At 38.5% G+C, this 109,195-nt stretch overlaps 1 protein-coding gene across 1 annotated transcript; it reads left to right on the top strand.

Moving 5' to 3' along the window:
- The first annotated feature begins 290 nt into the window (after window positions 1-290).
- Window positions 291-82,357, top strand: LOC136876088 (carboxylic ester hydrolase). Its single transcript, XM_067149743.2, has 10 exons — window positions 291-541; window positions 18,002-18,145; window positions 23,260-23,419; window positions 28,053-28,238; window positions 44,145-44,332; window positions 58,822-58,999; window positions 66,192-66,370; window positions 71,595-71,745; window positions 80,662-80,794; window positions 82,117-82,357. Exons 1-10 carry the CDS (start codon window positions 335-337, stop codon window positions 82,310-82,312), a joined length of 1,722 nt encoding a protein of 573 aa, XP_067005844.2. The 5' UTR covers window positions 291-334; the 3' UTR covers window positions 82,313-82,357.
- Window positions 82,358-109,195: the final 26,838 nt, after the last annotated feature.

Below are 109,195 nucleotides of genomic sequence, written 5' to 3'. Positions count from 1 at the left end.
TAGGCTAGTATCTAGGAAAGGTCGGGAATTTGCTGCCTTTCAAGGAATTCCTTACGCAGCTCCACCATTGGGCGAGTTACGGTTTAAGGTAAGTGAACATGTATTTTGTAAGTATTATTTCCGAATAGCCCTATCCTGTAGGGCAAGAAAATGTATGTAAAGTGTTGGTAGAGATTCTTGCCTTAACATGGCCTCTCTTTCAAACTGTCCTTGAGTAATTATCGAAATCTTGCTGACCCCAACACGCTACCGCAACCGTAGCGAAGTCTTATTCTCCGTACAGCCTCGCTCCGAGCTGGACTGGTAGCCTCTCTCTCAGAATTCTGTCATCAACATGTGCAATTCGAACTTTGTAGTGTTAGCTCATTTCGTTTGTGTTCTAGCATTAGTACTTGCTGGTGTTGAACATAATTCATTCGAGGTAAACGTTAAGCAAGGGCGACTGAGGGGACATGGGCTAGTATCTAGGAAAGGTCGGGAATTTGCTGCCTTTCAAGGAATTCCTTACGCAGCTCCACCATTGGGCGAGTTACGGTTTAAGGTAAGTGAACATGTATTTTGTAAGTATTATTTCCGAATAGCCCTATCCTGTAGGGCAAGAAAATGTATGTAAAGTGTTGGTAGAGATGCCTTAGCATGTTTTAAAGCCCATTTTTTAAAACGTTCGTATCAAGCTGGTGTTACATTGAAAACCCACAACCTGTTTCCAGTCATTCGACCGGGTCAGGAATGGAATGAATGAAGCCCCCATCTACCGTCCAGTGTTGGATTTTCCTTCGGGCTCAGCGAAGGATCTCACCTCTACTGCCTCAAGGGCATTGTCCTGGAGCGTGAGACTTTGGTTCGGTGGATAAAACAGGGAGGAGGACCAGTACCGCGCCCAGGTTGCCTCACCTGCTATGCTCAACAGGGGCCTTCTGGGGAGGGCGGGATCTGAAGGGATAGACAATAGAGAAGGAAGCGGCCGTGGCCTTAAGTTAGGTACTGTTGGGAGATCAGAAGAATGCACATGCCCGGTGAGGCACGGGACGAAGGGGTTTTCACTAGCAGAGCCAGTGACGCAATGGTTACCATAGCAACTCCGCTACTATCCAGGCGACTTTATATTGTCTTCTACTGGCAGCTCTTCGCTCTTATCAGTTGTAATCCAGCAAACTGCAAAGTGTGAGTCAATGTTTTTGTGTAGCAGATACGAGCAGATAAAAGTCTATCTGTCTGCGCAGAACAGGAAGTTCGTGCTTGCAGGCCACATTCCTCATTCTTGCATTCTTCTCATCTCTACACTATACCATCCTGGAATTTGCTTGGAGGAGAAGTGCGAAACCACGCAAAACCACTTCGAAGATGGCTGAGGTGAGAATCGACCCCCCGCCACACACACACACACACACACACACACACACACACACACACACACACACACACACACACACACACACACAGGCTGAGTGGTCCCCGTTCCAGTCTTCGTACCACTTTTCAAATTTCGTGACAGAGCCGGGAATCAAACTCGGGCCTCCGAGAGTGGAAGCTAATCACAATATAACAGTGTAACTGCGGAAATGTTTAAAAAAATGTCCTTTTATGAAATTTATTTGATAAAAGGTATGAGTATCGTGTTTTATCTTTTGTAATTCTCACACTTCCAAGTGTAATTTGGCAGAGTTGCTCCTTGTAAGGTTAGGAAGAGTAAATATTTTTTTATTCCCACATTTTGTAATAAAGGAATGACATTGGCAGTGGCGTATGCTGGGATGAAGACGTGGGCTACCACTAGACCTTGGTTAGCCGTTTTCGATGGTTGGTTTAGTGAACGTCTAGCCAGTAGCCAACGGAGTAGCCTGCTCTGTTGTCAAGGTGCTTTACAAGCTATTGCCCTGGCCTCTGCTACTGTCAGTACTAAACACTTGATCAGTGGAGATGGTAGCCTAAGGTTTAGCAAATTAACGTCCAGCTTTATGGCTAAATGGATGGAATGTTTGCCTTTGGTCCGATGATCCCGGTTCAATTATCAGATTCAACCCCCTCGTACTTTTAATTGCCCCGGCTTGGGAACTGGGTATTTATGACGTCTTCGCCATTTATTTCATCCTGATTAGGTCATCACCAAACCTATAAAAAAAAAAAGCCACCGACACAGATAAGTCTTATGGCGACGATGGGATATGAAAGGCCTAGGAGTTGGAAGGAAGCGACCGTGGCCTTAATTAAGGTACAGCCCCAGCATTTGCCTGGTATGAAAATGGGAAAACCACGGAAAACCATCTTCTGGCCTGCCGGCAGGGGTATTCGAACCCACTATCTCTCCTATGCAAGCTCACAACCGCGCGCCCCTGACCGCATGGCCAACTCTCCCGGTTAAGTCTTTTCTCATATGAAGACTGGGTTAGGGAATTTTCATTGTGACGGTAGGCCTGCTTGCCTACCATCAGTCACAATCAGGTTGGGGAGTTTTCATTATAATGGCAGACATTCACTCTCCATCTGGCTTTTTACGTCCTCAGAAAGACTGTCTTATAGTGGTTTTTCTAACTGAAATGAACATAGGTCATTACAATGACGTCAGTAGGAATGGCGCGTTTAAAAGCAATGCTTTCATGTGAAATACTCGATCGAATAAGAACCACACATTTTCACACTTTTAACGAACAGTACTTCGCTGCCGATCTAACAGTCCAAAGTTCCAGAGCAGGAATGACCAAGCTGCAGACGGCCGTGATCCGTGAACACTCTTCGTCTTTTTTCGGCGGTGGGGGTTGGGGGTCGAATAGCGGAGAGTCCCAGGGCAAAAACTATGCCCTGTTACTAATCTGTTTCCTAGGAGTACCCGATGAGTCGGAAAATCTCAATTCACTACACTGGCGGCGGGAAAATCTATCTGACTTTGAGATAAATTTTTCCTCCAAGCCAGAGGAGAAACCCCCTTTCACTGCTAATTTGGAATAAAATGAATGTACAATTTAATAAATGTGAAGAGGAAGAAGCTTTCTTTTAAGAAATGGCTCTTTTCAGGGTTGAATTTTGAGTTATTTAGTGAACTGTGGTGCTATAATTTGGAATAGGGTCTAAATATTAATTACCGGTATAGACCAGGTCATACTACTACTACTACTACTACTACTACTACTACTACTACTCATGGGCGCCCATATAACAGTTTTTTTGGGGGGGGGCCTTGACCTGGGGGTATGTATCATTTTTAATATTTAGGAAGATGAATGGCGACTTGATTCCGCGGCAGAATAACACCCACGGTATCCTCTGTCTGTTGGTGGGGGGCGGTACTACCACTTCTACGTAATACCGACTTCTAAATCATTTTTTTGAAAGGAAAACACCTGACTACATCCGAGTTTTTCCTTTCCCTGATAGCTAGGAAGGGGCCGCGGCCCCCCTTGCCCCCGGGCATGGGCGCCCTTGCTACTACTACTAATGAGCCTCTGCCTTAGGCTTAGGTGTGCACACTGCTCATTCAAAACAGCGCCTCAGAGTAGGGATCGAATAGCTGCAATACTATGATGAACCAGTGTGTTACGAACCAGCAGTATCAGAAAATGTATGAACCAGACGAATGGGATGCTAAAGAAGAAAGTTTCCTACTCACCAGCTGTTTCCCGCCAATATTCAGTCAGGCTGTTATACTCGGTACGCATCTATTGGAGTTGAGTTACAGCATGAGACAAAGAAGGAAAGAACATCACAACAAACAATGATCAATATAATGTTATTATTGATCATGTTATGCGCTTTCGATATTGTAGGCCTTCACATTTAGTTTTCTTCCGACTCTGAAATACCACTCTTATCATAGTCGGTACGGTAAAACCGAATAAAATGTATCATCATCATCATCATCATCATCTGTTTACCCTCCAGGTTCGGCTTTTCCCTCGGACTCAGCGAGGGATACCACCTCTGCCGCCTCAAGGGCAGTGTCCTGGAGCTTCAGACTCTTGGTCGGGGATACAACTCTTGTATTATATGTTGGGTATTCAGCCCGAAGGCTGGTTGGATCCTCACCAGGTTCACCATTAGCTGTCCTATGACTTAGGTGTCACTGAAGAGGCATACTAGGGAAATGAGGAGTGAGGTCGTTTCCCGTTGCTTTCCTCACTGCGCCAGAAGTTGCTATTGCATATCAGTCTGCCAAGCCCACTGAAATGCGTGCACCAACCGACCCTATGAGCGATATTTTTACACCATTCATAGCAGGGACTGGCTGCATAAGGAATGGCATTACTAGCGTCACTCATACCTCAGGCACTTTCATATTGTCAAACCCAAGTATAAGACTGAGACAGGTCAATGAAAGTAACAATTTTATTCTAGCCCATACCAGAAGACATAGTGCACTGTAAACACTACATCTTGACAGCAAAGGCCTTACAGCTCTTATCTATAAATAAAATCGTAACTACCATGTGTCTGTACATTGACTATTTTGGCGAAATTTCCGTACAGTTATCCGTTTCAGCATCTGAATGTTTTTTAGCTTTGGTGTCTGTTTGTCTATAACTTGAAAACTACTGGATATATTTCTACCAAGCTTTATATTTGGAATCCACCTGTCCTTGGGTAGGTTTTAGGTCCAATATTGTTTCTAAATCACTGAATTCACTAGGGGTTTATACGAAACCGAAACCGTGATTTTGCACTCCCACAAAATATACACAACCAAACTTAATGGAAATCTACCTGCCTTCATGGAAATCAATTTCTAAACTTTTTTTTCTTCTCTCATATGCATCATTTCGATACGAGGATTAATAAGGGAAATAACATTAACGGACCGTTTTTCGGTAGGTACAAGTTCCACCGGACTAAACTCAAGAGCGGGTGCGTGTAAACCCTACTTTTTATAACTTGAAAACTACCGGAGATATGTCAACCAAACTTCATATTAGCATCCACCTGTCCAAAGGTAGGTTTTGAGGTCCATACCATTTCAAATTCCCGGAATGGACGGGGGGTTTATTGGGAACCGAAATAGTGATTTTACTCTCCCACAATATATACAAGACTAAGCTGACTGGAAATCGACCAACCTTGATGGATATTCACCTCGAAAACGTTTTTCTCATGTGCATTTTTTTTTTTTCGATAGGAGGATTAATAATGGAGATATCATGAACGGTTGGTTTTGCAGGCTATGTACAGCGGACATAGCCCAAAAGGTGTTGTACGTAGAGCAGATTTTTTATATATAAATAAAATCGTAACGACCGTGTGTCTGTACATTGACTATTTTGGCGAAAGTTTCGTACAGTTACCCGTTTCATGTGTAATAACGACCATCTGCATATTTGTTAGCTTTAGTTTCCTGAAAGTTCTCATTTTTAATCCCTCCCTCAAAGCAGGATTGAGGCACAGTCTGCCAGACGAGGTAGAAAATTGAAATTTGGCAAAATTATGTCTTAGCCTGTAATCGACGGAAAGCTTCCAAGATCTTTAAATATTTCATTTTTTACCCCCGAAGAATTTCGGAGTACTGAGGCAATTTTAATGTCCGTGCAGACCTTTGTTTCGAGGTATTTCGCGGCTAAACGGTAAGTCGTTTCACAAAACGAATGGCACAATCTCTGTTTAATTTGGAGTGATCTACAACTTTTTGTCGTATCTCTCTCCCTTATACGTTAGATTTGGCTGTATTTCGGGAGTGTTCGTAAATTTGGTGATTACCGGGCGAGTTGGCCGTGCGGTTAAGGGCGCGCGGCTGTGAATTTACATCCGGGAGATAGTGGGTTCGAATCCCACTGTCGGCAGCCCTGAAGATGGTTTTCTGTGGTTTCCCATTTTCACACCAGGCAAATGTTGGGGCTGTACCTTAATTAAGGCCACTGCCGCTTCCTTCCCAATCCTAAGTCTTTCCTATCCCTTCATTGCCATAAGACCTATTGTGTCGGTGCGACGTAAAGCCTATTGCAAAAAAAAAAAGTTGTTTTTTACACGTATATTTCATTGTTTGACACACTTATAGGAAAGATAAGAGTTACCAAGTTTGGTGCGCACATCGACACAATCGAAGGCCATATGTGGACCAAATTTCATGATTCTAGCTTATACATAACCAAACCAAACCAAACCAAACCAAACCCCATGGCACTACAGCCCTTGAAGGGCCTTGGCCTACCAAGCAACCGCTGCTCAGCCCGAAGGCCTGCAGATTACAAGGTGTCGTGTGGTCAGCACGACGGATCCTCTCGGCCGTTATTCTTGGCTTTCTAGACCGGGGCCGCTATCTCACCGTCAGAGAGCTCCTCAATTCTAATCACGTAGGCTGAGTGGACCAGCACTCAGGTCCAGGTAAAAATCCCTCGTCTGACCGGGAATCGAGCCCGGGGCCTCCGGGTGCAAAATTAATATAAAGTGTTAATAATGTACCCAAATTTCACCCTATTCAAATTTTCGAACTCAATTTAACCCATAAATATGGGAGATACGAGAAGATATTTTAGAATCAAACATGTAGAAGAAAAAAGGGCGCGTCATATGGCGCAAACCGGTTGTTGATATAATGTACCGTTTAGGAGCAGTGAATCTCAAAGTGGAGGTCTGCAATCTTAAACGTGATCATGCTTCTCTGTCATCTATATAAATAAAATCGTAACGACCGTGTGTCTGTACATTGACTAGGTATTTTGGCAAAATTTCCATGCAGTTATCCGTTTCAGGTGTAATAATAATCATTTACATATTCTTTAGCTTTGGTGTCTATTTGTTTGTGTATAACTTGAAAACTACTTCTTCTAAATTTGTTTACCCTCCAGGGTTGGTTTCTCCCTCGGACTCAACGAGGGTTCCCACGTCTATCGCCTTAAGGGCAGTGTTCTGGAGCTTCAGACTATGGGTTGGGGGTACAACTGGGGAGGATGACCAGCGCCTCGCCCAGGTGGCTTCATCTGCTATGCTGAACAGGGGCCTTGGTGGGGGATGGGAAGATTGGAAGGGATAGACTAGGAAGAGGGAAGGAAGCGGCCGTGGCCTTAAGCTAGGTACCATCCCGGCATTTGCCTGAAGGAGAAGTGAGAAACCATGGGAAACCACTTCCAGGTTGGCTGAGGTGGAAATCTAACCCACCTCTACTCTGTTGACCTCCCGAGGCTGAGTGGACCCCAGTCCAGCCCTCCTACCACTTTTCAAATTTTGTGGCGGAGCCGGGAATCGAACCCGGGCCTCCGGGGGTGGCAGCCAATCACACTAACCACTACACCATAGAGGCGGACTATAACTTGAAAACTACTGGATATATTTCCACCAAACTTCATATTTAGATTCTCCCTTTCCTTGGGTAGGTTTTAGGGCCAATATTGTTTCTAAATCCCCGAAATGACTGGGGGGTTTACCCGAAACCGTGATTTTGTACTCCCACAAAATATACACAACCAAACTTAATGGAAATCTACCTGCCTTAATGCAAATCAATTTCTAAACATTTCTTCTCATGTGCATCATTTCGATATGAGGATTAATAAGGCAGATATCATTAACGGACTGTTTTTCGAGACAAGTCCCACCGGACTTTAATCAGGAGCGGGTGCATGTAAAGCGTATTGCTTATAACTTGAAAACTACTGAAGAAATTTCAACCAAACTTTATATTTAGCATGCACCTGTCCAAGGGTAGGTTTTAAGGTCAAAACCATTTCAAATTCCCGAAATGGACTGGGGGTTTATAGGGAACCGAAATGTAATTTTACTCTCCCACAACAGGATACAAGAACAACCTGGCTGGAAATCGACAAAACGTGATGGAAATCCATTTCTAAAACTATTTTTTCTTTCTTATGTGCACTTTTTCGACAGGAGGATTAATAAGGAATATATCATGAACGGTCGATTTTTCAGGCTAAGTCCAGAGGACATAGCTCAAACGGTGTTGAACGTGCAGCAGATTCCTTACCTATCTAATAAATAAAATCGTAACGATCGTGTGTCTGTGCATTGACTATATTGGCAAAATTTTTTCTCATGTGTATCTTTCGATAGGAGGCTTAATAAGGGAGTTATCATGAACTGTCGATTTTACAGGCTAATAAGTCCAGCCCAAAAGGTGTTGTACGTGGAGCATATTCCTTAACTATCTACATAAATAAAATCGTAACGACCGTGTGTCTGTACATTGACTATTTTGGGAAATTTTTTGTACAACTATCTGTTTAAAGGGTAATAATGACCATCTGCATATTTTTTAGCTTTAGTTTCCTGAAAGGCCTAATTTTTACCACCTCCCCCAAAATCAAGATTGTAACACAATCTGCCAGAAAAGCTAGAAAATTGAAATTTGGCAAAATTATGCGTTTTAGCCGGTAACCACGGAAAACTTCCAAGATCTTTAAACTTTTACTTTTTTATCCTTGAAGGATATTTAAATATCAAGGCAGTTCTAATGACGGTACACACCTTTGTTCCGAGGTATTTCGTGGCTAAACGGTAAGTCCTATCACAAAACGGATGGCACAATCTCAGTTCAAATTGGAGTGATCTACAACTTTGGTCCTGTGACTTTTTGTCGTATCTCTATCCCTTATATGTTAGATTTGTCTCTATTACTCTATTTTGCACTTTTTACACACATAATTCATACTTTGAATCACTTATAGGAACGATAGAATCATCAAATTCTAGATGATCATTGCTCCACACAGTAGCCATATATGAGCCAAATGCTATGTTTGTAGCTGTCACATAATTATCCGAAAAGTAATGCACTGTGAGACAATCTTACCCAAATTTCACACTATTCGACATTTCTAACTCAATCTGACCCATGAACAGATGAGATACGAGAAAATATCATACGACCAGCCATTTAGTACAATCTGTTTGTCGATATGACGTACCTTTTAGCAGCAGTTAATCTGTAAATGAAGGTCAGCAATATTTTAAACATGCATGTACTCTACTTTTGTATGTATGTATATATATTGATGTTGATTTGTAGCGATCAAGAAAAGGTGTGTCTGCTAATATAATCAGTTCTCCCCACATTGACTTTGACTGGCAGTAGGCATGGAGTCCTTTTCCATCTCCTGTGTAAGTGGCATTAGTAGGGAGGGCCCACCATTGTAAAGAATAATTCCCTTCTCGATTTCACTTGCAGAAGGCAAGGGAGCATGCAATTTTGTTCAAAACTCCCCTACCTGATTGTGTTTGGCTGTGGGTAAGGGTGCCCGCCATTATGAACAAATGTACCCATCTAAAATGAGACTGGCATTAGGCATAGTGGCCTGCTATTTTAATGGAAACTCACCAGCTCTGTGTGCCTAGCAGTAAGCTGACTGGCATTACGAAAAGGGCCCTGTCATTATAATAAGAACTCCTCAACTATAATCTGTCTGGAAGTATAAAGGGGGCCTGTGATTGTAACAAAAACTTTCCAAATCGATTGTGACCCCACATTAGGCAATGGGGCCTGCCATTGTAATATAAACTTCCCAACTCGATTGTGAATGGCAGTAGGCAAGTGAGCCTGCTGTTATCGTCACAATTCCGTAATTCGCACATTACGTTGGAAACAACGTATGGGGTCCTCCCCATGCTATTTCTCAGAGAACGCTTCGAGACATGCAATTTAAAAAAAGTCTTATTCACTGCATGTATAGTAATTTACTTCGATATCCCCATACAATGTTGAATACCATAGCGAAGCGCGGGTACATTTGCTAGTTTTATATATATATATATATATACAGTATATTTGGGTGTGAGGTATTGTTTTGTGGAGCATGGCATACATTCAAAAACATGTTCCCTACATTTTTTTGAACTGTGTATCTCCATTATTATTGTTACGTGCCAGGCCTGTGGTAGCCCCTTTCGGTACTTCCAGGAAGGGGCTGGTGACTCAGACAACCTGGAATCTCCCAGCCGGCTTGTGGGGTGGGGCCGGCCTTTCCGTGCATTGTTCTCATCGGCCAGTTTACCTGTGAGTTCCTTGGAGATTTAACGGGAATGTTCTGCTTCTAGTGACATCATGAAATTTCTAGATCAAATCACACGAGCTATAAAAAGGGAGGCTAGCCACGAACAGTCAGTCAGTATTGGACTCGGAATCAGTGTTGGACTCCGTGTGTTGGGGTTCAGTGGCTAGGCTGAGGGCGACAAAGTTGTTGGCTGTTGCTAGCGTCCCACCGAGGTCTGAACCAGGAGCTGTTGTTGTGGTGTCGGAGAGACCAGTGAATATGTAACTGGAGGCGACAGAATGGTAGGCTGTACTGTGTGTTCATGTAATTTTGTGGACTGAGATTTGCCGTGAGCCAGCGAGGAAACGTGCTATCGTGAGTGCGAGGATAATTGACCTGTGTTAATATTCGCCGTTGTATCGTCCTACTGTTGAATACTGTTGAGCTGTTTAGTCGTTCCCTGCATGGGACTGCAGAGCCAAACCAGCGAACAGTCATCATGTGTTGTGCAGCCAGTGGCACTGTGTTCAAATCCAGCTGTCTATGCACAGTGGCTATAGGAGGTGACTGGACTTTGGGAAAGTGAAAGTAATGATTAGCGTCCCTGGTAAAGGAACGGGCTGGACACTTGCTGTGCCATAAGGTAGATAGATTTGTAAATAGACTGATTATTAGTGTGGCCATTCATAACTGGTTAGAATTGCTTGCTAGAATTGCTTTATGTGTGTGTGAATTTATTAGGCTGTCCCGAAATAAATTTGAGTAATGAAACAGATGGAGTTTTATTCGTAACATTATAGCTCGCTGCCCGGCTAATAGATAAATAGTTAGCATGCTGGCCTTTGGTCCAAGGGGTCCCAGGTTTGATTCCTGGCTGGGTCGAAGATTTTAATGATCCGAGGGCTCGGTGGCTGGGTGTGTATGTCGTTTTCATTATTAGAATGGTAGAAATTCGGTAACTGCACTACAAGTTATAACTGAACATAATAATGGATTTGAAGTAGTACAAATATTATGTGGAATACCTTGTAGAGGAGAGAAGTATTCACTTCGACAGCCAGGGACCCACTCGCAAGCCCCCAGAGATGCATTTACTTTTACGGATATAACCTAATGTAATTTAGCACTCATCATTCTTCATTGCTGAAACACGGAGTAGCATTTCCATTGGCTGAGACACTATCGTATATGATGTTATTCTCAGTAATGAAGTCAAATACATTTCGTTACCAACCCGCACACAATAAAAACACAACTAACGGTTTTGTCACTAGGCAGACCAATGGCTTTGTCACTAGCTTCACGTCACTGTCCAGCATAGAATACGCTGCTATCACCTATGGAATGCTAGAGGCCTTATGCCCCCAGACCTCCTTTACTTGATCACAGTCCAATGGTTTTGTCACTAACCAGATCTAACCTGTCCAGACCAATGGTTTGGTCACTAGCGGGACCTAACCAAGCCAGACCAATGGCTTTCAAGGTGAAATCTATCCATGTCACCTTTAGCGTGCTGTGTCACCATATTTCAAAAGTATCTGTGTCCTCTCTTTTTGTATCAGTAATCATCCTGCTTTGGGTAATGCCATTGCCTTATAATCCATGTGCACCAGCTGACCCATGTAAACTTCCTGTGGGGATAGCAGTAGAATACACCAACAGTATCCCCTGCCTGATGTAAAAGGCGATTGAAAGAGGGACCAGAGGCTCTGAAGTTCAGAGTGTGGAGTGACGACCACAGTTCTCCTGGCTGAGTCTGGCATTATTTCCACTAGGGCCGGCTCCTCATTTTCAACTTTCATATCTGTCCTCCCTTAATCACTCATGTCCTTTGCAGACCCTGACACATGCGCACACACTCTCTCTCTGTATACATACATATATATATAGATTTATTTATTGAAACGGGTGTGCCCTGTCAGCATTCGCCGTTCATGTATTTCTTGAGGAGAACACACTAACACCCTACTGTGTGGATTTAAAATGAGCGCCGAGTGTGCAGGCATCAAGGGTGACAGCATGCAAGTGATCGCTTGCTGCAGAGTACCAGCCAAGACCAAGTGACGTCACGATCTAATCTTCCATTCAGTTCGATGTCATTATATCACGAACGGAATGTCAGATCGTGATTTGAAGAATGTCACCTTGTAGGCCTGGACAACAAATACCGCTGCCCAAAATTTCATGAAAATCGGCGCAAGGATGGCCGAGTTATAAATTTTTAAAGAAGCTCATATTTCCAGTTTGGCCGTCCGACCTAGAGCAATATAAGGAGGTCACCATACCCGGACTAGACAATGTGTGATTTCGTCGTGTACCAGCCGTCATGCTGTGCGGGCCAGCTGGTGTAGTACAGTCCGTTACTCTGTCTGGCTAAGGACCGATGAGAGAAAATCGCGATACACGTGTCGAACATATTCTCTTCGGACTCTAACTTCGCGTGCAAGCGGAATACTTATTCACTTATAATATCGATCTGTCGAGCTGATTAACATTACTTTTGTCTTGTGAATTTTGTATTGCAGAGACTATACAGTGATCACTAGATATTTTTGAAACTGTGCTTAAAGGACTTAAGGTCGATTCACACATCTCCGGGAAGTGACGGTGCTCTCCGTATCCGTATCTGTCCTTTCCAACATGAATATTGTACATCTGTTCTCACACTTCATTTCCGTGCAGTTCCGTACAGTTATAAGTCGGCAATCAACTGTCAAGTGTTCCGTGATGAGTTTTTTTTTTTTTAGTGATGATGAGCTGTTAATGATAGCTAATCTTGGATGAAGAGGAGAAAGAGAGGAAGAAACAGTGGATTCATCCTATGTGGAAACACAGGTATAAGGAAGGAGAGTTTTCTACTCTATATAAGTGCTTGACGGATGACGAAGTAAAATTTCACGGATACTCTACATTTGCTTTCAATTACTTGAAAAATTAAACAATAATCACTTGAAAAATTAAATAATAATTACTTGAAATATTAAATAAATGAAATTGTTGATTAATTTTTAATACCCCTGACTTTGTAGGTTGAGGGCAGAAAGTGCCTTGCCGTGCCTAAGTCGATGCCTATGTACAGACAGTCTGATTTTCTTTATCTTAAAAGCAAAAATGTTAGTTACCTACCTTCAGCTTCCATTTTCTCGCCAATTTCGTCCCATACACGCTTCTTCAAACCAATATCCATATATTTTGAATCAGCTAAATTATATAGAAAAGAGTGTGCTTTCACTAATTCAATCAGCAGTTCGTCCTTCATTTTGGGAGGTAAAGAACAGTTCAAACGTACACAGATAACCTCAGTACTTGAAGAAAGCAGAGAAGCAGGAAGGCAGGAAGAGAGAAATCATGTCCGTGAAAACAAGAAAATATCGTTGGCGAGCGAATACGTACTGCCGGCACGGATCACGGAGAAGCACTGAAGGTCACGGCGAATAACATCAATGGAAGTGTTGGAACTCATCCCTTCATTTACATGGTGACGAAATTTTATTTTCACGGAGGATGCCGTCACGTCACGGAAAGCACCATCACGTCCCGGAGATGTGTGAATCGACCTTCAGGGCGTAAAGACTGTGCTTTAGTAAAACATTGTTTCCTCTTCAACAGACTGTGTTAAGTTATTTCGTGAAACTGTGCCCTAGTGAAAGTACATTTCTTTTCAAAGGACAGTGTTATTTTTGTCATAAAGGACAGTGCCAACCTTCTTTTCAAAGACTGTATCAATTCACTTCATGGAACTGTGCTAAAATTTTCTTTCATAAGACTGTGCTGACATTTCTTTTCAAAGACTGTGTTGATTCGCTTCGTGAAATATTGTGCCTTTATTTCTTTTCAAGGGACAATGTTAATGCCCCTCGTGAAAGACTCTGTCTACATTTATTGCCGAGAAGTTGTGTTAAGCTATTTGTAAAACTGTGTCTCAGTGGAGAATTTATTTCTGAGAAACTAACTGATTTTTTTGATTAAGACTGTGTCTTGATGGAATTTGGCTTTTTTTCGCGAGACTGCGTGTTAAGAGTCGCAAACTGTCTCTCTACTGTCATCATATAAACTTTAATATATTTTCACATGTGTGTGTGCTAGATCATTGCATTTGCTTCTCCGTACTCATTACAAACAGTATGAAGGACTGTGTCCGTAGGACTCAATTTATTTTTCTTCTTCGCACTGAGATTAAGTGAAGTCGTATACAGTTGAATCTTAGAAATTTCCAGATTACTTTTCGTTGCCTATTACTTCGAGTTCGCCAGTGACTAGTTCATGAACAGTGTTAATTTCTATTATTTTCACAGAACTGTGATTTTGAATCCATTTCTTTTTCCAAAAGTAATGTGCGTCCAACACCATTTACAGTGGAACTTGTTCGGCTAGTAAACAGTGTCTCACCACAACTTGCAGTGCAGTGCAGTAGAGAAGTGTCGTATCAGATTCTGTTGACATTCTGTGCGAACCTCTTACATTTCTCTACTCCCTTCATGGGACTTTAGTGAAATACAAAGTTAATCAACTATTCCACGCCGCACTATCACCAGACGACCGCCCCAGGTTCAAGTCTCCTTCAACATCGAGGGTTGACAATCGCCGTGGGACGACGCCGACGCCGAGGGACGACGCCTTCTCCACATCTTTGAGGACATTCAAACCATTCATCTGTAAAGGTGACATAATTTCTATGTTTTCTTGAATAAACTGCAAGTTCCACTTTAAAAATGAACTCATTGCACTACCCTTCTCTCTTATACTCTCTGAACATGAACCGTACACGCCTTGGTGTTAATCTATGCTCTCCACTAAGCTAAAGTACGGGCGTTCCTGTTTCAATATCTATATACACATATTTATTTATTTATTTATTTATTTATTTATTTATTTATTTATTTATTTATTTATTTATTTATTTATTTATTTATTTATTTATTTATTTATTTATTTATTTATTTATTTATTTATTTATTTATTTATTTATTTATTTATTTATTTATTTATTTATTTATTTATTTATTTATTTATTTATTTATTTATTTATTTATTTATTTATTTATTTATTTATTTATTTATTTATTTATTTATTTATTTATTTATTTATTTATTTATTTATTTATTTATTTATTTATTTATTTATTTATTTATTTATTTATTTATTTATTTATTTATTTATTTATTTATTTATTTATTTATTTATTTATTTATTTATTTATTTATTTATTTATTTATTTATTTATTTATTTATTTATTTATTTATTTATTTATTTATTTATTTATTTATTTATTTATTTATTTATTTATTTATTTATTTATTTATTTATTTATTTATTTATTTATTTATTTATTTATTTATTTATTTATTTATTTATTTATTTATTTATTTATTTATTTATTTATTTATTTATTTATTTATTTATTTATTTATTTATTTATTTATTTATTTATTTATTTATTATTTATTTATTTATTTATTTATTTATTTATTTATTTATTTATTTATTTATTTATTTATTTATTATTTATTTATTTATTTATTTATTTATTTATTTATTTATTTATTTATTTATTTATTTATTTATTTATTTATTTATTTATTTATTTATTATTTATTTATTTATTTATTTATTTATTTATTTATTTATTTATTTATTTATTTATTTATTTATTTATTTATTTATTTATTTATTTATTATTTATTTATTTATTTATTTATTTATTTATTTATTTATTTATTTATTTATTTATTTATTTATTTATTTATTTATTTATTTATTTATTTATTTATTTATTTATTTATTTATTTATTTATTTATTTATTTATTTATTTATTTATTTATTTATTTATTTATTTATTTATTTATTTATTTATTTATTTATTTATTTATTTATTTATTTATTTATTTATTTATTTATTTATTTATTTATTTATTTATTTATTTATTTATTTATTTATTTATTTATTTATTTATTTATTTATTTATTTATTTATTTATTTATTTATTTATTTATTTATTTATTTATTTATTTATTTATTTATTTATTTATTATTTATTTATTTATTTATTTATTTATTTATTTATTTATTTATTTATTTATTTATTATTTATTTATTTATTTATTTATTTATTTATTTATTTATTTATTTATTTATTTATTTATTTATTTATTTATTTATTTATTATTTATTTATTTATTTATTTATTTATTTATTTATTTATTTATTTATTTATTTATTTATTTATTTATTTATTTATTTATTTATTTATTTATTTATTTATTTATTTATTTATTTATTTATTTATTTATTTATTTATTTATTTATTTATTTATTTATTTATTTATTTATTTATTTATTTATTTATTTATTTATTTATTTATTTATTTATTTATTTATTTATTTATTTATTTATTTATTTATTTATTTATTTATTTATTTATTTATTTATTTATTTATTTATTTATTTATTTATTTATTTATTTATTTATTTATTTATTTATTTATTTATTTATTTATTTATTTATTTATTTATTTATTTATTTATTTATTTATTTATTTATTTATTTATTTATTTATTTATTTATTTATTTATTTATTTATTTATTTATTTATTTATTTATTTATTATTTATTTATTTATTTATTTATTTATTTATTTATTTATTTATTTATTTATTTATTTATTTATTTATTTATTTATTTATTTATTTATTTATTTATTTATTTATTTATTTATTTATTTATTTATTTATTTATTTATTTATTTATTTATTTATTTATTTATTTATTTATTTATTTATTTATTTATTTATTTATTTATTTATTTATTTATTTATTTATTTATTTATTTATTTATTAGCTTATTTGAAAAAAGCCAAACTTGCAACAACAACGATGGTATAAAAGCTCATTTTTGGTCATAATATAATTCTCTTAGCAGTTCTCTAAGTTTTTTGCTGATAATGCCAAGTGATTGGTTATTTTTGATTTCCTATCCTTAGAAATATTTTGTAGTTTAATGAAATTTTAAGCTAGCAAGTTTTGTATGTAGTAAGTTGTTAAAATATAACAGACAAAAGAATGTTAATAATGTGGCCAGTTTACTGTTAGTCAGTCATACTTACAACCCCTTCACTCCTTCCTAAAGTTAATTGTTAACTAGTTCTAATCATGTTGTTGTCTGGGTGAAAGATTAGTTGTGCAGAGAACTCCTTCTGGATATCCTTCCCCTTTTATCTCAGAATCCTTTTTGTTTTCTCTGACTGACGTTAAATACATTTTCTTTGTTTTCACAAGAAAAATTCAGGTAATTCTATTTTTTTATAGGATGAACAGTTTGCTGTGGCCAGTATGAGTTAATGTTCATTTTTCTTGTAGAATGATGAATTAAAAAGACTCTTCTAAGCAATTTTTTAGGAATGTGTAATTTTTCTTGCATCATATTTCCAATGGCATTAAAATACAATATTTTGGTATCTTTTAGGGTACAAGTGCATGCATATTTTCAGAGTTGTAGAATCCAAGCCCTTATTATCATCATTATTGATGAAAGTATATTAATTATTCAATATGCCAATGCTTGTGATTGCTATCATAATTTTTCTTTGCAAACTGCAGCATGTGTGTGTAAGAAAGCAGGGAAAGACTTGAACTGGTTCTTGATTTTGGGTGATATTTACTACCAGAGACAGGAACTTACCTTAGCTGGTCTTGCTCTTGGACCTCGATATGAGACTAAAGACATTTTCTTACAACCCCTTCGGAATACAGGGTGGTCTAGGGAGTGGTGATAGGGTTCAGAGATCTGGAAGTCAAGTAGGGATGACATAAAAATGTTAGTGTTGAACTGTAGAAGTACTGTAAAGAAAGGAATAGAATTAATTTTTAAGCTCTTTAATGGGACAGGAAGATAATGCTAGAAATCCTTAAGTTGTATTGAAAAAGTAGTCTCTTACTTAGCGTGGTTAAAATAATCCGTATAGCAGACTGTTACTGAGTGATGCCAGAAACAACATTGTCAGGAAGTCTGCAGGCATCATTAACAACTTATATATTGACATCAACAATTAAAATGACTTATTGGTATTGAAATTCATGAATGCTATTATTTTCAGAGTCCACAACCTCCTCCAAGCTGGAAAGGTGTGAGAGATGCAACCCAAGATTCACCTATGTGTACACAACGGGATGTCTACCTGAGACACGATTATGTGGAAGGTGAAGAAGACTGTTTGTACCTCAATGTCTATACACCACAGGTAATAATGCTCCCTTGTACTATTTCAACTGTTACCGGGCGAGTTGGCCGTGCGCGTAGAGGCGCGCGGCTGTGAGCTTGCATCCGGGAGATAGTAGGTTCGAATCCCACTATCGGCAGCCCTGAAAATGGTTTTCCGTGGTTTCCCATTTTCACACCAGGCAAATGCTGGGGCTGTACCTTAATTAAGGCCACGGCCGCTTCCTTCCAACTCCTAGGCCTTTCCTATCCCATCGTCGCCATAAGACCTTTCTGTGTCGGTGCGATGCAAAGCCCATAGCAAAAAAAAAAAAAAAAAAAAAAAAAATTCAACTGTTTGTGTTTGTATGTTGGAAGTGCATCATCATGATCTCCTGTAGTACACATGTACTGGAACTCTTCCAACATGAGGCATTCGGAATACAGGGTGGTCTAGGGAGTGGTGATAGGGTACAGAGATCTGGAAGTCAAGTAGGGATGACATAAAAATGTTAGTGTTGAACTGTAGAAGTACTGTAAAAAAAAAGGAATAGAATTAAGTAATTTAATATATAGGTACTTACCAGATATTGTAATAGGAGTTGAATCATGGCTGAGAAATGATATAATGGATGCAGAAATTTTCTCACGTAACTGGAGTGTGTATCATAGAAATACAATAGGAATGGTGGGAGGGGGAGTATTCATTCTGGTGAAAGAAGAATTTGTAAGGTATGAAAAAGTTAAAGGTAACAGACATGAAATTCTAGGTGTAAGGCTCATTTCTAAAGATAATAGGCAACTGAATGTCTTTGGAGTGTACAGACTGGGAAGGGGTAGCACTGACACGGATTCAGAATTATTTGATAAGATAATCAGCTATGTGGGAAACGACATGGAAAGGAAACTGATTGTAGTGGGAGATCTCAATTTACCAAATGTCTATTGGAAAGGAAATGCGAACGACAGGAAGCATGACCAACACATGGCAAATAAGCTAATATGGGAAGGACAGCTGATTCAGAAAGTGATGGAACCAACTAGAGGTAAAAATATCCTTGACGTGGTGCTGGTAAAACCAGATGAGCTCTATAGAGAAACTGAAGTAATAGATGGTATTAGTGATCATGAAGCTGTTTTTGTTGTATTTACAAAAAGTGATAGAAAGGAAGGTCTTAAAAGCAGGACTATTAGGCAGTACCATATGGCTGATAAAACAGGCATGAGGCAGTTTTTCAAAAGTAACTATGATGGGTGGAAAATGGTAAACAAAAATGTAAACAGACTCTGGGATGGGTTTAAAGCAATTGTTGAGGAAGGTTTGTACCTTTAAAGGTGGTAAGGAATGGTAAAGACCCACCTTATTATAATATAGAAATGAAGAGTCTAAGAAGGAGGTGCAGATTGGAAAGAAATAGAGTTAGAAATGGCTGTAGAAGTAAGGAGACATTGAAGGAACTTACTAGGAAATTGAATCTAGTGAAGAAGGCAGCTGAGAATAACATGATGGGAAGCATAATTGCCAGTCATACAAATTTTAGTGAAAAATGGAATGGTATTTTTATGTTCTTACAGGCAGAAACAGGTTCCAAGAAGGACATTCCAGAAATCATTAATGAACAAGGGGAGTGTGTGTATGATGAATGATTTCAAAGAAATTGGAAATTTATTGAACATCTCCCTTGGTAAGTTATTCCAATCCCTAACTCCCCTTCCTATAAACAAATATTCGCCCCACTTTGTCCTCTTGAATTCCAACTTTATCTTCATATTGTGATCTTTCCTACTTTTAAAGACACCGCTCAAACTTGTTAGTCTAATGCCATTCCACACCATCTCTCCACTGAGAGCTCAGAACATACCACTTATAAAGATGTTGATTCTCATAGGGAACCTGAAATATTTGTTCCAAATGAGTAAATTTATAATACCTACATAGTTGGTCCGTTATTGTACGTTATAAATTTTCCAGCTAACTCATTTCTGGTTGCCAGCGTTTCGCCCCATTGTGTTAAGTTGGACTCATCAGTTGGTAAATAGCATACCTACCAAGTCGCATGTCTAGTGCATACCATGGAAGCCACTGCGTAGGCTACTTGGAGCCACCAGCAGTGCCAATGCACTATTGAATTGAATTGAATTGAATTGAATTGAATTGAATTTATTGATCATGATTTACATGCCACTGAGACTGAAAAGCCCCTTTATGCAGCGTCTTCTTATAATACAATGCAGATTTATGAAAACAGTAACTACATTTTTATAATATTAAAGTATTAAACTAAACAAGAAACTTAAAAAAAAATGAAAATACAGATACCACATCCAGTAAGGTTAAGACATACATTATATAATAAGTAAGAAAGTAAATCATTAAGCCCTTCTGTTATTCTGGACTACATGGGTTTAACTATGAGAGACTTTGTCCCATTTTCAAAAATTGATGCCTTCCTGGCCATCAGATGATAAAGATGTTGATTCCCACAGGGAACCTGAAATATTTGTTCCAAATATAATACCAATATAGTATTTATAATTTATAATGTGGTAGTTGAAGGTGCTCAAATACGCCAGTCTTGTGTTGGTAGATTTACTCGCACATAAAAGAACACCTGCGGGACTAAATTCCAGCACATCGGTGTCTTCAAAATCCATAAAAATACAGTAGTTACTGGGCCATAAAACAAATAACATTATTAAATCATAATAATAATTATTATTAAATCATAAAGAATATGTTTGGAGGTCTGAAATAGTGAAAAGGAAGGTAAATGGTTTGTAGTTTATTTATTGTTCAAGAGATGGCAGTATATTTTCTTATTTTCTTTCTTTGCGGAAAAGAAGTGCAACATTAAATCTCATGGTTTGGAACTGTTGAAGTCTGACAAAAGAATTATTGAAATTAATCTGCTAACGATGTGTGGGGATTCGGAATAACTTTGTGGATCAGAATTAATTCACTGAACTACAATTGAAGGCCACTGACTTAGAAAAGGAGCAATTCAATATCCCTACACACTGCATAGATATATTCGGCCAAGCAGAGGAGGGGTGGCTGCGGCTCTGCCGTGGGTCTACACCTCTGCATTTGGGAGACGGAGAGGGGCTAGTTCCCCACCGTCGATTGTTCCAAGAATGGCTTTTCATGATTATCTGTTCTCCTGCATTAAGGCGAATGCCGGGGCAGTTCCTAGTGTAGGCCACGGCCGCTAGCTTCCTCCCCTTCTCCAAACATCTCCTTCACCACATCACATCTCCCTGGCCTCAGAGACGGTGTCACAGTCTAGGATGCTTGCCATCCCCTTCAGGGATGGAATGAAAATGTTCTTAGTAGTAGTAGTAGTAGTAGTAGTAGTAGTTATATTCAAAAGAATGTATCATTACTATAAATACACTCACTGGCAAAAGAAGCAGAACACTAAATACTTCAGATAAAATTTAATGTTAGCCCATTTGAATCATGGTAAAAATAAAATATATTGACATTACAATAATATGGCAATATATCATAAGTTAATTAGCCAATTTGAGAAGCTTCAGTGCAATAATTGATAAAGATTGTTGTTTGTGACAATCACAACAGTCCAACAACAGGAATTTGGAAATGTTGAAACCTGGAGCTCTGCACAGTTTCATATGCAGTCCATTTGTACATATGTTTTCGACACATTTCCATTGCCTTAGTAACGTGTATTACCACCTCTAGCCTCAGTTACAGCTGTGATTTGATCAGGCATGCTCAGGATGCAATCTCAAATATTCTCTTGTGGTATGAGCTCCCATTCTGCTTGGAGCACAGCCCGAAGTTGAGTCAGTGTGTCGGGAACGACTCCTAGCATGTCTCCCAAGTATATCCCGGACATGCTCTATCGGGTTTAGGTCGGGACTACGAGCAGGCCACACCATGCTCTCAGTTCCAACTTCATCCAGGTACTCACGTACACAAACAGCAAAGTGTGGGCAAGCATTGTCATGCATCAGGATAAAGTTCTCGCCAGTGACAGGTGCAAAAGGCCATGATCCACTAAAATCTCCTCAATGTATCGGTGGCCTGTCCGACTTCCATTCTCGACAAACACAAGCTCCGTGTGTGCATCAGTGGTAATCTCATCCCAGACCATCACATAGCCTCCATTGAGTGGTTTCCGTGCAGCGAAAGTACAGGTTGAATAACATTCCCTATACCTTCTCCATGTTCTCTCCGTTCTGTCCGGTGCCCTCAGACAGAATCTGGATTCATCTGTGAACAGCACTGAGCTCCACTGCCCCACAGTCCAGTTTTGATGGGCATGGGCGTTGGCGAATTGCATCCGATAGGCGTGATTCTCACGTGTAAGCAAAGTCCTGTGATGGGCCTCTTGGACTTGAAATCTGTTTCATACAACCTCCTTCTTCCTGTCCTTTTGCTGATTTTCATGCCTGTACTTGCTGCAAATGATTTCTGGCCTCCACAGCTGTTGTGTGTCAATCACGAAGAACTTGCATTATGAGAAAGCGATCATTGTGCTCAGTAGAGCTTCTCCTATGACCAGAACTTGGCCTCCTGGCGTAGGTATTGTCCTCTCTTTATCTTTTAACACTTCTGTACACGTTAGAACAAGACGTGCCTGTAATGTCGGCTACGTAGCTAATACTGTGCCCATCCTCCACTAATGCTACGGCCTTTGCTGCATTTTCAGGTGAAAGAGCCATTATGAACTGACTTAGAAGTGAGACTAACTGTTGTAGACAAGCCATAATGTCCAAAAAAATAAGCAGTACAAGATTTCATAGCAATAAACCTTAAGACAGCTGTTTGTGGTTATTCTTGTCAAAAAGGCGAGAAATGGCAGAATTGGTGCTGTGATTATCATGATCAGTTATGTTTATCAATTATTGTGCTGAAACTTCTCAAATGGGCTAGTTAACTTATAATACATTGCCATATTGTTGTAATGCCATAACATTTAATTTATACAAGGTTTCAAATGGACTAAGATGAAATTTTGTCTGAAATACGTAGTGTTCCGCTTTTTTTATTGCTGGTGAATATATGTATTAAAGATGTCAGTTAAAAGAAGCCATATTCATAAAAGAATCCACAGTTCACTTGTTCTCTTTTTTAATGATTTTTAAGTTAGATGTGGCATGTTTTAAATATTCCTTAACAACTTTTAGCTTCCCAATGGCAGTGATAACCCAGAAATTGATGTCATGGTTTGGATCCATGGAGGGGGCTGGATGACTGGAGCAGGAACCAGCAAGTTATATGGACCACAGTTCCTGCTGGACCAAAATATTGTCCTTGTAACATTCAACTATCGTCTTGGACCTTTGGGTAAAGTATATTTTTTTATCCCTTTAACTGACATAGCCATACTTTCATAGGTTATGATCTTCATTTCCATGTTGACGTTTAACTAATAAGATAGCTGCCTCTGTGGATCCGTGGTAGAGTGTTGGCCTCCGAATCCCAAGATAGCGGGTTCAAACCCGGCAGAGGTAGTCGGATTTTTGAAGGGCGGAAAAAAGTCCATTCGACACTCCATGTCGTACGATGTCGGCATGTAAAAGATCTCTGGTGATACATTTGGTATTTACCTGACAAAATTAATTAAATCTCAGCCATAGACGCCCAAGAGAGATCCGGTTTACTCTGTCTGCCATCTAGCGGACCTAGAGTAAAATGGAACGTCGAAATTGACGAGCAGACAGCCAGATGGCGTCAAATCGAAATGTCTGCACATGGTAGCTGAGGCCATACGATTATTATTACTAATAAGATAGAGTTTGAGGGATGTTCCACTATTCAATACATTGTAAAAATATATTAAATTATAAGAAGACCAATTTCGACTCTCTTGGAGTCATCATCAGTTCTTGGTGAAAATCAAATCAAGGGGAATCTGATAACAATCATCGGTATCAGGAGCATTCTGACTTTCTTTAATGTTTTGTAACATTCTAAGTCCACTTATGTATGCCTATAGTAATTCCTTGAGGAATTTTAATCCCATTAAAAAGGTAATAATCACTACCATTAGCCATTTTAAATCCATTTATATTATGGGAATACTTACTACATTCTAATTCCATTTGTTGGTCCATTGATGTTGTGTAAGTTCTTAAAGCATTCTGCTAAACATTATGCTAAGTAAACAAGACATCTTTCATCAGGACTTAAAATCTTCATCATACTCTACCAGATGTCCCCATTTTCTGAGGACGTTAATGAATTTTGCTTATTGCCCTTGGAGGAAATTTGTCCCTGGATTGAATACTTGTCTCCAGAAATTCCTGTATTTTCAGTGTTCCTTAATAGTATGGATTTACATGAACAGTAACATCCTATGACTTTTTAACTCATCATTTTATACAACAGTAATATTTAAGGTTTCCCTTTGGTGAGCTTCTCTGGTTGTGATCTCTCTGGTGTACTCCTCGCACTAATGTGCAATCTGCTGTTCTGGACATAAGTGAATGTCAGTTCTGCAATGTGTAAATTTGGTATAGTTTGCACCAGTTCTCACTGTCTGTAAGCACATGGTACACCGGTATGGTGATGAATGTTGTCAGAGCAGTTTATACCGTTTGCAAATGTCTAAAATATGTAAGTGTTTTGGAAGTGTTTCAATGTGGAAGAAGTTCCCTTTGTCCGTTGAGGTCTTAATGAATCTACTACTGTTTGTTCTTTATGCCAAACAACTTTCATTGTAGGGTATGATGGGAAAACCTCTGTTGGGAGCAGAAGAACATAAAATTGCTTTGAGTCTTAAACGTGGTAACATAAAATAAGCAGAATGAGTATATTCATTCTAAATATGAATGGAACATTGTAACCAAATGGAGAACTGCAGAATACAAAAGCAGTTTATACCTGTATTTAAATCTGTTCCTAGAAAGCTTGAAAAAATCTAGTTTGCTTATCATGCTTACACAAGGTCTTATTCGATAAAGGGATAATGTACTTTATAATAAGGAAAAGAAAATTCAGTGCATTAATTGGTGGTGCAACATTTGTGCACACTTCTGTGTACTAAACTACATGTAGGGTTTATTAGACTGCAAGGAACAAACAATCAATATATGAGGTCATACATAGAAAGCATTCTTTCTGATTATATTTGACACATTTGTAGAATTACTAGCTGATTTAATAGAAGGCAGTTTGGGTTTAGGAGAGGTTATTCCAATAAGGCTCAACTTGTAGGATTTCAACAAGATATAGTGGATATTTTAGATTCAGGAGCCTGGTCTAAAAAGCCAAGAATTACAGCAGAAGGGATTCGTTGTGCTGACCACACGACACGAATTGAGTGGAATTCAGGCCTTCGGGCTGAACAGTGGTCGCTTGATAGACTATGGCCCTTCGGGGCTGTTGCACCATGGGGAAAGGTCAAATGGACTGTTTCACAATTGACCTCTCCAGGCTTTTGATAGGGTAGATCATGGGAGATTACTGATGAAAATGTGGACTACTGGACAAGACAAATTAGTGATTGAATGAGTAGCTAAATTTCTTAAAATGAATTGTTGTGATATTTCTTGTCATGAAATTAATTATGAGTCGGTCCAATATTTATGGCAGTGCTGAATTTTCTATAGTACTTGCAAAGTGTTTGTAATATTGTTGAATTATTTGAGCTTCCTGGGGAGTGTTCGTACAACAGTTCATTATAAATAACAGACTAAAATGTCTTAACCACCTACATATCTATGCTGTCAGAAACTATGATTACATTCAAAGTCACCATCTTACTGAACAGTGGATAAATACAGCTGATGCATATAAAACCATCCAATGTTTAAGGAAACATCTGAGAGGTCAAGAATATGTAAATTAGTGACCTTACCTGCAAAAAGAAAGAGGAGTGGAATTGATCTGCGATGTAACCGCTGCAATTTCTTGGGTGGTAAAAACAGGCCTCTCTTGCTCTAAATGGAGAGACATATTAAATATGACAGCTATGGTTGCACCAGTATGTTCTCATCCTGGGCACTTATCCGGTGCAGACTATTGCAGACACTGTTGTAGCGAGTATAAAACCCTTCTACATATACTGGGTAAGTGTCTGAGAGGAGAGCTTCTGAAAATCTTTGAGCCAAAGACTAGGAGTTTAAAATGAAGTTCACTGCCTAGCAGACAATGCGAGCTATCACCATACTGACATTATTGCAATCAACCAATCACAATCTATGGCGGAAATTATTGATTCAACAGTTTGTTCCGAAGGGTCACCTGTGCAATCAGCTGAGATTGATAGAGAGAAGAGGGGCAGGTATGAGCCAGCCATAGATCTCAGAGAATTAGAGTAGGCAAAGCTTTATCTGACCCTGTAATAATCAAGAGGGGAATTCCTCAAGACAGTATTATTGGACCTTTATATTTTCTATGAGCAAAGAAGTGGAATCAGAGATACAACTTTTTGCAGATGATGTTCTTCTGCATAGAGTAATAAATAAGTTACAAGATTGTAAGCAACAGCAAAATGACCTTGATAATATTGTGAGATGGACAGTAGACAATGGTATGATGATAAACGGGGTTAAAAGTCAGGTTGTGAGTTTCACAAATAGGAAATATCCTCTCAGTTTTAATTAATGCATTGATAGGGTGAAAGTTCCTTATGTTGATTATTGTAAGTACCTATGCATTAATATAAGGAAAGATCTTCATTGGGGTAATCACATAAATAGGATTGTAAATAAAGGGTACAGATCTCTGCACATGGTTGTGAGGGTATTGAGGGGTTGTAGTAAGGCTGTAAAGGAAAGGGCATATACCGTCGCGGGTAAGACCCCAAATAGAGTATGGTTCCAACATATGGGAACCTCACCAGGATTACAGTACTTGATTCAAGAACTGGAAAATATCCAAAGAAAAGCAGCATGATTTGTTCTGGGTGATTTCCAACAAAAGAGTAGTGTTACAAAAATGTTGCAAAGTTTGGGCTGGGAAGACTTGGGAGCAAGGAGACAAGGTATGTTATAATTATGAAACATGTTAGGTTTATGGACCACCCAATCAATAGACATCACTATACAGGTATCAATACGGATCTGTATGATGAAGTTCGTAAATTGTACTAAGTGGTATGTTCTGAGCTGTCAGTGGAGTGGTGGCATGGAATGACATTAGTAGACGAATGAGTTTGAGTGGTGTCCTTAAGTAGGAAAGATCACAATATGAAGATAAAGTTGGAATTCAAGAGGACAATTTGGGGCAAATATTCACTTATAGGAAGGAGAGTTAGGGATTGGAATAACTTACCAATAGTGATGTTCAATAAATTTCTAATTTCTTTGCAATCATTTGAAAAGGCTAGGAAAACAACAGATACGGTAGGAAATCTGCTATCTGAGCAACTGCCCTAAATTCAGATCAGTAGTTACTGATTCTGTGTCATTATGAAATAAAATAATACTTTATGTTTAGGTTCATCCCATGACAAGACCTGCCATAAGGCCGAATACCTGGATGATTATTACATTATATACAACAAAATGTCATGCATTACAGTACTTTTTAGAAGATGATTTTTATAGAAACCTATAAAATGAAGCTGAAAATTAGTTGAGGCCACTCCAGTCATCTTCAATACATTCCGCAATGGAGAACCATGGATTTACCAACAGCCATTTATAAAGATACTACTTGAAAATTTTTAATGGACATTGACAGAATTCTTGGCTTAATTTTTTATAAAGGAATATACATAAGATACCGACATTTGGGAGTTTTCCTTAACCTACACACGGTACATCAAGATAATAGGACGACCTGGTATTCTGGATATGTTTTCCTATGTTTGCTCCTATTTTTCTACAGTATACATGATTTTACAGTCAGGCATACATAATCAAATAAATGCTTGGTCTCTTCTAAAGTTAAATAACTTTATTCTTTAATATTGTAATTTTCTGAGTATACTGTGCTCTCAGTAACTTTCTTGTCTTTGTTCTGTTGACAGGGTTCTTGAGTACAGGAGATGCTGTTTGTCCTGGTAATAATGGACTGAAGGATCAAGTGGCTGCACTTCGCTGGGTTCAGGAGAATATCGCAGTGTTTGGGGGTAACCCTAACAGTGTAACAATATTTGGAGAAAGTGCTGGAGGAGCTAGTGTACACTACCATATGATGTCACCCATGAGTAAAGGTAAGATACCAGATTCCTTCTGAGTGGCTATATGTTGTGATAGTGTCTTAGTATGAAGCTACCCTGTTTTAGTCACAAGCTACTCTGTTTTGGTCAATCGATCAATCACTACTGATCTGCATTTAGGGTAGTCGCCCAGGTGGCAGATTCCCTACCTGTTGTTTTCCTAGCCTTTTCTTGAATGATTTCAAAGAAATTGGAAATTTAATGAACATCTCCCTTGGTAAGTTATTCCAGTCCTTAACTCCTCTTCCTATAAACAAATATTTATCCCAATTTGTCCTCTTGAATTCCAACTTTATCTTCATATTGTGATCTTTCCTACTTTTAAAGATGCTACTCAAACTTATTCTTCTACTAATGTCATTCCATGCGATCTCTCCACTGACAGCTTGGAACATACCACTTACAAGTGGCTATTCTCATTTTGATCCGTATTGAAGATGACCTATATCACAAATATTACAACAATATTTATTAAACCACCTATTCAATACATTCCACTATTTTATGTGGTTAAAATTTTATATAATATTTAAAAGTTTTAAGGTACATATTCCACCCTTTTTTATGGGCATCATCAGCCTAACTCAATCTAAGTTATTGGTTGTGGAACCTATCTAATCTTATAAAATGTAGAATAAAAGTGTTGAACCATGATCTCTTAAAATATTGTACAAAAACATATAAAACAAGGACAATGCGCAGAAAGTTTTGTTAAATATACTGAGAAATGACAGTTTTAAAGACTATAACATGGTCAATCTTGAATGTGTGAGCATCTAAATCCAAAATGGATTTTCTTCTTCTTATACATCACTAGGACTTTGACAGCCTTGAGTGTGAAAGTACATTCTTCTTAGGGTGACATTTGATCCACTCCCATTAACATGAGTTCAAGATAGCAAGACAAATGTCAAATATATTATCTGCGCACCTTTTCTGGATACATTCCCTAGTGCTGAATTGGTCGACCTCGGCAATCTTCGAGATTCGTACTGGCAACCTTTGAAACACAAATTATGAATCGCTTATGCATCGCTGTGCGACATCTGGCGTACACTTCGTGTACTAGTACTGTTGTTATTTACCAGCAAAGCCAAACTATAGAATTCACTTCAGGAATAAGATTCGCATCGAGAAATGTTATATAATGTTATATAAAGTGTGTGTGACACAGTTGTTGGCTTAAGATAACAAAGGTTTAGCAAAATTCATATCGATCGATCATATTATCGATTCAATTCAGATTTCATTACCGTTCAGTTGGCAGTACTACTGGAACCGGAACTGCTCCCTCCTTACTCCTCATAACCGAACACAAAAATATCGATGAAAAGTGTGCAGATAATATTTAAAACTGAAGTATGGCCATATCAAGCGTGTTCAAAAATATATATACGGCTGAGAAATCAGAAAGTCATAGAAAAATGTATGGGACTTCTTGTTGGAGATGTTGTTAAGGATAAAATGTTGAGGTGTCAAAACTAGTTGATGCCACTGCTATGGTATGATGGTAATCAACTGGTTCTAAAAGACGGTCAAGTGGGTGTAATTATCCCTGTTGAATTATTTAATCGAGTAAGTGATTGTATTTTATCTGAAACAAAAATGTTAAGGAGGACTAGTTAGACAGGTGTTGTACCTCAGTTTTCCCATAAGTCAATACACCTAAGGCGGTACTTACTCATACGGAGCATGTTAAGTATGTCAGACTGTTCCAGCAGTGCTAGCTTGACTGACCTTTCTACTTCTAGTGTTATATCGATCTGGCAAAGGCAGTGAAGGACATGGAAGGGGAAAGGAGTGGACGGGTCTTTGCGGACATGTGTTGTTGTTGGAGGGGGGCTTCTGGGAGTAGTATCGGCGGGCCTAGTGTTTGGCAAGGTGGTAGGAGCTTTGGAACAAGAAGTTCTAAAAATCTCCGGAATTTTATTATGTTTCAAATTTACAATACCTAATAACTTGGGAGTTAGTCCATATAAAGGATTTTTTTACCTCAGTGGCATCATTAAGATTGTGATCTTTGTTACAGGCCTGGTCTAAAAAAATGTACAAACTTTCTAGTTCATTCATAAGTTTTCCTTTACCTATACATTTTATAATACATAGTGAGATCCTTCTCAATAGATGTAAACTGGTGTCCCGCTTCTCTCATGTGTGAGCTCATCGCTGAGTACTTGTTATGTTTGAAGGCATTGTAATGTTCCATATATCTCGTATAGAAGCTCCGTTCAGTTTGGCCAACATATGAAATCCACACTGAGTGCAAGTTAGTCTGTAAATACCAGATCCTGAATAATGGCTATTTTTGTAATGACCTTATTACGAATAAAAAATATACTTTGATTTGTATTCACTGTTCTGAAGGCAATATTAATATTATGTTTCTTTAGTGTCTTCGCATTCTGATGGATGGCTGAGTTATTGTAAGTAAACGTGGCGAAACTAGTTTTTTTAGGTTTATCCAGAATGAGATTCATGCACAATTTATATTTCACTTTATTAATTAACCTTTTAATCATTTCAACTTTGAACCCATTAAATTTAGCCAGGTTCCTTATATAGTTTAATTCAATTTTTAAGTTGTGAGGGGAGAGTGGGATTATCAGAGCTCTGTGTATTAAACTATAAAATGATGTCTGTTTATGGGAATTGGGATATAAAGAGGAATTATTTATGGTTATAGGGGATTGTGTGGGTTTCCTAAAGATTTGAAATTAAAAAGTGTAATTAACGCGTGTGATCGTTATATCTAGAAAAATTAAGTAATGTTTAACCTCATCCTCCTTAGTGAACTTAACATTAGGGTCAATTTTATTTAAACTCTCCAGAACTTCGTTGCTATTAGTAACATTTTTGTCAATAACCACGAAAGTATCATCCACAAATCTCAGCTACAAGCATATGTCTTTTATTTGTGCTTTGATTTTTGTATGCTCTATTGAATCCATATAAATATCAGCTAAGATGCCGGATAAAGAGTCACTCATGGCTGAGCCATTTTGCTGGTAAATCTGGCCATTAAAGGAGAAAGAGTTGTTATTTAATACAAAATTCAAGATCTTCATAAATTCATCAATTTCCAGCTTACTCAGGCCACTATGTTTTGAGATATTGTCATTGATGATAGATCCATTTTGGATTTAGATGTTCACACATTCAAGATTGACCATGTTATAGTCTTTAAAACTCTTATTTCTCAGTATACTTAACAAAAAATTCTGTAGATTGTCCTTGTTTAAGATGTTTTTGTACAGTATTTTAAGAGATCATTTATTCAATATTTTTATTCTACATTTTATAAGATTAGATAGGTTCAACAACCATAACTTTAAGATTGAGTTAGGCTGATGATGCCCATAAAAAAGGGTGAAACATGTACCTTAAGACTTTTTAATATTATGTAATATTTTAACCACATAAAATAGTGGAATATATTGAATAGGTGGTTTAATAAATATTCTTGTAATACTTGTGATATACAGTACATACCACTTAGTCGAGCAGCTCGTCTTCTTCCTCCCAAGTCTTCCCATTGCAAAATTTGCAACATTTTTGTAACATTACTCTTTTGTCGGAAATCACCCAGAACACATCGAGCTGCTTTTCTTTGATTTTTTTTCCAGTTCTTGAATCAAGTAATCCTGATTAGGGTCCCATACACTGGAACCATACTCTATTTGGGGTATTACCAGAGACTTGTATGCCCTCTCCTTTACATCCTTACTACAACCCCTAAAATCCCTCATAACCATGTGCAGAGATCTGTAACCTTTACTTACAATCTCATTTATGTGATTACTCCAATGAAAATCTTTCCTTATATAACACCTAGGTACTAGGAATTTTCACCCCATCAATGTAGTAATTAAAACAGAGGACGTTTCCTGCTTGTGGAACTCCCAACCTGACTTTTAAACAGGTTTATCACCATACCATTGCGTGCTGTCCATCTCACAACATTATCGAGGTCATTTTGCAGTTGCTCATAATTTGTAACTTATTTATTACTCTATACAGAGTAACATCATTTGCAATAAGCCTTATCTCTGATTCCACTTCTTTTCTTGTATCATTTATATATATAAGAAAACTTAAAGGTCCAATAATACTGCCTTGGGGAATTCCCCTCTTAATTATTACAGGGTCAGATAAACCTTCATCTACTCTGATTCTCTGAGATCTATTTTCTAGAAATATAGCCACCAATTCAGTCACTCTTTTGTCTAGTCCACTTGCACTCATTTTTGCCAATAGTCTCCCATGATCTACCCTATCAAATGACTTAGACAGGTCAATCACGATACAGTCCATTTGATTTCCTGCATCCAAGATATCTGCTATATCTTGCTGGAATCCTACAAGTTGAGCTTCAGTGGAATAACCTTTCCTAAACCCGAACTGCCTTCTATCAAACCAGTTATTAATTTCACAAATAATCAGAAAGAATGCTTTCCCAAAGTTTACATGGCACACATGTCAAGCTGACTGACCTGTAATTTTCAGCTTTATGTCTATCACCATTTCTTTTGTACACAGGGGCTACTATAGCAGCTCTCCATTCATTTGGTATAGCTCCTTCATGCAAACAATAATCAAATAAGTACTTCAGATATGGTACTATATCCCACCCCATTGTCTTTAATATATCACCAGAAATCTTATCATTTCCAGCCGCTTTTCCTTTTTTTCAACTTTTGTATCTTATTGTAAATGTCATTGTTATCAAGGTAAATTTTAATACTTCTTTAGCATTAGTCACCTCCTCTATCTGGACATTATCCTTGTAACCAACAATCTTTACATACTGCTGACTGAATACTTCTGCCTTTTGAAGATCCTCGCATACACACTCCCCTGTTCATCAATGATTCCTGGAATGTCCTTCTTGGAACCTGTTTCTGCCTTAAAATATGTATACATACACTTCCATTTTTTACTAAAATTTGTATGACTGCCAATTGTGCTTGTCATCATGTTATCCCTAGCTGACTTCTTTGCTAGATTCAATTTCCTTGTAAGTTCCTTCAATTTCTCATTATTTCCACAGCCATTTCTACCTCTATTCTTTTCCTATCTGCACCTCTTTCTTAGTCTCTTTATTTCTCTGCTATAATAAAGTGGTTCCTTGCCACCTTTAAAGGTACAAACCTGTTTTCACATTCCTCAACAATTGCTTTAAACCCATCCCAGAGTCTGTTTACATTTTTATTTATCGTTTTCCACCAATCATAGTTACTTCTTAAAACCTGCCTCATGCCTGCTTTATCAGCCATATGGTACTGCCTAATAGTCCTACTTTTAAGACCTTCCTTTCTATCACATTTATTTTTAACTATGACAAAAACAGCTTCGTGATCACTAATACCATCAATTACTTTGTTTTCTCTATAGAGCTCATCTGGTTTTACCAGCACCACATCCAGTATACTGCATTCTTCTCTCTAGTTAGTTGCATCACTTTCTGTATCAGCTGTCCTTCCTAAATTAGCTTATTTGCCATTTGTTGGTCATGCTTCCTGTTGTTCGCATTACCTTCCCAATTGACATTTGGTAAATTCAGATCTCCCACTATAATTACATTCCTTTCTATGTTGTTTCCCACATAGCCAATTATCTTATCAAATAATTCTGAATCAGCAGATGCAGGATGTTCCAATTCCTTTTGTATCACAATTGAAGAATCTTGGTGTTATCATGGATGAACGCATGACTTGGTCTGCACATGTCTTACATATCTGTCAAGAAGTTTACTCAGCTTTACATTTTTTAATATAAATATAAACATAAGAAATTAATTGAAGCCCTTGTAATGCCACATTTTGACCATTGTGATGTTGTTTTCAATGACGTCAGGCCGCAATTTTCCCTAAGGATACAGCGCGCTCAAAATGCATGTGTGAGATATATATATATATATATATATATATATATATATATATATATATATATATATATGCAATTTAAGAAAATATGACCACGTGTCACCATCTAATTAGTGGTCGCGACTCCATGTTCGTCGTAACCATCATACTTTGTCTCTCCTCCATCGAGTTCTTACTACATCTTCCCCATCTTACCTTTCTTCACGTTTCCATTACTTCTCAAATGTTCATGACAGACATACAAGGGCTCAAACATCCAACCTGCTCATCATCCCTCACCATCGAACTGCCGCATATAACAGCTCATTTTCAGTGTTTGCCGCACGTGAATGGAATCGTTTACCGGACAACGTCAAAGGAATACCAACTACAGTGTCATTTAAGAGAGCGTTAAGAGGTACAACAGGATGCGAGTGACCTGTGAATTTCTGGCCTTTCAGTGATCGTGCTACTACAATATCATTACTAGCTATTATTATTATTATTATTATTATTATTATTATTATTATTATTATTATTATTATTGCTGTTGTATGTATGTCCTACTGTGGTGGAATTTTATTTCAGTTGTATTTTGATTGTGTTTTAATTGTGTCTTCTAGTATTAATTACGGTAGTATTACTTATGACTTTAATGTATACTAAAAGGCAAACTCGTGTCCTCATCCTGAGGTGGTGCAGCTCTTTTCAGGCACACCTCCATTGGAGGTGAGCTGCATGTACCATTTCAACCACATACCAGCCCTCCTGCCATTCTTAAATTTCTGGCAGTACCGGGAATCGAACCCGGGCCCCTGAGGATGGCAGCTAATAACACTAACCGTTACACTATGGAGGCGGACAATGTATACTAATTGGTTTAGTGTAAGAGAAGGCCCAATGGCCTTAACTACACCAATAAAGACATTTATCTATCTATCTATCTATCTATCTATCTATCTATCTATCTATCTATCTATCTATCTATCTATCTACATTTCCCTTTCCTACCTTTTGCCTTCCTCCTACTTCCATACATCTCAGCAACAGTTCCCTGTTCTTCATCTTCCCTCGGTTGTTCTACCTGCAGTGACTCGTACCGATTACTCACAGACATCTGTCCTAAATTCTGATGCTGAATAGAGCCCCTAGCCTGGAATCTCCTTCCCCTTAGAACATTCGACCACCTGTCCTCTACAATTCCCCCTTTCCTTCCCATCCCTCTTTAATACCTATTGTATCCTGTACATTGTTTGAGGGAGGCCTACTTTCCTTCCTGTCTTCTGAGAGAATCCTAATTATCTCTCTCAAACTCTCCAACTCCTCCCTCATACTCCTTAATGCCTGGCCGCACACACAGTTCCTACACTTGCACTCCTTAACCATTCTTTATGGAATAATGAGTGGAAAAGGGAAAATAAATAACTTATTATGAGCAAAAAGATGAAAGGAAGGAATTATTGTCTAGGATAGTACACACAGATCACACGACAATAAGGTAATTTATATAGTACTATACTACAATACTACTTAGTCATAATATATTTTTATCCTGCAACACCCTAACAGGATAAAAACTGCCGTTAATTACTGAATACTGAAAGGAATGGAAGATAGGAAAAACTAGAAAGGTTCCACCTTTTCAATACAAAAATGTTATAGGTTTATTTATAACATGTATTTGCACTTGGGACTAGTTTCGACGCTGTGTTGGCGTCATCATCAGCCAAAAAATGGGAAAATAGGCCAGTGTGTAGGCATTCATATTACACAAGGTGTTACATTAAACAATACAAATCTTGCAAGGAGATAAAAACATGGATGGAGGCCTCCAAACTCGTAGTTGAATCAGAAGTTGCTATCAGCAAAATGCCACATGAACTACAAGACGAACTCAGAATGGATGTAAAAAAACAATTAAACAAAAGTTTTTTCTCAAATAATCGCACTGCGACCCCTATCACCAAAATCAATAAAGATTCCCTTACTGAAAGAAAACAAATTCTCAATCTTAAAAAGAAAGTCAAAGACAACCACCTCATCATTACAAAGGCCGACAAAGGCAATACAACAGTCATTATGGATAAAACAGATTACATTCAAAAAACCAAAACTTTCTTAGATAATGACTCCTTTTCGATAGTTAAGAAGGACCCAACACAATCAATTCAAAGGCAACTGAAACAAATTCTAAAAAGCACATCTTTTCTCCTCACTGAGCAAGAAAAACAAAAGTTAATTACCATGAACCCAGGCCTACCAACAGCTAAAGCACTACCCAAAATCCACAAAACCGGTGTCCCTATTCGACCCATAATAAACTACAGACCAAGCCCCTTATATAAATTATCTCAGTTTATCCAACAGTTTCTTAATAAACATTATAAATTCTCATCAAATAAATCTATCAGGAACACTATAGAATTAGTGAACAAACTAAACAGTTTCAAGCTTCAACCATATCATTCAATGCACTCCTTTGATATAGTCAACATGTATCCCAGTATAAAAACCAACTCATTATTCCCGATCATCGAAAAGAACTTACTTGCCAACAATCAACTAAGTAAACTAGAAGTTCAAGACTTTATGACCATACTAAGATTACTAATTAACAATAACTACTTCACATTCGATAAGATCATTTACAAACAAGATGGTTTGGCTATGGGTTCACCAGCCTCAGGAATTTTAGCAGAGATCTACCTTGACTTCCTAGAGCACACCGCCATCGACAATAACATCAAATTTGCTAATATCCAATTCTGGGCGAGGTACGTAGATGACACATTTATAATCCTAGATGAACGCTCCATAGACGCACCATCCACCCTCAAAAACCTTAATAACATTGATCATGACATTAAATTTACCTTAGAATCAGAGACAAACAACTCCATCAACTTCCTAGACCTAACAATCAATAGGCACCCCTCTTCGTTCACATATAGTATCTATAGAAAGCCCACTCAAACGGCCACTACTATAAGAAATGACTCACTACACCCCCAAACACACAAAGCGGCTACATATAATAGCTTAGTAGACCGAGCATTCAAAATTCCGATGTCAAGAAAAAACTTAAATAAAGAATTGAACACCATCCGCTCTATAGCAAAATTCAATGGATATAATGAATCCTTTATTGAAAGAATAATCAATAAATTCAGACACCGCCCAAAAACCACCCTAATAAAAGACAATACTAGCACTGCCACGTTTTCCACATTTACCTTTAATAAAGAAATTTACAACGTCACTAACGTCCTTAAAAAACACAACGTTAAAATAGCCTTTCGTACTAACAATAGAAGCACAGAGATTCTACACAACTCTTCATCAATAAATAAAAGTAGTCCTTTTTCTAAATCAGGTGTATATAGGTTTTCTTGCCAAGACTGCAAAAGTTCTTACCTAGGGCAAACAGGACGCAGCTTTAAAATCAGATATGCAGAACATGTCAATGCCATAAAACACAACCGTTTTTCCGCGGTCGGCCTACATATAAAAGAATTTAAGCACAACTTTACTGAAATAAATCAAGATCTTGAGGTACTAGATATTCTAAACAAAGGTTCTCTCCTAGACGTCACTGAAAACCTCTATATTCATTTAGACCAATATTTCAATCCCAACCTAAACTTAAATGATATCTCAGAGAAACCAAAGATCCTATTCGACTTTCTCATTGAATTTTTCAAAGACATGAATATCCCGAAAAACAGATCGGTCTTTCAGATTATGCATAATACTTTGTCACGCCACACACTTTCACCACATCACCCTCCATACTTCCCTTCCTTCCACTCCTCCTCCCCTACCACTCCTCCCCTCCCCCCTCCTAATCCCCAACAATGGCCGCTCCCCAGACCTAAACTATACAACACGCTCTGTTTCTTCTTCATCTCGCGACATAGCTTTTCCGCCTCATGTCCCGCAATAAACATCACAGAAACCTGCCCCCCCCCCCCCCCTACACGTAATGCTGCAACAATACACCACAAATACTGGCACAGTCAACCTCCAAACTCTCAAAAACGTATCCCTGAATACCAATTTTATATTCCTGTCGAGCTGAATACCGGACCTGTGAAGATTACAAGATTATTTTGTGCATCTACAGAATGGTTGTTATTGAAGCTATGTAATATAGAGAGAGACTTTCATAGGTGGTTAAATGAAGAAGTTATATCATGTTCAAGATCATCCTTTCACATCTCTACACAGTATTTAAAATACAACTCTTCTCAGAAGAACTCTTAAAGTTTCACCTTACTCTTTCCTGCCTGCTGGCTCTTTAGAAATGTGTGCGCGTGCGTTTTTATATTCAGGTATCATTCAAGGCTAATATTTTCGCACTGCAAGTTGTGTGGTTAAGCTCATTTTTAATATGCATTACGATGCATTTGTTTCTACATTCGGCCCTGTTTTCATCTCCTCGTAAGATGTGTATTGTTTAATGTAACACCTTGTGTAAAAATTGGGTTAAATGAAGGAGTTATATCATGTTCATAATCATGCTTTCACGTCTCTGCACAATATTTAAAATGAAATTTACCGTTGGTCTTTATAGCTATTGTTGAAAGTGAAGGAGAATTTCCTGTTGCATATGTTTATCAGGAACTCAAGGGAGACTTCATTAGCTAGTCGGAACATAGAAAAAATGATGAACTCTTCTCAGAAGAACTCTTAAAGTTTTCACCTTACTTTTTCCTGCCTGCTGGCTCTTCGGAATTGTATGCGCGTGTGTTTTGTATTCAGGAATCATTCAAGACGAATATTTTCACACTACAAGACGTGTGGTTAAGACTATTTTTAATATGTATAACTTTCCCTGTTTTTATCTCCTTGTAAGATGTATATTGTTTAATTTCCTGTTGTGTATGTTTATCAGGAACTCAAACGAGACTTCATTAGTTAGTCGGAACATTGAAAGTATGATGAACTCTTCTCAGAAGAACTCTTAAGGTTTCACCTTACTTTTTCCTGCCTGCTGGCTCTTTAGAAGTGTGTGCGCGTGCGTCTTTTATTCAAGAATCTTTCAAATTCAAATATTTTCGCACTGCAAGTTATGTGTTTAAGCTTATTTTTAATATGTACAACTTTTGCTCTCTCAACGGTGCATGTGTTTCTACATTCGTCCCTGTTTTTATCTCCTCGTGAGATATATTATTTAATGTAACACCTAGTGTAAAAAATGGGTTAAATGAAAGGAGTTACATCACGTTCAAGATCATGCTTTCACGTCTTTGAAAAATGAAATTTACCGTTGGTCTTTATAGCTATTGTTGAGAGTGAAGGAGAATTTCCTGTTGTGTATGTTTATCAGGAACTCAAGGGAGACTTCATTATTTAATCGGAACATAGAAAAATGATGAACTCTTCTCAGAAGATCTCTTAAGGTTTCACTTTACTTTGTCCTGCCTGCTGGCTCTTCAGAAATGTGTGCGCGTGTGTTTTATACTCAGGAATCATTCAAGAAGAATATTTTCGCACTGCAAGATGTGTGGTTAAGGTTATTTTTTAACATGTATAACTTTTGCTTTCTCAACGATTCATTTGTTTCTATATTCATCCATGTTTTTATCTCCTTGCAAGATTTGTATTGTTTAATGTAACACCTTGTGTAATATGAATGCCTACACACTGGCCTATTTTCCCATTTTTTGGCTGATGATGACGCCAACACAGCGTCGAAACTAGTCCCAAGTGCAAATACATGTTATAAATAAACCTATACCATTTTTGTATTGAAAAGGTGGAACCTTTCTAGTTTTTCCTATCTTCCATTCTCAGTTCAATACGGACCAAAAATGAAACTCTTATGTTTAAATACTGAAAGGAATACACAAGAATTACACAATTCTAAACTGCAGTTAAGCCTATCCTAATTGCAACAACAGAATTCTAGTAAGACAGTTTCTACAGATACTTCTACCATACTACACACATATTTTACAAGAGAATAAATACGCTAATTTTTAATATGATACTACAATACACTGCAATAGTTTTAAACTACTGTATGTTCAGATATATTCTAATTACAATATGAAAATTGCAAGTTTGTAATTGACAAGAACTAATTAATATAGATATGGTTTCTCAGAGGGGCAGTTTCACTTTGATTTCTTGACAGATTTTTAAAATTTTAGATCTTCTCTCTTCTCATTTGTTGGAGCACTGACCTTAGGAACTTCATTTCTAGAGCTTGGAGCCTGCTTTTATTTCTTACTGTTTCAAGGATATATGCTGTTATTGTTAAGAAGCAGGCCTGATAAAGTGTTATGGTACAGTATTTTGATTCTTATAGGAATTTGATTGTTAACCGTGGAAATTTTGTAATAAGTTTGCTTTTGAAAATGAATGTAAATCAAGATTTTTAAATGAGAAGAGAGGTCTATGCAGTCTATGGAGGAGAGAATAGGACAAAATACAGGGGGCGAAAGGGAGCCTGTGGTTATCTGTGCACTTGCTTGTAAAAATGAGGGATTTAATGGACTGTGGAGGTTAGAAGTTTCTCACCATTACAATGATCTTATTCTTTGTGTTCCTTTTCCCTGCTTAACATTTCCTACTAAGTTAATATGGGAATATTTCTTTTAGGTGAAAAATATCTGCAACTTCTATATGTGTTTAGATATTTTAAGTTCACCAAAGAATCTGGATGTAGGGCAATCATTTTCAAATGAGACAATTAGCCATTTCACTTTTCCTCTTCTTTTTTTTCTGCCCTACATTTTACTAGATGAATGTAGCCTAAGTAATTTATAAACTTGAAGCTGGTCTGTTCTTATAAATAAATAAATAAATAAATAAATAAATAAATAAATAAATAAATAAATAAATAAATAAATAAATAAAATGAATGAATGAATGAATCAATCAATCAATCAATCAATCAATCAATCAATCAATCAATCAATCAATCAATCAATCAATCAATCAATCAATCAATCAATCAATCAATCAATCAATCCTTTCTTTTGGGACTCTAAACAATCCAAATCCTTATTCTCTGGGCTGGTATGTTAACTTATTCTGCTAAGATGGCTAACGTATGAAAGAAGCACACCAAGCTCCGTAATGTTTAACCCGGGAGAAGTTGCATTAAATTTGCTACGCGAGAAGTCGCATGTGATTGAAAAGACTGCACCTATATTGATCTCATACAACTCCATACACACCTGTTTTTTGTATTCCTTAGTATTGCGTTTTGATAATTGTTGTTTATTGTTTATTTTGCTCTTATTACCAAATAAAATATAAACACAAATACAAACTTATACATCATCTTTCATGTTAATTATTTTGAAAAGTCAGCAATTTACTTAACAATAAATTCAATACATTAACACATGCATCATAAAGATAAAACCCTACTTTTGAAACATATATAAACATTACAGACTGACTATCAAGACATTTAGCAATATCTGCTTTTGGGTGTGAATACCACTGTACATTACATGTTCACTCTCCCACTGCACTCTTTGCAGGATTGCTTCATTTTTTATCATTTGCACTACTGGAGCTTTCCCTGAGTCCAGCACATGAAACACAGGAACAAACAGTGTGCTCTTGGCAGACAAATGTTCTAACTGGGTGCAGGTGTTTGTGTTTTTTTTTTTTTTTTTCTGTTACAGAAAGTGCACCGCCCTGGAACCTAGGGTTTCTGTATCTGAGTATATTCACAACTGGTTATTTCCCAAGGAGTTCCCTGATCCTTACTTGAACATCACGACGAATGCTCCTTATCATCAGGCAGATCTCTAAAAAGTCCCTGCATAGTTCCATGGATACATCTTTCAAGAACTGGTACCTAGCTCCATGTTGCTTTTGAAAATTATGTAGACATTGATGCCTGCAATGTTCAATAGAGTGTAAAATAAAGTGAGACCCCATCGATTGCTCTCTGTTGCAACATTGTACAAGTGTTTCAGTTGATCAACTACATTGACACCCTCTTTGGTTAGGTTGTAGAATGTGAGAGTTTCAGATTTGTGAGCATCACCTGAGTAGGTGTCGATTTTGTCTGTTTCGTGCATGGTGGATAAAAGCAACACATTTTTATTCCTTGTAGGAACATATGACACCAGCACTAAATCATCTTTGAATCCGAATATACTGCTTTTCACAGACTTCCCTTTCACTTCTTCGAAGAACTGAGGAATTTCTGACTTGGTTTTTTTAATTGTCCCCACTAAAGTTAATCTATGGTCCTTCAAGACAGTTTCTGTAAGGGGGACGGAAGTGTACCAATTATCGGTAGTAATATTACGTCCACTGTTTGAAATCAGCATGATCAAATGTTCAACAATATTCTTTGCACTATTGTTCAGTTGTAAAGGTCCGGGATTCTCTTTTAGGTATAGGGATAAAATGTACGTGCATCAAGCCAGACTGAAGATCTTTAATCCATATTTTGCGGGCTTGTTGGGAATAAATTGCCGAAAGGAACATTTACCCCGGCATGCCTCAAGCATCTCATCAATGGTTACACATACTCACTAAGGGAATAATAATTATTTCTGCACCGTATAACAAATTTCTCAAAAATGTCCCTAATAGGTACCATTTTATCAACCGATTTTTTTCATTACAATCATTAATATTATTGAACCTTAAAGCTTGTAATAGAAACTGAAAGCTTCGTATATTCATTGTAATTCTGAAACGCTCAATTCCTGTTCCATCGGTTGACCACATGTCCTTGAGGTTTGTATGAGAACACTTCATTGTTCTAGTCAAGTATAAGAGACCTATCAAAGCTTTTATTTCTGCCAATGTTGCATCACTAGTATCTCACTCCCTTGAATACTTTGCCCTGGTTTTTCTTTTCCAAATATTTAAGTTAACAATTTCCTCCAAGACGCTGTTGGGGAAAAATAGCTCCCAAGATTCCAGTATGGTGGTGGCATGTCGAACTTGGCCTATCGGACCTGGCAGATGCGTTACAATGTTTCTCATTTTAGCCCTTCCTCTACCAGCACTAGGGTTCGGAAAATAATTTCATCTTGTTTCACCATTTCCACCAATGTTCTCGAGTATTGGTTGATCTTGATTGGGGTCTACTTGAGAAACTTCATTTTCAGATTCTGCGGACTCTTCAGAAGCACTATCATGATCACTGATTTCTATATTATCAGTCTTATCATCTTCTTCTTTGGGTAAATCAACATCTTCCTCAAATCCCTCATCATGAAAGAGTTGTCTTCTAACCGAATCCTGTTCAATTTGCAGGCATTCATTCTCCTGTAGCTCTTTTTCAACACTATCCAACAATTTTCTTATGCTATCTTCATCTATTTCTGTCAATAAAACCCGTTGTTTTGGAAGTCACTCACGGTGGAATTAACTGCACTAAACAAATACACGAGAACTCGCAATCCGTCGAAAGCACTGCACCGATGAAATACTGGCTGGTATGACCCGCTAGATGGCACTGTCAGTTATTCACCACCGAGCTCGATAGCTGCAGTCACTTAAGTGCGGCCAGCATCCAGTATTCAGGAGATAGTAGGTTCGAATCCCACTGTCGGCAGCCCTGAAAATGGTTTTCCGTGGTTTCCCATTTTCACACCAGGCAAATGCTGGGGCTGTACCTTAATTAAGGCCATGGCCGCTTCCTTCCCACTCCTAGCCCTTTCCTGTCCCATCGTCGCCATAAGACCTATCTGTGTCGGTGCGACGTAAAGCAACTAGCAAAAAAAAAAAAAGTTATTGTCATCTGTCACCTATATTCCAAGTGATACCAACTTGATACCATCTTTACTATGACTATGGTCTTTTCCCCACCATGCAACTTCTCCCAGGTTAATTGACTGTCTTTGGAGACATACTTCAAATAAGGACGGAATTCCTACGAAATTACCTGTCATTGCTCAGAGTTCTCTCAATTGAGCATGCCAGGGTTTGACTACTATTTTGAACTTAGCAATGTTGTCACATTTCAGCTTTTGGATTGGAATAACAGCCAGTTTAAGAGAAGATATTCTAGAGCGAGTATGTTACTTATCTCTATATTAACTTCTTACAGGTCTATTCCATAAAGCCATCTCCCAGAGTGGTACAGCATTATGTCCATGGGGCAGAGCTGGGTCGACAGTCCACCACGCTCACACATTAGCTAAGGCACTGGGCTGTCCCACTGAAAGTGCTGGTCTCATTGACTGCCTCAGGAAACAGAAAGTAGAAGACATCATAACCCAGGATAAATTGTTCATGGTAAGTAACCTGCTGGTGATTGCCACCACCAACTTAGAAATGTACCACTCCATGGGTAATTGCAGTGAAGGAGGATCTGGCTGGTGCCTCTGAGATACTGATTCATGAAAACGATAAGTACAGAATGTGGGCCACATGGGATAAATGATCTTCCAGAAAGTGTGAGAAGATGACCTGGTGCATTGTAGTCAGCAGAATGAAGAACTGCATTCTCTACCAAGGCGAAATACTGGAAATCCAGAAAGGCTAACAAGTTTTAACTGTGGTCCTTAGAGGCTGAAATGGATGTTAACAAAAAATCATCATCATCATCATCACCACCACCACCACCACCACCACCACCACCACCACCACCACCACCACCACCACCACCATCATCATCATCATCATCATCATCATCATCATCATCATCATCATCATCATCATCAATGTCCCACTCCAGTCGCTGGGATGAGGTTTATAAAGAACTGTAATAGTAATTTTGAGTTCTAGACAAGGGTAGGAGTTGAGTGGTAAATGTTAAGATCCTCCATGGGCCTTCCAAATATAGAACTGTTGGTATTGGGAAAGAAAGTTAATGGTGTATGAGCATTTGACCAGAAAGATGAGGTGAGAAATCTGACTTTTTTGTGAGACCCTATGGTTGCTTTGCATATGCGTAGAGGCATGATTTTCTTGCATTAATTTGTGCACTCTTTCACAAAATGGGACGGCTTGTCTCTTTGTAAAATAGATTCCCAGTCGCTTTAATTTTGCTGAGTTGCTCAGACATTAAAAGGTGCTTTGTAAGTCCAAGTGGGTAGGTTTGAACAAGTCCGGTGGTATTTGAAGGTGCTCAAATATGCCACACTCAGATTTACTTGGCACATAAAAGAACTCTTGTGGGGTTAAATTACCAGCACCTTGGCATCTCCAAGAACTGTAAAAGTAGTTGGTGGGGCATGTAAACAATAACAAATATTATTGTTATTATTGGTCAACTCAGATTTCTAAGCACAATTAAGCAGTAAAATAAGCAAGCAAATTTGCATGAAAAATAAAAGCACCAAAACAAGCAATTACAAATACAAGAAGACGAGCAAGTGGCCATGCTGTTAGGGTCGCGCAGCAGTGAGCTTACATTTGGGAGTCAGTGGGTTCGAATCCCACTGTCAGCAGCCCTCAATATGGTTTACCTTGGTTTCCCATTTTCATACCAGGTAAATGCTCGAGCTCTACCTTAATTAAGGCCATGGCCACTTCCTTCTCACTCCTAGCCCTCTCATATCCCATCAATACCATAAGACCTATCTGTATTGGTATCACATAAAGCAAATTGTAAAAATAAAAATATTTTCCTGATAGAATTCTTACCTTATTGATTGCTGTTACAGTATACAAGGAAGGTCATGCCATTCTGGAATTTTCTTATGTGAAGCTTCAGTGAAGATATTATTTCAGTATTGCATGATGTCATCGTCGTCATTGTCGGCTGCAACTCATATCCAAGTAAACATATTCTTCAGCAGTTTACATTTTCACACTCACAAAGCTTTGTGAATATGTTTCATATGACTCAGCCCAATCTTGACATGAAACATACATCCACACAAATCACATGAAATGGTTGGGGGAGGGCGGAACTGAGCTTGACAGTGTTTCTGTGCTTGTTGTTCATCCTTTTCACGTCACCGTTGTTCCTCTTCAAACATCGAAACTGCTGTGGATACAGTTTGGTGCCAAAGTGTATGATTCTCAGCAAGCACATCCCAGGATTGAGTGTTAATTCCAGATCTTTTCATAGTATGCTTTAGCTGATCCTTGATACACCTCAAAGGGGCTCCATGAGGTCTTGTGCCGGAACAGAGTTCACCATACAGAAGTTGATGAAGAGGTCTGGGTTTACTCATGCGATGGATGTGCCCTACCCATCTGAGATGGTGGCCAATGATGGTATCCTCAATGCTTATAGCATGCACTTTCTCAAGAACTGCAAGGTTGGTGACATGGTCCTCCCATTTGATGTTCAAGATGGATCTAAGTTTTTGCAGATGAAAGCGCACTAGCTTTTTGATATCCTGACAGTAAAGGGTCCACGTTTCACAACCGTAGAGCAGTGTTGATATGATAGCAGCATGCTAAACCATGATCTTAGTATGCATTGCAAGGTCCTTATTCATGAAGACACAATGAGATAAACGTCCAAATGCTGAGTGGACAGCACCAAATCTCCTATCAACATCTGGTGAGCAGTTAGCATTTGTTGAGAGGATACTTCCTAGGTATAAAAACTGGTCAACCTGCTCCAGTGAAGTATCAACAATGGACATATTGAAAGATGGGAGGTTCGATCCAGGTGCGGTCTGTGAGAGTACTTTGGTTGTCTGAACATCAATGGAGAGACCAAAATGATCGCAATCACTCTTGAAACAGCTGACTGACTGTTGCAGCTCCTCAGGTGTGAGAGAGGTGTGGCAGCATCATCTGCATACTGCAATTCCATAACAGAGAAAATCTTTGTAAGCTTTTGGGAGTGAAGCCTGGCCAGATTGAACAGTCCTCCATCGAAGCAATATCTGACCATTACACCTTGGTTAAGGGGCTGCCTGGCCGAGGCGGTAAAGGCGTGCTCAGTTCGCCCAGAAGGACATGGGTTCGAATCCCCGTCAGGAAGTCGTAAGATTTAAGAAACGAGATTTCCACTTCCTGAGGTGCACATGCCCCTGAGGTTCACTCAGCCTACACCAAAAATGAGTACCAGGTTAATTCCTGGGGGCAAAGGCGGCCGGGCATAGAGCTAACCACTCTACCCCATCAAGTGCCGAGGTTACGGATAGTGGAAGCCTTTACCTTCCACCCCTCCAAGGGCCTTCATGGCCTGTACGGATATGACTTTGACTTTTGACACCTTGGTTATCTGTAGATAGTCCATATAGCATGGCAGCTAGGTAAAGAGCAAAGAGTGTTGGAGCAAGCACACATCCTTGTTTCAATATATGAGTGATTGGAAATGGATCAGAGATAATATTCTGATGAACAACTTGTCCAGATGTGTTATCATGAAGAGCCTTGACTAGATCTACAAAATGCTGTGGACAGCTAAAGTGTTTCAGTACTGTCCACATAGCTGGTCTCGGGACTGAGTCGAAAGCCTTTTCCAGATCATAGAACACTAGGTATAAAGGAGTCTGTTGCTCTCTGCATTTTTCCTGGATTTGTCTCTGGATGTTTGAAAACCACACTGTGACTCGGGTAGGATCCTCTTGGAAATAATCTGCAGGCAATTGAGAGCAAAATTCTAGCAAGAATTTTACCTGCTATAGATAGCAATGATATACTGTACCTCAATAGTTGCCACAAACACTACAATCCCCTTTTTTGAAAAAAGTAATGATAGTGGCATTTTTAAGGTCACCAGGTACTTTGCAGGCTTCCCATATTAAGAGGATAAGAGTATGAAGTCTGGTCTTTAGAGCTAGGCCTCCACTTTGAATCAGTTCCAGAGGAATGTTATCTGGGACAGAAGCCCTGCCAGGTTTCAATTTACTGAGAGCAGCATTGAATTCCTTGAATGTTGATGGAAGAGGGATGTAGAGGCACATCATCGAGAAAGCCTTCAGCAGCTTTTAAACTCCAATTGAGAAGAGTGGAGAAATGTTTCCAACGTCCTAGGATTTCTTGACTATCAGTAATAGTGGTAGCAGTATCAGCAGCTGTCAGTGTCCCAGAGGAGGAGCGAGTTGGGCCATATAATTCCTTTATTCCTGCATAGAAGTTACGCAGGTCTCGGGTATTAGACATACTTTGCAGTTTATGAGCTTTCTGCTGCCACCAGTTGTTCTTTAACTCTCTCTTATTTTCCCCTGACATTTACGCTTAAATTTGAGAAAGTGTGCTTTCTTTGCATCTGAAGAGTGATCTTGAAGAAGGGATAGATGGGCTTCTCATTTAGCATTGATGACACAAAAAATCTCTTTGTTGTTGCCATCAAACCAGTCTTGTCTAAATTTTTTCTTAAAACCGATTGTTTTCTCAGCTGAGTCTGTGATTACTTTCCACAATGTTGCCCATTCCTGCTCTACATTCTTTGTTTTGACAGGAGCACTTGCCAGCATGTCAGAGATCATGTTGTGGAAATTCATGGCAGTGGGTCCATCTCGTTTAGATGAATCAAACTTCTGCCTGGACGGGGTTTGAAAATGCCTGGCTGGTTTATGGCGAAGACTGATTCTAAGATGAGAGAATAGCGACTTGTGTTTCTTCTAGCAATCATCAACATTACTAGCTGTCCTGGTGATAAGGACATCCTTCCTATCATATTGTCGAGTGATGATATAATCAAGGTTGTGCCAATGCTTAGAGCAGGGATGGCGCACCTTTTCCTATTAGTGTGCCATTTTAACTCTGGTTTATTATTATCATCTGTTGACTGTGCCACTTGTTGTTTTTTATTTCCATTACAGGATGTCGACAACCTACAACCCCCCCCCACCCCCCACCCTCGAGACTTCCTTTCTAAATTCCCGATTATGTTTCATAATATGTTATTTATTTATTCATTTACTGATCATTCATGTATTTATTTATTATACATATATCTTGTAAATACATTTGATTGCATGTTCCTTGGGGCTGTATCTCAATTATGGCCACAGCAGTTTCCCCACTCCTAAGCCTCTCCTATCCCATCATCGCCACAAGACCTATCTGTGTTGGTGCACTTAAAACAAATTTTAAAACATAATTATTAGATATAAAAATCAAAAGTACTAATATTGCGAATGGACTTCACTTCCTCCATTAGCTTCATTATCTTTCCATGTTGTAGTTTGTACGCTCAACAATTAAACTAACTTCTCCTTCATCACATTTCCATAAGGAAATCTAAAAAAAAAAAAAAAAAAAAACAGCCATCCTTGTTTGTAAGGTCACATTCATGCTTTCATCAAAACATACTGCATACATGTGGGAGTTATCTAAATTAGCTTTCAACTGCTCCAAAACTTCTTTACTATTTTTATTATTCTATCCTTGACAGCAGTTCAGCTAGGTGGCATTCCTTTAATTCTGTTAATTATTAGTTGTTTGTTAGGGAAATTTTCTAATAATTTGTCGAACGTCAATAAGAAACTTTCTTTCAACAACTCACCGTCATAAAACTGTATCCCATGCATGCTGTACTATGCAGTGAGACAGATAGAAACAGGTGATACAAAAGAACTAGTTTGTTTTGTGTAATGTTGGATATTTTGTGAAACAAACTCTCTTCTTTCTTCATTTGAAATGGAACCAACATTTGAATGACCAGTCTGAAAATTGCGCTTTACATTAAATGTGGGGGATACAATTGGTTTCGAACACAGGCAACACATCTTTTTATCAGTCCAAATTCCCTTGGCCAGAGTTCTTGAAAAAATACGGTCACCACCTTTGTCAAGTTTCTGTTCTTTTCGGCACCGAAAACATGTTTGCGATGTCCGTATACAAAACCACCAGAAAACGACACTGTCTCACTTGACTTCCGGATCTATCAGTGTAGCAGTTGCCATATTGCACGTCCGAATGGAACTAGTATTGAGATTTTCGATATTTATTTCTCACACGTGAAACACTATAAGATATGCATTGTCTGTAGTACAAGACGTATATATAAAATATTATGTTCATGTGGCGTGCCACCGGAAAACCTAGTGACACGCGTGACATAGGTTCGCCATCCCTGGCTTAGAGCGAGGGGGCATCCATGTGGTCTTGAAGCGATTAGGTAGGCGAAACTGCGTATTAGTTATGAAAAGTTCATGTTTGGTACATAGACCGAGAAGCAGCAATACATTGGAATTGCAACTACTGAGTACTTGTTTGCCAATTACATTTTCCCAAAGTAGATTATCCTTCCCGACTCTAGCATTGAAGTCAGCTAGTGGGAAGAGCTTATTTTTAGTTGGTACATTGGAGATGGTTGTGGAAAGCAAGTTTTAGAACTGTTTTTTAGCATCTTCATCAGCATCTAATGTTGGAGCATAAGCAGAGATGAGAGTCCTGTAACTATCTCCGGAGAGTGGTAAACGGAGAGTCATAAGTCTTTCACTAACTGCAGTTGGGACAAGTTGGTGATTAGCAACTATATTTGTCTTCACAGCAAATCCAATACCATGAATACTACACTCTCCATCCTCCTTACCCTTCCATCCTGAACTGGATTCAATAACTTCGCCTTCACTGGATAATCTTGTTTCAGTCAAGGCAGCAATATCAATATTCAATCTAGAAAGCTCATGGGCAAAAAGAGCTGTTCTCCTTTCAAGTCTGTTGCTCTCTTTAATGTCAATCAGTGTTCGGACATTCCATGTTGCAAGTGTAAATTGTTTTCCTTGATTGTTTAGACGGCATATTGGGTGACCCACTGGGTGCGGTTCCCCAGCCGGACAAGAGTGTGACTTCCGATGTTCAACCCACCTTTTCTAGGGCCTTCCCCATTTAGGAGTGGGCAGCAGTGATCCTAAATAGGCCTGCCCAAACACAGGTGCAGGACCAAATTCCCAACTAGTCACAATTCTTAGAAAGACGACCATCATACACTTGCTGCCAATGTTCAAGTCCAAACTGAAGGCTTCCAGTTTCACCCGAGAACCTGCCTCCACTGTCCTTATCCCATCTCCGTTGGACTTGAAGTTATATGTGACAGCTGAAGAAAGTGCCACTGGCGTAGATTTGTTTAAGGTGGATCACAGCTTACCAGGATGTAAATAAATAAATGTCGTTTGGCCTCTGGAGAGGCCAGGTGCAGGTCTTTTGATTTGACACCCGTAGGCGCCCTGCGCATTGTGATGAGGATGAAATGATGATGAAGACAGCACATACACCCAGTACCCATGCTAGAGGAATTAACCAATTATGGTTAAAATTCCCAACCCTGCCGGGAATCGAATCCGGGACCCCTGTGACCAAAGGCCAGGACACTAACCATTTAGCCATGGAGCCGGACTACCAGGAAGTGACCAACACGCTATGATTTTGGAATCCTTCACCACAGCATATATGCATGAGACATGAGGTGTCAAACACCGAAACTGCAATGGACTGCTGCCAACTCGTGAAAAACCGAGTGGCGCCTTCATGACGTTTTCTCTTTTGCTTCACTCACTGTACTGAAGCGCATCTTCTCCGCCGAGTAAACCATTGAGTTATGGTGTTTCAGTAGCATTTCCTCTACTGAGGGACCATCGGCCCTCCTAAAGAGCCTCATCTGTCTGAAGCCATTGGCCTCTTTAGATTGTAATTTATCCCCGAGTCCAGGGCTGCCTCTTCCGCCATCTCCACCATACTGAAGTCCAACTTCTCTGCTGCAGATGCCGTTGAGGTCTTCACTTGTAACCCTGACCAGATGTTACACACCGGGTCAGTGTGCTCTGGGTAGGGCTGCATCTGAAGAGGGTCCATACCTGTTATCTGCATGATATCATAGTCACATGTGAAAAGCACTACAGGTATTCTTGAGTGAATTCCAATTCAATATCTGTTTCTTCTCTACAAAGCTTTTTATAAATTTGACACACTGTTTTGTAACAGGAATTTTTCAGTAATATCTTATTGAGCTTGTTGAATGCAATTTTAGCTACAACGTATGGTTCTGGAGACAATGTTGCTGAAATTTCACCTATCAGAGAAAGTGAATGTTCCAATATGAATTATTCTGAACTTCCAACTGTGTTAGAATAGCATGTATTTTGGAAAAATGGTTATGGATATAATGTATCTTTGATGCTGTTTTCAGCAAAACATTCTTGGGCTATGACAATGCTGTCTGCTTTTTCCGCTGTTAAGGAATACAAAAATGTTTTCACTTCAGTGAAATGTTCCATGGAATATCACACAACCTGTAACCATGAACCTCCCCAAGTTAAAACTGGCTGAGGAGGTAAAGACAAATTTGGAAAGAGTTCACAAAATTTTTGCATTCTAATTGGTGCCTTTACAAACATTTTCTTCATGCTGGAGACAAGAAGATCAACATCTTTATGAGCAAGGCACATCAAGTGAACTAATTTAGGGTCAAGAACTTTTATCCAGCTCTTGCTTTAACAATATATGGAACAGCTTCATTGAGAAATAACAATATATTGTCGTACCATACCTCCTTCTGGCCACTAGAATGTTAATGAGTTATTGAAAAGTTTTGCGACAGTGGAATGATTTATTTGGTCATGTGTTTGTATCATCATCATCCTTTAACCATCTACAGTCACTTGAGTGCAGTACAAGAGCACTCGCCATCTTTATCTATCTAAGTACATTTCTTCCTTCTCAACTTGATGCCATTCCCCTCCTCTTTCTTCCAGGTCCTGCTTTACTGATCCACTGTTTCCTTGGTCTGCCTCTAGGTCTTTTGCCTTCCAGTTCCTTTTCTAGCCAATTTCTTGCTGTTCTCATTTGATTCATCCTTTTTACAAGGCCATACCATTTGAGTCTTGATGTTCTTACATTTTCACATAGTGATTGCTTTACTCTTCATTCTATCTTACAGGGACGTTATCAATTCATGAGTCAAATGTTATCCAATTACAACAGTCAAGTTTTAGGGAGGAAGGGGGTCTGAAATTGCTCTTGGTAAACTGTCAGAGTGTAGTGAATAAACAAATAAAATTCAGTACATTGATGGAATCTTATGAGGCTGATGTCGTGATAGGAGTAGAATCAGGGTTGAGAGAAGGGGTGGGTAATAGAGAAGTATTTCCAGAAGGGTATACAGTCTATCGTAGAGACCGAGGAGATAAAAAGGGTGGGGGGGTGTTTATTCTGGTGAAGGAAACTTATTGTTCACATGAATGGTTACCGATGAAAGGGATGAAATATTAGGGATAAAATTAGTTTGTGATAATATGAAGGAGGTGGGAATTATAGGAACATATAGGCCTGGAAGAGAGGAAAGAGACATGGAAATATTTGAGAAAATAATAGATTATACTCATAAAAACAATAATAATGATATGGTAATAATTGGGGGAGATCTAAACTTGCCTGAAGTTGAATGGAATGGAGCTACAAGTGAAGCCCATGAACAGAAACTGGCAAATAAGTTAATTTGGGAGGGAGGATTTACACAAGTAGTACAAGAACCGACTCGTCTCAACAACTTACTAGATGTATTCTTGGTTAAACCATGGGAAATTGTTGATAAAACTGAGGTAATTGAAGGAATAGGTGACCATAAGGCTGTAATAATGGATGTAGGACTTGTACCAAAAATGCTTAATAAGAGGGTCACACAAGACAAGAAATTATACAGAAAAACTAAAGTTGATGAATTTGGGACTTACCTTAAATCACAATTCAGTTGTTGGATAAGTTAAGGGAGTAATGTGGATACACTTTGGGCTAAATTTAAAGGAATCATTTGGGAAGGAGAGAAGAGATTTGTACCTGTTAAGAAGGGTAAAATGACCTCAGACCCTGTTTATTATACAAGGGAAATAAGGAAATTAAAAAGAAAATGTAGAATAGTAAATAGGAAAATCAAAGAGGGTAGGGAGAATAGAGAAACTAGAAAACAGCTAATGAGGGAATTGAACAGAGTGAGAAAGGAAGCAGAAGAGAAATATATGAATGGCATACTTCAAGAGGGAAATGACCACAAAGGGAAATGGAAAAAGATGTATTCATATATTAGGAATCAAAAAGGAAAAGGAATCCAAATTCCTACAATGGTGGGAGAAGGGGGTGAACACTATTCAACAGATACTGAGAAAGCAAATATATTTAGTAGGGAATTCAGAGATTCAGTAGAAGATTGTCAGGAGTTGGAAACAGTAACAGAAGATAGAGAGGGAGAGACACATAGGGAAACAAGAAGCTTCTCATTCACAAATGAAGATATTTTCAGAGAAATCCAACTGCTTCAGCAAGGAAAAGCAGCAGGAAGTGATCAAATTACTGGGGAGGTATTAAAGACAATGGGGTGGTACATAGTGCCTTATTTAAAATTTCTCTTTGACCATATCATAAATAATAGTGTAATACCAAAAGAATGGAAGGAATCTATAATAATACCAATTTATAAAGGAAAGGGTGATAAAAGGAAACCAGAGAACTACAGACCAATCAGCCTGACCAGTATAGTTTGTAAAATACTGGAGAGTTTAATAGCAAAGTACATCAGAGGGATATGTGATGATAAAAATTGGTTCATGAGGAGCCAGTATGTTTAGAAAGAAATTTTCTTGTGAGGCACAACTGGTGGGATTTCAGCAGGACATATCAGATCAGTTAGATTCAGGAGGCCAGTTAGATTGCATAGCCATAGATCTTTCCAAAGCCTTTGATAGAGTGGAACATGGAATATTATTAAAGAAATTGGAGGGAATAGGATTGGACGTAAGGGTTATACGTTGGATAAGAACATTTCTAAATTCAAGGGTTCAGAAAGTCAAAGTAGGAAATAATATATCACAGGAAGAGAAAGTTTGGAAGGGAATTGCACAGGGTAGTATAATCGGTCCATTACTTTCCTTAATATACACAAATGATTTAGGGAACAATATAACATCAAAAATAAGATTGTATGCAGATGATATAATTGTTTATAAGGAAATAAATAACATTGAGGATTGTTCAGAATTACAAAGGGACCTTGAAAGTATCCAACAGTGGGTTGAAGAAAATAATATGAAGATTAATGGAGGCAAATCAACTGTTACAACATTTACAAACAGGAGCTTTAAAACTGAATTTGAATATACTTTGGATGAGGTAGTTATCCCAAAAGATGGCAAGTGCAAATACTTAGGTGTGAGATTTGAAAGTATTTTGCACTGGAAGGGTCATGTTGATGACATTGTTGGGAAAGCATACAGATCATTACATGTCATAATGAGGCTACTTAAAGGATGCAACAAAGAATTAAAAGGAAAAGGTTACTTAAGTATGGTTCGTCCATTATTGGAATACGCAAACAGTGTTTGGGATCCTCACCAAGAATACCTAATAAAAGAAATAGATAGTGTGCAGAGGAAAGCAGCAAGATTTGTAACAGGGGATTTCAGAAGAAACAGTAGTGTATCAGAAATGTTAGAGGAACTTGGGTGGGAAACATTAAGTAAGAGAAGGGAGAAAACTAGACTTATAGGATCATATAGAGCCTATACAGGAGAAGAAGCATGGGGAGAAATCCATGAGAGACTTCAGTTGGAAAATAATTATATTGGCAGAACTGACCACAAGTATAAAATTAGAAGGAATTTTAGCAGAAGCGACTGGGGTAAATTTTCATTCTTTGGGAAGGGCGTGAAGGAGTGGAACAGTTTACCAGGGGTAGTGTTTGATCCTTTTCCAAAATCTGTACAGGTATTCAAGAAGAGAATAAACAGCAACAGGGAAAATAAATGAAATGTTAGAGGGCATTCGACCAGTGCAGGCTATTGTAAACAAAAAATGTGTGTTAAAAAAAAATTTTTTTTCCATCCCCTGGTCTAAGGAGTTTGGACAGCCAAAGTAGGGGACTGCCTGTAGGGGTGAAGTACAGTGGGGACTTCGAGGGTCCTGGGACTGCTATGGTAGCTGTGAAGGCCCTTCAGGAACTCTGAAAAGTGGTGGCAAAAGGGGGCTCTAGTTAAGACGCAGCAGTTCGTTATGCTACTTAGGTTCCAAAATGGGTAAAAAAAAAAAAAAAAAAGTAAATAAATGCAATGTAAATTTTAATCTTATAGCAGTTGCATAGTATTATTTGAAGTAATTCCACATACTGTATACGAATTGACTATGTTTGTAAGTATAGGAGATATTATAAGTAGAAATTTGTAAACAATATAAATTTATTAAGGATGATCTGTTTGTTTAATAGAAAAAAATTGTTAGCATAAATTGTATATTATTGTATTCTTGAAAAAAAAAAATTTCTTCTCTTGTTAATTTAAAATTTAGTGCTTGACAATAATGTATTTTAGTGTACCATTTGCCACTGAGGTAGACAGCTCATTTGCAAATAAAGAGATTTTAATTTGATATTATAGGTTGAACTTACAATAGGTACTAGCTTAACATTACAAGTGATAATAAAGTAAAGTTAAAAACATTGGTAATTACCCAACAACAACAACAGCAACAACTACAACAACATGCGTACAACAAGCAATTCCCTGGAAAGAGAATACCGCAAGAAAAATCTCCTAGTTTCACAATCTAAACCAAGCAGAAAATCACAAATTCAGTGTCCGTAATTTACAACTTTTACTTTTCACTTTACACTAGCACTAATGATCTTAAATGACCTGATACTGGAAGGGAATCTATCAAAGACTGCTGCACGTAATTTATTCCAATTACTTATGGTCCTGTTAATGAAGTAAAACTTGTCCACGTCCGTATGCTGGTTTCTGGCCCTAATTTTATGCTTATGATCATCTCTCGATAAGTATGAGGGAGGTTCCAACCTATTCCTAATACCACTCCAGGCAGCCCTTCCTGTACAGCTCTTATAAAGACCACACAGGTGAGCTCTAGTTCTTCTAGATTCAAGACTTTCCCAATTAATGGTGTCTGTCTGTTAGGTCATCAGCCCAGAGGCTGGTTGGATCCTCAAATAGCACCACTAAAGGTTATGCGGTTATAAGGAAACCGCAAAAACCAATGACAGCACCACAATGAGGCGTACTAGGCAAGATGAGGAGTGAGGTAGTTTGCCATTGCTTTCCTCACTGGGTCAGAAAGTACTATTGCAGCAAGACTGACCCTATGAGCAGCACCTTTCGTAACACTCAGACGCACCAGTCGTGCTCTGCATGTCATTACTCAGCACTACTCATACCCCAGCAGCTTCCATACTGTCACAGCCATGGATGTTGACTGGGACTTCGGTGGAAGCTACACTTTACTCTGGCCTGTGCCAAGAGATGGATGCAAAAGTACTGTATCCATCAAGAAATGACAGCAGGTATTCCTCCTATTCCCGGTTACGAAACGCATCGCTCTTCTTTGAACTTTTTCTAGGGAATTTATTAAACCCACCTTGTACGGATCCCAGCATGCAGATCCGTATTCGAGAATTGGTCTTACCAAGCATAAGCTTTACTTTTGGCACCAGAATTAGCTCTCTTGAGATTCCGCAAAATAAAATGTAACTATCTCCAGGATTTCTTAACTACATTTTCCACTTGGTCTGACCAGTTTAAGTCTTTTCTAATAGTAACACCCAAGTACCTACAACTATCAACTTCAACAACACTTTCTTCTCCAATTTTTTGATCCCTCTTTCCTGTCATTTTCTTTTTATTGAAACACAATTTCTTGCTTTTTCCAGTGTGGATTTTCATTCAATTTTCATGTGCCCATTTTTCAATCGTATCTAAATCCTGCTGAAGCAATAGTTTGTCCTCCTCTGTCTTTATCTCCCGATATATGATGCAACCATTGGCAAAGAGGCCCACTTCTGATTTTATCGAATCAGTCATATCATTCATGAAAAGTATGAAAAGAATTGGCCCAATAACGCTCTCCTGAACCACACCAGACGTAACACTTATTGGAGAAGATAGCGTTTCTCCCACGCGCACCTCTGAGTTCTTCTATTGAGGAGTTCTCGTATCCATTTCACAACTCTGATGTCAATGCCTGTACGTGCTAACTTGTTAAGGAGGATGTCATGTGGCACAAGATTGAATGCCTTAGCAAAATCAATTACTATTGTGTCAGTCCTTGACCCACTGTCGAGCTTATCCGATATATCTTGGCATACGAAACAGAGCTGACTTTTGCAGGAGAAGCCTTCCCTAAAACCATGCTGCCTCTTAAATATCATTCTAGAAGAGTCCCATTTTAACCTCAAATAATCTATTAATTGCTCCATTTGTTTGCATATGATTGACGTCAAACTTACTGGTCTCTGCTTATTTAAGTCGCTCTTGTAGTAGCAGCAGCAGCAGCAGTAGTAGTAGTAGTAGTAGTAGTAGTAGTAGTAGTAGTAGTAGTAGACAGTGTAACATCTCTCAGATGCCTGGACACATCATTGGAAAGGTTGCTCATCTCTGCCACACCATGAACTTATTGAAAACCTGTGTGTTCAGCCAGCTGATCAAAGCAGATCTGGGAATGGCGGACTTCACTGAACTGTGACCGTGGTTGGCAGTTACAGACAGTTAAACATATTACATTTGAGTGCCCTCTTCGAGCTTCCCAGGGCACATTTACAGACCTTCATCTCACATCCAATAAAGCCGTCCAGTGGATTTCCAATTTGGATTTGTAATCAATATTCTGTACTTGTGATCTCTCCATATCTCTCATTTATTATCTATATATTATCATTTGCTAAATAATAAATATTATTCAGTTGTTATTATCTGTTAAAAATTTATATGTGATGATGGTGAAAGTTATTTAATGGGGCCTAACATCTAGGTCATTGGCACTAAATATTTAGGTTTGTGTTTATGTCTCTTAGAACATCTTGTTTCTCCCCTTGCATATAAAGATGTAATTATCATCACTTAATTATGTCATACTTCTGTCCTCTTGTATAGGAATGGGATATAGATCCACATCTTCCATTCCGTCCTGTGATCGAGAAAGCTGTTGGTGAGGGCGAGGAAGCATTCATTGTTGCTGATCCAATAGAGTTCATGATTAATCCGGGAGAGAAGTCCCATATCCCTTGGATGAATGGAATTACTTCAGATGATGGTGCATTGAAAGCAGCTCGTGAGTACTGACCATCCTATTCATAAGATGAGTTTTCTTTAATCATTATATTCCATAGTATGAAAATGAAGACTTTGCAGTCCCCACCGAAAATATTTCTACCAAACTTGTTTACATATTCATGCAACAATGCTGACTGAGAGGTTCTTGTAGATGGCATTCCTTTAATTATCTACAGCACCTGTCATACACCTTACTGAACCAATGTGTGATGCCCCACTAACACAGTGCAGACCTGCAGCTGGGAACTTACATCTAGGAACTTGGAGATTAACTCTCTTGGTGCCAGGCGGTAGTGCGAGCACCCTCCCTTTAAATTGCCAGAGCCGATCTGGTCGGCCTTTAACGATCCAGTCGGAAGTTGCCAGAGCAGATTACATCGGCCGGCTTAAAGTTCTGTGATATACATAATTTTGAGGCAACCTATAGTGACTTGCATACTTTTGTTACAACCTGTACTAAAGGGGCTACACGTTATTGTGTGCCTGGCCTTGCTTTGGCAGTTCTAAGAGGGTGTTATACCTTTCACAAGAGTCGTTTCCTGTGTTTACAAATACCGCTAACCGGTCAGTAAGAGATTGCTCCTTGCAGTGAGTGAATGTGTGACAGGAAAATGACATGTTGTTCACGTGATATTTTTCAGCAGGTATTGATGACAATAAATTAATGCAGTGTTTGGAACAGTGTGAAGTTAACGTGGATAATTTATCGGATTGCGATAGGGAATTTAGTTCAGAGAGTAGCGACGAAATTATACCGGACACGTCCATGGAATCACCGTAGCAAAAGAAGAGACGTTTAATTGTGTCTAACAGCACTAAAGCTACTCTGAATATGGTGGTAGATGTAACTAGTGATAACGAATATGATGATGATGTCTCTGAAGAACATTTCGTGGAAATTTGTCCCAATGAACCCGACAACATTCCTCAACCACCTGTCTCCTTCAAGGAAGTTCTTGAACCTAAACATGCCCTACCGTCTGATTCTCCGCCCATATCATACTTCAATTTACTTTTCACTTACTCTCTGCTAAACCTTATAGTCACATATAGTCCCCTATCATTACCTTAATGCCGGTCTTCGCGGGCCAATATAGTGTGCCTGCCTCTCACCCAGAGGTCATGGGTTTGATTCCCGCCCAGGTCAAGGATTTTCGCCTGGTCCTGAGGGTTGGTTCGAGGTTCACTCAATCTAAGTGACCCTAAGTGATTGCAATTGAGGATGAGGGTGAGAGGGCGACCCCGGTCTGGAAAACCAAGAATAATTACTGAGAGGATTCGTCTCACTGACCATGATTCACCTCGTAAACTGCAGGTACCAAACTGAGCAGCGGTCACTTAGTAGATCAAAGCAAATCAGGGCTTTAGTGCCATACATTTCTTAATTTCACAAATTCTGTTGTATTGTAAAGTTATTTTTCTAATATATACTACAACAGAAAACGAGAAACTATTTTTTCTGAAAACAAAAACTATAATATCAACTACTATTTTTTACTTATTTAATAATTCAGAATTATTTTAATACTGTGTTGTCCGCACGTAGAACATTTGTTGTCAGTATTTGCCAAACATCGATACATACGCGCGAATTTTATCGGTGAGTAAAATTGTCTTGTTTTTACTAGTGACATATGTTTGAATTTTTATTTTTTACATTTTTATTTTTCTCGTTAAAATGAGTTATTCTATAGAATTGTATTTAGAAATACATTATACATAATTACATATATTCTTTTGTATCGTAAATTATTTTTTCAAAGTAGATATTGAGAGAGAAAGTGCGAAAATATTTTTCTCTTCCTAAAAGTAAATGTAAAGACAACTATAAATCAACAATAAAACGTCTTTGACTCTTTATATCACTCCAAACCAGTTTCTTATTCTACGTAGTCGGTATGTAGAAAATTTCATGCCGGTATTTGCTATACACCGGTAGATATACGCGAATTTTAAAATACATATATTTCCACTGAAAACGGCCTGGCACTTTACAGTAGTAGAGTGGAGGTGGAGCTCTGGCCTCTTCCAGCTGATGGGGAGCAGCCGACCAGATCGGCTCTTAGCTCCAAGAGGGTTAATCAAGCATATGGCAGCATACCAGTACCCGATAGGACTGCTTAATCATAGAGGAGGCTTGGTGGACTGTCTCCTAATTTTTGGACCATTTGTACTTTGAAAGAATTGTGGTGGGTTATCAGGGTTCTTAATACTAAAATTTCTACACAGAGAGGCAGTCTGTTTTACTATCCACTAAATTTATTCAACTGCTAATTACAGTTATCTAAAAGTTCACTCGCATATGAGATTTCTGCTCGACACAATTTTTGCTCAAACACACAGCCTTCTGGCACGTCAAACTCCTCCTCTCCAAGTGGCCTCTCCCAGCAGAGTGTAAATCTTAGAATGGTTCACTTAACATCTAACAAGCCACACTGAACTCTGCGTAGCCATCTGACATACTCACTCCTTGCTGAAATGACTTGTCATTCACTCTCAACAGTCTTGTAACTGTATTCATTCACTCGCGACTGACTGTCATTTGCTGGCTCTGTTCTCTACAGGGTTCATACATAATTGCAGAGTTATCTGACATTTTTAGTCATTCAGAATCAACAGCAGTGGAATACTGTACATGACAGACTTTACGTGTCCCCAAAGATTTAAGTCAGGAGAGTGTGGCGGCTAAGCAACTGGTCCACCTCTACCTATCCAGTGCCCAGAATAATATGCATTAAGATGCTGCAGGCAAAAAGACTGAAATGTGTGGGAACACATTATACATGAAGTACAGCTGTCAATGGGATGCTAGTGGTATGTCTTCCAAGTAATCAGGCAACGTAGTATTTTAGAAATCTGTGCAGATCTGTCCAGCAAGCCTGTCCAGCACTCTCGGCCTTCAGTGTCAGAGTATAAACATTAATAGTCATGATTTGGCAAGTTGTATAGATACTGATCCTAGTGTAATAGTCTGGTAGTAAGATGCTTGGAGATACTATTAGCGAGTTGGTTACATGGTTTGGTCACATAGCTGGGAGCTTGCATTTTGGAGATAGGAAACCACAGAAAAATCATTCTCAGAACACCCAAATGTGGGGTTCGAGCCCACACGTCTCCTAAATGCAGAGCTTGGGTCCATAGCTGTAGTGAGATAATATGCACAGCCACTCTGGTAGGTGATAAAAAATCTGATGTATTTAATCCTTATTATGTAGAATTTTTAATGCCTCCTGGTATAAAGTTAAATACAGAATGAGTGCTATGGTTAACAAGCCAAATGACCTAAATGTCTATGATGATGGTTTTGATACTTATGCCAGTATGTACTTCAATGTAATGAGTAACTGTTTTGTAAAATAAAATAAAAAATGTAGGCCTACATGGAGGACAGAAGGGAAATATGAATGAAAGGTCAAATAAGGTTATACACTTGTAACTTGTTAGTGAGCTTTTACATAATGAATGTCTATAACTTCTTATGTTGCTTTATCCTTTGTCACTCTTTGCATTCCTTATAAACAGGTTCTCTTTTCCAAGATCTTAAAAAAATATGTATGCTGTTATCTGCCCAGAGGCTGGCTGGTTCCTCAAAACATATCCGGTATTCGGGAGATAATGGGTTCGAACTCCACTGTCGACAGCCCAAAAGATGGTTTTACTTGGTTTCCCATTTTCACACCACACAAACGCTGGGGCTGTAGCTTAATTAAAGCACGGCAGCTTCCTTCCCTGTCCCATCCTCGTCATAAGACCTATCTGTGTCGGTGGAACGTTAAGCAATGTAAAAATAAAAATCCTCAAAAAGAGGTTAATTCAGTTTTTAATTTGTAAGATATAGAGTGGTGGTGATGATTGTTTTATGAGTAAGTAGAACTGGGCCACCAACCTCTATGAACATTAATCAGAGGGAAAAAAATAAAAGGGGTCCGATACTTTGAAAAATGAAGGTACAGAGTCCACAAAGGGTGTGAAAATGAAAGACTTCCCAAGCCTCACGAACCTACTACAGTCGGTGTCGGAAAAGAACAAGAGTTAACCAAGGAAGGTCAGTTAGCATAGATGAAAGTGAGGAGCTTGGCACAAATAAGTGGAAGCAGTGCCAGGACTCAGCTAAGGATGTTGTGGAGAATTATCTCCTCCTTTTCCTCCTGCCTCAATTTCCTTGCAGATCACATCGATGGTCTGCTCCTCACAAACAATTACCATATCATCAATGGCAGTGAAGTCATTGAAACTACTGATCATGTCCATCCTCCCAGGTTAAGAGCCCCTGAGGCCCCTTTCAGTCATGTCTTACGACAGCAACAAGTCAGCTTGGATGAAAAATTCCCTATCCGAAGAGTACATGGAGGCCCTATATGCCAAAATGGGGAGCCAGAACAGTAAGATTGTGGTGTTTATGGACCACTGTCCTGATCATTCCAAAGAGTGGCCCATAGGAACATTAAGGTAACATTTTTCACTGAATACAACATCTGTACTACAGCCCATGGACCAAGGATTCATTGTATTGAAGTAGAGATATCGAAAATCAGGTATGCGCTTTATGCTACTACTATCAAAGGGTAGAGAAAGGTCCACCTATTCATTACCATTGGATTATATTATATCTTATATTATTGGTACTAGTTTTAACCTTGCTACATTAGGTCATCTTCAGCCATGATCAAATTGGAAATACCTGCATATATATAACCACAAAAAAAAATTACAAATTGGTATGTCTTAAGTAAAGTCTTAATCTAAAACTTGATGAAATGTCGGACTACAAATTTAAAATTGGAAATAAAATAACACATTAAAACAACAGTTTTATTATGTGAACCACAAGTTGCTTCAAGAGAGCTGGCTTCAGTGGTGGTACAAACAGCAGCATTGTTATGGAAGTTGGTGATGAAGAGACAGAAGGCTGGAAAACCATGCAGGAGAGGATGGACATAATCAGTAGTTTCAATGACTTCACTGCCATTGATGATATGGTAATTGTTTGTGGTGAGGAGACCATCAATCTGATCTACAAGGAAATTGAGGCAGGAGGAGAAGGAGGAGATAATTCTCCAAGACCATCTTGTAGTGAGACAAGCATCTACCTTGAACCAATTGGGAGGTTTAGCTTGAGGTTTAAAATCCGCTCAAGAGCATGAAGAAAGGAAAGGCAGTGGGCATAGATGAAAGTGCAGATATGCTGAAAGCAGCAGGAATTCCAGGAATTCCAGGAATCCAATGGCTCTACAGACTGCTCAACAAGATATGGGAGGAAAATACTATTCCTGAGGACTGGAAGATGGGCATCATTGTACCTCTGTTCAAGAAAGGAAGCCGACGAAAATGTACTAATTACCATGGTATCACACTACTGTCTCATGTCCTGAAAATATTGGAAAAAATAATAGAGACCAGAATCAGAGATATTGTTGAACCAATTTTGGAAGAAGAGCAGTATGGTTTCAGACCAGGAAGGTCAACTACAGACCTTATATTTGCAATTAGGATGCTAATGGAAAAATACTGGGAGAAGAACAAGCCTTTATTTCTAGTATTTTTGGACATTGAGAAAGCATACGATAGTGTACCAAGGGAAAGAATTTGGCAATGCATGAAAGAACTTCAAGTGTGAGACAGCCTCATAGACAAAGTGAAAATGTTGTATAGTGGGAACAGAAGCTGTGTTCAAGTAGGATGTGGTTTGTCGGACTGGTTTGAAACAAAGAGAGGAGTGCAGCAGGGCAGCTCATTGTCACCACTTCTATTTATTATTGTAATGGATGTAGTAATGAAATCAATTAAAAGGAAAGAACATGGAGATATCAAAGCCTTCACATTTGCAGATGATGTTGCGATCTGGAGTGACTCAGAAGAGGAATTGGGAGAGAGAATACAAAGCTGGAATGAGGAGTTTAAGAAATATGGTTTAAACATCAGCAAGACCAAGACGGTGGTGATGAAAGTGTATGGGGAAGGAGCAGAACCAATAGTCATGTTAAATGAAGCTCAACTGGACAGCGTGCCAGTTTTCAAATACTTGGGTAGCGTTATATCAAATGACAACCTAGCAAAACATGAGGTGAACAATCGAATCAATAAGGCAACACAATTTTACCACCAGGTAAGACACCTGCTGTGGGATGAGCAAATACCCATGAAAACAAAAATGACATTGTACAAGTCCTATTATACACCAATTCTTACATACAGTCTCGAAACCACAACACTGACCAATAGAGATAATTCCAAACTTCAGGCAGCTGAAATGAAATTCCTATGCACTATGATCCAGAAAACCAGGAAAGACAAGATTAGGAATGAGAAAATTAGAGAAGAAGTAGGAATAGATGATTCTCTCCTCAATAAGATTCAGATATCAAGACTGAAGTGGTTTGGTCACATGAAGAGGATGCCAATAAACAGAACTGCAAGGAAGGAATTTGACAGAAAGGTAGAAGGAAGATGACCTGTGGGAAGGCCACGAAGGAAATGGATAGATTTAGTTAAGAGCGATGTACTGCTGAGAGGTCATGATTGGGACAAGTTGGTGGAGGAAGAATGGTACAAGGACAGGATGAGATGGAGGAGGCTCATATACCACAGCCGGGAAACTGGAGATGGTTTAGGATGATGATGATGATGATGATGATGATGATGATGATGATGATGGAAGGTGTATCAGAACACCTGGAAAGCAATGTGGGAAATAGAGAGATTTATACAGCAAGAATACAGTAAAAACCATAACAATCCACCTTGGACAAGACTGAAAGGGATAGGGAAGGAAGCGTCCATGGCCTTAATTTAGGTATCATCCTGGCATTTGCCTGGAGGAGAAGTGAGAAACCACAGAAATGCACTTTGAGGATGGCTGAGGTGTGAATCAAACCTGTCTCTACTCAGTTGACCTCCTGAGGCTGAGAGGACCCAATTCCAGTCCTCATACCACTTTTCAAATTTTGTGGTAGAGCTGGGAATTGAACCCAGGCCTCCGGAGGTGGCAGTTGAGCATACTAACCACTACACCACAGAGGCGGACTATTATAATTATTATTAGGCCTATATTAACATTGTACTATTCTCACTATTGATACTTAACTGTTACATCATAATTGACAAAACTATGTATTACACTGCAATTTTAATTCTAGTTATTTTGTAAGTGCAATTCATTTATGCTTGTTAACAGGTTATTCTGTTCACAGTTTTCTACAATGACTCATCTTTACTGAAAGATTTTAATGAAGAGTATGATAGAGTGGCTCCTCTGTCACTGTATTGGGGTCTGACGTCGCCAAATGTTCAGGAAGTCAACAGACGCACACGAGAGTTCTACTTTGGAGATCGGCCCATCGATGAGAATGCTGTGAAAGGTGTGGTTGATGTAAGTTATGGGTTTGGCTTCATGTTCTCGTGTTACTGCAGTCTTTTCTGTGAGTTACATTATGTTTGAAATATTGAATACATTCCTGTTTGAATTACAGCAAACTCTTGATTATCTGGGCTAATTACTGGACAAATATGCACAGATAACTGAAACACTGAATAATACGATGTTGTGAATTTTAATGCACAACAAAACTTTTATAATACAGAACATTCAACACTGTTTGAAAATGCAATAATGTCTAACAGTTAACACATTCAATAACCACTTTTATCAATAAAATAGACCAATATAAAAATAATTTATGTCTATTTTTGGTAAAACACTTGAGGTACAAAAAAGTACTATTGTCGTTTGAGGAGAAGTCACGTGGGTGCAGGGTAAGAGGTGCGACAGGTATGCATGGCTGCCATGCATGCATCTATCTCAAGACCTGACAGTTAACGTCTGTTATTCGTCGCCATAAGACCTATCTGTGTCAGTGTGACGTAAAGCCAATAGCAAAAAACAAAAAAAAACATCTGTTCCATCTGCAGTGATTCATTGATTTTTGTGAACTGAGGTGGTGTCATGAAGTTTCCAAGTGAGAGTGCAATTGTGCCTTAGTTACTGTATATTTACTGTACATTCTGCATAACAGAACAGTTTGATAATGAATGTGCATTTCCAAAAGACTGCAGCTGCAATGGCCTTGTTGTTTTCTCTATAAACATCTTGTGATATGCATGGTTGTACAGGAGGGGACAGATAAGTAGGTGACTTGGGTCTTATTCAGCACCGTATTCACACAAGGTGTCTGTGTTTGTTGGAAGGATCCCCCATTTCTTCAAGTTGGTTGTTCATCAAGGGATGCCCACTCTTAAGCGCTTGAGGGACCTCCATATAGCGTAAGGTAGGTCGGCACCAGGAGCAGTTTCTTCCATTGGTGACATGTTTGTGGGCAGTGAGCTCCTCGATCTGTTAAGACACGTTGTCTCCTATGTTCCCTCCAGTGGCAGAGTCCTAGCAAGAAAGTTCTTGCATGATCTGAAGCAAAACCTTGGTAACCATGTAGTGGATGTCAATGGTCAATCTCTCACTTTGTTCTCTCGGCGTCTGCAGTATTGGGCCTCCGGATCTTGGGTGAGCCGGGTACAGTTTCTGCACTGACATTGGTTTTAGGCATCCCGAGATTACTCTTAAAGTATCAACCTGCTTAGCATGTAGTGAAGCATTCTACAGAGGGGATGCATACTCAGTGGCTGATACACACAGCGCAAGTACAGAAGTCCTCAGAATGTGCGGGCTAGGTCCCCAGCTGCTGCTGATCAGCTTCTTAAGTATGCCATTGCGAGCACTGACCTTCTGTTTCGTGTTCAGACATCGCTGCCTGTATGTTAGAGTGCTGTCTAGTGTGACACCTAGATAAAGTGATGTTGGGCAATGTTTCGGTCCTTACGCTCGCCATGCGATGTTCAGCTGTCGCCACGTTTCCTTAAAATAATAACACAATAAACCTTGGATAAACCAGATTATCCACACATGGACAATTGGAAGTTTGCTGTAATAGGAACATGACAATTACAGGCACCTTTTATACTTATTTTTGCAGTTCATCTGATCATCATCATGCATTCCATGTTCTTTATTCTCTCTGGGTAGGGTAGTGCACTGACAACCTCCACTTCACTCTCTCCTTCCACCATTCCTCTTTGAACACTCCATCAACGTTGATTCCTCTGTCTTTAATGCATTCTCTCACAGTATCCATCCATTTAGTTCTGGCCTCTAGCCATCATCCCTCTCACCACTTTCTTGAATACCTGCATTCTTTCTCTATTTGCCTGCCTGCATTCTTCCAACACCAGCTCTCTGTCTTGTCACTTCATTTTGTACCCTGTCTTGTCTGGTTTTTCTGGTGATCACCTGCTATATACCTTTTTATCTTAATAGGTAATATGTCCTCTCTTTTTTATAATTTGCCTTACATGATTTGACATAAGTTCCACCATCTTTGAGCACATATTTAAAGTTAATCATCGTGATACAGCACTCTGATTGAGGAGGGTTCCTTCAAAAGCTGAATACGGCATGAAAAGTTGTTTTGGGATATTTCGTTTTTTTGTCGAAGTTCTTTTCAGAGGCATTTCTGCATTTCTGCATTTCTGCATTTTAAATATGCATTCTGACATTTGAATTGCAAATGTCATTGATGAGAACTTGTACCTTTCTGATAAAGGAAAAGAAAGAAGGCAACTTAAGTATCTCATAAGTACACTCTGGATGTTTTCAAATAATATGAACTTAATGAACCCAAAATAAAGTTATAAAATACAATAAATCTTCTTCCAGTAATTTTTCTACACCCTGATAGGATCACGGGTGCAAACTGTGTCGTGCAAGTAGTCTTGGCTCTGTTTTATAGCCAGATGCCCTTTCTGACACCAACCTAGAGTGGTCGGATGTATTCAGTATTGCTTGTTTCTATGGGTTTGTAGTGTGCTGTGTATAAGGACAAACACAAACACTCAGTCCCCAAGTCAGAAGAGTTAGCCTGGAGTTGTTAAAATGCCTCACCTGGCTGGGAATCAAAACCAGGACCCTCTGAACCGAAGATAACAATGCTGACCATTTCAGCCATACTTTTGTATTTCTCCTTTTATCCTTTTATCCGTATTTTTCCTTTCTGTTGGTCCCTTTACTTTTACTAGCCAGTTGTTGTGTTCTTGTCCTTTTTGTAGCTTCCAGTCTTTGGTATATGTTTGTTCACCTTCTTTTATATATCAATTCATATATGGAATGACAGGAACACATAATATGGTGGGCTCCCTCCTTAAGAATCCCAGTTTCATCTGTTTCATGTCTTTTCCATTTGTTTTTGCCTTTCCATTTCTTTCCTTTATATACATATAAAGTGCAATGTTGTTAGTGCATTCCTCATTAACATGTTTTCCTGCTTAACACTTTGTAAATTCGGATTCCCGATTGTCATCATAATAAATCTATATAAAAATACCTAACTTATCATGCCAAAACATTTCACTATTACCGTATGATCACATTTTTCCTAGCCCTGAAAATGTTGTTTGTTATCTCTTGTGAAAGAAATGACATTTCACATTGTGATTTCTTGAGTGAGAGCCATTGCCACAGTTGCATGACGGTGGAAAAAGGCCTTAAATTCCTGAACTTCCTTTGGGGATCAAACCATCAGCTTCAGCCTCAGGAATATTCTATTCTGCTTGCCAGCTATAAAGGAGATTGCTAAATAACACAGTGAGCTTATAGCTTGTATTTCGCATTCCATTCAGAAGTTAGAAATTTACTTTGTGTTAAATGGTACAGTGAAGTGTAGCAAATATTTGTTCCATGATGCGGTAACCTATATCTGGATTAGGAACATAATCATGTGAAATTGATCAGCATGGTGTATATTTGTCTTGTGATAGCCTAGTTATGGAGATGGGAAATGTCGTGAAAATCCTTACTAATGAAAATTAAAATTAAAATCTGTCAGAAAGTGGATTGGTATCCACATCTTAAAGTGCACAGAGGTCACAAATATTGAACTTGCATCTTTGAGTATCAACTTGATAATTTGATTTGGCCGAAATTTATTCAAAACAGCAGCCAATGTCATTCATGCCAGTCACACAGGGTCGAGTGTAACCTCCAATTCATTGTCGAAGAGTGTGACCAGAAAAAAATGTTTAATAACCCAATGCTGCAAAATAAAAGGCTTCTACTAATATCTGCAATAATACCTTGATATTTTTAATGGTCCCCGTGCACATGTTTTCATATTTGCTGTTTGGTGTTTTTTCACAACTTTCAGTGCACTTGTTATGTATTTTATAAGCCCCATCAGAAAAGGTTTTCATATTTGTTCTCTCATGTTTTTTACACCTTTTAATATTTTCCTCTCATCTTTATAAATGGTAGATATAGTTTACACTGCACACGCAGATACACGATGTAAAATGCCCCATGTCAGAAAAAAATTGTATTTAGTGTTTCCATATCCCTGTTGGATAGTTTTTATTTTCTTATATTCAGTAGTACATTTTTCTGACTTAACACATTCCTTTTTTTTATTGTCCCCTGCAGAAATGTCTTAACGATGTTGTACTGTATTTCGTTTGTAATACATACATAGTACAGTAAAACCTCTCTATAATGGACACCTTCGGGACCAAAAAAATGTCCGTTATGAAGGGGTGACCGCCCGAGAGAGGTTATGAAACCGATACCATTAAACATAAGTTGGAGCACAATTACCCATGTATTGTATATGTTAACAATTCTTGCAAATGTACCTTTAATTGTATACTGTATACAGTATTGGACAATATACCGCTTTCTGAATCTTTCTAGCCAGCCATTCGAGGCTTTGAAATCTCCAGCACCTAATTCTGCCGTGAATTCTAATGCTTTTGCTTGTATCATCAGTCCTGACACAGGGACATTTTGATTTCTTATTCTAGCGAACCACTCTAGCATTGCCTTGTCAATGAGAGCTGCACTACCACTTTGAAACATTTTAATGTGCTGTTGGTTGCCATTTAAATTTCATTCTTTCACTAGTTCCTCTTGCTTTTTCCTCATTTTAGCTGCCTGTGTCTTTCCAATCTTGAACACTTCAGACAGTTTACGCACACCACACTTCTCACGTTTATGATAGTCTATTATGCCATGTTTAGACCAACTTACTAACGTAAAACTGAACACTTCAAAAGCCCACGAGTCAGTAAAAAGTAATCTGACAGTGAAGGTATGAACTGCAGCGCTGTCGAGCATGTCAGATCACACAACTTCCGGAAGTGATAGCGTAACTTAGTGTTGCCTTCCAAGAATGTGTACAGCTTGGACCAAAAGTTACAGTGTCAGTGATTCTTGGAAGTACTGTCTGTGCAAAAAGTAAGTGAAGACATACTGTACCGGACACAGATACAGTATTTTTTGAAAAGTAAAGCGTCCATTAGGAGAGGTTTAATTGGAGTTGGTCGTGGCTACGGTGTGCCCGCATCCGTAATAAAGGGTGTCCGTATAAGAGGGGTAAATTACTCATACACAACATGGTATTTAATTATGTACCTAGAAAATCGTCCGGCAATGAGGGGTGTCTGCCGGTGAGAGGTGTCCAGTAAGGCAGGTTTTACTGTATTATGACAAGCACATTGCTTCTACCACATCATCTTCAGATGCCTAATGTAAAATACTCTTCAATTTTCTCTCATTTCAGCTCTATACCGACTGTTATTTTCTTCACTGTGCTGACCAAGCTATGAGAAGAATTGCATTCTCGAGTACTGTTCCTGTCTACTACTACCTGTTTAGCTACAGAGGAACAACAAGCTACTCTTCTGTCTTTGGAGATAAAACCAGAGATTATGGTAAGAATCCAGAGGCCAGTTTCTTTCAAGATAGATGGTTTAACCTTCCAAATGGTAATGACGGAATAAATCATCATAGCCGCATGGCTTCCTAAGTGACCATGATGGAATATTTCATCATCACATTGTAAATGTTTAGCGGCGATGGGTATGGTGACTTATTCTGCTTTCCTTTATGCATGTATGTTAGTTTCGAGCTTTGTCTACAGCAGCAGCACTCTCCTGAAACCATGTGACCGGGCGAAATGCTTTTGTTCCTCGCACAGCTGGCGGCCAGCCAGTACCGGCCGCCAGGCTGTTGAGAGCGGTAGATAGTGCATTATGGCAGGTGCAAGCAGAGCTCAAAAACGTCTACAAGATGAGGAACTGTTTGATTTATTACACTGTGACAATTAGGAGAATGTTGTGTCATCTGATAGTGAGACTGATGTTGAAATATCAGAAGATAGCGAGTGCAATTTTGAAAGCAACTCAAGTGAACATGACAGTAGAACTAGTGGTGATATTCTGCTCAATGTATGGACAAAGAGAGGATCTGAACGGCAGAGATTTACATTTACGGGGCAACCTGGACTGAATGTACAAATTGAAGACGTAAATAATCCGCTAGAATATTCTCAATTGTTTATCACGCCTGTACACAAGAATATGTTATTGTACGTTTCCTGTTGCTTTCCTCACTAAGCCAGATTCCCTTTCCTTGACCTTGGCACTGTAATCATTTTAACAGCTTGAAAGTGAGACTGTTTTTAAACCTGATGAAAATACCTGACCAATTAAAAGTATCTCACTGTAAGTTCCCGTTTCTTTCCTCAGTGACCCAGACACTTTGCCCTTCATACTATGATCAATTTTGACAGCTTGATACATATTCTGTACTTTTGAACCAGATAAAAATACTATACTACACAAGAGTATCGCACTATATGTTACTTCCCGGTACCTTATGGAAAATCTGCCACTGTGTTAGTAGCTCCTCGAAAGAAATGTATCGCTTGACAGGTTAAGTTTAACATATGAGTAACAACACAGTAAAGGTTTCCACCTATTCAATACAAAATATATTCACAATATTTTAAAATTACATGGTACTAGTTTCAACCCATTTAGGGGTCATCATCAGCCATATCAAAGCAAAGATCACTCTTGACGAAATCCTAAGAACATGTTAATTTTGACAGTAAGATTATGTTCTTAGGATTTCGTCAAGAGTGATTTTTGCTTTGATATGGCTGATGATGACCCGTAAATGGGTCGAAACTAGTACCATGTAATTTCAAAATATTGTGAATATATTTTGTATTGAATAGGTGGAAACCTTTACTGTGTTGTTACTCATATGTTATTCTCAGTTCAATACGGACCAACAACATGAAATTTATAACCCTTATTAGGTTAAGTTTAGTTGATGAACAGTTTCATCAGTGGTGCACTGGCTACTAGGACATAGTGTAAAGATTATACAATAGAGATAGCTTACGTACTGTATTTCACCAGAAGAGCTGGCCTTTTCTTCCCCTCAGCTATTTAATATTGTATGAGCACGGGCAGGTTTTCTGTGTTGTTGGGCTAGTGTGGTAAAGGCATAACTGAGACATAACCAACTGGCCTGGTGTATGAATTATGATAAATGTAAATATAATGTTCACTATCTCATCACTCCTGTGTATATATAAACCAGAGCCTAGATATCACTATGACCTGACCACTACTCCTGCTATAAAAGGTGACTCAGTATTTGGGAAATAGTGGGTTTGAACCTGACCCTGGCAGCCCTGAAGATGGTTTTCCATGGTTTCCCATTTTTACGCCAGGCAAATATTGGGGCTCTACTTTAGTTAAGGTCACAGCTGCTTCCTTCCCACTCCTAGCCCCTTTCTGTCCTATTGTCGCCATAAGACCTATCTGTGTGTGTGAGACATAAAGCAACTTGTAATAAAGATAAGAAAAAAGGTGACTAAGGAGGGCTCAGTGTTGTTCTGTGCTATGAGAATGGGTGGAGAAAAGGAGATTACTGACTTTAAGGTAAACGTGGAATGGTTTTTGGTCCCCACATCAGCATAGAATTAAGCAGGACCATTTCTGTCCTTATCAAGTTGCCTAACTCAACTGTAGGGGACGTAATTGTGAAGTGGAAATGGGACGAATCAATCTCATTAAAACCATTGTTGGTAGGCCACTTGTAATGACCAACAGGGAGCGTCGAGGATTGAAGAATGACATCATGTGACACCATCATGCACAAATTCTGTAGTGGCACTAATTGTGCAGCTAGCAGCATGACTGTGTGCGAAGAGATACGAGGTCTAAGTGTCAGCGCTCAGGCATCCACCTTTAAGCCACACATTTTGCCAGTGAATGCCAAATGCCACGTTGGTGGTATAAAGAGCACTGGCGCTGCTCTATACATGATTGGATACACATGATTTGATGATTTACACCATACTGCATAGCAGTGAGAATGGAGGTTCTGAGTGCAGCAAATGCCAAGTGAACAATGCATGTCTCCCTGTACAGTGCCCACAGTAAAATTTGGCAGAGGTTTAGTGACAGTGTGGGTTTGATTTCCTTGGAAGGGATTTGGTTCTCTCATAATGCTATAGAGCACATTAAACGTGGAGGATATACTGTAAGGACATTTTGACCCGCTGCATGTTGTCTACGAAAGAGAAAATGAAAATCCATAACCTGTTTCCAGTCATATGACTGGGTCAGGAATGGAATGAACAAAGCTCCCATATAGCAGCGAGGATAGGAACTATGCCGTCTGCCAAAGCCTGTCTCACTCCTCTGGGGCAATGATTTATAACTGACAAATGAAATGAAATGATACTGGAGAGTGTTGCTGGAATGAAGGATGATAGGGAAAACCGGAGTGCCCAGAGAAAAACCTGTCCGCCTCTGCTTTGTCCAGCACAAATCTCACATGGAGTGACGAGGATTTGAACCAAGAAAACCAGCGGTGAGAGGCCTGTGTGCTGCCGACCGAGCCATGGAAATAATGGTATGTATTCTCAAGAGAGGCCTGGTGCAGGTCTTTTGAGTTAATGCCCATGGGTGACCTGCAGGTTTGTGAGGATGTGACCCTACCTAGGATGAAATATAAAGTTGAAGACAGAACAAACACCCAGTCCACAAGCAAGAGGAAATAACCAATGAAGTTAAAATCCTTGACCTGGCTAGGAATAGAACACAAGACCCCTTGCCTGCTAACCAGTTAGCCACCAGCCAGTGTGAACGACAGAAGGCCAGTTCGGAGGTGATCACTTTGTGTTCCAGTGTGATAATGCTCCCTGCCATAAAGTGGAGTCTGTTCATGTTTGGTTTTTGGACAATGAGGTTTTGGAAGAGAAATGACTTCAATCTTATTGAACATTTCTGGGATGACACAGAATGGCAATTTTATTCCAGACCCCAGTGACTGACATTGCTAACTATGCTTCTTACAGCATTACAGGAGTACCACTTTCCAGCACCAGCGATTGAACAAATCAGTTGGTAGTATCTTAAGGCATACCATTCCCCCAATGTGGAGTACTACATTCGTTTCTCCAAAACACTCTGAAAAAAAGCGCTGAGAAGAAAACAATGACACCCATGACTCACCCCCCATTCTGTATGAGAAAGCAAGGGTGCATGCTTCAGGAGCTGTGTCTGATTTGTTCGATCGGTGGGGCTGGGAATTGCTGTATTGCCACCCTTCCAGTACTCTCCAGATTTAAGTCCTTGTGACTTGACTTGATCCCTAAAATGGAGGAACCACTGTGTGGTGTTTGCTTCCAAACAGTCAAAGACATTCTGCAGGCAATCAGTCACCATTGAGAGATTAGGCAGTGCTGATGGTATCTAAACACTTCCATGTTGCTGGGAACACATTGTATGCTACACTGATAGCATTACAAGATATTAGTATCATTCCATATTGACGGTTTTCACTTTACAATAGAAAAGCTTTTGTTATATCGTCCTGTTCAATACATTCTTCATTGGAAACGAGACCTCTAAACCAACAAGGTCAGGCCATTCGAGTCCTACTCATTGGCTGAATGGTCAGCATACTGGCATTCAGTTCAGAGGGTCCTGGGTTCGATTCCTGGCCGGGTCGGGGATTTTAACCTTCATTGGTTAATTCCATTGGCTCGGGGGCTGGGTGTTTGTACTGTCCCCAACATCCCTGCAACTCACACACTACACATAACACTATCCTCCACCATAATAATACGCAGTTACCTACACATGGCAGATGCCGCCCACCCTCATAGGAAGGTCTGCCTTACAAGGGCTGCATTCGGCTAGAAATAGCTACACAAAATTATTATAGGCCGTTCGAGAGGGCAATTATTTGACAAATCACTTCTGGACTTTTATATGATATTGACGGTTTCCACTATTTGAGTCACACAATGCTGTACCTGGCCTTTGTTTCACTTATCCTATGTTCACTAGCTTCTGTTGCCCTCCAGACTATATGAACATGTGACATATTGAAGATAGACTGTTCCAACTTTTTAATTTATGATTTTGTCCTCGTTTGAGAAGACATAAAAAACTTTCAGACATAGAGGTTCCAACCTCGTCACAACCGTTCTTGTTTTAGATTTATCGCCATTTCCCACTTGGATTTTATATACTCTTTCTCATTGAGTTTAATGATACTCTTTCAACACCAATTCATGTAGCTTTTAATATTTTTTCACTGAAGTTGGCTCAAAATGATCCAAAACATGTTTGATTAAAAATCACTCCACCAAAAGATGGATACATGTATTCAACAGGAGAATGTAACAAAAGTTTTTCTATTGTACACTGATAGCTGCATCAAAGGCCTGTAAAACTTAGAAGCTTGTATGTATGCCATGCATCTAGAAAATAAACATTTTCCACTTAAAAAAAAAAAAAAAAAAGGCTAAGTGTTAAAAGATATTGTTGCCTCGAACAGGTTGCTGCCTTCTTTTGTCTTCTCTAAAATGGATACAGCATATTTCCATGAATATCTCTACTTTAGCCATTCAATTACCCATTGTGTTTGATGAGAGAAGTGATGATGAGTGCAAGAAATATAGTTATTATTTCCCCTCTTTTTTAGTTCATGTTCAGGTGTAGGCAATGGTGCATTACCCGGCTCAAGAAGGATACGCTTAGGGAGTTGTTTTGTCCTGAAATGCTGTTCAAATGCAGGCACAAACTGCTCAAAGAAGCATGATTTTAAAATGCCAATGTTCATCCAGGCCCATTTCTTAAGGCAAAAATATGTTCGCAGGGATGACAAATGAATATTCTTGAATTGATGTGGTGTTTTTCAATTTGCCAATTATAAAGCATGGTATTTTATGACTACGATTAGTATTCCTGCTGGTAGCAAATGCCACTGTCTCCTTTTTTGAACTTTTGTACCTTTCACAGTGTTATTTCATGCAGCAAGAGCTATTTGTGGAAGCATCTTATAGTTCAGGCCCAATTCATCAATGTTTATACACTTGATTACGTGTTCTGTCATATTTCTTAAAACATTCTTCTGACTGTGAAACAAAGGCGCTGGAAGCTACATCATCAACTTCTCGGCTGAAATCACCACATCTCAAATCCCATTATGTTGTTTTCCAATGATCCAACCAGCCTTCACTTGCAGTAAAATGACAATTTTCTCCTTCCAATTTAAAAAAAACAAAACACCTTTCCTTTGATAACAGGTCCAGACAGTAGACATCATTTTCTTCTTTCCTGCAAAAGCAACACTCACAAAGTATGATCTAATGGACCATTTTTTCAACTTTTCAATTTACGATTTCTAAGACCTTTTTCATTGAAATCCTCATGAATCTAGTTCTTTCCCATTCTTCTTCCAGTCTTTAATCTTTCAAGTACTTTTAACTTCTCTTCTAAAGTCAGCGTGTTTATGCTCATTGGTTGCTATACTGTGATGAGTACACATACTGTAAAACAAAAAATCTGTTCACCTTGTCAAGATACTACAGATGTTGATTCCCATAGGGAACCTGTACTATTTGTCCCGAATGAGCAAATTTATAGTACCAATATAGATGGTCCGTTATCGGACATTATAAATTTTCCAGCTGACTCATTCCTGGTTGCCAGCATTTTGCCCCAGTGTGCTAAGTTGGGCTCATCAGTTTCATCAGTTGGTAAATAGCACACCTACCAAGACACATGGCTAGTGCATACCGTGGAGGCCACTGCGTGGTTACTTGGAGTCACCGGCAGTGCCAGTGCACTGTGAGAGACTTTATCTCATTTTCCAAAATTGATGCCTGCCTGGCCATCAGATGATACATATGTTGATTCCCATAGGGAACCTGTACTATTTGTCCCAAATGAATAAATTTATAATACCAATATAGTTGGTCCGTTATTGGACATTATAAATTTTCCAGCCGACTCATTCCTGGTTGCCAGCATTTCACCCCAGTGTGCTAAGTTGGGCTCATCAGTTGGTAAATAGCACACCTTCCAAGACGCATGGCTAGTGCATACCGTGGAGGCCACTGCGTAGGCTATTTTGAGCCACCGGCAGTGCCAATGCACTATGAGAGACTTTATTGGTATTATAAATTTACTCCAGTGCCTCTAATGTACATATGTACAGTACACGTCTGGATCTGTGTCGTTAATCAACAAACCCATTGTCACACAGAAATACAGACAGTATTGTTTACCAACAGTACATGCCTCTAAATCCTGATAGTATGTATTGTTAGAAATTATATTGCAAAGGGAATCTAAAATACGAGGATAAGTGAGGAGCTGCGTCATTGCGAGCTAAGCTCACAATTTGATTCATGCGTCAAAACACGGTGTGTGACCACAGTTCATCATTTGAGACAAATCGGTTAAGATTATACGTTATACACAAATTGTGTATATTATTTTACTTTCCATTGACTTCTAAAGGCTGTGTCTCATCTGTTTTGGTACATGTTTCACCCTTTTTTACGGGCATCATCAGCCTATATCAATTTTAAAAATTAATGGTTATGGAATCTTTCCAATCTTATGAACTATAGAGTAAAATGTTGGACAATGATTTCATAAAATATTATACTATAACATCAAAATAACGATATTGCACCAAAGTATGTTAAAAAAACAAGAAAACCAGTGAATTAACAGTTTTTGAAGATTAAAACTTGGTTAATCATGAATATTTGAGAGTTTAAAACCAAAATGGATCCTCTTCTTATATATCATTAAGACTGTGACGGCCTTGATTGTACTTACACTAAACTCTCAAATAGTCATGATTAACCATGTTTTAATCTTCAAAAACTGTTAATTCACTGTGTTTTTTTTTAACATACTTTGGTGCAATATCATTATTTTAGACATTATAGTATAATATTTTATGAAATCATTGTCCAACATTTTACTCTATAGTTCATAAGATTGGAAAGATTCCATATCCATTAATTTTTAAGATTGATATAGGCTGATGATGCCCGTAACAAAAGGGTGAAACATGTACCATTGACTTTTATGTATTATGTATAAATTTTAACCACATGAAATAGTGGATTATATTGTATTGTATTGAACAGGTGGACCTATAAATATTATAATATTATTTGAGATATACAGTATCCAGTATTCGGGAGATAGTGGGTTCGAACCCCACTGTCGGCAGCCCTGAAGATTGTTTTCCGTGGTTTCCCATTTTCACACCAGGCAAATGCTGGGGCTGTACCTTAATAAGGCCACGGACGCTTCCTTCCCACTCCTAGCTCCTTCCTGTCCATTGTCGCTGTAAGACTATCTGTGTCGGTGCGACGTAAAGCAACTTGCAAAAAAAACAAAAACATTATTAAACAAGGGATAAAAATACACACTATTAAACAAAGAAAGGCATGTTTCATTCTTAAAAGATTCTCTCAAGTCACACTCAGATACTTAGAAATAATATTTATGTTTATTTCTGTTTAATAGAATCCTCTGTGGCTCAGCCGGCACTGCACCGGCCTCTCACCGCTGGATACAGTGGTTCGAATCCCGGTCACTCCATGTGAGATTTGTGTTGGACAAAGCAGAGGGAGGACAGGTTTTTTTCCGGGTACTCCAGTTTTCCCTGTCAACTTTCATTCCAGCAACATCCTCCATTATCATTTCATTTCATTAATCATTCGTTAATCATTGTCCCAGAGGAGTGCGACAGGCTTCAGCAGCTGGCACATTTCCTATCCTCGCCGATAGATGGGGGCTTCATTAATTTGATTCCTGACCTGCTCGAATGACTGGAAACAGGCTGTGGATTTTCAATTTTTTTTTTTTTTTTTTTTTCATTTCTGTTTAATACTTAGGAACTTAAATTCTGGAACTTATCTCAATGATGTCCTTTCTTTTGTCTCTACTCCAGCATTTAACTTGTGTGTTCGACAGACTTTTACTCTATATTCAAAGCATGTTTTTTAAGTAAGGAATGAATTTTCAATATGGCCACTGCAGCGGTTTGACCGTCGTTCAGAGCATGCGGCTCAGCACGTACATCTGTAGGCTAGCCACAAACGCCATTATGGAAGCATTCATCTGTATTTATGTTGTTTGTGCACAGTGTAAAAAGTCTTGCTGCTTTTTACATCTAAAATATTCATAAAAGATTTATTCATCCCAATATTCTTCTACCATCCCAATTTATTCTTGGCAAGTTAAATACTGTATATCAGTAGAAGTATTCCTTCTCTCACTCTTCCAATGCTGATCTGTTATTGGATTTATCTTATGCGATCTATTCATGTTCCTCTCTTTTTTGTAAGTAGAAGAGTAACACTATGGGGTGGATTGTATCAATGTATGAGAGGACTGTTATGGTAATAGTCCACAGTTGGTGGTTTTAAAGTATTCCTTCCCTCTTAATTAGATATTCTCCCCTGGTTGGAAAGAATTTATGAAAATTTTCTTCCTTTTCAGGAGTGTGTCATATTGATGAACTGCAGTACCTATTCCCAATGGACAAGTTCTTTCCTGGTATAACCAGATCAGAGAATGATTTGAGAATGGTAGAAATCCTCACCACTCTCTGGACCAATTTTGCTCATACTGGGTAAGTTGTCATTGTCAGCTGATGGTAGAATTTTGGATTCATCCCATTAATCTTCTACCATCCCAATTTAGTCTTGGTAAGATATTCAGCTGTTGGCAAGTATAGTCCAAATTTGAGTTGAGCACACAAGGAGGTGGTCTTGATCCATTATTGAGTTCTGCTGTATACATAATGTATGACGAAATGAAATGAAATGGCGTATGGCGTATGGCTTTTAGTGCCGGGAGTGTCCCAAGGACATGTTCGGCTCGCCAGGTGGAAGTTTTTCAATTTGACACCTATAGGCGACCTGCGTGTCATGATGAGGATGAAATGATGATGAAGATGACACATACACCCAGTCCCCATGCCAGAGAAATTAACCAATGGTGTTTAAAATTCTCGACCCTGCCAGGAATCGATCCCGGGACCCCTGTGACCAAAGGCCAGCACGCTAACCATTTAGCCATGGAGCCGGACATAATGAATGGTAATTTGTTCTGATGAAGGCATACAGCAAGACAGCCGTAGCCTGTATTTGAGTTGAAAGGAACAACTTTTCTGTTATTTAGAAATGTTTCAAACAAAAACCTTAATTTAAATTCATTTTTGAATATTTTATATTGTGACTGCTTTTTTTTGATAGATGCAATCCTGACTGACATAATTGTGATTAAGGTAGGAAATTGTACCTCTGTTGATTTTGAACCTGAGATCTTGGAGGAAATCCCTCAAACTATTACACTGACTGACTATTGGTGCTCTGTCTCTTCTGCTGCCACTCACCTCCGTTAGATGGCATTATTTCTTTGAATTGGCTATTTTTTATTCTTGAAGAAAGAAGTCGAACATATGTGCAGCCAGTTGTGAATGTACTCCTCTACCACTGCATTGTCATGAAATCGCTTTCCTTCCAGTTCTTCTTTAGTGGTCCAAATCATATCCTTCCTCCTCTCAGCGATTCAGATGCCTCTGGCAAACTTCCTGATGCAATTTTTTTTTATCCTGGGCGAGGAGATGAAGAACCCATTGGCAGACAATTTTTGAAGTTAGAGTTCATCACTGATTATGGCTTGAACACTTCCAAAATTTATTCCTATGAGTGAAGCAATTTCAGCCTTGTTTGATGCTTTTATTTATGGTGATTTTATTTTATGGGTCCTCTGAAAGTGTTTTAATGATTAAGAAAAGTCAGTACCAATTATACCACAGTTATCTTTTATTTCATCTGGAAATGAATTAACGATTGATCTTTTTGTGTGAACTAGATTAGCACTGTGTGTAGCTTTTGTACCTAGTTTGTGTCACTTAATGACATATTATTTCTTTGCTTTGTCATTCAGGAACCCAACTCCAGAGGACAGTCCAGTTTACCCTGGTCTCTGGAAGCCAGTTACATCTCCAGTCATGGAGTATCTCAACATTAGCTCGAAGTCTTCTAACATGGGGCACGGTCTTTTCACAGAGCGAGTGCAGTTCTGGGATTCCCTGCCAATATATCCTGATTATCTACAATTTGTTCAAAAGGATGAACTTTAAAACAGTTGCAGTACTTATTTTTTAATAAATTATCCCTCATTTAAACCAGTTACATTTATTTTTGAACTATGCACCTGACGTTTTGACGTGACTATGTCTCAGTCTGCAGGCCTGTATGGAAAGGCAGCATTACGAAAATCAGTCTATTTATCACAGGCTATTTTTGGCATATTAGAAAAGATACTTGACATTTTTATACTGCTAGGTAGTTCAAGTGCTGAGCTAAATGCCACAATGATAAATGTAGCATGTGGCGGCCTTGTGCTTTGAACTCTCAATTATGCATAATTGTACAATTTGGAGCGCAATAGTGACTCAAAACATTGACTGATTTAAAAGATTCTGATTCCATTTTGTTCGCAAATAGAGAAAGCTACAAATATGAGTATAGTCCTGACGCTCAACGCATACCCAAGCGGTATCTTCTGATCTCAAAACTTGGCCCACCCTGGTAATAATGAGGGTTGTCAGTCTGCCCACCCTAGTGATAATGAGGGTTGACAGTTGGCTCGTTTCCTCTGGACACAAGGGGCGCGTATCGTTTAAAAGGCAAGTGAGCGCTTTCAAAAGCAAGGTTGTCATATTTTGTGTCGATTATTTAAACGTGTTAACATTTAATTTATTCTAAATTCAAAATATAAATATAAAAACCTGATCATGAACCGCAGCACAAACCAATATCGCAGAATAATTTGTTTCGTGCTTAACCCGTGCGGTGGTCGCAGATATTGAAAGAAAGAAAAAACAGGAAGAAGGAATTGGTAAATAAACTCGACCAAGACTAAACTTAAATTGATACCAAAGTAGGCCTATTAAAATATTAACATTATGCTGCTAATATCAGTGTCTCGCTTTCAGTAAAGAAAGGAAAAGTGCAACAATTTTTTACAATTTGTTTTATGTCACACCGACACAGATAGGTGTTATGGCGACGATGGGCTGGGAAAGGTCTAGAAGTGGGAAGAAAGTGCCCGTGGCCTTAATTAAGGTACTTCCCCAGCATTTGCCTGGTGTGAAAATGGGAAACCACGGTGAACCATCTTCAGAGCTGCCGACAGTGGAGCTTGAACCCATTATCTCCCCGATGCAAGCTCACAGCTACGCGGCCCTAACCGCACGGCCAGCTCACCCGGCAAAGGAAAAGTAAAATCACGAACTAGGGACTGGGATGATGATGATGATAATAATAATAATAATAATAATAATAATAATAATAATAATAATAATAATAATTGTCCGCCTCTGTGGTGTAGTGGTTAGTGTGAATAGCTGCCACCCCCGGAGGCCCGGGTTCGATTTGCAGCTCTGCCACGAATTTTGAAAAGTGGTACGAGGGCTGAAACAGGGTCCACTCAGCCTCGGGAGGTCAACTGAGTAGAGGTGGGTTCGATTCCCACTTCAGCCATTCTGGAAGTGGTTTTCCGTGTTTTCCCTCTTCTCTTCCAGGCAAATGCCGGGATGGTACCTAACTTAAGGCCACGGCCGCTTCCTTCCCTCTTCCTTGTCTATCCTTTCCGATCTTCCCATCCCCCACCAAGGCCCCTGTTCAGCATAGCAGGTGAGGCCGCCTGGGCGAGGTACTGGTCATTCTCCCCGGTTGTATCCCCCGACCCAATGTCTCACGCTCCCGGACACTGCCCTTGAGGTGGTAGAGGTAGGATCCCTTGCTGAGTCTGAGGGAAAAACCAACCCTGGAGGGTAAACAGATTAAGAAATAATAATAATAATAATAATAATAATAATAATAATAATAATAATAATAATAATAATAATAATATTGAAAGGAGAATATTGAGGATGATTTACGGCCCAAGGGTGGTAGAGGGAAACTACAGATTACGCTCAAATAAGGAGATATACAAAATAACAGAAGACCTGGAAACAACAATAAGGAAAAGACGGTTGCGATTCTATGGACACATGGTCAGAATGGATCCAACAAGGTTAAATAAACAAATTTTTAATAAAATATACTACTTGAAGAGCCAGGGGGGATATGCCAAGCAGATGAAGGAAGAACTCAAGAGGTTAGGAATTGCAGATGAAGAATGTCGTGATAGAGACCAATTCAGGAAAGGACTTTCCAACATAAAAGTTCTGGTTGAAGAAAAGAAAGAGCGCAGAGGGGGAAGATGGACTGAAGAGAGAAGAGCGCAACATTCTGAAAGAATGAAGGCACTGTGGAGAAAGAGGAAGGAAGAAGGGATGATTAGAAGGAAGTGAAGTGGTATTGGTGTGGTCCTAAGTTTGGCCGGTTCGCAAGAAAGAAAGAAAGAATAATAATAATAATAATAATAATAATAATAATAATAATAATAATAATAATAATAATAATAATAATAAATATCGGAGTATGTAGTTTGGACAAAAAATTGGCAGCAAACTTAGCTACTTTTAAAACAAATGCAGTATTTACCTTACCTCTATTCGTCGTCCTCGTCATTGTCTGTTAGGTGAATTACAAATCTATCTTGGTTGCTATCCGTGTCGTGTTTCATGTACTTCTCTTCTGTCTTAATGGTGCTTCGAACACAAGCAGACCACCTCTCAGGACCGATCATTCCAGCTCCTTCACGCAGAAGTTGACACACACTAGCACTCAAAGTTGGCGTAACATTATTTTTCCTAACATACGCCTTCAGTTGAGACCAGATCATTTCTATGGGATTTAAAATACAGTGATATGGAGGGAGTCGCAAAACTTCGTGTCCACATGAGGCTGCGATCTCCTCTACAGCGTACCTTTTACTGATATTGGCTGATTTGATTTCCTGCAACATTACTGCCTTGATGTGTACAGGTTTTGGCACGGGAATGTTATTGTACTCCATAAACTTAATAATGTCCTTTATATTAGTGTTCATGGAAGGAAACCTAATAAGCTGCCGTAAATGATAGCTTGCGTTGTCCATCACGAATACACATTTTCGGTCACGTGGTAGGTTCGCTAGAAGATGAGACCTAAACCAGTTTTCAAAAACTTGAGCTGCCATTTCGTCATGGCTATCAGCTTTGCTGTCTCTAATGTTTTTAGCCGATAAATAAAGGCAATTCTCAACCCAGCCCTCACTGCCTCCAGCATGCAGTACCATAATACGCTTGCCTCGCGATGTTGGTGCTTTCAGTATGCAATTACAAGTTCCATCATCCCACCCTTTCTTCACAATGTCATGAGTATCGTACCAAGTTTCATCTAGATAGAAAACTCTGCACCCCTCGGAACGCAACTTCTGGAGTTGGTCTTTGAATTTATATCGCCAAGCTACTATTCTAGCAGATTCCATTACAATCTGCTTTTTCTTCAGAATATGGAAACAAAAACCAAGTTGTTTCAACAGCTGTCATAGAGTAGTTTTTTCATAAGGAAAGCCACACACATTTTTCAAATGATTTAACAATTCCTGTACAGTTGGTGACTTACCTTTAGTAAAGAATGCATATACCTCACGTCTCACCAAATCACAGACAAAATCATCAATTTTATTAAAGATAACCCTATTATTACCACACTTTTTCGGAGTTGTAGGTCCCCTCTTTACTATTTTACAGTTTTCCTGTTAAGTTTCAACATTTTAGCTGTCTCAGAAATATAACCCTTGCGAATGTTGTTCTTCATAACGTATTCGTATGCGTTACATACCAGCCATTGACTTTGCTTACTTAAAGTTTTAGTCGCCTTTCTTTTCTCCGCGGAATGACTACTACCCGGCTGAGTATCACTCGCGGGCGCGGAACCACTGCTGCTCGGCTGAATATCAATCGTGGGTACAGAACCACTACTACCCGGCTGAGTATCACTCGCGGACACGGAACCACTGCTGCTCAGCTGAATATCACTCGCGGGTGCGGAACCACTGCTACCACTGCTACTCGCGGACACGGAACCAGTACTACTCGGTCGAATATCATTGTTACTGGTGCTCGGTTGAGGATCGTTTGCCTGCACTGGCAGATTTAATTCAGGATTTTCTGATGCGATAATTTCCAGGTATGATTCCCACGGCCTCCACATTACTGCGTGAAGCAAAGTGAAAAACAACACACTTCATGAATATTAATTAACGAAGCAAAGAAATAATCAAAAACTTTCAAACAGCGAACAAAGCAAGTGTGAATTGTCTGAGCTGAAAAGAGAGACTGACGTCTATTTAACAAGAGGTGCATTGGCAACAGAGCTGTGAGGATTTCTGAAGGGGAATGCGAACTTCCGTTTTAAAGCCCACTGCCATCATAAATCACCCCCCTGCTAGGCAAGAGAGTGGCCAGGGAGATCAAACGTTTGACGAACTCTTTGAATGCCACTGGGTATGTTTTGCCTGTCTCAGCTATACAGTTTGTGAATAAGTGACTGTGAGCATTGAAAATTTGCAATGAAGTGTTTGAAAAATGGGCAATTTGACTATCTAAATATTCACTTTGGTCTCTCATGAAATACCATTGAAAATATCTCTCTGAGCCTAAGATGAAGATACCACAATGGTTATCCGGCAATCCTTAGGGATAAAGTTATGCACGGACAAAAATGTGAGACCACGAACCTACTACGCTTGATTAGCAGGAGGAGAGGTGATACTCCCACGTAGTGCGTCCTAGGTGGCGGAGAGGGGTCCTAACCAGTTTGCCGATGGGCTTGAGCGAAATAAAATAGCTCTCGTGGACCAAACACACAACCCCCTGTGGGTGGGGGACGCAGATGAAGAATACACCCACGATATCCCCTGCCTGTCGTAAGAAGCGACTACAAGGGGCAACCAAGGTATGATTGATTAAGAACCATGAGACTACTCATGATTAATACCACCACATGGGAAACACCATGGGTCGCCTTTACTTGCAACTAGTACCACTATATTAGGTACACAGTATGTTTGTGATTAGTAGCAGCAGAGAGTGGTTCACTTTGGGTTTACAGTACCTGTGATTAGTACCACTATATGCGGAACACCATGGGCTTATATTGCCTGTGATTAGTACAATTATGTGATAAACACCACGGGTCTGAGCGTTGCCTGTGATTAGTACCACTATATGAGCGACACCATGGGTCTGCATTGCCTGTGAATAGTACCCACTGTGTGAGGAATACCACGGGATAGTTCAGGTCCCTGTGATTAGTACACCTAGGTGAGGAACACCATGGGTTTGCATTGCATATGAGTGGCGCCATTATGTAAGAAACACCACAAGTCTGTGTTACCTGTGTGACGTACATTACTTGTGAGTAGTACTATAATGTGTGGAACACTGTGAGTGTAAGGAACACTGTGAGTGAACGTTAATTTTGATTAATACTGCTATATGAGAAATACCATGGTTCTACTTTACTAGCCATAAGTACCATTAAGGGGGGCCATTGACTTGGATTTTAGATCTCCTTAGACAGCAAACATCATCGATTCAGGATTGTTCTTTGGAAGCAGCCCTTGGTCAGTATATACCATTGTTTTAAGATAGTTTCTGGCAAGGTGGGGCATTGAGGGTCAAATCCACTGATTGTTTAAGTTAATAATCATTGTTCATCATCGTCTTTTTGAATTCTAGTCAGTGGATCAATTCTGAAATAATTTTTACCTTTCAGTATTGTGAGTTGGATCCACCGATTATTTTAAATTCATATCCCTCCTTTCATTCTTCATCACGTTTTGAATTCTGGTCAATGGATGAATTTGGACTTTTAAATTGTCATTACATTTCATCTTATTTTGTCCCATTAGGGTCTAATGACCTAGATATTAGGCCCCTTTAAACAATAAGCAGCATCAGCATCATCATCATCATCATCAGAAATATGAACATTTCTGAATTTGATTCGTGATGACTTCTGATTGTAAATTCTGACCTGTGATGTATCACTGAATAGAGAATCTTATGCCAGACATAACGGTATCAATTTGGTAGACTTAGGACAGAAGTTACAAGATGTACAAAATTTTGAAAATTACCAAATATACTGAAACGTAAGCTCGGACCATATAATTAGCCATTGGGTTGCTAGGCAATCAGGCAGATTAGTTAGTTCATAATAAATAATATCAGTAACATAATATCTATAAAAATAAAATCACTTAATCAGTTTTTAAGTATTTAATTTATTTATTCACATAAAATTTGTCAATTACGATGCCCTTCATCTCTTACTGTATTTATCATCAGCCACTTGTGAGTAAAACTCTCTGCCATATCTTTCTTTTCACCCAACCAGGCAATGTTGTTGCGAAAGTCCAACGAGACAGTCCCTCACCTGTCCACATCCATATTCTTTTGGTTGACCCAAGGTATTCTTGGATTCTGCTTTTCTTGTAATGTTTCTTAGAAAGCTGAATATACGGAGTAGTGCATTTAAAAGACTACTCTGAATGAGTTATTGATGTCTCCTGCATAGTTTGCTCTTTGTCTGTCCTCAGAAACCTTGTTTTGTCATGTTCCCTGTGCTCAGTATGTGGTGGTATTCTATGAAAATGGTCAGCGTATGGTGGAGCAGTCAAAATAATTGTATGCCGTATTTATTGTAAGAATGAATTTGAATAGTGAAAGCATTCACGCTGAGTGGTTCCATCAAAGGAGCGAGGGAATGTTTCGCCAATCAGTTACTTGACCGAAACAAGTCACGTGGAAAAAGCATCAAGAAGTCGGTGATAATATGGTGCACATCAGATTCTGTGTGGGGTTAAGTATAAGGCTACAGGTATTTGTCAAATCTGTGGTCTGCAAATGAACTGCAAAAGAGCATTGTGATATGGAAAGTCATTCGTATGATATTGCAACAAGTATGATGATCATTTGCAAACAGGCACAGATCTCTGAGGATTTGAAAGGTAAGCTCTCTCAGTATTTTCTATTAAACTAACTGACTTTTTACTTTCTCCTATGGTTGCCATACATCCGGGATTACAGTCATCTGTCCCAGTCTCCCAAAAGTGCTCTTCAGGACAGAAAAGTCCCATATTTGATCAAAATTGAAAATAAAAACCAGTTTTGTTTCATGCAATGGAAGGTTAGAAAAAATACCATGCATTTATGCACATGTCTGTCGCATTTCAAATTTTTTTCAGTGTAGAAGGATAATTGGCTGCTGAAGATAAGAAAACATTAGTAACATCATGTGCCTGAAAACAATATAATTTTATTAATGATTTTAATTTAATTACATCTTTTGTGGTAATAAATGAAAATCCTCAGCCTGTTTCCAGTCATTCAACCGGGTCAGGAATGGAATGAATGAAGCCCCTGTCTAACGGTGAGGATAGGAATTGTGCCGGCTGCCAAAACCTGTCGCACATCTCTGGGGCAATGATTAATGACTGGCAGATGAAATGAAGTCATCTTGGAGAATGAAAGATGACAGGGAATACCATAATACCCGGAGACAAACATGTTCCACCTCCGCTTTGTCCAGCACAAATCTCACACAGAGTGACCAGCATTTGAACTACGGAACCCAGCAGTGAGAGGCCGGCATGCTGCTGCTGAGCCATGGAGGCTCACATCTTTGCAGGTATAATTTATTCCAGTTAAGGGAGACAGCAAGTCTCCCACCATTCGTAACCTTCACACAAAATGAGATAGTGTAACGTAGTTCTTATTTTCTAATTTTATTTATCCTGAATTAGTTTCAACAGACTGAAGAACCTCACAGTTTTAGATTAGAAGCTGACACAGTTAAAATGAGTGTAATACTTTAACTAATTTTTCGACTTACCATGTACGCAATTTTATTTCAAGATTCTAAAGTACAAAAAAATACTTTACAAAATCAGCAATTCAAGCAAGTATTTCTATAGTAGAAACTAAGAGCCCAATTCTTCTTCACACCAGCCACCAAAACTTAGGTCATTCCTGTCAATATGATATGCCACATTATTATTATTATTATTATTATTATTATTATTATTATTATTATTATTATTATTATTATTATTATTATTATTATTATTATTATTATTATTATTATTATTATTATTATTATTATTATTATTATTATTATTATTATTATTATTATTATTATTATTATTATTATTATTATTATTATTATTATTATTATTATTATTATTATTATTATTATTATTATTATTATTATTATTATTATTATTATTATTATTATTATTATTATTATTATTATTATTATTATTATTATTATTATTATTATTATTATTATTATTATTATTATTATTATTATTATTATTATTATTATTATTATTATTATTATTATTATTATTATTATTATTATTATTATTATTATTATTATTATTATTATTATTACGGAGGTCTCCGTGGTAGTTAGAGGTAAAAGAAGGTGCTGGGATGAACAGGTCTCAACTTACGAAATTAAAGTTAATTTAAAACTTTAACAAAGGTTATATTTTCTTTTTGAGATCAAGAATAACAAGAATAACAGGAACACAGATGAATATCAACAAGTTAAGAATACACAATTACAATTTGTCAATGGTTTTGGGCTTTGAGCCCCCAGACACACAATCCTTGAGCAAAGAGCCCAACTTTACTTATGTATAAAGTTCAACTAAGGGGCAGAAAACCCCAATCATACCAAGGAGCACTAGCTCCCAATTACCCAGTAAAGCCTCCTCGAGGCACACAGAACCCAAATTTAAGAAAGAGCAACCCGCTCTCAAAGTTCAAGCCCATCAACAGCCACACCAAACTCCACCTTCAAGCTGTCCTCCGGACACCTAAAAGCAGGGGTAAAAATACCCAACCTACTGAGGCCTATTCATTAAAGAAACGGGACAATGACATGGCTCCAAAATACCAACTTGAGTGGAGGCATACTCAGCACTCCTAATACACTTTATTAAAACCTAATTTGGCCCTAGGCCGCTTATGCAAGGGCTAATCTCATACTACGGAGGTGGCATGAAATAAAAATTTATTACATTACGAAGAGATGGGAAACGGTTGTAAAAATGTAGTCACCTCAAAACAATATGAGTGGGAGCTCGAGAGGGTTAGGCACTCTCTATCCCAATTTTGTAGTTAAAGTTACAGAATTTATACCAAGTGTCGTTTACATTATAAAGGAAAGTTACATGATAAAGGTTTCGAACCTGCCCCGAGGGTTAAACTGCTGAGCTAGCAAACAAAGAAGTTATTAAAAGGCCATTACCTGATGGATGAACTGCCGCCTGAAGAAAGGGGCGCTTCCCGCCCCCCTGCTCTATAATCACACTAGGAAAGATGTTACTGAAGTGGTCCCGAGACCAGAAAATCAGCAGTTTATATACCCTCGCGGAAAATTCGAGACGTTTCATGAATGAGAACCCACACCCCCCTCAACTTTATTGGCTAGGATCAAGCAACATATCCATATCGGAGAAGACACACATTATTGGTTGAAAATTAATTAAAGAAATTCGGGATTGGCTAAATTCAAAACAAGCGGAAAGAGAAGGGTTATACTGCCAACCCAAAAAATGACTGAAAGAAATTTAACAAAGGACAAACTTATGAACACAAAATTTCTCAAAAAACAGTTCCTTCACTTCGCACCAGGGTACGCAATTGTAGTTCTTAAGTGGTGCCATCTAGAAGAGAATGCTCACACTTCTCACTACAGAGAAAACAAATATAAATCGAAAAAGACACAGTTCAGAACTCTTCGAAATTTACAGTAGAGACATCTTCTGAGAAACTTTGGAATTAACACGGTTGTTAAAGTTTAGGCTTCCTCCAGTAGAGGAGTTTCAACTGGCGCAATGTTTGAATTAGCGGAGCGGAGGTGTACCGCCCGGTACAATTATTATTATTATTATTATTATTATTATTATTATTATTATTATTATTATTATTATTATTATTATTATTATTATTATTATTATTATTATTATTAACATATTAAGCTTGAAGAAAACGTTATTCATTTTATCTGTAGGATGCAGGATACCAATCAGTATCATTTTACTTATGTTTTTCACAGCATTTTTTATTTTACTTTTTAAATTTTTTTAACATGTCACAAATTTTGACCATATTAATACCAGTATTGCGACCCTGATGTAGGGAATTACCAGTGAGTTACTCCCAGTAGCAGTCATAAGAATATCTGGTAACACTCTGAACTAAGCAACATTCTCAAGTGTTCTTTTGTGTGTACAGTTAAGGTGCTATCTTGAAACCCAACTCTGTTGTGGTCATTCTGTACCTCCAAGGAACTTGAAATAGTAGAACATTTCAAATACTTGGGAAGTGAACTGTCAGAAAATGGAAGACTGGACACTGAAATTTACAGGAGGATACAACTGGGGAGTAGCTTTTACTACGATGTCAGAGATTAATATGGAATAAAGATGTACCAATGCAGTCTAAAAAGTAATGTACAAGAGGTATTCTTCCTCTACTGCTTTTCTCACACCTGTGTGGTTGTGGGTGTGAACAGTGTGGCACATGTGTATTTGGCCCTGTTTTATGGCCGGATGCTCTTCCTGATGCTAACCCAATGTGGAGGGATGTAATCACTATTGCGTATTAGTCGTGTGGTGTGTTACCTGAATATGGAGAGTGTTGAAACAAACAATGTACAAGAGATATTCCTTACCTGAAATAACATATACAGCAGTAGCCTGGACAATGACTAGGAGAGATTAGAGCAGAGTACAGACAGCTGAATGAAATTCCTGAGGAGTATGGTACAGAAGACAAGGAAGGGGAGAGTGAGAAATGAAGATAAGAAAAAGAGCTAAATGTGCAAAAACTAAATGACAAACTGGAAAAGAACAGATTGAGGTGGATTGGACATATCAAGCAGATGAAAGCAGAAAGACTGCCAAGGGAAGCACTGGAAAGACATATGATAGTGAAGAAAGGATGAGGAAGACCAAGATTACGCTGGATGGACTCTGTGAAGAACAGCATAGGACAACAGAACTTGGCCTGGAACATGGAGTTGGATGAGGAATGATGGAGAGGCATGATGAAGTGGAGAGGAACCATATTTGCCCCTACCCAGTATCAGCTGGAAAAGGGGAAATGATGATGATGGTGATGATGATGATGGTGATGATGATGATAATGATGATCTGTGTCTTTCTGAAATCTCTCAGTCTCCTGAAGACCCCTTCCACTCCTCTACATTCTGATCCTTGTTATAAAAATTTGTGTGGCTATTCAAGTTTGCTGCAGGACTTTTAAGGCTGACCCACTGATGAGGGTGGGCAGCGTCTTCCATGTGTAGTACCCTGTATGATCTTGTAGTGGAGGATAGTGTTGTGTGTGGTGTGTGATTTGCAGGAATGCTGAGGATGATACAAACACCCAGTTTCTTCTCCTTCTTAAGACACCATCTCTCTACAAATGTTGGTGATCCAATTGGTTATGATTTCAGTAGAAGTCCAAACATACCAGAAATCAGAGAATTGGAGTAGGCAAAGCATTATCTGATCCCATAATGATTAAGAGGGGGTTCCCACAGGGCATTATTATTGGACCTGTATATTTTGTTATATATATATATACACACACGACATGAGTAAAGATCTGGAATCACAGATAAGGCTATTTTCAGATGATGATGTATGGTATAGAGTAGTAAATGAGTTGCAGGTTTGTAAGCGACTGCAGAGGGACTTAAAACTGGACGATTTGGCCTTGCAGTTAGGGGCGCGCAGCTGTGATCTTGCATCCGGGAGATAGTGGGTTCGAACCCCACTGTCGGCAGCAATGAAGATGGTTTTCCGTGGTTTCCCATTTTCACACCAGGCAAATGCTGGGGCTGTACCTTAATTAAGGCCACGGCCGATTCCTTCCTGCTCCTAGCCTTTTCCTATCCTATCGTCACCATAAGACCTATCTGGGTTGGTGCGACATAAAACAAATTTAAAAAAAAAAAGAGGGACTTAAAGAACGTTATGAGGTGGAAACAGACAACAGTATGGATGTAAATGGGATGAAAAGTCAAGTTGTAAGTTTCACCAAGAGGAAAAGTCCTCTCAGTGTGAATTATTATCTTGATGGAGTGATGGTACCTCATGGGGAAGAACTTAAGTACCTAGGTGTTAGTATAAGAAATGATCTTCCTTGTGATAATCATATTAACAAGGTTGTTAAGAAAGGTTATAGATCCCTTTACATGGTTATGAGTGTATTCAGGGGTTGCAGTAAGGATGTAAAGAAGAGGGCGTGTAAGTCTCTGGTAAGATCGCAGTTAGAGTATGGCTCCAGTGTATGGAACCCTCACCAAGTCTACTTGATACGAGAACTGGAAAAAATTTAAAGGAAAACAGTATGATTTGTTCTGGATGATTTCTCACAAAGGAGTAGTGTTACAAAAATGTTGCAAATTTTGGGCTGGGAAGACTTGGGAGTAAGGAGATGAGATCCTCGACTATGTGGTATGTATTAGGAAAGTATTTGAAAAGTGTATTCAGTTTCAAATAGCCTACGCAGTGCGCTCCACGGTATGCACTAGCCATGCATCTTGGTAGGTATGCTACTTACCAACTGATGAGTCTAGATTAGCACACTGGGGAAAAATGCTGGCAACAGGAACGAGTTAGCTGGAAAATTTATAATCTTCAATAGTGGACCCTTTATATTGGTATTATGTGGTATGTTTCGAGCTGTCAGTGGTGAGTTGGTGTGGTATGACATAAGTAGAAGTATAAGATGGGGTTTAACTTTTAAAAGTAGGAAAGATCATAATATGAAGATAAAGTTGGAATTCAAGAGGACGGATTTGGACAAATATTCCTTTATAGGACGAGGAGTCAGGGATTGGAATAAATTATCAAGGGAAATGTTTGATAAATTTCCAAGTTCGTTGAAATTATTTAAGAAAAAGCTAGGTAAACAATTGATAGAGAATTTACCACCTGGGCAAATGCCCTAAATGTCGGTCGGTCGGTCGGTTGAGACACTCTCTTTATTCTACAAGGAATTTTACAGACTGACTTTTGACAGCAGTAGACATATCTGTTAAAAAGCATGGAGGATTTCAACTTATTTGAATGCTTTTATTCATTAGAGTTCTAATGCAATGTGATTCTTTATGAAAGACCCTACAGTCCAGAAGTATGACCTACGAAGTTGTAAAATCAGTGAAGATGGGACACTTGAAGTTTCATGAACTTTTAGTAGCCAAATTAATTCTATTGCAGTAGCACATCTGAGTGTGTGACCATAAAAATGCCTAATAACCCACTGGTTCCAAATAAAAGGCTTTCTCTAACATTTGTTTTAGAAAGAGTGTGCTATGCAATAATACTTCGATATTGTTATGGGCCCCTTTCAGATGTTTTCATATTTGATGTTTGACGTTAACACTTTTCAGTGCACTATTGTTATAAGCCCCAGCGGAATCAGTTCTCATATTTGTTCTCTCGTGTTTTCTTTCACCTCTTTTAATACTCTCTTCTCATAGAGTTTCACTGCACCCGCAGCCATTCGACGTAAAATCCCCTTATGTCGGAAAAAATCGTATCTAGCGCTTCCACTTACCTGTTGGATAGTTATTATTCGTGTATTCAGTAGTACGTTTTCCTGCTTTACACGTTCTTCAGATGTAAAGGTGAAATCTGTAAAGATGACATAAATATTTCTAATATATTTAACAATTATTTCATTAACGAAACCACTGAGAAATCAAAGCATCACAGACAGATTTCCGACTCCACATTAAATATAGCTCGCAACCCTCATACTTCCTTCCTTGCACCGGTAACAGAATACGATCTGAAGAGACGTTTGAGTGAAGTTCATGAAAGCAAAGCTGTAGGAATAGATAGTATTTTGGCTCGAATTATTAAAGAAAATGTAGAGTCATTAAAGGAACCGTTGCTGAATATTATCAATGATTCCTTCACCTTAGGTTACTTTCCAAAGCTGCTTAAAACAACAATAGTAAAACCTCTTCACAAGTCTGGAAATATTTATGACATTAGAAATTACAGAGCCATTTAGATAACTGCTTAAAGAACAATATTTACCAATTTTTAGAAAAACACCAAATACTTTCACCCAGACAGTTTGGATTCATTAAAAATCTCGAAACGACTGATGCTATATCCACCTTAACAAAGAAAATATATGAAAATCTTAATTCTTCTATGCTCTCCACAGGGATATTTCTCGACATTGAAAAGGCATTCGATAGTGTGTCACACCGCTTGCTCCCCCAGAAATTGAAAAATACGGCTTTAGGGGTAATGTGCTGGATTTGCTTGAGAGTTACTTGACAGATCGTATACAGTTTGTCAAAATTAATCAACATCTAAGCACACCGATGAAGATAATAAAGGGTGTCACACAAGGCACGGTATTAGGTCCACTATTGTTTATTCTATTTATTAATGATCTAGAGAAAACAATAGCAAATGCCGAACATACGCACATCGTAACATATGCAGATGATACAGTCATTTATGTAGAGCGTGATAGCTGGAATCTCGTCAGACAGAGAGCAACTCGAGCACTGCTTAAAGTTAAAGCATGTTTAGATAATAATGAATTATTTTTAAACATTAAAAAGACAAAATTTATGAATTTTTCAGTAACAGATACACAGAACGATTTTAATGAATTAACTGTACACAACAACAAGTGTAAATTTAATTGTAACTGCTACAAAATTTATAAAGTAAGTAATGTTAAGTATTTGGGATTATTAATTGATTCGAACACGAAATGGAAAAGTCACATTACCGATTTAAGAAAGGAAATCAGAAGAGCTGTTTATATATTCCACAATTTAAAATACATATCCAGTATGAAATTGTTTAGAGAGGTGTATTACGCTTTAGTTCAGTCTATTCTTAGCTACGGAATATTAGCATGGGGAGGAGCTTACAAAAATGTAATCAATAAAATAGGCCTACAGGTTGCTCAAAACCTTATATTACGAATAATGTACCAGAAAGGAAGATTATACCCAAGTACTCAATTATATGCTGAAGCAAATATATTTAATGTAATGAAATGAAATAGCGTATGGCTTCTCGTGCCGGGAGTGCCCAAGGACAAGTTCGGCTCGCCAGATGCAGGTCTTTTGATTTGACGCCCGTAGGCGACCCGCGCGTCGTGATGAGGATGAAATGATGATGAAGACGACACATACACCCAGCCCCAGTGCCAGCGGAATTAACCAATTATGGTTAAAATTCCCGACCCTGCCGGGAATCGAACCCGGGACCCCTGTGGCCAAAGGCCAACATGCTAACCATTTAGCCATGGAGATATTTAATGTAAAACAGCTCTATCCCCTTGAAATATACAAACATATTAACAAAAACAAAAATATAATTGAGAACATTAAACATGAATATTCAACACGCAGTAAGATGTACCACCGTTGTATGTTATACAAACCCAAACTTAGCATAACAAAGCGCAATTTCTTGTACTTCATTCCAAAATTCTTTAATGTCCTTTCCGGTTCTTTACAAATTACTTCATTAAGTCAGAAAATGAGTCTGAAGTGTCTTAAATCCTTTGTCAGGGATAACAAAACTGTTATTGAAGAAATAACTAAATGAGAATATCTCGTCACCATATTAAATTTCTATTCGATGCTCCACCATGTGCTGTTGATCATATCCATCATTCACTCATACCCATACTCGTACTTCAGGCATCATTTAAAAATATATATTTCTCTCTATGTAATTAATATTCTAAATTACCACACACAAGGTTTCACCTTACGTGGTATTTTACTGATATCTACTCGACTCTGTTGAGGTTGGTGTGATTTTGTTATGTATAATAATAATAATAATAATAATATATTTAATGTGTGCAAGAGATAGTTACAAGTTCAATTTATTTTAAGTATTAATATGTTAATGATAATACTACTATTTCTGTAATATATGTGGTTTAGTTACAATAATTTTTCTCAAGTAATAATGTTATTAGAAGAGTTATGTATATAAGAAACAGAGTCCTGTATATATGTAAACAAAATAATGAGTGAATAAATACTACTACTACTACTACTACCTACTACTACCTACTACTACTACTACTACTACTAGGCCTACTACTACTACTACTACTACTACTACTACTACTACTACTACTACCGAAATATCTTAACGAGGTTGGGGCATTACTGTACTAAATTTATGATAATCGAATCGAAACTGATACTTTGAATGCATAAAAATGGAATTACCACATTCTGCTGATGCTGTGAAAGAGATAGGTAAACAATATAGGCGCAATGACGATTGCGGATTTGAAAGCAGAATTGAAGGAAGAGGGCGGAAAAAATATCCAGGAAAAAAGCAAGAGTTAATTGAAAGATAATGTCTAAATATAGCAACCCTCTTTTTAGTGTTTTTATTAATTCTGAAAGTGCAAATAGCCTTTTGAAAAACTGCCTGATATACAGGGTTATTCACCTAAAATGTACACGCAAATAACTTCTAAACCATTAAAGATATCAGCATTCTGTTTTCATATTCGTAAATGGTACGCAGGGTCTTGTAAAATAACGTACTACTTAGTCTCATGGAGTGATTAACAACCGAGATATTGATACTAACTCCATATTTTTAAATGGAAAGGCACAAATTTATACAGCTGATTTAAAAGTTCATCTGCGTACAAGTTCAAATATGTAAGTATTTTTAAAATCGGACAATTACTTTTTGAGATATGAATAAGAACAGCATGCGCTGTTTTGCATGCCGCATCAGACGGCGTGAAGTCGGGCAAGGACATATTGAGGCGCAAGCTGCTTCCTGGCCTTGATTCCAGCCACAGAACGGATACCAGGCATGTACTGTAAACATAATGTGATGTACTGTAACATACCCTGGGTGTGCAACGTTATTGTATGACTGACGAACACACAACGGGGAAGGGTGATTAAAGTGGTATTGTTTGTTTTGACATGTAATAGGCTGCGCTCAGTTTAGCGTTTTTCCTGACGGATGGGAATGGGAAGGATTTGGAAAGAAAGTCGGCCGTGGCCTATCACAAAGGTACATATCCCGGTATTTGCCTGGTGTTGAACATGGGATACCATGAAAATCAATGTCAGGTTGGGCGAGGCAGGACTCGAACCTACGCTCTCCCGAATGCACGCTACTACAGTCGCGCTGGAGGTCTGCAGAGATTAATGCGTGTAAAATAAATCATAAATAATAGTGTTGCTGCCATCTCACTACGATCAGCTCTGAACATTTGCTTTTCTAGAAGGAGCTCTTCCGGTGTTTTGTGTTATGTTTATTTCTCAACTCACAGAGATGAACTGAACACTAAAACCAGTGACAATTATAGCTTTCGTTATGTTCCTTTCAAGGCAAAGTACTTATTTTATTCGTTTTAAACACATCAACCCTTTCTGCCCTGTCATGTGTTCGCCTGTCATACACAATTTGCAAACCCATCACATGTGTACGAGGTGCTTACATGCCTGGTACCCATTCTGTGGCTGAACTCACTCCCAGGAAACTACTTGCGCCTCAATATGTCCTTGCCCGACTTCACGCCGTCTGATGGGGCATGCAAAACAGCGCATGCTGTTCTTACTTATATCTCAAAAAGTAATTTTTCGATTTTGAAAATACTAACATATTTGAACTTGTACACAGATGAACTTTTAAATCAGCTGTATAAATTTGTGCAGTTCCATTTAAAAATATGGAGTTAATATCAATATCTCGGTTGTTAATCACCCCATGAGACTAAGTAGCACGTTATTTTGCAAGACCCTGCGTACAATTTACGAATATGAAAACAGAATGCTGATATCCTTAATGGTTTAGAAGTTATTTGCGTGTAACATGTTAGGTGAATAACCCAGTATATATATGCATTTTTCTAGTAGACATAATATTGTGATTAAATATGTTATCAACAAAAAGAACTTATGTGAGAGACATGCAGATGAATACAACAGATAATTATGAAAATGTCCGCATCTGTGGTGTAGTGGTTAGTGTGATAAGCTGCCATCTCCGGAGGTCCAGGTTCGATTCCCGGCTCTGCCACGAAATTTGAAACGTGGTGCGAGGACTGGAGCTGCGTCCACTCAGCCTCAGTAAGTCAACTGAGCACAGGGGTTTCGATTTCCACCTCAGCCATCTTCGAATTGGTATTCCGTACTTTCCCACTTCTCCTCTAGGCAAATGCCGGGATGGAACCTAACAAGGCCACGGCTGCTTCCTTCCCTCTTCCTTGTCTATACCTTCTAATGTTTACAGCCTCCACCAGGGCCCTGTTAAGCACAAAAGGTGATGCCGCCTGGGCGAAGGACTGGTCTCCTCACCAGTTGTATCCGCTCCGACCGAAAGTCTCACGCTCCAGGACACTACCCTTGAGGCGGTAGAGGAGGGATCCCTCACGGAGTCTGAGGGAAAACCAACCCTGGAGGGAAAACGGATTAAGAAAGAAAGACATTATGAATATAAAAATATTTGGCATAATGAGAACTCGAACCTTCGTACCTCATATGACGAAGCAAGCGCCTTAGTCTGTGACATCACTTGGGGTGACACAGATGCATACAGTTACTTATACCTGATGTCTGAAACAGTGGCGGTTCGTGACCAAATTTTTAGGAGGTTCACAACAAAATTTGTGTTCACGTCTCAAATATACCAAAGTAGAATGCAAATAAGTACAAAATCACTTACTTAAATCGTTTCACTAAAAGTTCTTTGTACGGTTGCTTCTCTACTCATAATATGGTAGAATCCTTATAACCGAGAATGCATTTTTCCGAGACTAATCTGTGAGTGTACAAGATAACTAAAATTACGACTGCCGGGCTGAGTCGCTCAGGCTTTGGTTGAGGTAGAGACTCTGGCTTCTGATCCCATAATTACGAACACATGTTCAGAATTATCTACTAGCGATATCTTTCGGCGATGTAATGCAACAGTAACTTATGGGAGCTGTGGCTAACAGTAACAGGAGAGTTGGCGGACCCTTGTGGTCAACTGTAATACTATCTCTGGTTTGAGGGTGGTTGTAGATGGAAAGGCACATTCCTTACCATGCTACTGGGTATGGAGATATCTGTGCATAAACCATGACGTCATCTTCATGCGCATGAGTATCGTCTTAAGGCTCATAGCAAAATCTCCACTGTGTTCCGTGGCATTTTCAGTCGCAAGGAATAGCTGTCAGTGGAACGGTCTGTAAACTGACGTATTAATGTCCCCAACCCTGTAGATGCGAGGGGCAAGGGAAGTATTCAAGTTCAAAATCCTGCAATACAATAAGGTACCGAAGTGGCCAATAAATTACGCGCCGGCTAACTACGATTTATACCGCCGATACCGCTACGCCGGAATAGTCGAACGGAAATATCCTTTCACGCCGAGGGCAAGTTACACGCTACTCTACCAATTGGTGGTAGCCTAGAACCAGCCCTGAATTACATAGCCCTTCAGCGCACGAGTTTCAAGACCTTGTTTCAAGTCATAAGACAGATATAAATATTTCAAATTTGAAATTGATGAATTATTTTGTGTTCGTAAAGTCTGAAATTGATGGTGCCCCAGTGTCAAATTATAGGTTCACAGATTTATGAAACATTAACCTCTCTGCATTAACACTTTAGACTTTACCCAGTAGCCACTCTTTTGTATCTTAGCGCGTAGCTGTTTACTGAGTATGTTCATTCCGAAAGTACATTTGTTAAATGAATGTTATCAAAAAGGAAAATTAACGAAGAGAAATACCCGGCACTCCTTTGTGCTTATAAACAGTATGGTGGCCTCAGAAATAATATTATTCAATCTAACTTTCATTTGAAATACGCTGCCTGAACCGTCAACGATAGACCACAAGTGTAAGCGTACGAATTGTGGAGCACCAAAACCTCTACATAAATGTCAGCGATGGTATATACCTATTTCGAACCGGTTGGCCTCTAGAAGCGATTTTATGTTATAGTCAGGATTAAATAGGATTAAATAAATATTTCGATATTATCCTCGAACTCCTCATCGAAATAAATTGTTTGACCTCCTCCACTATTTCATAAGGATTACAATAACCTTGTCCGGACATTACTTGCATGAATGGTTCAGATGTTATGACCATTTTATATACAGTCGCGAAGCTCTGATTATATTTTTCATCCGAGGTGACTACAGCGCTCCAAGCGGCGAGATAGAGGCAACTTGCTAGCAGGCAACAGGGAACGAATTACCACTACAATCTAAAATGGTCATAACTTCTGAACCATTCATGCAAATAATGTCCTGAAAAGGTTATTGTAATCCTTATGAAATAGTGGAGGAGGTCAAACAATTTATTTCGAAGGGGCCGATGACCTTCGATGTTAGGCCCCTTAAAACAACAAGCATCATCATCATCATCATCAATTTATTTCGATGAGGAGTTCGAAGATAATATCGAAATATTTATTGAATCTTAAGGAGTTACTTTTTTTTACCGCGGAATAGAACATAAAATCGCTTCTAGAGGGCAACCGGTTGGCAATAGGTATATACCATTGCGGACTTTTTCGTAGAGGTTTCTATGCTATACAATTCGTACGCTTACACTTGGGGTCTATCGTTGATGGTTCAGGCAGCGTAAGCCAAGAAAGCAAGTGACTGACCGACCGACATCGAACCTGCCAAGTTCGGGTAAGAAGGCCAGCGCTCTACCATGGTCGGTCACTTGCTTTCTTGGCTTACGCTGCCTGAACCGTCAACGATAGACCCCAAGTGTAAGCGTACGAACTGTAGAGCATAGAAACCTCTACAAAAAAGTCCGCGATGGTATATACCTATTTCGAACCGGTTGACCTCTAGAAGCGATTTTATGTTACAGTCCACGGTAAAAAAGTTAACTCCTTAAGATTAAATAAATATTTCGATATTATCCTCGAACTCCTCATCGGAATAAATTGCTTGACCTCATCCACTATTTCATAAGGATTACAATAACGTTGTCAGAACATTATTTGCATGAATGGTTCAGAAGTTATGACCATTTTAGACTGTAGTGGTAATTCGTTCCCTGTTGTCTGCTAACAACTTGCCTCTACCTCGCCGCTAGAGGTGCTAGTGTCGCTTCAGCTGTCAAGTGGATGAACCTTCCTCTTATTAGAGCTTCGCGACTGTATATATTAGACTGTGCTGTGGTGGTAATTCGTTCCCTGTTGTCTGCTAGCATTCGAGTGCGATACCTCTGTACGAGTCTGGAGTTTGGTAATGACCAAAATTCTCACTGATAGGCTAACAACATTTGTGGATCAGTATATACCAGAACAACAGTTTGGTTTCAGAAGAGGTAGATCTACCCTGCAAGCGGTGGAGTGTTTAAAACAAGATATCGAGGAAGCACTAAACGTACCAGGTGGAAAGCTCCACGCAATCTATGTTGACTTCTCTAAAGCTTTCGATATGCTCAATAGGAACATACTCCTGACAACAATTAATTGGTAAGAGTCACTACTTGACGGTCATAATCAAAGACATTCTCTCCAACAATACAGTATTTATACAGGATAACGTATCAATATCAGATGCAATAGCACAGACCAATGGTGTACTGCAAGGAGATCCTCTAAGTCCTCTTCTGTTCTCAATAATCACAACGGATGTGACGCGATGCATCAAAGATGGTGTAAAGTTGTATGTATATGCAGATGATATGGTTCTCGCTGCAGAACGGCTGGAGGACCTGCAAGAGTCCTTTGATCTTCTGGCAGCATGGGCACATGAAATTGATCTCGGCATAAATGACCAAAAGACTGTCTACATGATTTTCAGAAAAGGGGGAAGGCCAGCAGTGACTGACAGAGTCCATTACAATGGTAAAGAACTAACAAGGGTTAGTCACTTCAAATATCTGGGAGTCATATTCCAAACCAGAGGTGATATTTTCACAAAACACATAGAGAATAGGACAATCTTGGCATTTAAAGCAGTGAACGAAATCAAAGATTTACGTAAGATGTCAGTTAAAGCAGCGATACAGCTCTTCGATATTAAAGTTGTGCCTATAATCACCTATGGTCTACAACTTGTCTGGGAATACCTAAATATTAATAGTCTACGACCAGTAGCGGCGACAAAGGGGGGCGAGGGGGGGGCAGTCGCCCCCCACTTTGAGGAGAAAAAATATTCCATTTTAGCCGTCTGAAACTAGGAATATAGGAGTAAAGCACTTTGTACAAGCCCTGTTTTCTTATCAGCTAATTCTTTACTTTATTTTCGTTAATCATTAGCGGAAATACGCACAAAATATCGCTCGTCGCGGCTAGCTGATTTGCATAGCGCCACAGCAAGTAGTGGGGACTTTGCATATGCTGTGAGAAAGGGTACTATTGCCAAGATCATGGACACTGAGGTATGATTCACCGACTTCCCGCGCACATTCGTCCGTCTAGCAGTCTCTTTACTGTCTATTAATTTCTTAGTGTATAGGCCTAGTCAAATACTAAATGATTATAATTGCCTAATCACGCCGTACTTCTATTTAATTGTTATAGATGTATATATTGTTCCTTTGGTGAAATTTTTATTGTATAGTCTATTATTGAATCAGAATCTCAAATTATTGCCACACTTAAGTTGGTAAAACCTTTACCTCTCTGTGGAAATTAGCTCAGAGAGCATAAATAATTCCCACTTTGGAGGTTTTTTTTCAGTTTACTTGCATACACCACGCCGTCTTCCTCCCTCCCTCGCTTCTCCCCCCCCCCCGCTATATCCCACTAACCCATGTACTTTTTGTTGTCTGTACATTTTTTGTCCCCCGCACTTTTAATTCACAATCGCCGCTACTGTCTACGACGAATAGAGAAAGTCAAAGCCACATACTTAAAGAGAGCTCTGGGGCTTTCGAAGTATACACTATCTCGACTTGGGTATGTTCTGACGAGGGAATCTTTCATGATCGAAGAGCTTCGCTTCAAAATGTCACTACCATCCACGAAACATTACGATCGACTACTTACGGAATTGAAACAGAAAAGAGAAGACATTTGGTTAGATTTCTGTGCAACAGATGCTATGATAACGCGGGGATGGATGGAAGCGAACTACGAATGAAGACATATTGTAATTAGATTGGCTGTTTATGGTTTTCACTTTAAGCTTTGCAAAACCAAAACATTTCATGAACCTGAATTCGGATGCATGTGTAAATTGTGCGATCGTGAATGTGATAGATACCACGTCTTAACATGTCCTAATAGAGGGAAATCGTTGATTAAATTCTGTTCAGAAGAATGAGACCTATGTGGCTTGGAAATGTTAAAATTAATGTACTTACTTACATGGCCATTTGGCTGTAATAAAACTATTATATTGTTGTCTGCTACCAAGTTGCCTCTACCTCGCCGCTAGAGCTGCTAGTGTCGCTCCAGCTGTCAAGTGGATGAACCTTCCTCTTATTAGAGCTTCGCGACTGTATATTATATTAGACTGCACGAAGGCAGTGCGAATGCACGAGAGAAGTTTTGGCGTAGTTCGTGCTGGTTCCCGGTGGCGAGTGGATGTGTGGTTATCGGAGCTCGCGTTCTATTCAATGTTGTGTGCAAGTAGGCTCAGGTTCGGTGGCGTCCTTCACTTTTGTTTGTTTTTTGGGCGTGGTGTGAGAGTTTGTGAGTATTATATGGGTTAATTTCCCAACTCCCTCCGGACCTCATGGCGGAGTCGAGTGGGGGACAGTGTATGGAGGAGGAGCCTATTGAAGTTGATAGTCATGAGTTCTCTATAAGGAGAACACACTGGTGTTTAAGGAGAACACACTGGTGTTAAATGACATCAACCCACCTAATCGTAACAGTGCTCCCTCTAATAATGTTGAGTTGTTTTCTCTCAAACCTGCCACACAGCTCTACGATGATAGGCATACGGGCCCATACCTCGTGTTTGTGGAGGCCATTGATGAAACTAAGAAATTGGGTAGCATACATCCCATGGCTTTGGGAAATTTTTTTTATGACCGTAAATTTGAGGGAGTGACCCAAATTGCTAGGCGAGGTCGCCATAGGATTCAGATTGCATTTCAGACAAGAACTCAAGCTAATAAATTCCTCACAAATCCTCTCTTAAAGGAAAAGCATTTGAAAGCGTTCATTCCTTCCGTGGCTATATATAAAATAGGTGGTATCAGAGGGGTTGATAAGGATTTGTCGGTCGAGGAAATTTGTACCGTTGCTGAGTCGACAGTCCCTATAGTGAGTGTGCAGCGCATGAAACGACGCACTGTAAAGGATTGCCAGGTCATTTATGTTCCTACTGGTACCATTAAACTTACTTTTCGCAGCCAGACTCTCCCTGCCTTTGTTTCCATGTATCGAGTTCGTACACAGGTTGACCCATTTCTCTTCCACCCAACGATCTGCAGGCGATGTCAACGCTATGGCCACACTAGGAAAAACTGTAAGGCTCAACACCCTCGATGCGCTAATTGCGCACACGATCATGAATCCTCCGACTGTAAGAACTCTACCAGATTGTGTCTTAATTGTTCCGGGGAACATTCCGTAGGCTCTCTTCAATGCCCCGAACATAAGAGACAACAAGAGCTGGAAAAAAAAAGCAGGTATTGGAAGTTTCTACTTTCTCCTCCGAGTCTTTTTTTCCCTCCGGCAACCAATAGATTCCACCCCTTGATGTCTCTACCACAATTTCCTCCTCTTCCGACCTCTGCGCCGGATCTTCAGCCCCCGCATCCGAGAAAACGTAAATTTACGGCGGTTGTCTCCTCACCTCCCCCGAGTACGGATCGATCGCCAGGTTATGATGTCCAGGGATATCGCGCACTACTAAAAATGCCTCCCTCGGTTACACTTGCAATATCTCCTAAAGCCTCTGTATCCGGGAAGAACATTTCGGTTCCTTCTAGGCAGGTTGTTTCGGCTGGAACCTCACAGCCAGAAAAATCCCGGACTTCGAACCCGGTTTTGGAACTCATTCCAACCATTTCAGACAAACTATCTGCGTATGCTAGGGCAGCTGAGAACGATTCAAAATGGTCAAAATGCTCGTCACTTTGCAGGAGGAAGTTCTGGCACTCTTACATAAATTAGCATCTTCTGCTCCCTTCCAGGAGACGTCTCCCAGGGAATGCGCGTAGTATAGTACCCACATAACACGAATTCCTTCCGCTAATTACTTTATATCAAACTCATATAATTTTCATCGTCAAGTCGTGGTACACACTTAATTGACGTGTTGGATACTCGATCCCTAGACGGTAGTTGCCTTATTGCACTTCCTTTCTGATACCCAACTAGTCCAGCAAGTTATGTACCTTTCCCTCTTCCTTAGGTGTTGACCCGGTCAGTGTGTGATTGGTAGAAAGTCGCCAAGTTTCGATCCTCTGGCGTGAAGCTTAGTACCCTTGTGTCCTTGTGTTTTTCCTGTGTAGTCGCTTTGTCGTTTAATGTCTATTCCCCCCCCCCCCCCTTGTTTTACACTTTATGTTTCCGCCTCCTCCATACTTTGGGTTTGATTTTAGGTTGCGTGGCTGGGTCAAATACAGTAGAGACAATACACGACACTGAGCGAGATATCGAGGGACAGCTATTGGAGCTCACTATAGCGGATAGACCTGAACGGTACTGATTCTGTCATAAGAGCACGTGTATTTTTGTGTGAAGTTTTTGGTGTTATTTATGCGTTTTCAGTGAGTTGACATAATTAAATAGTAGCGTGTGTCATTCCTTGATATCTCCTCTCAACATGAGGGGAAAGGTATGTGCTGTGTTTAGCTGCAGTAATTACGAAGTAGAGAAAAATGCGCGCTCGTTCTTCAGGTTCCCTCGTGACAAGAACATGTAAGTAATACTGTGTTTGCATATATATTCTTCCAGTGACAGAGATTTTTTATAGTACTTCATAATCTTCTGACCTGCTCGACCCATATTTTAACGGGCTTAAAATATAATACGCATATTTTATTGTATAGTGCAGCAGTTAACCTTCAATACCGATGTGTTGTTGTAGGTGTGATCTGTGGGTTTTGAAATGTCACAGAAGCGATTTGGATAAAGAGTACAAGAAAGAAGGGACGTTTCGCTTATATAAGAATTATAAGATCTGTTCAGATCATTTCCAGGCCAGCGACTTTAAAAATCCTCGACTATACAGCCAAGGGTATGTTACATTTTTACTCTAATTGTACGTAAATATTCCTCAAAGCATCACTATCGACAACATTTTCAAACTTTTCTTTCTTTTATCCCTCTTCTCAGATTAAAGCCGGGATTTTATAGATTGTCTTTCTGTTAGTAGGCTTCATGTTAAGAGGAAAATTGTCCAGCTATTAAATGTTAATTCATTGCATCATATGTGTGAGGAATGTGCCGATATTTTTTTTGACAAATGTCTTAATGTGATGATACATTGTTTTTAAATGAGGAAAAAAGACAAATCCAATCGTAAGATTTCAGGCAGGTATGCTAAAGCTAAAAAAGTAATGCATAAATGAAAGATCAAGCCATTTCACAGCAGTCCATTTCACACCTTGTTTATGTGTCTAATTTCAGTCTTTAAATAATTCTTCATTCATTTATCCAGAATTGCTTTAGCAACTTCGAAGTTAATATCTCAATACCACTGTCTTTCTAGACGTAATTTATTTATCCATTTCCGTATATACATTTCCATTGATATTTGAATTTAGCGCGATTTGTTCAGGTCAAGTCACTAGGAGCGCCACCGTCGAATTGTCTCCCATTTTGGCAAGGCGAAATCCGTAAGTGTCGTGTATTGTCTCTACTGTATTTGGCTGGGTATACCGTTCTCAAGCGAAGCCCACGATCTTGAAATCAGCTGATCAACATCGCAGGTATGCCAACTTCCGAACAAATTCTAATGAGTACGTATTAAGCAAGTATTTTTATAGGTTGTAGAAAGCGACTCACCAGGATTCTAAAACAGCAAATGTCGCTAGCATTATATGGCTCAATCACTTTTGTGTTAGTATTGAATAAATTATTTTTCT

The sequence above is a fragment of the Anabrus simplex genome, chromosome 6 (assembly GCF_040414725.1).
Source record: "Anabrus simplex isolate iqAnaSimp1 chromosome 6, ASM4041472v1, whole genome shotgun sequence".
Taxonomy (NCBI): Eukaryota; Metazoa; Arthropoda; class Insecta; order Orthoptera; family Tettigoniidae; genus Anabrus; species Anabrus simplex.
The sequence above is the reverse complement of the archived record's forward strand: the minus strand, read 5'-3'. Positions and strand labels throughout refer to the sequence as shown.

What these genes read in the sequence shown, in the direction of transcription:
- LOC136876088 (XM_067149743.2), top strand. Translation starts at nt 335, where the DNA reads ATGTGCAATTCGAACTTTGTAGTGTTAGCTCATTTCGTTTGTGTTCTA. An exon ending in TCAATGTCTATACACCACAG is followed by an intron (nt 18,146 to 23,259) that starts GTAATAATGCTC and finishes AACAACTTTTAG; the next exon opens with CTTCCCAATGGCAGTGATAA. An exon ending in CCCAGGATAAATTGTTCATG is followed by an intron (nt 44,333 to 58,821) that starts GTAAGTAACCTG and finishes CCTCTTGTATAG; the next exon opens with GAATGGGATATAGATCCACA.